The sequence below is a fragment of the Trifolium pratense genome, linkage group LG3 (genome assembly GCF_020283565.1).
Source record: "Trifolium pratense cultivar HEN17-A07 linkage group LG3, ARS_RC_1.1, whole genome shotgun sequence".
Classification (NCBI taxonomy): domain Eukaryota; kingdom Viridiplantae; phylum Streptophyta; class Magnoliopsida; order Fabales; family Fabaceae; genus Trifolium; species Trifolium pratense.
This window is the reverse complement of record NC_060061.1, coordinates 53,877,730-53,980,811: the sequence shown is the minus strand read 5'-3', so window position 1 is coordinate 53,980,811 and position 103,082 is coordinate 53,877,730. Positions and strand designations below refer to the sequence as shown.

General features: G+C 33.3%; 13 protein-coding genes and 1 pseudogene across 15 annotated transcripts; 8 read left to right on the top strand and 6 right to left on the bottom strand.

The window, feature by feature from the left end:
• The first annotated feature begins 5,741 nt into the window (after positions 1–5,741).
• LOC123916226 (F-box/kelch-repeat protein At3g23880-like) lies at positions 5,742–7,304 on the top strand. Its single transcript, XM_045967631.1, has one exon. The coding sequence runs from the start codon at positions 5,881–5,883 to the stop codon at positions 6,958–6,960; it is 1,080 nt and encodes a 359-aa protein (XP_045823587.1). The 5' UTR covers positions 5,742–5,880; the 3' UTR covers positions 6,961–7,304.
• Positions 7,305–9,840: 2,536 nt separating this feature from the next.
• Positions 9,841–14,945, bottom strand: LOC123916224. Its single transcript, XM_045967629.1, has 7 exons — positions 14,784–14,945; positions 13,267–13,507; positions 13,018–13,148; positions 12,181–12,274; positions 11,185–11,691; positions 10,727–11,064; positions 9,841–10,393 (listed from the first exon to the last, which is right to left on the bottom strand). Exons 2-7 carry the CDS (start codon positions 13,436–13,438, stop codon positions 10,232–10,234), a joined length of 1,404 nt encoding a protein of 467 aa, XP_045823585.1. The 5' UTR covers positions 13,439–13,507; positions 14,784–14,945; the 3' UTR covers positions 9,841–10,231.
• Positions 14,946–17,700: 2,755 nt separating this feature from the next.
• Positions 17,701–22,237, bottom strand: LOC123916228 (glycine--tRNA ligase, mitochondrial 1-like). The gene is made up of 8 exons (XM_045967633.1): positions 21,761–22,237; positions 21,291–21,662; positions 20,525–20,642; positions 20,242–20,436; positions 19,584–20,138; positions 19,386–19,466; positions 18,988–19,251; positions 17,701–18,411 (listed from the first exon to the last, which is right to left on the bottom strand). The coding sequence occupies exons 5-8, from the start codon at positions 19,665–19,667 to the stop codon at positions 18,400–18,402; spliced, it is 441 nt and encodes a 146-aa protein (XP_045823589.1). The 5' UTR covers positions 19,668–20,138; positions 20,242–20,436; positions 20,525–20,642; positions 21,291–21,662; positions 21,761–22,237; the 3' UTR covers positions 17,701–18,399.
• Positions 22,238–22,686: 449 nt separating this feature from the next.
• Positions 22,687–31,193, bottom strand: LOC123916223 (serrate RNA effector molecule-like). Its single transcript, XM_045967627.1, has 12 exons — positions 30,659–31,193; positions 29,164–29,288; positions 27,821–27,872; positions 25,888–25,962; positions 25,700–25,774; positions 25,517–25,564; positions 25,298–25,366; positions 24,403–25,200; positions 24,267–24,312; positions 23,697–23,941; positions 23,431–23,607; positions 22,687–23,030 (listed from the first exon to the last, which is right to left on the bottom strand). Exons 1-12 carry the CDS (start codon positions 31,012–31,014, stop codon positions 22,970–22,972), a joined length of 2,127 nt encoding a protein of 708 aa, XP_045823583.1. The 5' UTR covers positions 31,015–31,193; the 3' UTR covers positions 22,687–22,969.
• A 3,521-nt stretch (positions 31,194–34,714) lies between these two features.
• Positions 34,715–37,731, bottom strand: LOC123916227. The gene is made up of 4 exons (XM_045967632.1): positions 37,493–37,731; positions 36,591–36,684; positions 36,375–36,479; positions 34,715–35,207 (listed from the first exon to the last, which is right to left on the bottom strand). Exons 1-4 carry the CDS (start codon positions 37,633–37,635, stop codon positions 34,938–34,940), a joined length of 612 nt encoding a protein of 203 aa, XP_045823588.1. The 5' UTR covers positions 37,636–37,731; the 3' UTR covers positions 34,715–34,937.
• Positions 37,732–41,461: 3,730 nt separating this feature from the next.
• Positions 41,462–43,789, bottom strand: LOC123916225 (pentatricopeptide repeat-containing protein At4g33990-like). Its single transcript, XM_045967630.1, has 2 exons — positions 43,132–43,789; positions 41,462–42,522 (listed from the first exon to the last, which is right to left on the bottom strand). The coding sequence occupies exons 1-2, from the start codon at positions 43,626–43,628 to the stop codon at positions 41,505–41,507; spliced, it is 1,515 nt and encodes a 504-aa protein (XP_045823586.1). The 5' UTR covers positions 43,629–43,789; the 3' UTR covers positions 41,462–41,504.
• Positions 43,790–45,473: 1,684 nt separating this feature from the next.
• Positions 45,474–50,333, bottom strand: LOC123916222 (putative disease resistance RPP13-like protein 1). 2 transcript variants are annotated; one of them, XM_045967626.1, is made up of 3 exons: positions 48,943–50,316; positions 46,430–48,858; positions 45,474–46,349 (listed from the first exon to the last, which is right to left on the bottom strand). In XM_045967626.1, exons 1-2 carry the CDS (start codon positions 50,212–50,214, stop codon positions 46,438–46,440), a joined length of 3,693 nt encoding a protein of 1,230 aa, XP_045823582.1. In that variant the 5' UTR covers positions 50,215–50,316; the 3' UTR covers positions 45,474–46,349; positions 46,430–46,437. The 2 variants fall into 2 exon arrangements, with proteins under 2 accessions (XP_045823582.1, XP_045823581.1); XM_045967625.1 differs by having other exon boundaries at positions 45,476–46,349; positions 46,430–50,333.
• A 3,585-nt stretch (positions 50,334–53,918) lies between these two features.
• On the top strand, positions 53,919–59,935 carry LOC123916846 (phospholipid-transporting ATPase 1-like). Its single transcript, XM_045968410.1, has 7 exons — positions 53,919–56,205; positions 56,541–56,847; positions 57,083–57,779; positions 57,863–57,986; positions 58,117–58,336; positions 58,569–59,027; positions 59,478–59,935. The coding sequence occupies exons 1-7, from the start codon at positions 54,570–54,572 to the stop codon at positions 59,701–59,703; spliced, it is 3,669 nt and encodes a 1,222-aa protein (XP_045824366.1). The 5' UTR covers positions 53,919–54,569; the 3' UTR covers positions 59,704–59,935.
• A 796-nt stretch (positions 59,936–60,731) lies between these two features.
• On the top strand, positions 60,732–64,742 carry LOC123916848 (probable prefoldin subunit 2). Of its 2 annotated transcripts, none has more exons than XM_045968411.1 (2): positions 60,732–60,862; positions 64,119–64,742. In XM_045968411.1, exon 2 carries the CDS (start codon positions 64,123–64,125, stop codon positions 64,564–64,566), a length of 444 nt encoding a protein of 147 aa, XP_045824367.1. In that variant the 5' UTR covers positions 60,732–60,862; positions 64,119–64,122; the 3' UTR covers positions 64,567–64,742. The 2 variants fall into 2 exon arrangements, with proteins under 2 accessions (XP_045824367.1, XP_045824368.1); XM_045968412.1 differs by lacking the exon at positions 60,732–60,862 and adding an exon at positions 60,889–60,909.
• Positions 64,743–66,047: 1,305 nt separating this feature from the next.
• Positions 66,048–67,460, top strand: LOC123915771 (F-box/kelch-repeat protein At3g23880-like). The gene has a single exon (XM_045967008.1). It carries the CDS (start codon positions 66,171–66,173, stop codon positions 67,344–67,346), a length of 1,176 nt encoding a protein of 391 aa, XP_045822964.1. The 5' UTR covers positions 66,048–66,170; the 3' UTR covers positions 67,347–67,460.
• Positions 67,461–69,619: 2,159 nt separating this feature from the next.
• Positions 69,620–71,028, top strand: LOC123916491 (F-box/kelch-repeat protein At3g23880-like). The gene has a single exon (XM_045967961.1). The coding sequence runs from the start codon at positions 69,773–69,775 to the stop codon at positions 70,967–70,969; it is 1,197 nt and encodes a 398-aa protein (XP_045823917.1). The 5' UTR covers positions 69,620–69,772; the 3' UTR covers positions 70,970–71,028.
• Positions 71,029–73,096: 2,068 nt separating this feature from the next.
• LOC123915419 lies at positions 73,097–73,749 on the top strand (annotated as a pseudogene).
• A 2,648-nt stretch (positions 73,750–76,397) lies between these two features.
• On the top strand, positions 76,398–77,791 carry LOC123914452 (F-box/kelch-repeat protein At3g23880-like). Its single transcript, XM_045965612.1, has one exon. It carries the CDS (start codon positions 76,452–76,454, stop codon positions 77,736–77,738), a length of 1,287 nt encoding a protein of 428 aa, XP_045821568.1. The 5' UTR covers positions 76,398–76,451; the 3' UTR covers positions 77,739–77,791.
• A 6,688-nt stretch (positions 77,792–84,479) lies between these two features.
• LOC123915418 (F-box/kelch-repeat protein At3g23880-like) lies at positions 84,480–102,324 on the top strand. Its single transcript, XM_045966532.1, has 3 exons — positions 84,480–84,844; positions 85,040–85,193; positions 101,782–102,324. The coding sequence occupies exons 1-3, from the start codon at positions 84,480–84,482 to the stop codon at positions 102,322–102,324; spliced, it is 1,062 nt and encodes a 353-aa protein (XP_045822488.1).
• The last annotated feature ends 758 nt before the right edge of the window (positions 102,325–103,082 follow it).

Below are 103,082 nucleotides of genomic sequence, written 5' to 3'. Positions count from 1 at the left end.
AGTCTTTGAGGTCTTTGATGGGGAAGACAACAAATGAGCTTACTGTGTTTTTTCGTGACGGCAAAGGGGACCTAGCCAATCTTATATAAGATCACAACCCTAGTACCACCCATCATGGACTCTAGAGTTGGGCCTACACTTTGTTTCTACACAAATCAGAATTAGTGTTCAAGCCCACTATTACTGATCACAATTATCGGGTTTAAGCATCATCAAATGGATCACAACAACATCAACCCGTTTTTATTAAAACCAAAACTTACAATTGATTTGCAGCCCACATAATATTGGAAAATATTCTAACATTCTCCCACTTGGGCAAAATCAATTGTATATTTTTAATTTGAGAAAACATTTTGAAAACGACTCTCGGGTTGATAACATATTTTAATGTGGCCACAATGATCCCAAGATGCAACATCTAATTAAGACTCCATCCAACAAAAGTTAAATGATATCGAATCATGGCGGCAATTATATCGTTATTGATACAATACCTTCCATAGTTACAAATACCACCAAACTTCGTCGACTAGTCATTTGTGTAGAGTGTAGCGAGAAAATGATATGTTTGTGATCTCAACCATACTATCATTTTCTTCGTCAGTCCTCAATTTCTCTCAAATGCCTTAAAGCCAGAGAAATTCTATGGTCCATAAGATACCACAAGTCCAAGCTCCAAAGCAATGTTGACTACCGCGGTATAATGATCTAATCAACATCGAGCTCCAATATTTTAGACATAATTTCTCTCAAATGCCTCAAAGCCAGAGAAATTACATGGTTCTTAAGATACCATAATGCCTCAGCTCCAAAATAGTGTTGATCACCGGCTAAGTGATCCCGACAACACTGAGCTTATTTATTTATGTTTTCAGATAATGCCTCAGCTCCAAAATAGTGTTGATCACCGGCATAGTGATCCCAACAACACTGAGCTATAATATTTATTTATATAATGCCTCAGCTCCAAAATAGTGTTGATCACCGGCATAGTGATCCCAACAACACTGAGCTCAAATATTTTTATATTTCAAATAATTTCAAATTGATAAAAGGAGTTAATATGAAATTCAAACTCCCACTAATCAAGTATATCAAAAGAATATAAGTTATCTCCCACTAATCAAGTGATCTATGATGTTCAACATTTCAATGGAAACATAACTGGAGAAATTCATTTGAATCAAATCAAATTGGATTAGTATTATCAAAAGAGGCCAATATAATAGTACAATCACCTTTGGGCAGAATGCACTCACTAGGGATAAAAACCCTAGTCAAAAACCTCATTCGAGTTAATCAATAAGTATACATTGAACTTTGAAATTTGTCACATTTAGGCAGGCAAATTCCTCCGATCAATACATCCTCCAATAACTTCATCTAAAATTAATTTTTAACTACAACATATAATTATCACCTTTAGGCAGAAAATCACATGTCACAATTAAAAACATTCCTCAAACTACAAAGAAAATCTCATCAATCGATATAAGCGGTCCCACTTTGGTGGTAACAGTTTATACCAACGCACAAAATTCTCTTGCATAGGAATCAATAATTAAAAAACACATTCCTCAAACTACAAAGAAAAGTTTCATCAAATCAATAATATAAGCGGTTCCACTTTGGTGGTAACGGCCTATATTAATGCATGAAATCTCTTGCATAGGAATCATTATCTTTTGTCTCTGGTCAAAATACAACTCAGTAAAAATATGCATCATTTAAATGCATCTAAACTGATCACTCATTATATTTTAATTTGCATTCTCAACATGTCTTGAATTATTCAATGCGGAAAAATAGTATTTGAGGGGAGAGATCATTACTATGAAACAGTCAACTCATAAGAGATCATTACTGTGAAACAGTCAACTCAATATAATAAATAAATAATTTATGCAGCGGAATAATATGAGACTTTATTTGAATATTATTGAGGATATAAATCAAATAGTCCCGAACTTTTATAAATAACATAGGACTCCTCAATATAAGTCTCTATAAACATTTATAAATAGTTGACATGTAAAACTCTCCAACTTGATAGAGAATTATAGTTGAATTTATCAATCCAAAAGCGTTAAAATATTTAAACAAATATTCAACTATTTTCTCTATCACACAATGGACATGTCAAACAATGTCACACTAAATTTATATTTTTCCATAATAGAACTCTCGAAATATTAAACTTGAAATACTCCCACTCAATCGAGTAAAATTTTAAAATTGGAGTATATTGCAAGAAATTAATTGATGATCATATAGAGAGTTTCTAATTTTTAGAATATTATGGAAAATAATAACACTTTTATATATAATTGCACATTTATTATTTCAAAATGAGTCGATAATATCTTAAAAGAATTTCTCCTTATGTGCAATTATATAATAAGTCACAAGAGGATAAACAATTGCACAACTAACCTTCAAAAGTGTGACATCCATCCTTGCAATTAGAGTCAATGAACCTTAATGATTTGAGAGTATAATGAAGTCCTTTACAGCGTCATCTCAAACAGTTCACAAATTAACAACAAACCATTATATCATAATAATAAAATAACTCTAATAATAAATCAATGCAAAGATAATTCAATTTTCAATTGCCTTGCAAAAAAAAAAACTTAATTTCAGTACTAGTTTACGGTTGAGCATGTACACCAAGAACAACAAGGCAAAAGTGTAGTATAAGACTAAACCGGAACCAGCTTGTGTGCACAAATTCAATAACAAGCTTAGAAAACCAATCAAAATAGAACACACGATTTTAATAAATATTCTGCCACTCAAATTTATACATATATAGCTTCTATCAGTTAACTCTTGACAACACATAAGAGACTGATCACATAAGTTATGAATAAGGTCAGAACCGAAATCATATCATTTGATTTTATATTTTTATTCTCATATATATCAACCGGCAAATGTAAGCAGCAAGCATAGAAGATAATCAAATCATAATATTGGACAAATTTACGCTCGGAATGCTCCCGTAATTGAGAAAATTAAATCATATATGGAATTAAACGGAAGCTTCAAACTCTATCATATATAACACGTGAAATTAAGAAAATTAAGTTTCTGAAAAAATAATCTGATCTCTGAGCAAATAAGTGGGAGAAAATATAAATTATAGCAACATCCAAAATTAATAGTCCATAATCTGAATTTGAGCAAAACAGAAGAATTTGAGCACTTATACCATAACACTTTAAATTGAACAACCCGCAATCAGTGGTGGTACCAAAAATAAATAAAAATTTCTCACCAAATTTCTCTTAACATACTTCACAGTTCACATGGTTGCTGCTAAATAGAATTAGTAGCAATCCCACATAGAACAATTTAATTGGTCCCAATATTGAGAAAGAAGACCCACAACATAATTAGAGAGCAAAAGTATTATAGTACTCAACTTAAATCCAATTAAACGGTTGAGAAAAGAAATTATCGAATGAAGCACATGTGTATAAACCAAAAGGCTATTAGCATCACACTATACACATGAAGCTATATATAAACAAAATCTGAACCCCAGAAGCAATTTAAAATAGTAGTATTAATAGTCATTTGGCCAAACGAAAATTTAAGGTATGGGAACACCTTTGTTTGCCACTAACAGGCTCAATCATATTAACAAGCAAAACTACAAGAAATGTTTAAAGCAGATACTTTCCAGTTGAGTCTAAAATATAGATAACATTTGGTGTTACAAACTTACAATCAATAAAATTGAGTCTAAAATAATTTTCCACTTGTAACACCTTAACAAAATATTCAATGTTAGTGTTACAACTTTAAAAAAAATAACAAGGAGTAACAATTTATATAGCTTAAATCCATTAAACATAGATCTCTCACGTATGAGTACAAGGATCGATTTGGAAATCATGATATATAAAGGTATTCATCACACGGAATCAAACAGAAACAACAAACCCTCAAAATAAAATTATTATTTTGACAAAATTTTATTCAAACAAAATATCCGTGTTTTATTTCTATCAATGGCGGCACGACATATAATCAAGAAGGGTTCTGCACCTTTTATTTAAGTATCTGATTTTAACAAAATAATGGAGAAAAAAGGGGGAAGGTAAAGTATCACCCGATCACTATAATTCTCTATCAATTTGCATCGATTTCATGAGGTAGACTGTGGGTTTTGTTTTAAAGATATTTACAAAGAATGAACCCACTAATTTAGTAAAATACTTTTACTGAAATCAAGAAGAACATCATCGAAACATATATATTGTTCATATGAATAATTGTGGACATTAATGAAAAATCCCAAAATTGAAATACGGGTTCTAAATCATATAATAAGGCTCTGATACCACATGTAATAATTAACAATTTAGAGATCGACATATTATATGAAATTAGAACACATTTACTTGATAATCAGAAATCATGTTTACCGGAATAGCTGATATCGGAATCACCGATATATTAGACAAGGTCTTCCTCTGCCTAATCACATGCTCCAGTCTTTGAGGTCTTTGATGGGGAAGACAACAAATGAGCTTACTGTGTTTTTTCGTGACGGCAAAGGGGACCTAGCCAATCTTATATAAGATCACAACCCTAGTACCACCCATCATGGACTCTAGAGTTGGGCCTACACTTTGTTTCTACACAAATCAGAATTAGTGTTCAAGCCCACTATTACTGATCACAATTATCGGGTTTAAGCATCATCAAATGGATCACAACAACATCAACCCGTTTTTATTAAAACCAAAACTTACAATTGATTTGCAGCCCACATAATATTGGAAAATATTCTAACAGTTTTGTCTTAACATGTAGAAATGAGACAAGTTTCTCTATATGCACAAACTTATTTTTTACCATTAAATCACTAAATTTGTTTTAATTGATCGATCAATTAAAACAAATTTTTACATTGTGAAAAGCTTGTCTTACTAATTCACCATAGGTTTGGTCTATATAACAGTGACAGGCAAAGAACTCACACAGTCAAATGGCAACCAATTAACAGTGCCACCCACAAATATTCCCAACCCACACATCAGGCCAGAGTATGGAAAGTCTTGTATCCTTCTCCAAGAATCCATACCTAAAGTAAGAACATTAACTTCACATCTTTCCTTATACAAAGACGTAGCACCAGCTTCACATTTATCCAAAAACAAAGACATAGCACACAACCTTATAATTGTGAATGAATTTATCAAATCCAAAGCTATATGAGGATAGAGGTGATTTATTATCCAAAGGAGGCAATTTCTTGAATGTTCTAGCTCACGGTGTAAAGTTTTTACACTGTCAATCAATATCAACTGTGTATTTCGCTAAATCATCCGGTATACTCCACTATAATTGTATGACATGGAAAAATATTTGATTCTTATTGGATGTCGGTGTAAAATTAATTTGGCATGACATATCCGTTAAACTCAAATTATAATGTACTAGTTTCCCTTTATTTATTTTCATTGGTCTAAATTTCTTTACTTTTTTTATGCTACTTTTTTTTACTCAAAAATAAATAATATTCTGCCTTTATTCTAAAAAGATATTTGATTTTTTTTTATAGAGAAAAATATTATTTGATTTATATACACAAAATACATTATAAATGATCAATAAATTTAAAAAGTATCTTTCTTCAAAAAAAATTAAAAATTAAAAAGTATCTTTACTTATAATTGTAAATTATTTTAGTATATAATTGTAAATTAACGATTCCTAGCGTTCAAAGTACAAATTTTTAAAAGCTGCATTGGAGCTTCATATAGCAACCAAACGCCGCCGCATCTTCTCACTCAACCGCCATCAACAAGCAGCCATTAACAACCACCGTACAAACCCTAACTTCACCATCACTTACCAGCCATGTCCACTCTCTCATTCGATCTCATTGAAGAAATTCTCTGTAGACTTCCAGTCAAATCTCTCATTCAATTTCAATCTGTATGCAAATCCTGGAAATTGCTAATCTCCGATGACCCCAAATTCGTCAAGAAACACCTTCAGATATCACTCTCTTGCCCTGTTCAGAGCCGCCACCACCTCATCGTAAACTCAACTGGTAAAGTTGGCTATTGGAATTCACCAATTTCCTCTATTTTCAACACAATGTCTAATGCTATCATCACTCAAACCAAGCTTAGCTATCCTTTGAGTCTGAACTCGATATCGTTCAAAGTTGTCGGTTCTTGTCACGGCATTGTTTGTGGTTCAATTCCACATTATGTTCTTTTTTGGAACCCTTCTATTCAAAAATTAAAGATATCACCAAATTTATATGCTTATGTTTGTAACACAATGTATGGATTTGGTTATGATCGTTATAACGATAATTATAAGGTGGTTGCTATTTCTTGTTATGATTCTGGGAAAACTAAAGTGAATGTTCATACTACGGGTACAAATTGTTGGAGGAGGATCCAGGAGTTTCCTTCTGGTGTTGTTCCCGTTGGAGAATCGGGGAAATTCGTTGGTGGTACTGTTAATTGGTTGGCATCTGAAAATGGAGTTGAATTGAATTCTTCTTCGTTATGTATTGTTTCTCTTGATTTGGGAAACGAGTCTTATCAGAAGATTTTGCAGCCCGATTACGGAGATGTAAACGTAGTTAGTTTGACATTAGGCGAGTTGAGGGATTGCTTGTGTATCTTTGCTCGTGGTAAGTCGTTTGTTGATGTTTGGCTTATGAAGGAATATGGAAAAAAAGAGTCTTGGAATAAATTATTCACAATTCCTTTTATCGAAGATATTGGTTGTAGCAAAGTTGCATATATTTATGAGGATGAACAAGTTTTGTTGGTGTCTAGAGCTAAAGATATGTTGAAACCTAAGTTGGTTGTTTATGATTCTAAACGTGATACTTTTAAACTTCCCGAGATTGAAAACATCAATAATTGGATGGTTCCAACTGTCTATGTTGAGAGTTTGATAACAACTTGTTCTTGATATTGCCATGTTGGTGTTGATTATGTCACTTGATCATAGGATTTAGCTGCAGCTTATATGTTAAATTTCTATTTATGTTATTTATTTTATGCTAGTTTTCATTGTTAGTGGCTTCATAATTAATTAAGTATTAATGGATTCTACTGATTGAGGGTTAAATTTCCATTTTCTTTCATTTATTTGTTAGTTGGAGTTGTAGGTTCGAAATCACATTACATGGTTTGTGGGTTGATTTTCTAAAATCTTTGTTTATATAGTTCATTAGTATTTGTTAAGATGAATGTTAACTTATGCACAATTTTGTTTGCTACAAAATGCATTATGACCTTAACATGTTATGCCAATTCATTTTTCCTTGTGATGTTGTTTTGAACTTTTGCACATATGTAGCCATTTGCCAAATATAGAGGACCAATGACTATTGATCACTTCAATTGGTTCTCTAAATAAAACATTGTGGAAATACAAAATAAGAAAATGCCTTGTATATCATTATTAATGTTGATAAATTATTGCTGCTACTGCCGCTTAAAAGCATTTATTTCCGATGTATTTGCTTGCACAATCTATTTTTTATTGCCTTGGGTACTTTGCTGGACTGCAATTACAAAAAATTTCATTTGTTGAATCACAAGGAGGTTAATATTGGGTGGATTCTTTGTTTTTAAACCCTAAAATTCCAACTCCATATTTTAGATTGGTATCTTTCTTCATGTTCTCAAATGAGATTTGTCATTATATAAAGTTTAATTGTGCATAGAATGCTTGAATATAGACACCTCAAGTTATCTTTTCATTATTAAAATTTCTTCGGGTGATATGCTTATGACTTGACCTTAAATGCAATTTACATTGTGAGTTGAATCTAAAAGCAATTGACTGGTGTGAATTTCTTTTCTGATGTAAGTATGTAACATTATGCAATTGTGCAATGTGGAATGAAAATCAAGGTACACTGATATTAAATGCTGCTGTAAATGACATGTTTGTCTGTGGATAAAGTTTCAGCATTGGTTGTGGAGGAAAATTACTGGCTTTGAAATTATATCAGTCATTGCAACTCAGATGTGATTGTTGCACGTTCTTGACTACAGTATATTTCTTTCAAATGGTGCTGTTTGCTGTGTATGGAATTTTGCTTCATGTGGGATGGAACAAACTCAACAAAGTGAAAGGCATGGGACAATGGCATTACTACTTACTAGTGGAATGGAGCAAGTACACACTTCTCAAGGCTTTTAGAAGTTAGTTACCACGAAGATGTCATTCAATTTAGAAGTAGCACGAGGTTTTCACGTGTCAGTAAAATATGGATTGGAGTGGAGTTTGGTTTCTAGAGGAGAAATGGTTATGCTGCTGCAATATTTTGGATAGTTACTCAACAGTGTTTTCATTTTTGCTTTGGTGTTTGGTTCTAGAACGGCCTGCAAAATTCTGCAGGTTCAGATTTTGTTACAAGAGAGTAGACTTAGAATTGGTTTTATGTATGTTGGCTCATTGAAGGTGGTTTTTTGGATGTGGTTATTTTAATTTATTAGCTTATTTTGCCTTTGCAATAAAAAAAAGAATCAAATTTATCAAAATAAGCTTGCTTTTCAGTGTTACACATTCATCTATCAGAAATAAGCATAAATATGCGGGTATCATTATGTATAAATTAATCTATTACAAATAAGGCTTATCAAAAAAAAAAAAAAATCTATTACAAATAAGCATACAACATAAAAATAAAAAGAACTTTCACCGGTTACTTATTATGATAATTAAAATTTTATTTATAATGAAAAACATACACATAAATATGCGGGTGGATACTAGAGTACATGTACACACACCTATAGTCCTATACCCACTTAATTTTACATATAATTATTATTATGTAGGTTTTTATCCTACTTATTGTGAAATTGTGTGTAATTTTAAGGATATCTATTGAGGATGAGTCCAATTCTGGATTAGTGATTAGTGATTTCCATGGCTTGCAGACACAATGAAGTTGAAAGAGAACTTTCACCGGTAACTTATAAAGGATTTCAGCAACCACATTCAGCGGAAGTGTGGGTTGTGGTGGCGGAGATGTTAAGGTTCCGGTGGAGATAGTCAATTGCTGCCCCGTAGTGGCGGAAACAGCATCATTTCCGTCCTCGCTTCCTAGTGCCATTCAACCTAAGCTGTACAAAGTACCAAATAGAATGTAACAATTTACAATGTGAAGGTGAGATGGTTCTATCAACTATCTATGTAAGAATTTATAGTGCTAATGTTCTCGTTTTCACGAGTAATTGTGAAGGTGTGAGATAGTTCACTTTTTCTTTTGGTCAAAAGTTCACAATGTTTTTTATTTTGAATATATGTTTTAATCGTTAGCATTTTTTACTTTTTTATAAACACATTAAAAATTATCATATTGAGAACATATTATAATAAAATCGTATATGATTTTATTTAATTTCAGTCAAAAGTTACTTTTATTGATATTATTTTTATTTTATCAAATTAATTTTGTTGACTAGTATTTTTAAAGATGGATTCGAACTCAAACCTTTGATTAAGATGAAAGAGATTTTTTACCATATCTCATTCAAGTTCTCTTGAATATCATTTTTTATACGATTTTTGTTACTTTTGTTTTATAGATTTTGATATTGTCTTTTAACATATTAGTAACAGATACTATATATTTCCGTGAGCATATCTTAATAGTTTAATTTACTTCCAAATTTACCAAAGAATTTTGTTTGGGTGTATGGACTAAACATTGTTTTGATAGCAGAAGTTTGAAGCAATTGAATGACTGTTGGTCATGGTCACTTCCATTAAAATTAAGTGGGAGTGTTTGGTTAGAGGTTGTTTCAGGTAGAATTTCAATGAAACATGTAATGATGATATATATATAGGTATATAGATAAGGTACTTTTAAGCTACATTAAATAAAAAGACAACAACCAACATATATAAACAGTTCCTGAAGTATAAACTTTAACCAATAACACAGCCTCTATAGTACTATAACAAATCAAAATCCAAAACTTGAAACCAAAACATTGTACTTATATATGTACAATTTTTTTAAATACTATAAAACTATAACATGTTCATAGCTAATTTCTGAAAACTCACTGGAGTCAAAACTAGAATGTGCAAGACAACTAGGCAGAGGGTTATTTCTGACTGATGTTGTAGCATCCTAAGATTAGAATAATCTACTGCTGCTTCTGTGAAGGGCAGGCAAGGAGGTCCAGAATATATGCCAATGTGTTGAAATGCAAAACTAATCCTTCTTGTTCCCAAATTTTCCGGCAATAACTGGTCGAACATCATCCACATCAACAAGTTTCTCCAAAAAGGGAAGTAAAGAAATCAATGCAGAATCAGATGGATCATCAAACCAACTCTCGATTGGAATACCGTTGTTAACATGCAACTGGTACACCTGACATGAACAAATGTCTGAAATTTCAGTATCATCATTTACCATAGGCAATAAATCGAGAACCGGACACAATATAAAAAGGACTATTTATGATTACCAATGATACATTATATTATGTGGACTACTTATGATCACTAATGATACATTTATATTCTGCTGAAAAAATAGAGCACAGCTTCATGAATATTGAATATCGGAAAGAAAACTAGTTATCTAAATGAGGCATTTTGGAATAGTTATATTGCAAATTTAGTTATACCAAATATTTTGGATCATGAATGAAATAATTGAAGTAGACAAAAACCTTTTAGAACATGAAGATGAAGGAAATACCTGAGGAGAGTTGTCTACTATAGCTACTTTTGCTAGGTCAATTCCAAGAACTGTCAAATCTTTGGTGTAGGTACCATTTTCATAGATGCATGCATCTCGGTATACTCGTCGAGAAAAAAGTTTTTTATCGGGATCAAGAACATCTAGCAACTTTTCAGCATAAATCTTTTTACTTGCTGTGAAAATGATGATCTTCTCAAACATCTTTGATACTCTCTCCAAAAACTCGTGGAGGAAGGGCCTTTTTCGCACATAGACAGTGTACTCCTTGTCAAGTGTGACTTGAATTGTGAAGTCAGCACTATCAGATTTTGCCATTGTAGAGTGGATCAGTGTTTCTGAAAAGGAGAATCAATCAACAACATTATACATTTTTGGAATAAGAAGGTTCAAGTGAAAACAAAGGCACATATATATGGGTAAAAACACATCAGCAAACAAAGATGAACTATATTTACCATCCAAATCAAGAACAAGGGTGATATCATTCTTTTTACTTGTCTCCTTGCTTACTAGAGCTGGCAACGAGTTAGATTTGTCTGATACCTCCAACAAGTTTTTTATGAATGTCTCTGGATCAATATAATCTACTCTTTCGGAATCAAACAGAAAGGACCTGGCATCAAGTTCTTCAGTAGGTGGCTTGGCCTGATGGCAAATGAGATTGAAACATGAAGAATCGAACATCGGCTCCTGAAACTCCTCACAAGATCCTACATATTGGTAATTAGCTGCTTCTGTGGTGTCCTCAAGGGTGGAAAAATCATATAGCATATTTGTCCCAACAAAATCAAGATCAGGAAGGTTACTATAGCTGAGACTGTCATCAAATGGATTAATCCCGTCACTGGAAAACCCATCGAGACAAGCCTCATTCATATAGTAGTCTAACATATCAGATGTTAGGAAATTGGGAATGTTATTGCCATCCACTTGAGGAGGGGTCGTCATATGCTCCTTATTATCTGCAACGAGACCAAAGTCCACATATCAGATTTTGTTAACCAAGTCATAAGGATGTGTTTCACCTTTGTCAATTAGTACTACCTTCAGTTCTTTTCAAAGCGAAATAAAAGACCAGATCATCAAAACCCAGTTAAGGGTATTTAATTAAAAAAGTTAATGTAATCTTTTCCAAAAATACCAACGGCGGTACTCATTAAATGAGTCCATTGAAATAGTAAATATTTAGAATTCTGGTTACATAAATGATAATAAAGAAACTCAATCAATTGATACTCGGACAATTTGTTTACCTTTCTTATCATAAAGACCAAAGAAATAACCTAATCGTCTCTTATAAAATGACCAGAGGTAGTATCTTAGCTTTTTATTTCACTGAGGAGACACTTTACCCTCAACTTGTATACTTTTAGTTGGTTCTTTAATTATGTTCCTTTATTATCACAAAAAATAAAAACAGCATTTGAACAAGTATCGTTTGAAGTGCATACCTGCTTCAAATAGGTTACAATGGGCACCATCAGGACTATCAAAATAAGAGAACATCGGATCTGAAATTGCGGAAACAGAAACCGGAAAAGAATCCTGCCATAAAAAATCATCATAGTAAGTAATGATAAGCAAAGAGGACGTTGGTACTTAATTATTTTTTAAGAATATACAAACAAATTATACTGCAATGAACTGATTTTTATTGAATGGAAAATTAGATCACAAATCGTAGAAGTTAGAGGATTATAATATAATTGCCAATAAATATTAGATTAGATATCCACAGAAGAAATAAAAGGGTTAATGAAGCAGTTAAATGGAAATAACATCAATACTCCTAAGTCCTAAACTATATTAACAATACAAGGATGCAGGTGCAATAAATTTTTACTGCTTATAAAATAACAGTCCTAAATCACAAACATAATATTTTGAGCAGATGCAGTAATTGATGCCAACACAATAATCATAAGCAGTGCACAGAATCTAAGGTTATTTATTAAGAAAAACACAATCCATAAAAGTATATTAAGTGGACAACATGCAGATCAACTCTTGCATATCAAAACTTGCATCAGACGGCACGGCACACATGAATTCAAGCCAAAATTTCAATTTAGGACCAATAATGTCAACCATTAGCAATATTCTTGTCACCAACTACTACGTAATCTTTTCATACGTCATACTCCTGCCCCACAAATAATGAGGACCGAGTTGTCGTTCATATAAATTGTTATTTGCACTCATGTTGCATGCATGTATAACACATAATAATGTACATATACACAGCCAATTTGTATTAATAAGATCCATGAAATGAAAGCGAGCCTTACCGTTTTTACTATTGAATCTGCACAACCATTGAATAAAAGACCGTTCTGCCTCGCAGTTGTGTCTATATCAGATGACATTTGGTGTTCTTCATTGGCACGCTCCTCTGAAGATTCTTTATTTACAAAAAAACCTACATCCGACATGTGCAAATAATAAGTCCATTGCTTGCACAATATGAACATAAAAGACTTCTTAAAACACAATTATAAGTGACTTTGCATTCAATATGATAAAGTATTAAAGCTTACCACCATTATGAGATATTTGGCTTGATATATCTAAATGTTCCATTTTATCGATAACTCCAACCATAGAACATGATCGTTTAGATATTTTATTCGACTTATGAGATACAAGAGGATACCTCCCACCCTGTCTGCAAGTTGTAGCAGATTTAGCCACCATTTTAACGGGTGGCATCAAAGTTGGGCTTCTGAAGAATAGTCTAAGATCATTTCAACCTACTGCAGTCTGTCCTTTGCATCTAACCTGTAAGAAACAGAAACAAAATTCATGTCATACAAAACACATGTGCATAAAATGAAATGAAAAAGAAAAAAAATGGATCATACACAAATTATGCTAATAATCTACATAATATTTATGCTATCGTCATATCAACAAAAAGTAGTTGGCAGGTAAGTAGATATGAAAATCAAGGTGATTCAAAAATACAGAATAGTTGAATTTGACACAATATCTCTTCATTGAAGAATAATTCAAGCTTGTTCATTTGAAAGTTGTGAAATTCTTCATAATTTTCAAGATTTAACCTTAAAATCAATACAATTAAACACATGAAATCTAAATTATATTATTAATGACAACAAAAAATAAAAAACTAAATCCAATCTATAAAAATCCCTCCAATCATTGAAGTCACAGTTAACAGTCCATATTCCAGCATCCAAAACTCTCAAAAGTCAAAACAAAATCAATGAAACCCTAATAGTCCAACTCAACTCAACTGAACTATGTTAGGGTTTTTTCATCATAACAATAAATTGAATTATTATCCACAAAATTTGTTCACTTACTTGCAATTCTCTAAATCTAACGCACACAGTATAAACATAAAACCACAAAACCTGCCAGAACAAAACAATCCCAAAAAAATTATTAAAAAAAATCACTTTTTTACGTTAAAGATTATCGAATTGGATTCAACTAAGGAAAAAATTTCCAAAATTATACAAACCCTTATCTTCTTTTCAGCTCTCTATCACCAGAAAGATCAAAATGAAAACTTTAAATCACCCAAAAGAAACGAAAACCAAAATTCAGCATAAAAAAAAAACCCAATAAACCAAACCATAATTTACAAAAAAAAAAAAAAAAACCAAGTTCATAAGAAACCACAATTAAGCAAAAAGCCAATTAATCAAACCAAAATTCACAAAGTAAGAAAAAAAAATTAAAAAAAATCAAGTTCATAAGAAACCACAATTAAGCAAAAACCCAATTAACCAAACCAAAATTCACAAAAAAATAAATAAAAAACTAAAAACAAATCAAGTTCATAAGAAACCACAATTAAGCAAAATCCCAATTAACCAAACCAAAATCCACGCAATTTCGAAAGAAAAAAAAATCAAGCTCATAATAAACCACAATTAAGCAAAAACCCAATTAACCGAAACCAAAATTCACACAATTTGACAAAAAAAACAAGAAATTAAAATCAAGAACAACCAATTAATGAAGGGGAAAAAAAAAACAGCATAAGAAAAACCATAATTGAAACAAGAAAGAAAGAAACGAATACCTATGCTATGGTCTCTCTTCTGTTCTGTTCTGTTCACCCTGTCGCTGTCTCTTTCTCTCTCTAAAATGAAGAGTGAGAGAGAGAGATGAGAGTCAGAGAAGCGAAAAGGGGTCAATGGAATGTTGTGTTGTTTTGTGTTAACAAGAAAGAATCTCATTTTATACTTCTTTCTGTGTTCTATACTTTAACATTACTTTCAAACTCAAAGATCAGGATCAGTTTTAACGGTTATGATTTTAATTTGTTTGAAATCATAAATCTAACGGTTGTTGTTGGTAACACGTGTGTTATTGGGATGAACACACTACTGAAAGACATGGAAGCTCAGAATGGCGGCGACAGATGTCGTGTCATGGATATTTTTATCGAGCCTTGAGTTTTTTTTTTTTTTTAATTTATTATTACCACCCTACCTCATTTTTTCTCGTGTGTTCTATAAATTTATCAAAATATTTATGTTCAAATAATGGGTCTGTTTGTTTTAGCTTTAAAATAATTGATTTTTTATTTATATTTTTTAAAATAGATTTTCTAAACCGATTTTCAAAATATTACAATTTTTTTATATTTGTTTTTTCTAAATTAAAACACTAGTTTTGACATCATATAACATAAGCACACATTATTGAAGATCAAAACATAGTCAAAACCAAAAAAATTACAAAAAGTTGTATTTCAAAAATGATTTTTATGAAAATCTATTTGAAATAGCTTCAAAATTAAGTGATTTTTCGGGATTTTGATATCCAAAAAAAAGTTTCAATAAAATGATCAAATACCTAGAATCACATTTTAATAAAAACTATTCAAACGAAATTTTTATTTGAGCTTTTATAAAAAGTTTCTTTGTAAAATTTTTTTACACAAAATTATGTAACACTACAAGAATCTATTTTAAAAAAATCTATAACAAACAGATCCAAGATCTCCTATTTTTTTTTATCAAATACTCCTCTGATCTCATGTTTTATAGTTACGATGTGATTCACCCTTGTTTATCTTTTGTTGGTGTGCTGATTCTAGCTAGTGCTTAGTTTTTTACTTTTGATTGATGTTATTGTTAGTTGTTGTTGTTGTTTGTTCATTCTCAGTTTGTCGAATTAGCCGTGATTTCGTAGATGTTCGAGTCAAGAGTAAATATTGTGCCTAGAATTGTATCTGTTTGATTTTGCATTAATTTTGTAGTTAACCTCATTAGTGAATACCCTATTAATGTGTTGTGATCTATTCATTGAGTAATATTTGACTTTTAAGCTTTTTGAATGAATGAAGTTTTTATGTTGACAAAATAATAAAAAATAAGTAAATCTCATGTATAAACAAAAAAGTAAATCTCATATATAAACAAAAATTCACTTTTTATATCTTTAAATAAGTAAATCTCACGTATAAATAAATACATTTTTAAATAAGTGTTCCAATGTGAAGGTGAGAAAAACATAATGGGAATTGTGTGTTTTTTTTCTAACTTTTTCTAAATGTTTGCTCTTGTCAGATTCTGAACCTTAAGTTTAGAATATGATGAAATATAAAATGTTTGATTCGGATAGAATAAATAAAAATAGATAAGGAAAGAAAGTGAGAGACACAAAGTAATTTATACTGATTTCTCTTATAAATCGGGAGTAGTCCAGTTTTCTTGCACTTCCAAGAAATTTCCACTATAATCACTAAAGATTGCAAATGCTCAAGCACACAAACAAGAGATTTCCGATGCTCAAGCACACAACCAAGAGACTTCTTACAATCTAACTTAATTAAATAAAAGATTGTTTGAGTTTTACTCTTGATATACAATCAGAGTTGTAAGCAATACAAAATAATGCGCGACTCTTGCTTAGGAATTTCTAAGATGTAAAGTTTGTAAGAAATTCTAAGTTACAAGTTGCACTTTGATTTTGACAGAGTAATTATTCTTTTAAAATTTGCCAAGAGTTGTCTACTTTTTTCAAGTCATTAGTTCCTTATATAGAGAATGATAAAAGAGACGTTGAAGAATAGTCATTGCACAAATTTGAGTCTTTGAGAAGGTTGATCATAGGCGTTGGAATGTTTGTTGATATGGTTAATGACGATCAAAAGACGTTTGAATTCCCATTGCTAAAAAAGGAATTAACCGTTTCATTCCTTTGGGAAGATGCCAGTTATTGTGATGTGCTATCTCAATAGCTTTCATGACCCCTGAGAGTTCAGCCACCAGGTAGGAATTGTGGCCTAAATTCTCAGCAAAGCAAGCAACCATGTCTGCATAGTGATACTTTAGAGTCTGACTTTCAAAATCCAGAGTCTGATACTTCAGAGTCTAATCTAAAATTTTAGCTTCACTTCAAAATTTAAATGCTCTTGTATATGCTCAATTTAATAGTACTAACTTTTTAAATCTATACAAAAAATTTATTCTATGGTCCTACACACTTGAACATATATTAGCATATCCAATTTATTCTCTTAATACTTTATTATCATCAAACTTTAGAGGAATTGTACAAAACTCATTTTGTTTCAACAATCTCCCCATTTTTTATGATGATAAACACATTTAAAACAGAGTTCAAAATGTGAAGTTTGTAAGCTCCCCCTAATTCTTATCCAGGTTAATTAAATTCAAAATTCAATTTAAAGTGCATAAATTCAAATTTAAGCCAAAATCAAGCAAAGACTAGTTTTCAGTTCTAAGTCAGAATCAAGCAAAGACTAGTTTTCAGTTATAATACGTAAGACTCACTTAAATACTTATCTATCTTACTTCCCCTTTTGTCATCAACAAAAAATTATGAAATAAAGATCAAGATAAGATACTGATAAAATATTATATAAATGAAAAAAATAAGCAAAGAGTGCAAAAAGATTATCTACAAAAGAAAATCCTAGGGTATATTCTTCAAGACTTCTAGAATGGCCTTGATATCTGATCCCATTTCATCTTTATTTAGCAACAAGACTCTTGAGCTGAACTTCCATAGCCTCTTGCTTTGCAATCACATTAACCGGCTGAGCTTCTATCTCCTCTTGTTTCTGCCTGTGAGCATCTCTGTTTGATTCTATAGCCTCAGAACTCAGTGCTTTAAAATCTGCAGGGCAAGATCCATTTGAGTTATGAGATTGTCCCATTTTGTAGCATCCACCAAAGTATCAGTGGCTGTGAACCACTCAGCAACCAAGTCTTGAACTCTATCACAGATCACAGTACGCAATTCTTCCAATTTGGATTGAATGTGAGGAGGGGGGTTCAAGTTATGTGTTGATTGATGTGGTGGAGGGACATGGTGTGAGGATTCTTCTGAAATGGACAATACTGCCGTGTCAGAACCTGACACAACTTCTTGCTCTCTTGAAGGCGTAGGGTGTGGTTCAGACCAAGAAAGATCAGCCAAGATTGGTGAATTGGTTTTCAATGATTTGTCTGTAGCTGTAGAGGAGTTGTGACGAAAAGTAGACCACACATCTTCCCATGTCCACCGGCCTTCGGTTAACTCCCCAATAACATCGGCAGCTTTTTCGACTTCCACACGCACTTGATCCTTGCTGTCTCTCTCCCGAATTGTCACTGACGTTGTTGAATCAACAGTGACAGCAAAGGGAACACCAAGTTCATCTGTTCTTGCATACCGTTTTCCTATTGCTCTCCCTGTTAATATTTTTACAAAAAAGAAATTTCAAGGTTTTAGTCCTGGTTACAGCAAAACCAGCATAAATTCACTCCTAAAACAAAATTATGTACGCAAGAAATGTTGACAGCATCAAATCAGGTTTAAGCCATTTAATACATATATCATCAAGAAGAAACACTTGAATATGAGGGTTGAATCACTAAAAACAAAACCTACTTCTTAGAAAAATACTCCATGAACGAAGCATCTGCCCATCCAAGAAGTGATCTTACAAGTAAATTATCCTCAGGAGAAGCATTTAGTTTCGAAGAATTACAAGGTGAATATTCTTAAAGAATTTCTTTTAAACATTCATTCATGCAATCATCCAGCCTAAACCTCTAAAGGTTTATTTAATATAATCTACGGGTATATTTACATGTTAATTAGAACTTCAACTTTAACAACATGCCTGTAATGTCAATTATATGCAAAATTCTAGCAGCAGTCAACGACGTGGAAATTAATTAGGCAACCTCTTCAAACTTCTAGTTTTGAACCAGAGGGAAAACTGTGCACTTAATAGGAGCTACAAGTGAAGGAAAGCGAAATACATTTAACTGTTGATCTCCAGCTTTACTCGGCCTGGTGTAGAAAGTATGCTCAAATAAGCAATATATTATCCGTCCAATCCCAAAGGATGGTTCAATCACAGATGGTGTAAAAACTCGCTGATGCTCTTTCTTTTTCTCCGTGTGAATGCTCACCATGCTCTTATTAATAGTTACAGTTTTCCCAAGCGTACACACGTCAAACTCAACCTCGCCTTTTGATTCCAAAGCGGCCTTCATATCCAATGCTTCTTTCTCATGCATTGCCTGCCAGAGAAGATTCAGTCTCTAAAAATTTTGCAAGTAGCTATTTGCAGAGAGTCACGGTACTAAATACCAAAACAGTTCTAATGCAAAAAAAAAAAAAAAGAAACTACCAAAACAGTTACACCACGAATTACCTCAAGTGCTTCAACCACCATCGTCTGACTACCTTTGAATGCCTTGCCCAATTCTTTCTTTATGGGAGTTATAACCAATTTCTGAAATAATAATAATAATAGTAAGTCACATATCAAGTTAATTAATGATGAACAAGGAATTCTTATAGTTGTGTATGAAGTTGCCAATAAATCAATATCATCAGCATTAAACAGTACCTCCACTTCCTTTGGTTCTTCTATTTTTTCACGAGCCACCAGCGGAACACCACTTTTCTCCTGCAGTATTGAATATAAAAGCATTATGAGAATGTAGTATGCCACACATTAAAAGATGACAACTTCCTTAGTTGCTATTATATTGTATGAAATACAGTGTGCCCCCTTTAAGTATTGACATTAAGGTTGATGAATCCAGATGTAATGAAAACAATTTGAATTTATATTATATATCTAAATCTAAAATACAAGTTGTCTTGGTTTTTAAAGTTTATCACAAAGCATCCAACGGCTCCTTTTTCTCCCGATCCCTCCTCAGATCCTGATCCCTTTGCATTCACGCAAATCATATGCAGATCTATCAGCGATGCCAACACACTCAATCCAACCATAGGAACACTCCATCTCAGCATCCCAGCAGTCAGCGGCATAATGGGCCATCTCATTGGTAAGATGCTGCCTAAATCTCAAGCGGCCTTTGTCTATACCGAGACACGTCAAGAAGAGATATACTCTCCCGATGAAATAACCAAGAGTCTCATTATTGACAATACCCTGATCAAAATCATCATAACATGTGGTTAAGACGTTAAGTAAAGAATCGACAAAAATTTTGGGTGAAAAGGGCATTGACTACTACACTATTATTGAAATTGACCTTTGAAACAGCTTCACCTAGACGGATTCTCTTTGCAGACTGACCAGAACGCTGTTCATCCCTCGGGAACATGAAAAACTCCAAGTTGGCAACTTTGGCTCAATTTCTGCCAAAGTTATCTTCGGGGTCAACGAAGTGCTCAATTTCTGCCAAGGTAAATTCGCAGACTCTGAGAAGGCCTTGACGGGGAGATATCTGCAAAAAGATACAGAAACCAGACTAAATCCCAATTCCACAAAAACACCAATACCAAACGCAAGTTCAAACAAAAAACCCAACAAACCTCATATCTAAAAGCCTGACCAATTTGTGCAGCAGCAAAGGGTAGCTTGTTTCCTTTGTAATAGTACAAGTCTTTGAAATTAACAAATATGCTCTGTGCACTTTCGGGACGCATAAACCTGTTTCAGTTGAAAAAGGAGTTAAATGCTTACTTACCACAATAATCAAATTTTTAATGCATCAGGTGAAATAGCCATGGCTAGGGCATTGTAAGTGATTGCACCAGGTATCCCTAGAGGTCCTTACGCATCGCAAAGTGGCAAGGCCAGCCACTTGTCCTGTTTGCAAAGCAAAAATATAAAGCTATCTGGCATACGTGTGGTTTTAGAATTGAGTCCTTCCAGATGATAATATTAATTACTTTCGAATGGCACAATAACTAGAGGACCCAAGAAGGGACAGCCTACGAGAAATCATATCATATATAAAATGAAAAAAGCCTCAAAGGTTCCATCCCTGAAAATGCTAGGGGGTGCTCGGAAATGGTTGAACTAACATAGCGTGTGAGCTAATTTGCTAAGTTGGGATCAGGACAACTAATTAGTGGTCCTTGGGCCGGATACCGAGTTTTCAAACAAAAAAAATGACCCACTGGCATTCCAGCTTCTCTTCTACTATAGGATCGCATGGGGGTTGGTTGTGTTTCAAAGGAATCGTTCTTTTCGTTTTGGGTTTGTAACCAAAATAATAATGATGATAATAATAACAATCATAATCATAATAAACACAAACAACATAGAAGAAAAACAGGGTTTGAAGAGACGAACCCAGTAGCGCGTCAGAGGGACCAATGGAAGTTTTAAACATCAAATTGAAAGGGTAAGGATAAGACAGGGATTCTTGGTTTCCGGAGCAGTGATACCATACTTCTTAATCTTAGCATCAAGTTCTTGATATGAGTATTCATCCAGCACGGCAAGCACGTGTTTGAGCTCTTCAGTTTTTTCTGATGACAATGTGAGATCCTTTTGAAGCTTCTCAATGTTCTCATTGCAATAGTCCTTGAGCAAAGTGATCAGCACGGTAACACGTGCCGGTTTTCTCATCCTTCACTAATTAGCCACCATTGTTAATTTCAAAGAACCCGTTTACAATCTCATCAATTAATTGGAAGCAAATAATCAAACTTTTACCGAAACCTATGCAAACAACAGCACACAGATCAGAAGTTGAATGAAAGATAACCAAACACTTTGATGTATGAATTGAAGCAAAATGCAAAGTAATGAATCCAAACCTGTATGTAGCCAAAGTAGAGGAAGAGAAGACTCATTTCTCAATAAAATGGAATGAAAAATCAGAACTCTCAAGTCTCACCATCTTCATCAAACACAGCACTATGATCATGGTGGTAGGTTGAAGTGCCCGAGGAAGATCAAAACTTTCGTTTAAGGAAGTAATAAAGTATGTTGTTAAGCTCATTCTTTCCATAAGAATCATTTTATGTGCATTTTTTCTTTCTCTCTCATTAGATTAGATTTTTATTTCATTTTTCTCTTGTAATTTCGTCATGTCTTAGTGTGTGGTGATGTTTGGTTTCTTGTTTTGGTGCAATTTTTTTTTTTTTTTAAGAACCTAAATTAGACCCAAATTCGCACCAGAGAGATTCAAATCTAAGGCGGGTGCAATATTCTTTTGAATTTTTGTAAATACAATGTAACAGTGTTTTGTTTATTTCTCTTGTGGTGTTCATTGGACTCCGAGTGACAAATCAATTTTGATCAATTACGAATTCAATTGGACTCCGAGTGACAAATCAATTTTGATCAATTACGAATTCAATTAATGACTAAGTTGTCAACGAAACAAGTTCTTATAATGAGTATTTCGATTTTTTAATTGTCACATATTTATAGGCATTAAGTAAGTTATTTTATATCAAGAAACTCAAAAAACTTTTAAATTTATTGCATTTTAAAAATGGTAATCAAACAGATCATATATCTCAAAATACCATTGGTTCACAAACAATAATAATAAAATACTTTCATTGAAATTTTTATTCATTTTTTGTTTTTAAACAAAAATTCTTAATCAATTTGAAATTTTGAATTGGGTCGTTTGCACAGACAGCTTAAATGGAAGGCAAACAAAACCAAATACCACTGACCGACAGACATCCAAAAAAATCAATAAAACAAACCTGATACGAGCACAAGATAATTTCTTAAACATAGTTTTATTATCCACCAAAATCTTTTTCTGTTGGGGGAGGGAGATAGTTTTTGATTGATATATCTATAAATATCTCAGTTTTAATGGGTCTTATAAAAAAAATAAGATAACCAGCCTGATAGCATTTTGCTCAAGAAATCTATAAATGTTACAACATCTATATGGCACAACAGAAACCAAATCTAACCGCCATTATTTTACAACTAGAGTGCTGTTCTGACTGAGTATCATTGAAGGAAAAACATCACTCAACGCGCCAACCCAGTGAAACTTACAAGCTCCGATAGTCAATGACAGTAACTTCTTCTTCGGGGGCATCCAAATCTTGATAACTGCACCACCATTAGGAAATGAGTTAAACATTACACAAATAGTCGGCAACAGATTACAAACAATTCAATATGTTTGATAATAATGGATTAATAACTTGAGTACTGAAGACAGAATAACATCTCCAATTTGAGTGTAAAAATTATGTATATAAGCAAAAGCAATTCAACTAGAGAACACTCACAATTTGAATTTTACGGATTTGGAAAAAAGGCATCATGCACTAAGAATTCTTAGGCCAGGTAAAAAAAGGCATTAAATACTTGACCAATAAAACAAGGCATTAAATGTTGCAGTGCAGATTAAGGTCCAAAGATCACATATGAGCACGAAAGAAATAGCATGATTTGAAGATACCAAAAGGGAAGATATAAATAAACAAGGGCCCAGCAGAATAATTACCTCCGCATACGTCGAGGATCAGGTCTAAAGGCCGAAGGAACAGCAATCATAGAGGCCTGTCCACCTATGTGAGGACCAGAACGTATTGTCATTCCTGATGGATCAAATGAAGGTCCTTGGTCCCTAAACATCTGCATCGCAACTTCTGGTGGAGCAGGAACAAACGGTCCCAAAGGCCTGAAAAAGTGTAAAGTCATATAAGCACCAACAAATTTCAATAAAAGAATTAATTGGATCGATTCGAGAGAAGTGAAAGAGCAACTAACCCAGCACCAGGTACAGGCATCAAAACTGAAGGAGGAGGGGGCATATCAGAGGTGAATGTTGGTACAGCAGACCCTCCATATGCATCAAACATTGTGTCATCACGGTTTCCCAACTGCCTTTCACGGGATGGAGAACCGTCAGGCCTATCTCCATTTGTCCCGTCGCTCCTATCCTGGTCTCGCCGATTCCCACGATCATCTTTCAATCGGCCATCCAGTAATCTTCGCTTTAAAGGCTTGTCCTTCTATATAGAGGAAGGAAGAAAAGAGACAGTGGGTATTTGAGAATCAAACCATAATGACCTTGTGCAGAAATATATTGCAAAGCTTAAACCATAGAGGGAAATTTTAAATTAAAAAATTGCTACATTTGCAATTTTGCTAAAATGCTATATTATAGTAGACTTTACCAAAAAAAAAAAAAAAAGTATAGTATAGTAGACAAGAGACCAACATGTTTTCAAAACATGCAAGCATAAAGATGGTTTTATTTAAGTCAAGAACCATCCATCATTTTAATATTTTTCTTCAACAGATAAAATTATATGGTAAATATAATTGCCATTCTACCTGAGTTTGCTGCATGACAGGTGTTCCACCAGGAGCATCAGGATCACTACAATGAAGATAAGGTCAATATAAGTGACATTGTCACCACCACTAGCAAGATTAACCACTAACAAAACATAGCTCAGTTAATACTTACTTCATGTAATTTTGAAAATAAAGATCTTCACGCAATTTTGATGTAAGTTCCAACACAAGCTCAGGGTGTTTAAGCTTGAGATGTTTGTAAACAAACTCAACCGCATGAAAAAGCTTTGTGCAACCCTTGGCTCCACAGCCATACTTCCATCCATACTTTTCATCCCTAATTTTTCTAACATATGGATCAAGCATGTCAGCTGCTGCAGCATCTATCTTCTCCTTTGCAGTCCTTACTTCCAAGGGATCCTGGCCGTCCAACCTTCTCTGCCAAAATGAATCAAGTTTCTTCTCCCATTCTGACCCTGATTTACCTGTTTCTTCATGCCTTGAGCCTTCTGGTCTTACATGCCTAAAACCCTTGGCATCGTTAATCTCAAGCATTCCATAATAATCTACACCATGAATCCGCCAAAGATATGTTATAAGTGTGTCTAGTAGCTCAACACCCTCTAAGCCTTTAATAGATGTTAGGCCACGGATTATAATTACTGGCCCCACAGATCCACTGTGAGACTTATCACTATTTTTACTATGATCACTGGTGCTTAAAATATTATCTTCAATCCCTTTTTCCTTGTCAAGCTTACGAACAACAGCCTGAACCTGTTGAACATCTGCCTGTATCCTTCTAGGTTCACAGCTGACAGGGTGAGCCTTTGGAGCAGCAGAGAAGTCGTTATCCTTGTTAGATCCCCTACCATATCTTCTTCGTTTATCACCGACATCTGTTTCCTCCTCTGAATTTGGCTCGCTGGCTTGCTCTGGTCTAGCGGATGCAGAGTTTAAACTCGGATTTCTGCATAAATAGTTTATTTTTCAAGTGCTCTCATCATTAAATGAATTTTACTAAGCATGAGGAGATAAACACACAGTGAGAAAGAACAAAAACATACATGTCTAGTGTTCCGCTTTGCAAATCAAGCAAAAAATCCTTCGCCAGGCGTCGAGCATTTTCATTCCTCCTAAAAGATTATGTGCCAGATAGGATTTAATATAATAAGATATCTTCGATCAAAATTTTAGTCTGCCAGACTATATTGCAACCATCTATCAACATGAAGATGAAACTGTGTTCCGCTCTTCGATAAAGTACGAGTTCTGAATAAGCTCACCTTTCAATTACTGTCAGTAAATTTGTTGGATGATATTTATCTTTCAACCTACAACAAAGATAAAATCAAATAAAGAAATGAACACAAGATTGCTTCAATGTGAAACAAGATGCTAATTTATACTTTAAAAAATCAAAATTTCAAGAGTCAATTAAAATCTCAGCAGTGGGAAAAAGTGCATACCACGCCTCATCTTTGTGAGCATTAAAATAAGCACGCTTTTGGGTAGTAACATACTCTGATTTGTACTCTTGGTATCTAGAAAAAGAAAAAAAAAGAATTACACCATTATGCATCAATAAGCATACCACAAATTCTTTAGTACTAACAGGTTGGGAAAACGCAAAAGAATGTTATTTTTTAAAACTTACCTACGCTCAGCTTCAGATGGCAGTATGTCATCTTCAAGCTCCTGAATGAATTGCTTATAGGACATCAACCCCTCTCTGAAATAATTCACAAGCTCTTCAAGTGAATAGACTTTCCCCAAAAGATTGCATCATCAAGTTCAATAGAGTAAAATAAAATCAACCAACATCCATGAATCAGCAATAACATAACAAAATGAGCATTTAAGAGAAACTTCCATAACTACCCTTCAAATGCAATTTGCTATTTACTAAAATATAAAAGTCAAAAGCTGTAAACACACTGATAACCCATTTTCTTTTAATTCAGCATGTATGACTTCATGACTCACATCACCAGCTTTAGGATCCTCTTTTAAACCTTACATATCTTGGGTCTTTATGGCATTTGGTCAAGGGATTCAAGACTCTAGTCCCTATCACACACTTGAGAAGTTAAACAAAATTTTGAGAATGCAGCAACCAAAAAAGCTGGCAATAAAAGCAGACTAGTAGGCAAAGACAAAAGAACCATAAGCTGGATAATGCTAAAAAAGCTTATACTAATGGTGACAATATTCCTTCAATCAATGTGTATCAAATGTGTGCTAATTTGGAGGTGATAAACAGAACAGACCTTAGATTTTTAACATGGGATTCCTAACAAACAATGAATCGGAGACATCAATAATGATATAAAGAATTTGAGTAAATTTGGCAAGTACTTACTATACAATTTAAGAAAAGTCTGCACAAAGTTTGAACTCAGTTTTATGGAAAAGTAGTTAAAACATAAAATGGATTATAACTGTAAGTGGATATGAAGATTAAGTATTTCACGGGTTAGTAGGAAATGAAGAGATGCATCAGAACTTTGCTCTTGTAGAAATCCTTCCTCAAGGTTCAATTAAAGGACAAAACCAAAGCCTTTCTAACAAATTAATTTCCTCAATGAAGAAATGCAGCAGGATGTTTCTCCAGCAGATATTCTTCAAAGTTCAAGTTAATAATAAAATCCTTGACTTTCAAACATCCTAATCCAGTCATCTTAAAACCTTTCTTATGTACAGAAGATTTGTTCATGAATGCATCATGTTTTCTTATGGCTACTTCATTTGACATTTCAATGTTGACCAACAAGCGCCGTTCACCGGGTAAATCTGGAGAAGGGCTTGCACGCGAACATTGCGAATAACTATTCAAATAGCTATTTCCACTCTTTCATAAGTATTTTCTCTGGCCTGATTTCTTATATCCAAATATGGTTTTGTTTTAAGTTCACAATGAAAAACAAAAGAGCAATCTCCTGTTTGAAGCCTGAAGCCAATCTTCCTCAAAGTACACAGATAATGCTATAAAGCCCCAGCTACCAGTCTACCACCAAAGAAGACTCGGGGACTGTTTGAAAAAAGTGGCAAATTGACAAAATGGGGAGAGTTTTTCCCCTCTTTACCACTTTTCTCAAACAGACCCTTAGTGTTCTTAGACAACAACTGTCATCTGATATTTTCCAGTACTTTGTTCCTCACAGTGCATTTGTTTGGATCTGAATTTCATATGCCCATTTATGGCCGAAGGAGAATTGGGGTGTTGACATCACACACACACGCACGTCGAATTCCTATTAGAACATTCATAATCTCATCTCCAAGTGGCTCAACAAATAGTAGCACTTAACAGACCTTGTATAATCAAATATGACAAGGTGTATTCTCAAATGAACCCATTCAAGATATTGGAACATTTACATCCAAGATTATTTGAGAATTCCTTAACACGGAATAAACCTCTAGATCCCATGTTTTGGATCCTGCACTCTTGGCATATTGACATGTTTTCCATATTTCCTTTGTCAACAACCTTCCCATTGACGAGATTTGTTGTCTGTTCCCCAAGAAATGCATGATACAAGCAGGTAATATAAGTTACACATAGTTTAAATAAGTATACAACTGACCTTCGAGCACCTCCACTTGGCAAATCTGCATAACCGCGATTAGCATCCAGATCTGAAAAAAATTAACCATAGCATAAAAAACACATTAACAATGAGTTCACTTCATTCTGAATGAAAAGTTAGACATGATAGTTCGGAGTAAGCGTTATTTTATAACACACCTTCGAAATTAACTGATAATGAGATTTACAAAGTCAAAGAGATAAACTTGAAATATAAATGCCAAACAGCCAGGGGGACAGCCCCCCCCCCCCCCCACACACACACATCAAGAGGTGGGGAGAGAACTAAAAAAACTCTACTGGTGAAATAAAGAATACCCTCTTAAGACCAGTAAAAAGCAAGTAAGGACAATTTTGAAATCCAATATTTTCTTTTCTTTATTATGACTGCTGAAAAGCAGCGTGCATTTCAGTGCAAAAAATTGATTCCATGCTATGTTTTAAATGACAGGGTTGGAAACCTTTGACTTCCATAAAGAAAATTGGAGAAAAAATATTAAAAGATAGAGTCATTTATAATGATATCATAATGGATTCTAAATATTTCCTATGCAATGTCTGATGAAGTAACCTTTTAATACAGCAGTTTTTTACTAAACATGATGCATACAAAAATTTCAAATCACTTCGGAGCATAGTTATCAAAATCTTAAACTGCAACATCATGCGGCCAGCTCCAAAAACACTTAATAGACTAAAGAGCATCATAAAATACCCTGAATTATATATGGGATTATGATATTCATATCTGTGATAATGAAAAATCTTTTTGACAGTATGTTTAACTTTGACATGTCTGGACTAGTCATGTTAATTTTAATTCATTTACTAATAGTACTGAAAGAAAACTGTACAAAACAACAATCAAATTTATTGTGTTACTAGAGTGTGAAGCAACTCAAATTAGGGTTACTAGAACCCCTTAGATTTGCAGCAATTTTCATTAGGTTTTATGTGTTGTTCAAAGCTGTAGACAAGCATCATATTTAATGTCTATACAATACATAATTAGCCTCCCTAAAATAGAACATACAGCTAACTTAGGGAGCGAGAGCAAATCTTGCCTGTAAATGGAATATTTCCCCCAAACATTTTCTGTTAAGTTTCTAAATATTTGAAAAAAAATAGGAAGAAAATACATATCATTAAAACGAGTATGAAAGTTTAGACTAAGCGATAAAATCATTTTAACACTCATCAGTAAGTAACATATGCAACCCCGAAACTATGACATAAAAAGAGCAAGAAAAGAAACTATGACAGGAATTAAAGCTAAAAATAAATTGCATTTATATGTTTTAAGAAAAGCAATAGTTGAAATTATATTAACTATTAACATACCAGAAATTCCATTTTGATATCCCCCTGCAGATCGATGTGGAAACCTACCACCAGATCTATCATCTGCATAACCACCCCTTCCGCCCACTCCGCGTTCATAGCCACCAAAGTGATCATGGCCAAATCTATTTTGCTCACATAACAAAGCAGTTGGAATATTAGCAGTGTCTGATGTATGGAGTAACATGTGTGTAAAGAAACAAAATTGACTTTGCTACTTCATTAACATGTTTGAAGCATAACAAAAAATACAACTCTAATAAATCCAATATTCTTCAAAGGCTTTATTATTTCTTTGCAAACATAAACGGACGAGCATGGTTTCTCATTGATCTAAGCGGAGTTTATAAATAATCTAAAGAGCAAAATAGATCAAAAATCAGAAAGGGAGGACAAAATATGACAACTGTCAACTCCTATCATCAATGGAAAGAAGAAAACTAAAAAAAACACAAGAAGCAATGCAATGTTCTTCCTCCTGGAACTTAATAAGTAACCAGTACAAATGACAGATTGTCATTCATATAAGCCGTAAACAACAGGAGTTTACTTTTTTCCTCTGGTAATAGTAATTCACAGCCACGATACAAACACATGCTCATTCAAAACACACTCCATGTAGAGTTCTAAACTCTACAAACCACGATGACAAGCCATTTTTAAAATTTTATTTTAATATATAATAAATTCAATGTTCAACAGGAAAAAATTTACAAAAAAAAAAAAACAAACAAGGAGGGCAAGCAGGACAAGGAACCCTCCTAAGCAAAAGAAACGGACAGAAAACAACAAAGAAAAATAAATAATCAATGGAACAAAGATTCTCAATCCTGAAATATGTGTGGCTATTAAAACCCATATGTGCCAAAAGCTCAATCATATCCCACATCAAGTGTTGTGTCAAAGAAATCTCCTTAAAAATTAGAATTCTACTCCAACCAAATTCTACTTACTTAGTAAAGCATATATTATCCAACCAAGAATATTTTAAAAAACATAACTGTAATGACATCAAAATTTTCGGCACTACATACAACAATATGTTCTCTTTTTCATTATACCAATCATATATGGTTATTTTTTCCTACTTCAAAATCAAGTACAGAACCACAAAATGGCATCCAAAAAAATGAAAAACATACAATGAGCTACATTAGATAAACCTCATCATAAACATTTTTACATACAAACAAATACAAAAAATCTTACATAAACCAACGAATAGCTTTTCATATTTAACTCTTGCATCTTCGATTTTTTACTCCATAAATATTTCTAAGCTTATAAGAGTTGTCTTTTAAAATTAAGAACCATAAATTACTAAGCAATCTAAAATTTCTAACCCAAAATTCTAAATTAAATCGAGTTACCCTAATCTGCAGTTCAGACAAATAAAACCTAACCCTAGATTAAATGCTTCCAATTACTCGACAAAAACCGCAATTAATGAACGATTTATGCATTATTAAATACTTCAATTCAATTTTGCAATTACCTGTCATTGGGTCCATGGGGACTACCCCTTCTGGATCTCTTATAAGGCGGAGGTGACCTTCTAGATTGCGGATGAGGAGGAGAATAGCGGCGGTCACGATAATTAGGGCTAGGACTACGACGGCGCTTGAAGTCTCTATCACGGTTGTAGTAACCACCTCGGCCACCTCTGCCACCACGGTGAGGACGGCGGTCGAAATCTCTGTCGTCACGACGGTCGAAATCTCTCCGACGAGGATTAGATGGATTAGGTGGAGGTGGGAGATCGTCGTCGGAGGGAGGAGGAGGAGGATGAGGAGCAGCAGTGGTGGGAGATCGGTCGTGAGATTCAGGAGGTAAGTTAATTACCTCCGCCATTGAAGAGAAGAAGAAAACCCTAGAAACAGAGAGATGAAGAAATGGGTTCGGTTTGGGTTTTATGCGTTTTGTTGATGAGATGAGATGAGATGAGATGAGATATTGAGATGAGAGAATCGTAGCTGCGGGATACTTGACTCAAGTTTTTAGACAATTTTTCCTGTCTTAAAAAAAATCTTAAAGTGACCATAAATTTTTTTAAAATCTTAAAGATTTTTTTTTGTTAAAATAGTTTTTTAAAAGTGACCCTAAAGTTTGGATGTAATTTTTTAGAGATTTTTTTTTCCTTAATAAGAAATACAATTATGACAGTATGTAAATAAAATTTAATTATTTTAATGATGGTATTTCTAAATTCTCTCTTAATTTATTTTTTTTGGTACAAAATTCTCTTTTAATTAATTTACTTTTTTACGTAATTTTAATGATAAATGTATTAGTCAGAGTTAATTTACATGCAACGGATAGACAAAATAGCACTGAACGATGTTAAATTTCATGAATACTCGTGAAGAAGGAGAGTTGATTTTCTTTTGGACATTATTTAGCTCAAATTAATTAAGAGTAACTTTAAAGTTTAGAGAAAATTTGAAAAAGTTATATCATCTTCAATATATAAAAGATGACTCAAACGGATGATGTAGTGCATAAATTATCTCTGACGTCATTATAGAGATAAATACATTTAAAGATAAGAATTTAGGAAGATCAATCTCTACAAATTATGATACTTCTCTCACTCACATAAGTATTTCAACAAGACACGAATTTTGGTTAAGGGATGTGCCAAAATTAATTAATACCCTACACTCATGTTGTTTTGAAGCACCTGATCACAAAATAGGCGGCCCGGCCAATTTCGGGGTGGTCCGGTCGGGCTTCGGATTTCGTCAGGTCAGGCTAAAAGCCCGGATAAAAAATGAGTTATAAAAATTAGTGTCCGAGCCCGGCCCGGTACGGATAGTCGGGCTTTTCAGACCAACCCGTTTATTTTTATTTTTTATTTTTTACTTCTAGTGCTCAAACTCAACCATGTAAATAGCATTAATAATTCTCGCGCGTCCTATTTTTTACTCGTCCGATATATATATATTTACGAACGCCGTATTTTTACTCATCCCTATTTACGAGTTTCTCGCGCGCCCTATTTTTATTCATCCACTACCTACGAGTTTCTCGCGCGTCATATTTTTACTCATCCAATACCTACGAGTTTCTCGCGCCCTATTTTTACGCATCCGCTACTTACGAGTTTCTCGTGCGTCATATTTTTACTCATCTGCTACCTACGACTTTCTCGCGCGCCCTATTTTTACTCATCCGCTACGTACAAGTTTCTCGCGCGCCCTATTTTTATTCATCCACTACGTACGAGTTTCTCGCATGTCCTATTTTTACTCATCCGCTACCTACGAGTTTCTTGGGTGCCCTATTTTTACTCATCTGCTACTGCTACTTAAGTAGCGGACGGTGTTTTATAATTTATATTACAAACTAATTTCGAATCATCCAAAACAAATATTTATATTTTATTTTATTTTTTTAATTTTAATTTTTTCGGGCGGCCCATTCGGGCTAGCCCATATTTTAATCTGGCTTTGTCATGCCGGACTAAAAAGCTCAGAAATAATTCGGACTAGGATTTTCAAAATCCGAACCCAAAAAAAATCGGACTTGGCGGGCCGGCCCATTTGAGATAGCCTATTTTGACAGCTCTACACTCAAGCAACACATTACAATATTTTATCCATTTACCGACCATTATTATCGTTCAGTTCAACTAACCTATCTTCAATCGTATGTCTCATAACAACAATATCATTTACTCTATCACAACAGTCAACAAATAACATTTACGACACATAACCTAATGATTTTACTACATAAACAACCAACTCTGATACATGGATACAAATTGTGAAGATGTCCAATATGACCATTTAAATTAGGGAAGGTGAACATTTTTATTAATTAAAGTTGTATTAATAACCATTTTACCAATGTCTCCGGTGGAATTTAAATTATGTACCTTGTGATTAGAACCGGACCGGTCATCGAACCGGCGAGCTCACCGGTTCAAAGTTCAATTGGTCGGACCGAGTTCAATCGGGGTCGAACCGTTTTTAATTAAATATATATTTTAATTAATATATAAATAAAAATATATGAATAATTGCTCAACATTTCATAATTTCACACATTAAAAAGATAAAATATATCACAAGTCAAAATAAAATAAAATTTATAATTCAAACCAAATGAAAAACAGATGAAAAACAAAAACATTTCATATTCCTACGACGTCGTTGATTTGTTTCAGATTTTTTTTTTTAAAAAAGGTTAAAACGACGTCGTCTTGCTCTATTTTTTTTTTTTTAAAAAAAAAAAACTGCAAAACCGCTTGAACCGCCCGGTCGGTTCGCCGGTTCAACCCGATTCGACCCCGGTTCACGCGTTTTTTTTGCCGGTCGGTTTTCTATTCGTTTTTTTGCTCAAAACCGAATCGTTTGTATGACCGGTTCACGGTCCGACCGATCCGACCGGCCGTCCGGTTTTGATAACCTTGGCGATTACAATCGTAAGCTAGCACGCCAAGTTTTTTTTATCTGACATGACTAACTTTGTGTGTTGATGTAAAATAAATATTAGTTGATGGTGAGTGGTGACATTGATCTATTAAAAGTTGATGACATTTGATGTGTTATTATGTGAGTTATATTTTTGTTTTGTGTTAGTTAATCGATTATCGTAACTAAGTTAATTGATTGTTATCATAAAAGTGGTATATCGATTAGGATAATCAATTACGCTATCTAGTCTTTATTACAGTCTCATAGATTAAATATATTAATCATTATAAAATTAAAAAGAAATTTTTTTTGTTGGTAGACGAAATTGCAAAGTTATTGAAAACTCACACACACAAAGTGAAGTGACCGGGGTTCGAACCCCGGTCCTGACGCTCGACAATAGCAATTTCGATATTTATGTCAGTTGAGCTAAGATTTGTGGAGCAGTCCACAAATTATAACTCAACCGATAAAAATATTAAAATTGTTTTTTTTTTTAAAGAAAAATATTGAAATTGTTAGATCGCACGTTATGACCGGAGCAGTAAATTAGAAATAATAGATTAATAGACCGAAACTCATAATTAGCCTAAGCGTAAGTGTTGATAGGAAAACGTATTAGATTAGACAATTGATTGATTAGGCGCTTATAAAAAAAAAATTGATTGATTAGGCTAATAATCTCTTATCTGATGTAGTTATAATCAAATAATTAAAGTTAGATAATGAATTAGGTGAATACATTTATTTTTTTGCATCCAAATTAATAAATTTGGTAAAAAAAAAATATATATTTCCCCGTTAAGGTAGATAAATCCAGACGGAAAATAAGTTAATATTCCAACAATTAAAGTTGTCCAACTGCTTGGACAGAGAACCTTTGTATCCGAGAGTAGAAATGTCATTCAAGAGCAAATTACTTGACTATCAGAAATAAATGGTGATTGCTCTTCTCGCTCTAAGTTACTCAAAACGGGCAAACTACAATACCAAAAATTATCTTCCGGTAGGTATTGCGAAGGAAATATACCCTACCATGGGTGGGGGAATGGATTTCTTAACCGCAGCAAGTGTTTCCCTTACTGTAGGGAATCTGTGTGTGTGTGGTGGGGGGTAACCAAAAACTTATGAAGTCCAAATCAGAGCACTGATCATCCATTTCCATCAAGTAACAAAGTGTTAAAAACACATTTAAATAAATTTAATCATTTTTTGGCCATTTTAATAAAAGTTGCTTGTAACAAAACAAAATTCATGAACTGCATTTTAGGGTGCCTATATACATTTCACTGGTTATAGAGACATGCCAATATCTGTTAGCACTGAGCATTTCAGTAATGAATCAGCAAAGGCTCACTCTGCTTCAAGTGCTGCAATCTCATATCTGACTTCTTCTAGATGCTCATTGATGGCCATGACTGCATCCTGGACACCTCTAATAGCTTCATTCAGAGCGTTATCAAACTCGGCATCCGCTTCTGCTTCTTCAGTCCCAGAAGCTTCAGTGATCTCCTTAACATGGACACACTCATGCTCTGTTGACTTTGTAAATTTGCAATTCTCATGGCTCACCAATCGTTCAGATGGCCGGCCAGCTTTCTTTAACAGCTGAATGGTAGCTGTCTTTAAAATGAAGTGATTGTCAGCAAAATACAAAACACTTGAATGGAGGTATGTATAGTATAAAAGCATTTAGAGTTCATAATCATTAAGGCAACTAAAAGCAAGCAGCATAACTATTGATATCTATTTATCACGTGATCTGTTCAAATTTCTCAAGGTCAACCAACTACAAGCAACACCACTTGAGGAAGAGCGGCAAAGTAAATATAATTGTTCCGTTCACAAATGATTCAAAAAAAAACCATTATTGTTTTGACCTCTTAGTGTGATGGGATATGTAGCCGTGTAGAAGTAACATGTTAAGTCAAATCATTCCTGCATAGAATGCTTACTAAATGGAACTAGAGTACGAGAAACCCATGAAACATATCAAAACATGTCTAAATATTAACTAGCTCACTTTGAGGATTTTTATTTGGGTAATACTACTAGGGTTTAAACATACATGGCAAGTGGCAACATTAACATAGAATCAAGGAGGTGTTGTCTGATTTTACATCAAGACTGAAGTTTTAGTATTAAAGTAAGAGAAAAACTAACCTAATCCAACCAAGGGTGTTACTGAGTGCATAAAAAATTGTTCTGTATTGAGGTATGTGTGTCCTAAAAAAGGAAGAAAGAAAACAAACCCTTAATTTGGTTATAGACCAGGATGAACTTTCGTAAACACGTGATTTAACCTAAAAAAGAAGGCTACATTTAGCAACGCACAAGAATGAGATAATATTTTAACAAAATGAAGAGAGCTCTAACAGGTTGAACAAGCCTAAGATTTAAGCCATATTTTTGGGGGTATGAAACTTTGATACACTAACTAAGCATTCCAACAAGATCAATTTACTATGTCACTGATACTAAATTCTAAAAGTTTTTTGTGCTTACCACCTTAACAAAACACTTCAATACATTTTAACAATAGAAGAACATCTGAAGATCCTTTCGACCAAAAGTTCCCACTCAATAACCCAATAAGACGTATAAAGGCATCATAAACATACACGGTAGCATGTTAAGTTTGATCATATACATTACCCAGAGAGAATATATAAAAAGAACACAGCACAAGAAAGAAATTTCATACAAAATTATAATGGGTTCAAGGCATAAAAACAAACAGGCAAAGTTTGTTTTTAGTAGAATATATATGTTCTTAAACTTGGGGCATACCAGATGCAGTTTCTGCTTTTCTTGATCTTGAACAGCTCTAAGGATTTGTGCTAGGTCAACGCGGCTATAGTCAGGGCTCTGAAACAGTGACTCCATTTCACGGACCTATGCTAAATCAGAAAAGGAAAAAAAAAATGTTAAAGAAATCCAGTAAAATTGAACAAAAATTTTCTCTATTAAAGGAAAATGATAATGTAAGGATTATGTGTCACAAACTTCTTTTGAGCAATCATTAAACTCTTTTGTGATTCCACTGCAAAGCTGCTGGTAAGCCAATTCTCCTCCAGAAGTCATGTAGTCAGAAAACCCACTGCCAAGTGTCAAATTCCATGTAACATTCACACGTCAGAGATCCAAATCCAATGGCCCTACTACTTACAATATGGTATAAAGTATGAACTACACATTTTTATAGTAGAGAATGTTTACAATAGCATTACTCCCTAAAACTGAAATTAACCTACAAGTGCAAAACATAGTAATAATTTTTTCTTAAAATATGATTAACTAAAATCTAAAATTAAACCAACCCCTTGTACTACTACAGAAAACACCATCCAATTTTAAAGTAGCACGATCTAGTTCAAAAATTTCACCCAATTAAGCACGCTATAGCAGCATAACAGAGTAGAGCTGCTCTTGGCCAATATAGGACACACAATAGCTGCCCTTGGCCAATATAGGACACACAATAGCAGCCGATGTGGCGGTCAAAATAGCAGCTTCCGCAACCGCTATAGCATACCCAAATTTGAACAAATTGTTATTGTTCTGAAATACGCTATAACATTGTAGTGTAGCAAAAATTTAACCAAAAATTTAACAAACCCCTATTTTCCGCAATCGACAGTTGACAACATTGATATAGTATAAATTATGTCAACCCTATATATATCCATAAGTCCTAACTCAACTAACAAATGCCGATATTATTAGGTCGGGCAGTTTCACCAGATTCGAACGCAGAACCTCGCAGTTGTGTGTGAGTTTCACTGATGGAATAATTTCCAATCACAATAAGCAAAAATGAAAACACCAAAAATTTTCATCATAAGAGTTTGATTTTCAAATTTTGGGAAACTAAACAAAACCTAACATCAAAAAACAAACTAACGAACCTTTTGAGTTTGGAATATGCTTGGGCTCGGCGTTGTTGAATTTCGAGAAAAGCGCGAAGCAAAAGAACGATTTTGGTTGGATCAATCACTTCCATTGTGTCGTTTATCGAAACTTTCTTCCCAAAATCTAAATCTTCTTCCATCGTGTTCCAATTTTTCGTGTTTTCTTTTAACTCACTCGCTGTTTTTTCCCCTTTATCGATACGGCACACAACTTGTGTCGTTTTTTTGGTTTAGAACTATTTTTTTTTTATTTTTTTTTACAAGTTTATAACTATTGATCATCTCAACGAATTTAGTTGTTAGACTCATACATTTAAATGTAAAAAAATGTGAAATTAATGATTCCAACTCTGACCACTCCAATAATATTTTTGGTAGCTACCATACATTTATGGGACAAGTTTAGAACTAATCTATCTGCCTATATGGTTATATAGGATATTTTTTTTTTACTATATTTTTGAGTAATTCTAAAAGTAATCCTTAATTTTTTTTAATTATATATTAAGTCCCCATGTTTTTCCCTTTTCCAATATTGGTCTTTACTATGAAATTTTGGTTGATTGAACAGACAAAAAATATTACATAGATGTCACGAAGATTCATTTAATAACATGGACGCACAAAGAGTAAACATTAAATGAGTTTATGTTGCATCTATGGACATTTTTTGTCAACCAAAAGTTTACGGTAGAGATCAATGCTAAAAACGACAAAAATGTGAGTACCAAAAATATAATAAATAAAATGTAGAGACTATTTTTAGAAAAAAGTAAAAATGTAGAAATGAAAACATATTTATCCTTTTTTTTTTTACAAAAGTGTATAGATTTATCTTTAGTTAAATAGAACTTTTATGTAAAAAAAGTTAAATAGAATTTTAAAAAGTGTTGGCATTATTTATTTGAAATTGTAGACTACCCTTATCAATACCAGACTTGTTACAAAAAAAATAAAATAAAATACCAGACTTACTTAATCACAATTACTCACTTATAAAATCTCTCATCTTTTTATTAGAAAATTAAAATGAACGAGTGTTCTGAGAAATGAAAACAAAAAATGCATTCTACCCACTCCACTACAATTAAAGGTAATGATTTCATTGGTTTGAGTAGAAATGCATTATATAATGGTTCTATAAATGCAACTCAGACAATGAAATATTCAAACCCGCAAAAATACACTTCTCTACACTCCCTAAGTTTTGCCGCTAGAATTTTTGAAACAAAAGTGAAAAGAAAATAGAAATGCATTACATTGTAAGAATTGCTAAATGAATTTCATACTTCATTTCAATGTGAATAAGGTAAATATTCAAGGTTCACAGTACAGCTAACGAAGCAAAAGTAAAAAACAGAACTAACTATTTTCTTAATAGAAAAATAACTAACTTTGAGTATTCATCGATCCCCACAAACTGGAGCATAAAAACCTAGCATGCCCAACTCGAATAACAAGCTATGAAAAACAGCAGGAGTAAGTGCTTTAGCATGTAAGTTAGCAAGTTGAGCTAAAGGAGTAATATGCTTAGTGTGCTTATGAAAACTATGATTTTGGAAGATTTAAATTGCAGATTTATTGTTAAAGTAGAGGTCACCGGCTGTGACATAAGATGCTCGAGATCTGCTAACAATTAAAGAAACAACAGTATCTCACATGAAGTCTTAGCAAGGCATGATATTTAGCTTCTGATGACTGATGAAGCTCTGGATACATACTGTAATCTGCTTTTTTGACTTCCAGCTTATGAGGGAATGCCCCAATATGGAGAAAACAGTTACAGGCCTTCTGGATTCGGGGCATGCGGCTTGGTCTGAGTTAGTGACGGGGAAGAGCTCGAGGTCTGAATTAGAAGGAAAAATTAGTCATTTTTCTAGGTAGCCTTTAATGTAATGCAAAATCCGAGTTGCTGCATCATAATCCGCTTGCATCAAATAGGCCATCATTTGAGGAGTTTTAAATTGGGAAGCATTTGATATATTTACTGCATTAAAGCCAAGCAATCCCATACATCAACCAAATAAAAACTCAAAAGCATTTAAGCATATTACCTTTGACAGCAATCTCAAAATCAAAGGTAGAAATTGAGATGGCCCAGATCTTTGATAATGAATTTGGCATGTAAGAATGATTTGACTGCATAGATCTTCTCAATATCATCATCACCTGTGAGGATTATGTCAGCCACATAGATTAAGAATATTGTTAAATGACAATTAGCAGGCATAAAAAAAGAGAATAATCTGAAATGGATTGAGTATAGCCCAAATCAAGTGGGGTAATGATATGAAAGTAGAAGAGACAAGGCAAATCACGATTCAAGAAGCAGCTAGTAGGTAAAAGTCACTGAAGAGAATTGGAAGACATTGATATCAAGTAAAAGAGTTCTAACAATCCCAACAAAAATATCACAATATACATTGGAAGACATTGTTTTACTTGAATGTTTGTCAGTTTTCCATAATTTAGACTAAGTATTATGTTATTTCCTAAGTTATTTATCTTCGAATATAATGTTGTAATGAATTTGATGTTAAGTCTTTATTTTTTAACTATTGTCAAAAATATACATTGTGTCGATTAATTATAAGGCAAACTTTAAAATCAATTGATTATTCTATTTATCATAAAATTTTCTTTCTTTCGCAACGCGCCGAAGGCGCGTGCAACGCGCCGTTGAACCCTTACGACCTAACGTACCGACGAAATATAACGCGCCGAAGGCGCGTCCCGTGCGTATGCACGGGTATGTACCTAGTATCACAATAAAAGTTTAAAAAGTCAAATATTGTATACGGTTTACAAGAACAAAAAACTCATATACAACGAAATAAAGAAGAAAAACAGAGTGGCGGACGACGAGTACCGTATGCGTATCGGTACGTACCCCGCCGTTTTACAAGTAACCTATGCTTCAAATGCGTACGAAATAATGAATAATTTAACCTATCTTACATTTGTTCTACTCTGCTTACTAGGACATACAGGTCTTCTCCACGTATGTCCAATTCGTGGGTTTCTACCATCTCATCAATGATAGGCGATACCCTATTAGAGTAACTACACCTTTTGCTCAAATGCTAATGTTTATTTTTGCTACCATCGGCTACACTTTACTGAATCCTTTCCTTACCACTACGTATTGCCGGGCTGCCAGTTTGTTATGCTGAACTGGCAACATCCCTATAGATAAGAATATTGTTACCAGTTCCATCTTCTTCTCTGTTGGTGTTACCATCTCACCATCTCAACCAAGATTTCTGACACACTTGATAATCGCTTGATTATCTGAACTACCTTATGTGGTTTTAGCAACTTGAGTCAGTGATCAAAGCTCAGTGTCTTCATCGTTTCCTTATCAATCCTTCAATTTGAGCAAAGTTTTACACCAGTGATGACTGTGAGAACAATTGAATCTCAGAAGAATATCTGAAATGGGAGCAGCAAGATCAATTGTTGTTGTTGTGGTTGCAATCCACAATCTCAAGAGAAATATTAACACAAGTCAGTGGTTTTGCAAGTACTCATGGCAACTGGGTGAAAAAATTCATGCGCATTTTCACGCGCACACCAACACGAAGGCTCATCACACACCAGCGTGAAGGCTCGTCAGCTTCACTCTGAATTTGACGCCACTACTGTAGAAAATCGTGCTGTCTCTTAATTTCTACTTCAAATTCAAATATTAATTGATCCACAATCTGGTTTCTCAGTGGAAAATTTGATCTCATTACAAAGGGTGAGGTTGAAACTCTTATTCCAGGTCACAAAGCACGGCCGGAAGAAACGCTTTCGCAAACAGACAACTGCTTAAATTAACCCTATTGTGTTTTCTGCAGCACCCAACTCCAACTCATATTTGGACTCACAAACTTGAGACTTGTATAATATTGGTCGACGTTCATAACTGAAAAGAATCATAACTTAAAACCATAACATTTAGCAGCATTACTTTGATGCTGATCTCTTCCTAAGTCTGCTCAGATGAACTGCCTCTAATGTTCTACTAAGCCATAACAAAGGTATCATCATCGTGTAGCAAATATCCTACTCCCAAATCATTAGTCGATAACTGAGTATTGCTAATTACATATAGTATCTGGAAAATCATATGAGAAAGTGGATGAGAAAGGTCCCCTTGGTAAAATTTATGAGCCCTTCCTGCAATATTTATCCAGCTACAGCCAGGAGTTTTAACCAAACTCAAACCCCTCATCTTTGCTCTAACAGTTGAAACACCACGAGCCATACCAAGAGACCGATAGATTCCACACAAAGCTACATAATTGCTAGTATTGTTGGGCTCTAATTGAAAAAGCTGATGCGCTGCAACTTCTCCAATTTCGACATTCTTGTGCATGACACAACCGGCAAGAAGGGCACCCCACATGCTTCCTGTCACTGATGATGACTTCATTCTTTTCAACAACCGAAGCGCTTCCTCAAGATACCCGCAGCGGCCTAAAAGATCCACCATACAGGCATAATGCTCAGCAGTGGGCTCAAATCCATAATCTGAAATCATTGAGCTGAAAATCTTCTTGCCTTGATCCAATAAACCAGAGTGGCTACAACTAGCTAAAATAGCTGTGAGAGTAACAGCATTTGGTCTAAACCCCTCATCCATCATCTTCTCAAACAGAAAAACTGATTCCTCCCCCTTTCCATGCATCCCATAACAAGATATCATAGTCGTCCATGTTACCAAATTTACACAGCCCACGGTCTTGAAGATATTTTCTGAGTCGTTCAAGCTACCACATTTTCCATAATTATCAATCAATGCATTCCCAATGGGAGCATCAGCATGAAAACCAAAGTTCCTAACAATAAAACCATGCACTTCTTTCAATTTCAACATATCCCCTTCCTTCCCACAAGCACTCAAAATGCTAGGGAGTGTCATGTAATCCAACTTGTATCCACTTTGATGCTTCAACATTTCTCTGAAACAATGGACAGCATCAGAATACAGGCCAGCCTTTCCAAACCCAGAAATCATCAAATTCCATGTCACTGAATCCCTACAAAACATATTGGAAAACATTAAGAATTTTAACCATTGGATTCACTACATTGTATGGAAACATACCATGTATCACTATACGTGGCATATGTGCATCGAAGCACATTAGACACAATGCCACAACAAGAAAATGATGTGCCATCACATTTAAAGTGCTTCCAGCACGTTCAATGCATACACAAATACAACCTATAGCTATTGGCGCATCAATGCACCACTAAGGGAGAGATTGGAAACACAAATTAATTAAACACTTATTTAGTAAGTACTAATGTATAATTTGTTTGAATGTTTCTACAATTGAAGAGCTAATAAGAGCTTACGACAATAAGCTATCTGGAGAAGCTTAACAAAATAAGCTGAAAGCAATTCACAGACATGTATCATAAGCTATTTTCAAAATCTCTTCCACATTTCACCCATGAAAATAAGCTTAAAACAACTAATGCACATATATCATAACTTATTTTAAAAAGCTCTTCCAACCACTTCGAAAATACTTACTATATCATAAGATAAGCTTAAAATAAGACTCCCATTGGGTGTGTCCATATAAGTCTAACGAGGATGCATAATTTATTAAAAAATAATAATAATAATGTTGTACCGATGAGCATTATGATTGGAGAACACAGACAAAGCCTGAGACACGGTCCCACATTTGATATAAAACTCAAGTACAGAGTTAGTTACAACAACAATTTCTTCATACCCAAGCTTTACAACTAAACCATGACACATCCATCCAAAACAAGGTTTGCCTATTCCTATCGAAATTTTAAATAATGGTGGCAAGGTATAATGATCAGGCAATGAGCCGCATTGTTTAAAGGCTTTAAAAACAGTTACAGCATCGAAATACAGTGAACTGTGAGTGTAAGAAGCAATCATGATGTTCCAAGAATGCATATTTCTTTGTGGCATTTTGTCAAACAGTTTACGAGCATGAGCCATTAGGCCTAATTTAGTGTATGCTAGTAAGATGTCGGTTTGAAGAATGACGTTTGGAAGTAGAGATTGGAGGATAGTTTGGGCGTGGCATTGTGAGGTAGTGGAATGTGTTGTGCAACTTCGAAGTAGTGATGATAATAGTTTACGTGACATTGTTATTGTTTGTGTGGTGTAAATGTAATTATTCAACAAAGGTATGCAAAATTTAACTAACAATTGTTCCTATGTTTCTTTCACAAATCAACCTTGTATGTAATCAGCTGCGGAACTTATAGCTTATGATATTTTCTTCCAATTTTATTTCATTTCATGCTAATAAGACAGTTCAACGGCTAATTTTACTAAATATAACTTGTTCAAAAAAAAATTATTAAACCTAATAAATTCAATTGGTTAGCTTATTCGCTATAAGCAAACTCTTAGCTTATAAACTATCCGCTATAGGTCAATCTGCTATAAGCTAACTTATCAGTTATCTGCCGTATAGAATGAACTTAATGTATTCAATTAACATAACCAAGATTTTTTTTCAGGCAACAAAATCTGTTGGTATTCAATTGAGATTTGTTAGTACTTTTAAAATGTCTATTGGTATTCAAAAGTCCACCGATTTTGATGGATTCTTCTTTGGAATTGACTTTGAGAGACTTTTTAGTTGAAAATATACTTGATAGATTTTTTCAACAATCTCACCAAAAGCTTTGAGACATTTTTAAACTCGCCAAGACTTTTTATTTCATCATCACTGTATCAAATTTTTTTTTCTTCTTTATTACTTTCGCAGTTCATCATCAGTGCACCCAATTTTTTTTTTTTCTTTTTCTTTATTCACTTTTTCAACAATCTCACCAAAAGTCTTCAGAATTTTTCAAACTTTCCAAGAATTTTTACTTTCCAAGACTTTTTATCTGGAAAATCGTAAGTGGCACAACTAATTGGTTGGTTAAACATCATGATAGAAAAAATCTATATTTTATTGTTTCTTTTGATTTGGGGAATGAGTCTTATCAAAAGATTTTGCTGCCAGATTATGGAGAGGTTATACATAGCCTATTCGTAAGTGTATTAAGGGATTGCTTGTGCATGATTTTTGAACACGATGTTTGGGTTATGAAGGAATATGGACACACAGAGTCTTGGACTAAACTGTTCACTGTTTCTTACATGCAAGATCCTAATATGTCTTATAACTTGACCAAGGCAATATATATGTTTGAGGATGATCAAGTGTTGCTTGAAGTAATAGTGAAAGGGGATTTGCATAAGAAGTTGGTTGTTTATGATCCAAGGATTAATACTTTTAAGTTTACTAATTATCAAAACAAGAGTTTTTATTATGACTCAGAAGTTTGTGTTGAGAGTTTGATATCACCATGATCTTAATGCTAGGATTTAGATGCAGTGTTATGTCACTTGAGCATGAGATTCCACTGCAGTTTTTATATTATTTTCTGTTTATGTCATTTATTTGTACTTGTTCTGGTTATTGGTTACTTTATGAATCATTGTTACTTAATGATCAATTGAATTTTAAATGAGAAATTGCATTTATTTTCATGTACTTCTTTGTTAGAGGTTTTTGCCCTTTCAATTCTATTTTGTGTCAGATGATTTGTGTTTTTTATTTTCTAAGATAAAATGTTATGCAAAATCATTATTATGTTTGTTGAAATGTCTAAACTGCAGTACTGCACAAATTTCATAATTATGCTTCAAATCTTTCACAATATGGTAGCCACTTTTGAAATCAATTAATATGGTATATAAATTGAATCTAATTTACATCTCATATTTAAAGGGATATTGAACCAAACCAATGGAGAACGAACTGAGTACATGTAATAATGTAACTGTTTTGTTAAAACTAATTTACAATATTTTCAATCATAGGCAAACACTTATTTGAACCAACTTGACCCTTTGCTTAATGTTTCCTCACAGTTTAACCCTTTGCTTTCGCTTCTCCGATGTCTTTTAATTTATATGAAAACAACTCAACGATTTCGCTTCATGTTAATTGTTGCGCATATGACGTGATTCCTCAGCTAACATCGGTTTGTGCTACTAGAACCATGACATAAAATAATTTAGACTAACATAGTCGATGCTTAATTTTTCCAAAACACAAGAAGAGTTTTTTTGAGTTTGGTCAGCTTATTGATCTTAACTTTCTTGATTGATCATTTAACAATATAAACCTCAAATCAACACTCAAACACTTATAAAACTGAACGAACATATACTACTGAAAAACTCGCTATCGGGCCACTCAGGTCACGACCAGATGTCCAGTCCATGGTGTGAGATGTCCAGATACAATTAAAACAAACTGTTAGAGCTGTTACTGTCATAACATACACTAACAGTAATACAAAGTAGTAAATTATACCTATCACAGATATGGATTCATGCTGTCAAGTAACCACACATTCCTACAGTCGGTGAATTAACATCATTGGATCTCACACAAGTCTTTGATTTCAAGAGAAAGGTGAAATTCAAGGACTAATCCGACGGTGTAAATTAATTAACTGTGTGAATGCATGGTTTCTTGACAGCAAGAAACGATAATGCTCAGCTCAACTTTCATAGGTTCCAATGGTTGAAGAATTCATGATTCCTAGCTTTCCACAATTTCTACATAATTATTTATGCAGAATAGTTGAGCTTGCACAATAACTTCAACATGCAAAGGAATAATCTTTCTCGCTTCATTACTTCAACACTCCAGCAATGCAGCGCTGAGAATCTCGGACAACTTCTTGACATGTAGTATTCCAGTGAATTTAGATCATATTTAACTTGAGTAAAAGTCTCTTCATTGGTGAGATTCCACGATTTCGAGGAAATCTCATGAAGCAAGAAAGTTCCTTCCTGTATATGTTGCAGTTTAAATTGACATCGATAGAAAACAAAATCAAACAGAAGATAGCTGTAGTAATTTTAAGACTCACCTAGATACTCATGAGATCATTTTGTAGTTGATAAGTATGCACGGAATGCAAGCTATCTTACGCCACTCTTTTCCTTTCTTCTTCTGCCAAGTTGCTTCTAACAATGGACAGTCAGAAATACTCAGCACAGAAAGAGAGCTAGGCAACCCTTCTTCCGGCAATGACTTGAGCTTTGGAGCATCCGAAATCTCAAGGTTTTGGAGAGAGGTAAGATGGTGGAGCCATTTTCCATCCAAGCATTCGATATCATCAAGTTGATAGATGTGTAATGACATGAGAGAAGAGGGTAGCAATGACACTTTCATTCTCATCAGCTTATTCAGAATTTCACAACCTCCAATTTCCAACACAGAAAGATTAGTGATACATTGTAAACTACACTCCATATTCCACATGATTCCCCCAACAGAAAGTTTTCTTAAATTGATAGGTAAACCTTCTTCGGCAAAATGTTGCAGATTTGGAAGGCTAAAAACTCTTAATTCTTGAAGGCTAACAAGAGTATTCATTGATTCCGGTAATGAATGAAGCTTGTTACATCCGTACACGCGGAAACAAATGAGGTTAGGAGTGGACAATCCACCCGGGGAAAATGAAACCAGTTCATCACAAGACCGTATTTCGATGCTTTGAATAAATGAGAGACTTTGTGATGCATCTCTTGCAATGAAAATTGATTCAAGCTTTTCGCATCCCTTAATATATAGACTTTGGAGCACGGGTAAAGAGCCTAATGTAAAGGATGTCATTGAATTACAACTGTATTCAATTGACAATTTCTCAAGTGATGTATAATTGTGCAAGGATTCATGAGGGAGGAATTCCAGATTCTCACAATAATGGAGAGATAGAGATTGCAAGGTTTTAGGTAGACCGTCACTTGGGAAGGACGTCAGAGAGGGAAGCCGATCTAACGTCAACTTTCGCAGAGAATTGAAAGGAAACATCAATTGGCTGAATACATCTGATGGCCTTAAAATAATGTTGCTATTATCAGCTGATTGCCTTGCCTCCAGTAGTAGATCACATTCCGATAAGTGAAGTTCAGTTAAGGATGGAAGTGTGCTTGGTATGTTTCCTTTGAGTTTTGGACATCTATCCACTAATAGACATTTTAGACGTGGAAATGCTATAGTTGTACCTCCAATCAAATTCCATATCTCCCATTCTGGCATATCCTCAAATTTTAAAGTCTCTAATGAAGGAAATGGTTGAAATGAAGGACAATTACTTCCAAAGAATTCAGCACCAACACTCTTTATAGACGCCATCCAATAAATGCGGAGTTGTTTAAGACACTGTAATTTTCCAAGGGGAGGAAGTAATGAGCAATGATGACAAGCACCAATGCTCATAGACACCATGTTGCCAAAGGAAGAATCACCCAACCATTTTGGAAAGTTGGTTCCACCATAGCCATGAATACCAAGATTCTTCACATTTGGCGAGGGTCGCAACTGTTCAAGAACAAAACTTTGAGTTTTTGATTCCATTGTAGGACTAGTTTGTGGATTCCATTGTAGTACCAACCAATCAATTTGTTTTTTTGTCATCAAATTTGCATAAGAAGCGTCACATGGCTCGGTAACGTTTTGTAGCTTTGAGATGAAAAGATTCCCTTTTAGATGTGGAAATTTTCCCAGCTCTGCAATCTTCAATCCATCGTGTTGTTTACTGACAATAAAGTTAGACAGTGTTTGGAGATTTTGTAATTTGGAAATTTGTACAGGCATCTCTTTCAATGCAGCGCCTCTAATATCAAGGTGGCGTAGATTGACCAATTTTCCCATGTCCTTAGGCAATTCGGTGAGATTCCCACACTTAAACAACAACAAGGTTTGTAGATTGTAAAGCTTGCATATTGTAGAAGGCAACCTTTCAATTCCAGTGTAAGAGAGATTTAAGTATCGTAGATGTATCAAGTTTCCAATTGAGTCGGGCAATTTAGTGATGTGCCTGTATTTTGGCATAGACAAAACACGTAATTGTTTCATTCTTGGCAACAGGTCGTGCACTACCTTGTCTGATAAGGAACAATCTGACTGTGACTGTGACCCCGTCGATAGTTGCAATGGTAAGGCCAAGAAGGTACGCAAACCTTTTAAACCACACAATTTTTCAAATTTATTGTACGAGTCATATTTCCCTCTATTGTATGACAAATGGCGTACCTTTTCATGTAGCTCCTCTTCGTCCAACTTGATACAATACGGAGATGAAACCATTGTAGCTAAATCATTGATGAGGTCGTGCATTTCAAAGCTTTCTTCCTCATCATCAACAAGTTGTCGATGTATTAGTGACCTTGACACCAGTTCATCGAAGTATTCTTCTCCAACCTTTTCCCAACTTTTCTGACTTTTGGACTGATGCACTAAGCCTTCTGCAATCCACAACTCGACCATCGTCTTTTTTCCCAACCTGGAGCTCTTTGGAAAAATCGAACAATAAGCAAAGCATCGTTTTAAAAAAGCTGGAAGATAATGATAGCTTAATAACAGTGCTGGTTGTACCTCAACATTTTCTAAGCTCCAAACATTACTTTTTAGTACATCATTCCAGTCATCCTCTGACGATTTAGTGCGAAGAAGACCCCCAAGTGCTACCGCAGCTAGTGGTAAGCCATCACATTTCTTAGCGATTTCTTTGCCAATCACTTCTAGGTTGGACCGTTGCTGAAAATTACATGCTCCAAATGCATGTTTTGCAAGTAAAGACCAGCACTCGTCACTCCCTAGAGGTGTCAAATAGTGAATCGGAAGAAAGGTTTGCACTGCTAGTGCAACTCTCTCATCTCTTGTTGTGATGATGATCTTACTTCCTATTTTGCCGGCATTAAAGATGTCCTTGAGATTGTTCCAATCAATATAGCGTCGATCCCATATGTCATCCAATACAATCAAAAACTTCTTATGGCTTAAACTTTGCTGCAATTGCACTTGTAGAGTATTCAAATCATTTGTATCGGTATTTTTCGTGGTGACAAATTCAGTATGTGAAGTATTCATGTTATTGGTATCAATTGTTTTTGAAGTAACAGATTCGACAAGCGTTTTAGTGACTTGAACAATATCAAAATCTTTCGATATATATGCCCAACCTTTCAAGTCAAACTTCTCCTTAACTTCTGAATCATTGTAAAGCAGTTTTGCAAGAGTTGTTTTACCAATCCCTCCCATACCAACAATGGAAATTACTCCTATTTCTTTACCACAATCACTAGCATTTTCTGACAGTAAAAAATCTTTAAGCTTTTTTCTATCACAATCTCTTCCATATATAGTACTTTCATCTACAACAGAACTTGTAGGAGTTCTATGCCACACACTGCATGAAACACTTTCTTTCAATCCTAGAACATGTCCCTTTTGTGCAAAGTGTTCCAATCTTTCAAAAAGTGTTTGCATTTCAGAATTTATCACTCCATAAAAACTAGAAGAAAAAATGCTTTTCACCTTATTACATACTGTTTTACCTTGTTGATATTCAGCTTCAACTTTGCATCTTATAGCTTCTGTGTTGATTTTGTCAAACAAATCATCAGCTTCAAAGACAACATCTCTGAGATTTTCTAACCATTGTTTGACAGCATGGTTTGTGATTTGTTTCTCCTCAGCATCATTTAGTATTGATTGAAGACTCAAGAGTGTTGTTTTGAGGTTTTCCAAGAGTGAAACATTAAGCTTTTTGGTTCTAATGAAGTTGATGAATTCATGAGAAATCATCTTTTCTAGCAACACTTCTACAAAAGCTGATAGAACTGCTTCTGCAACAATAGTTGCCATTAAAGTTGCTTGAGATTTGAGAAGAGTAAGAACAGGTTGACAAGAAAAGCAGTATAGAAGAAGTAAACTCTATCTTCTCAGTTTTCTTGTAGCAAATTCAACACAACCATCAATCAATTAATAATAGTTTGTTTGTTTCCTCACCAATGTGTTGCTATATCAATCATACACGTGTCAATAAAATGCACTATGTCCTTATATACAGGAACAGATATTAAATCACATAATTAAAAAAATTGATAGTAGTAATAAATTTATTAAGAATAATTTTATTTTTAAAATTTTATTCTTAAGAAAAAAGAATTTAAGGGTAAGCCTATTTAGTCCTAAATCCTGCAACTTAATTAGTCCTAAATCTTTTGCATGAAGGGAGTAGTACGACAGAAAATTTGATACTTGACTATGTAGAGAGAAAATTTGATTATTGATAGTCACGTATCATTGTATCAACTAATAAATTTGCGCTGAGAGAATAAAAAGCGACAAACAAAAATAAAAATTTTGGTATATTATTTTTGCTGGGCTTAGTGAACCCCTAATAAAAAATGTTTAGGCCCAAATTTTAAACTTTTTTTTTAGGAACTAGGACGATTGTTCTCTTCGCCCTACCTCATATACAACCTTGGTCACAATAGAAAAAAGTGGAGTTTGAATTCAAGTCAATGTATATTTTTTTTAAGGAACAAGTCAATGTATCTAACAACTACTCCCTCCGTTTCAAATTACTTGACGTTTTAGAAAAAAAATAATTTTTGCACCTTATTTTTCTATTATACCCTTATTTTAATTCACCAATATTTTTTTTTTGCATACACTTTCTCTTTCCAATAAATATAATATGTTATGTACCAATTTTTTTAAAAAAAACAAACTTATACGAAGAAGTGTAGTAAAAAAAAAATACAATAAAAAGATTTAAAATAAGAAGAGGGTATAATAGACAAAATATAACCTTAAATTATCAAAACGACAAGTAATTTAAAAAAAAATAAAATTTTCTAAAATGTCAAGTAATTTGAAACGGAGGTAGTATTATATTGTTAATATTTTATTAATCTGTTATACTTTTTTTAGAAACTAGGACGAGGGATGATTGTTCTCTTCGTCCTACATCAGATATAACATTGATCATAATAGAAAAAGTGGGATTTGAACTCAAGTCAATGTATTTTTTTTAAAAGGAAAAAGTCAATGTACCTAACAACTATTATATTGTTAATATTTTATTAATCTATTATATTTTTTATAGTTTGGATCATTTCAATTCAAATATCTCTCGGTCTTTTCTATTTTTCTCTTATTTTTACTTCTCTCTTTATAGTTTATGAAGAAATTTTAAATTTTGTCATGCTTTTCAAATTTGCCTAGTGAGAAAAGTCAAAACCATTTACCAAAAAAGGGCCTAAAAACAAAATTGATCCGTCTCACTGCAATGGGCTCTGCAAGCCCATGAAAGGTATACCCCTACATCAACTTAATCTACACAGAATTTTATAATTAAACTATTGAAATTATCAACTATAGTAGTTTTTTTGTATTCTTTTTTCAAAATTGTATTTTATAATGTCAATTTTGAGTTTCATTTTTAAAAATTATTATCTTGATGATTACTTTTCTAAAGATTCTATCATAAGAACATCTATCCTTTTGATGAAAATATTGTTCACAAGAATGATGGAAGTCTATGTGTGTATTAGCTTTAGGAAAGTAATCATGATAATAACTCAAATGGTTAATAAATTTCACCAATTGACAAATTGTTCGATAGAATTCGAATTCAATTCTTAAGTAAAATAATTTTTCAACCAAATTTCTCCGAATTACTAGAATCTCCATTACTTAAGAACCAAAGTCAAGCGATAATATTCTTTTGTTTGCTAATAAGTGAAGCAATCATTTAGCATAATGGAAAAATTAATTTTAATGTGCAGGTAACACTCACTCCCTCTATATGTCTACTAACTACTTTGGATTTTAGATGTAATCATGATTTGTTGGGAATTTATACTCTATGTCTCATAACAAGGGGAGCGGCGTGTGATTTTTATGAGAGGATTAAATTGTTCATCTTAACCGTTGATTCATTTTTTAATTAGACAATCAGCTTACAACAATAGAAAAACATGCGGTTGAGATTAAATAGGAGGCAATTTACACCGGAGAAACCACACCCCATAATAAGTGTCTCAATAGAGTAGTATTATAAATAAATTTCAAAAGATTGATGTTGTGATTCGGGATTATATTATAATTATAATGGTGATAGTATTATGTAAGTTTGTATTGATGTTTTGTTTTTGTATAGTCTCATTTGGATTTATTTACTATAATAGAAAACAAAATGAAGAAATTAGAAAGAAATTGGCATTAGAAAATAGAAAAAAGAGAGTGCATGCAGCAGCAGGCCACCAGCAGCCCGCTGTTGTCATTTCTCGTGCAATAATTGAAGACAACAAATACAAACCCCATTTTATATAATTAATTAATAATCCATGTTATTATTAAATAATACTAGTACTTTACAGGTGATATAACTAACAATTAAAATATTCTTTTTTAGTTTTTGAAGATAAAAGAAAAAGATATTCACACTTTCTAAAAAAATACTACAATAAATAAATAAATTACAATATCAAAATAGTGCACGTGAAGGCTGCTTTCAATTAAAATAATATAGTTATTATTTATTGACCAAAATAATTAAAAAAGTCATGTAATGAGCACTCATGTGACTTGTTTCAAAGAAAAAAAAATAGTGATATGCCTTATTGAAGGATTAATTTAGTCTAGATAATTTTTTTTTGGTGTACCTAGATAACTTATTGTTAACAGTGGCTCTAACGTTGATAAAATTAATATATTTCCCTTTCCTATTGGTTTTTGAGACAAAAATGTAATGCCACCAATAGAATTAGTGCACCATCGAATAAAATCATAAGTAGACACTCCACGTATGTGACAAAGTCTCAAACCAATTCCACAAAAGATTACCCTTCCCTTTAAAATAATAAGATTTTTTTTAGTAGTCTGGTAACTAAAAATTTCATTCTAATATAGATAGATGAGATGTTTGGTGTTCATATTCCAATCTTACATATAAAATTCAATTTATTTATCAATTGAACTAAATTTACAAAAATAAATAATAACATTATTACAAAAAATAACTTAAAAAATAATCGTTTTCTTTACTCAGAAATTCATCCTTACATGATTTCACATTTGATTTGATGTGATACTCTTAACTAAGATAGTAAGATACTATTAAGTTATTAGTGTTTTTCTGTTGTTGAATATATATATATATATATATATAATTCTCTACTAGTGATAAAAGTTGATTATTTACCGTACATGATTGTAATACCCTACAAGTATATAGTTAAGTCAAAGAATAATTTCATCTGTGTGAAATTATCCCCCCAAGTCAAAATCAGACACCTAAGACTATGAATTAAATAATATGAAAAACTTCCCAGCTAGCAGACTTTCTAGAACAAACAATGGGACAAACTATTATTTGAATAATCAATGGGAAAGACTTTTCCTACCATTCTATTAATATACATAACTAATTGTATTTAATATGATAATGATAATTTTCTAACACATCTCTATCTTCTATTTCATGGACTTGGATGTAGATCAACAAGTCTTTAACAATATTTTAAAATAATATATTAATATTTGTGTAAGGATAATTCAATACATGTAAGAATATATTCACATTTAGATCTTTTGATTCTACAATGAAATAATTTTGTAGCCAATACCTTCATAGAGATTGAACTACCCCTAACTTATCGACAAGTTTATATTTATTTTTTTCCATCAATAAAAGACAAATAATTAAATAAACATAAGGTTGTTAATCAAATTTTTTAATATATGTGAATAGTGTTTCTAGACACACAATTATGACTTGTTCACCATTTCCTTGCATTGCCCGCCATAGACTTACTACCTTTGACCTTCTTAATCTCTCTCTCTTCAACACGTTTTTTCTTCTCCAATATTACTATCAACACCCTTTTTTTTTCTTCTATACTTTATATTCTTTCATTCTCTTAATATTCATTCCAAAAACTGCTGCAAAAACTTCTTTCTTTTCCTCAAAACCAAGTTCCTTTGTCTCACATATCATTCATTTCATTCATTCGTAGCAACTTTCTAGTTCTTGGCTAGTTTTGTTTCTTTCAAATTTCAAGTGTTTCTATAAATATAACATGTTTGAAGAATCTTCGAACCGAGACATCTTTTAACTAAGGACAAAACTCTCAAAGCAGACAATACCTCAGAACGTAGTGCAACAGACTTGAGGTTGGAACCCGGAGCACGAAGCAGATTATAAGTTCATGGATTCTAAGAGACCACTTTTGTTACAATCACCAAGGACAACAAATGATCAAGAGTTTCCAACAATTCCAGTTTTTCCTGAGCTACCAAAATCAAAGTCAAGTTCAAGCAATACAGTAACATTTTCTGGTGTTGAATATGGTCAACAAGTTGATCACAAAACCTCTTCAAACTCATCAACATCATCAAGTAAAAGTGCCATGTCAATTCATTCAATGAGTTCTAGCAAGAGGAACAATAGTTTAAACCATTCAGGATCAAAAAAGCCTGTAACTGTGAGATATGGTTCAAAAGGTGGTGGTGATTCTGATGGATTGACTATGTCACAAAGGGAACTTAGAGATGAAGATGCAAGATTGGTTTATATCAATGATCCTGAGAAAACCAATGAGAGTTTTGAATTTTTCGGAAATTCAATAAGAACTGCTAAATACTCAATCCTTACTTTCATTCCAAGGAATTTGTTTGAACAGTTTCATAGAGTTGCTTATGTATATTTTCTCATCATTGCTATTCTCAATCAGCTTCCTCAACTTGCAGTTTTCGGAAGATATGTTTCGATTCTACCATTAGCTTTCGTTCTGTTTGTTACCGGTGTGAAAGATGCTTTTGAGGATTGGAGGAGACACAATTCAGATAAAGTTGAGAATAACAGGTTAGCATCAGTTTTGATTAATGATGGTAGTTTCGTAGAGAAGAAATGGAAGGATATTAGGGTTGGTGAGATTGTAAAAATCAAAACAAATGAAACAATTCCTTGTGATATTGTTTTGTTGTCAACTAGTGATCCAACTGGTGTTGCATATGTGCAAACTATTAATCTTGATGGTGAGTCTAATTTGAAGACTCGGTACGCGAAACAAGAGACAGGTTCAAAGGTTCAGCCGAGGTATACTGGTTTAATTAAGTGCGAGAAACCGAATAGGAATATCTATGGATTTATGGCGAATATGGAAATTGATGGTAAGAAGTTGTCACTTGGATCAACCAACATTGTGCTTAGAGGATGTGAGCTCAAAAATACTAGTTGGGCGCTTGGTGTCGCGGTTTATTGTGGCCGCGATACCAAAGCTATGCTCAACAGTTCAGGAGCTCCAACAAAGAGAAGTAGGCTTGAGACACGGATGAATTACGAAATCATTATGCTGTCCTCTTTTCTTGTTGCATTGTGTACGATCACATCGGTTTGTGCTGCGGTTTGGTTGAAGCGCCATAAGGACGAGCTGAATTTGTTGCCTTATTATAGGAAACTTGATTTTTCGAAACCGAAAGTTGACGACTATAAGTACTATGGATGGGGATTGGAAATCTTTTTCACATTCCTTATGTCAGTTATAGTTTATCAAGTCATGATTCCTATTGCTTTGTACATTTCTATTGAGCTTGTTCGCGTTGGCCAGGCCTATTTCATGATCGAAGACCATCGGTTGTATGATGAGGCTACTGATTCAAAATTTCAGTGCAGGGCTTTGAATATTAATGAAGATTTGGGGCAAATTAAGTATGTGTTCTCAGATAAAACTGGTACACTTACTGAGAATAAGATGGAGTTTCAATGTGCTAGCATTTGGGGAGTTGATTACAGTTCCACAAAAGCCAACATGGATGGTGAGCAAGGTGAATACTCAGTGCAAGGTAAGATTGATTTCTTTTTGTTTTCTTTTACTAATATATATATATATGTGTTATTATTATGTTATAGTACTTTTTTTCGAACATTGCCTTTAATGCATCTAGTATTGTTTATAATCATGTTCGGTAGATAGTTAATGAATATATCAGGTGTTGAAACATTTTAATACCAATGTAACTTCACCATGGATTTTGACGTGCTTAACCATAATTTTCGTGTGTTCAACTACATGTAGATTTGAACACCTGAAAATTGTGGTTAATCATGTCTGAATTCATGGTTAATGAGTTTTTATAGTTGAAATAACATGTTTATTTTCTGTTATTTATGGTCTCAGTTGATGGAAAAGTGTTGAAGCCAAAGATGAAAGTGAAAGTTAATCCAGAGCTTTTGAAATTGGCAAGAAGTGCAGTTGAAAACGAGGAAGGAAAAAGGATTTATGATTTCTTTCTAGCACTTGCAACCTGCAATACTATTGTGCCTCTTGTTGTTGACACACCTGATTCTGATGTTAAGCTGTTAGATTACCAAGGTGAATCACCGGATGAACAAGCATTGGCGTATGCTGCCGCAGCCTATGGTTTTATGCTTATTGAACGAACCTCCGGCCACATTGTCATCGATATTCATGGAAAAAGACTAAAGTAAGTTGGTTACTAACAAACTTTTTATTCCACATTGAGTCAAATAACTTATTTTTTTAAATAATCGCAAAAAGTTAAAAACCTGAGTTAATTTTTTTACCTTAAAAAAACTACGGATAGTGCCTGTCTGAACGCTAGTCTTGATAATGATTATGAAATCTTCTTTAATTTGGTGTAAACAATGATTAACCTCATTCTAATGAATCTTATCATTATGAATTTATGAACATTGCAGGTTCAATGTCTTGGGTTTACATGAATTTGACAGTGATAGAAAAAGGATGTCGGTTATATTAGGCTACCCCGACAGCTCAGTAAAACTCTTTGTCAAAGGAGCAGACACAACCATGTTTAATGTAATAGACAAATCATACAACATGGACTTAATAAAATCCACAGAAACTCATCTTCACTCATATTCATCCCTTGGTTTAAGAACACTTGTTATCGGAATGAAAGAGCTCAACACTTCAGAGTTTGAGGAATGGCATGCAGCCTATGAAGCAGCAAGCACTGCGGTATTCGGTAGGGCTGCACTGCTCAAAAAGATTTCAAACAATGTTGAAAGCAATGTTTGCATTCTAGGAGCTTCTGCTATTGAAGATAAACTTCAACAAGGTGTGCCGGAAGCTATTGAGTCTCTAAGAGCAGCAGGGATTAAAGTTTGGGTTTTGACTGGTGACAAGCAAGAAACTGCTATATCTATCGGATTCTCGTCAAAACTTTTAACAAGAAACATGACTCAGGTTATTATTAATAGTAATAATAGAGTTTCATGTAGAAAAAATCTCAAAGATGCTCTTGAAAGGTCCAGAAAACTTATGTCTACCTTTGGTGTTGGCAACAATGATGGAGCAGTTGCAAATCAGATAGCTTTGATTATTGATGGTGGAAGCCTTGTACACATTCTTGATAGTGAACATGAAGAAGAGGTTAGTTTCATTATATCTTGGTGAAATTATTTCTTTTATCGAATCTTTCAACTTACTGATTTTGGTTACTTGTGTTGATTCAGCTATTTCAACTTGCAAGTTTGTGTTCTGTTGTTCTTTGTTGTCGAGTTGCTCCATTGCAAAAGGCTGGTATTGTTTCCCTTGTGAAGAATAGGACATCTGACATGACACTAGCCATTGGAGATGGTATGAGTTCTTCACTTGTTTCAGCTTCTGATTCGTCCCTCTAATATATCTACTTTTTTCGTTTTAGTCCATGTAAGTTTATGTTCGTATTTTCGAGGAAAATATACTGATGTATATGCAATTGTTGCAGGTGCTAATGATGTGTCAATGATTCAAATGGCTGATGTTGGAGTTGGTATCAGTGGACAAGAGGGTAGACAAGCTGTAATGTCGTCCGATTTTGCAATGGGACAGTTTAGGTTTTTAGTTCCTCTCTTATTGATACATGGTCACTGGAATTACCAAAGACTTGGTTACATGATACTATACAATTTCTACAGAAATGCTGTCCTTGTTCTTGTCCTATTTTGGTAAGTTACAATCCAACAAATGTTATATCATATGTATATATATTTCTTAACGAAAGTGTGTCTGGTGTCCGACACTAACACATGTCATTACATTTAATCACTTTTATTTTCTTAAATTATTACCAGTTTCTACGTGTGAGTGTCAGTATTGTGTCAGGTGTCTATGACAATACTTTTATCGTACTCCTCTAGATTTTGACATGTTAATAATACGTTTTTGTTTACTTTTTAGGTATGTGCTCTACACCGCCTTCACTTTGACAACTGCTATAAATGAATGGAGTTCGACATTATATTCAATAATCTACAGTGCACTACCAACTATTATTGTTGGAATTCTTGACAAAGATCTTGGTAGAAGCACTCTCCTAAAGTTTCCACAACTTTATAGTGCTGGCCAAAGAGATGAAGCCTACAACAAGAAATTGTTTCTGCTAACAATGGCTGATACTTTGTGGCAAAGTATGGTTATCTTTTGGCCTCCACTCTTTGCATATTGGAAAAGTACTATTGATGTAGCAAGTATAGGAGATCTTTGGACTATTGCGACGGTTATTTTGGTCAATTTACATTTGGCTATGGATGTTGTTAGATGGTATTGGGTTACTCATGCTGTCATTTGGGGATCTATTGTTGCAACTTTCATTTCTGTCATGATCATTGATGCTATACCTCAACTTCCTGGTTACTGGTATGTTTGCACTATCTTTTATCTCTTACTTTGTTAGAATAGCAAATCCTATTTTAAAGTAAACCGATAAATAAATGCATGAGAACACATTGATTGATTACAAAGTTCGGCCAATTGTGCCTACGTCTCATATAGTAGAGTGGCAGTTGTAGTTTCTATTATGCAATTGTTAATTACTTTGTTACTATTACATAATACAAGCTTAGTATAAATACTACGATCCAGATTATTAAACCCTACTAAGGACGGCTTTGTCTCCCGAACTTCCAACCCTCCAAGTCGAAACCTTTACAAAATTGACCGAACTTTGTTACCAAATACCGTGCTATCATTATTTGTATTTTTCACATCTTTTGAACTGGCATTGCTATTCGAACAAAACCTTTACGATTGTACATTGCTTGTTCATATGGAGACTAATATTTGCATCTCGACAACTTTGATATGCAGGGCTTTCTTTCATGTTTCAAGCAGTGGATTGTTTTGGGCATTGTTGCTAGGAATTGTGATAGCAGCATTACTTCCACGTTTGGTTGTAAAATTTATTTATGAATATTATTTTCCTAGTGATATTCAAATTTCAAGAGAAGCTGAAAAGATTAAACAATATCAAAGAGTTGCTGAAAATGGACAAATAGAAATGCTTCCTATCTCAGATCAGCAACAACATAGATAAGAGCAGTGATTTTTCTTTTTTATTTTGTAAAGTTGCATATTCTTTAGGCTAGCTAGTTCATACAATCATAGTATTTCTCTTTGCTGCGGATTTCATAGGTAGCTATCCAAAGGATAGAGTTTTTTTGTTACACTTTATAGGTTTGTTATTATATTTTCATTCTTTGTGTCTATAGTTTGTTCTGTTGTAAATTACCATTGAATATTACAAAAGAAAAGGTTGATTTCATTGATATTAAAAACTGTGTTTTCTTTAGATATGTAAATCCAAAGTTATGGGTGGAGAAAATTACTTCCAATTACAAGACATGCTAGCTAGGTTATGTATGGCGGAAGAAACAATGTCCAAAATTTAAGAACATACTATCAAACTATAAGGCAAGATTTAATTACCGACAATGAATTGTTTTAAAGGTCCTGAATCAGTTCAATTTCTCACAAGTATTCTGACTGTGAATAGTCATCGCTAAAACTTTGGTTAACAAAAAAGTCTCATACTTCGATCAAATTAGACAAATCTATCCAATTTTCTACGGAAAGTAAAGACTAGATGCATATTGAACACCTAGAATAGTTTAAAAGATGAGAGTGCTCAATCAAATTTTTAAATTCAACAATTTAAGAATATGAGAAATGTGAGACTACAATATGAATGACTTCAATGATAAAGTATATTTGTGAAGTTTTTTTTTTCTTATTAATTCAAGTAGAACTACTAACAAATTTACAATTGTTCATGACAAAATTCGAACTCAATACCTTAAAATTATAAGGTTAAACTCTTACCACTGGGCTAACCTAAAATAACCCTTACAAATATATTTACATTTACTTTCTCCAATTTCCAAGTCAAATACCTATATTTTTTTTACATCTAGTCGCATATTCCTAGCGAAAAATAAAATCTAGTTTTCATATATGGCATGTTATATATTTTATTTTATTTTAAAATTATATGAGTGTGGATAGTAAGTTGTACGGGTGCATATAGTAACAATCTTGTATTCACTTGAAAAAGCCCAATTATTTTATTATTATCGCATAAAATTAAGGTATAATGGGTACGGTGCACCCTCACAAAATCATTCCGAAACAAAACGACGAACGCTTCTTCGGTTTGTCCTTCTACTCTTAACATCTTCTTTCTTCAAATCAGACGTGTAAGTTTTCTATAACATTGATTTTAGCAATGAAGCTTCACTTTAATGTTAAGTTCTTTGCTGTTGTTGAAATTATAATCTTAGGTTTAAGCTATTTCTGCTGAATATGATTTTGAGTTTATTGAACTAGTTAGGTTATTAATTTTTTGTTTGGGGTTTATTGATTTGTGTGTTTTCTTTAGCTCAGTTTAAGATTAAACTATACTATAGAAGTTGTTGTTTAGTTGAATTGGTGTGCTTGTGTGTGCGTTTCAGCTAATTTAGGAAAATTAATCATTTAATAAGAAATGCTAGCTGGAAACCCTATTTTTGTTTGTTATTCGATCAAATTCATAGGGTGGGGCTCGGATGATTTGGTTGATCTAAGGTGAATTTCATTCGATAAGAATGAGAAGTCGAGTTCTATAGTATTGAAATCTTAGGGTTAAGCTCTTTGTGTTGGATATGGTTTTGAGTTTGAGTTTATTGACTTTTGTGTTTTTTTAGCTTAGTTTAAGATTGAACTATACTATAGAAGTTGTTGTATAGTTGAATTTGAATTGGCGTGCTTGTGTGTTTCAGCTAATTTAGGAAAATTAATCATTTAATGAGAAATGCTAGCTGGAAACCCTATTTCTGTTTGTTATTAGATCAAATTTATAGGATCGCGCCAAAATAGAGTGGGGCTCGGATGATTTGGTTGATTTAAGGTGAATTTCATTCAATAAGAATGAGTAATCGAAAATGTGTTAGTACCATTCTCTTTGTTTATTTTTAGGAGCTTCCCTAGAGAGGTTTTTGAAAGAATAGAATTTAGGAAAGTTATTACTATCTGGTTGCTGTCATATATTAGTAATTGTTGACAGATTCTTGGTGAAAAGTTGTGGCTGCTTTATGTGATTGTGTTTGGTTATACGGTGGCAAAAATTGATTTTAGTTAAAGTTACTTTAAGATCAAAATGATTTAAGTTTGGATATGTTCATGTGAAAGTGAATTAATTTGAATGGAGAAATCACATTTTGAGGCAAAAACTGCAAAACTTAGATTCAAGTTAGAATCAATAATAGATGCAAAATATATTCTAAACCCTAAAAATACCAAAATATTAAGTTCTAAGAGATTCTAAATATGTACTAAGTAGTTATAGGCTTGACTTGTGGAATCAGCCTCTTGTAAATGCAAGATAAGGCTGCTTTCGTTAAACCCACAACAGGTCCCAATTCTTCCGTAGCTCCTAGCTGGAAAATTTAATGACACTAAAATGTTAACATAATTAGGTTACTATTTTATTGAACTATCAACAATGATCAAGAGGGAGAGGGGAGAAGTTTTATTTCTCACACATTCCACACACTTTTTTCTTACACACAATTCAGTTATATATTCTTAAACTCGTTCGTTGATGTGCACCTCTCCTCATTGCCCTTATGTCCACTTGTAACATAGTTATAACAAACTTGCTGACTATGATGTTAATAGCGGCATATCTTGGCGTCAAGACCCTCCACTGCTAAGCCATAGGGCTACGAAGCGCCAGTGAAAGTAGCGGTCATAGGAGCCACGAAAAACAGTGTTGTGGATGGAAGTCTCATAGCGGTTAGAGGGCCGCTATTGTTTTTTGGGAGGAAAATTTACAGAAAACTATAATTTTGGAAATTGTTTCAATAAGTTGAGGGTATATTTCGCACCCCTTTGGTGCCCTAATATCTTTATATCTCGTGATTAAGAGTGAATTGTGCTGCTTTCTGTTTTCTTCCTTCTCCTTCATCGCTCTGTTCCTTCTTCGAGTTCCTTCATCCCAGCTCTGTTCCTTCGTCGCTGCTCATCTCTGTTTCTGTTTCAAGGTTTTTGTCCGTCCTCTCAGTCTCTGTTCCTTCATCACTGCTCATCACAATCAATGTTTCAAAATGGGCAAGTAACTCTATGTGGCCTCTTATCTATAGCGGTAACAAACTCCTAATAGAATTGTAACTACTAACTTCTTCACTCAAACTTTCTATTGATATTTGAAACAGTGGCTGCATCGTGCTGTACCCATGTGGCGTTTGAAAGTTCACAGACATTAGTCGTATTTCATGATTTTTTCATCAATTTATTTTGAATCTTTATTCTAATACAGATGGGAATACCGCAATATTAGATAAACAATGACATTTTATTGTCTCTAAAATGGCTGATGCTAACTTTTTAAATACTGGTCTCCGTATTTAAATTGTATTGTTTCCTAATTTAATGTGTTGTATTATAGCTGTGTCATGTCTTATAATTTTTCCAATTCATTTTATCCATGTGTCTATGTCATATTACATCCATGCCCCATGTTGTATACATGCTTTCTAGGTGGCTGGCCACCTGCACTACATTCCTCTATTTACTATTATGTTTTATATAAATCGTTGTGTTTGATCCCTCTATTTGAAGTAACGAGTACCATTTTGACTTTGTAAAATCTAATTTTAAAGCTATTATAATTATGATGTTAGTGTCTGTGCTTCAAAACTATGATAACAGTTCTTGAGATTTCCAAATTCATGTGTTGTCAAATAGCGGCCATAGTTCTCTATAGTGCTATAGTGTAGTGGAATTTGAACAAATTACTATTGTTCCGCAATGCGCTATGGTACAAAGTGTTGTCAAATAGCAGCCATAACACTGTAGCGTAGCAGAATTTGAACAAACTATAAATTGATAATGATGATATTGAGGTGAAAGTTTTAAATTTCATAATTTATTTGTCTGTGTGTGCTAGTTATTAAAATTGTGTTCCCTTCCTGCCATCATTTGTTTGTGTTGGTTAATGATGCATTTACCTCTCGAAGTTCTGTCCTTAGTTGGATTGAATTTCACTAAGCCTTAGTGGTATTCAATCTATAAACAATAGGCAATTTTCATTCTAATGTATAGTTGTAGACTTTGATTTAATATTGAGAAATTAAAGAGCTCTTTCTGACTGAGATTCTTATATCGAATTTTATAAGAAGGTATGTATAAAGTGTGAAGTTTTACCATCTTTTTGGACTTGCTTTCATGTTATTTGTCCAGTTATGGATGTAGATGTTATTGCATCTTACTCTGTTTCGTAGTATGGACGGTACTGTAAGGAATAGTTTATCTTGAATTAAATGAAAGAAAACACTGAAGATCCTTTAACAAATATCCTAGCATAGCTGTGTGTTTTATTTTATTATTATTATTTTTTGGTTGAACTGTGTGTATTATTGTTAGTACTCTCTTTTCTTTCTTTACCTTGAGAGGAGTTTATTTTCATTTGTGTAGAATCATGGCTAGTAAAGCCGAAGATCGCAAGGAGCCAGTAAATGAACAGGCAGTTGCAAATATGTATGCAGCTATGAGGTCAGACCTCAACCAAATTTACACCAAAATAACTGAACTGGAAATGGAAGTTAGTGAGCACTCGTTGGTTCTTAATGCCATTCAGCCCCTTGACCAATCTAGACGATGCTATCGAATGATCGGAGGGGTGCTCGTGGAGAGAACCATCAAAGAAGTATTGCCTGCTGTGCAGCGAAATAAAGAAGGACTTGAAGAGGTTGTTGCAAGACTTAACGAGACATTGGAAAAGAAGAAAAAGGAAATTACTGAGTTTGAGACTAAATATAAAATCCGAATGAGGAAGGCTGATGCTGAGGTGAACGATGAATCTGGTAAGAAGGAAGGTTCTGCTCAAGGAGTACTCGTGGGCCCTGCAGGTGGTAGTGAATGATATTTCTAGTCTTGTTTTCTTTTCTCAAACCCTCTTACAGTTATTGGTTGTCATTGTATCTTAATTTTAAACGTTTTCTGCTCGGAAGTAAACTTAATGGTTCCGGATGCAAATGCTCACGTAGATTTTTGTATGCACTTGAGCATATTATCAAGAGTAAATTGGTTTTAGAAGTATATTTTGTTTAACATGTTTGTTGAAACAAAATGTTGAACATGGAAGAAGATTATGACATATTAAATAGTTTCATGTTAAAATGGTTGAAAAAATTCAGTATGTTCTACACTCATGCCTACTAGCATACATTGGTCTATATCAATAAGTTGCAATGCTTATAGATATTTGCTTAAACAGTGGGATATTTACTTGAAAATGTATGCAACCCTATTATACAAGGATAAGATATAAGAACAAACTGAATTTAATCCTAGATTTTGGATTAGTCATTCATATCTGCGGAATGTTCGCATTGAGAATTGGTTGGTGTTTCTTGTCATTCCAAACCATTGAGTTTTGTTGTTCTCAATGTAAAAAAACCCACAAAATTTTTAAGAATACTTCATTTGTTTACATTCTTTTTATTTTACAAGTAGTATTTGAGATTTTGTCAACTAAAAATCGGAGTCTTTGAGATTAAAAAATTTGTTACAAGGGACGCCGTTAGGCCGAATTACAAATGAAATATACTATTAAAGCGAAATCCAACACAATCTTGACATAAGAGGTTGAAACAACCAGGCGGTGGATTATTAAAAACATGAATACCTGTAGGTAAATGTCGAGCATAACCTTACCCATAACCCATAAAATACTATAATTAATTGAATGAATTTACACGTTCATGACTTAATTCTATGTCAAAAATTATTTTTTTAAGAGACCTAATTCTATGTCAAAAATTATTTTTCAAGTGAGAGATTGAAATTGAGACGAAAGATATAGAGGAAGCAGAGATAAGTAGAGAAATTGGGAAGGAGAGATACACAAAATGATAAATTATCCTTTATCTATTATAACTAAATTTTCTGTATAAGAGTAAAATTTCAAACTTATCTTTCTCTATGAACTTAGTTCGGGTAAGAGACCTCACATTTTATAAGTTGTATCCGAAACTCGAACTCCGAACACCCTATTTATCAATCTTAAAGCTGAAATTTCTATCCACCAAGCTATCTGATAAAAAAAAATCTCAGAAACAGAATTTATACTTTTAGAAAGCCGCTAAATTTGGTGTAATGGTAAAAAAAATCCCAGAAACAAAATTTATACTTTTAGAAAGTCACTAGATTTGGTGTAATGGTAAGGAGTTTAGGTAGTATGTTATATGTCCTGTGTTCGATCCCCAACTCATTGTAAAAAAAATTTATACTTTTAGAATGACCCCCTTCACAAAAAAAAATTAAATTAAATTAGAACGACCAAAACAAAATTTTATTTTTGTCTCATTATGTTTTCTTGTTTGTATGTGGCGGCTGAGATTTCAATAGTACAAAAGTGATCATCATGCAAAGAAAGTTATAAAGGACTGGTTTTTATGAAAAGAGAGTTTTAGGTTTACACGCCAAACTCTTTTTTCTTACTTTCCCAATCGATGCTATGCTAACATGGGCGACAAAGTAAACGACGTCGTTTCTTCTCCATTATTACTGACAGAAGAAACCATCGCCGGAAACCTAACATCACCACCGTCACTCTCCCCCACTCTACCTTTCGATCTCATTCCAGAAATCCTCTGCAAACTCCCAGTGAAGCTCCTCCTTCAACTCCGATGTATCTGTAAGTCATGGAATTTTCTTATCTCAGATCCTAATTTTATCAAAAAGCATTTTCGCCAGTCAACCACACACCTCGTTCACATCCTAACCTACTCCGAGAACTTTCTCAATTCTTACACAATCGACTCTGTTTTGACCGATCAAACCGCTATAACCTCGAAACTCGAGTTTCGTAACCACCGTGGAGTTTCCTTTGTTGGCTCTTGTAATGGCATCCTCTGTTTTCTTGTTAAGAAGGATTATGAAAATTTGATTACTATTCAATTGTGGAACCCTTCCATTAGAAAATTGAAGGTATTGCCCCCTTTTGAAAAGCCAGCTTTTAAGATGTATGGCTTTGGCCATGATCCTGTTAGTGATAGTTACAAAGTTGTGGTTGTATTAGATGTACTTGATGATCGTCGTAATTTAGTAGAAAAACAAATAAATGATGTCAAAGTTCATACTTTAGGTACAAATTTATGGAGAAACATTCAGAAGTTGAAGTTCCCTTTTGTTATTAAGCCTCTTCGGCGGTCGGGGATATATGTGAGTGGCACAATTAATTGGTTGGTTAAAGATCATTTGTTGCTTAGAGATTGTCCTAGGAAAAATCATTATTTTGTTGTTTCTCTTGATTTGAGAAACGAGTCTTATAAAAAGATTTTGCTGCCCTATTATGGAAAGGTGGGTGTGGGTGGATATAGTACTTTGCACTTGAGTGTTTTCAGAGATTGCTTGTGCATGATTTCTAGGCAAGATGTTTGGATAAGGAAGGAATATGGAAATCCAAACTCTTGGATCAAATTGTTAACAATTTCTTACATGCAAGATCCTAGTACTTCTTGGGTTTTTACCAACGCAATGCATATTTTTGAAGATGGCCAAGTGTTCGTGAGGTCTGCAGGGGGTGGGATAGGGAAGTTGGTTGTTTACAATTCTAAAAACGAAAGTTTTGAGTTACCGTTTCCGTCTGAAAACACCTTAGAAATCTGCGTTGAAAGTTTAATATCACCTTGTTCTTAATGCTAGAATGTAGATGTGGCGTTATGCTAGTATGTTCTTATCTGTTTATGTAAGACAGACCCTACAGACTTTTGTTTTCTTATCATGCATTTCATTTTATATATTTCACCATCATACATTGCTTTAAATGGTTTGAGAATTTTATAAGATCAGAAGTATGACTTAAGATGTTTTGTCAAGTCATTAGTATGTTTGTTGAAAAGTTTGCTTTGAGCCGCACGACTTTCATAAATGTTTGCTTCAAATCTTTCACAATATATATTATGAAATAAACAAATGAAATGTTACCTTGCCCCCGGTTCTTTGTGAAGGTTAGGAGAGCAAAAGAATCACTCATAGTTAATGTAAGACAGCTACCTTTGTGCATGTTATAGTTTTCAGACTATTTATGTATAAATTTTACTATCCTAACTGATATGAATATGTTTTAAACCTTAAACTTGTATGTTTGAGTGTTAATGTTGGTTTCCGGATTTCGATGTCATTGTTAAATAGTGATTGACCCATGTATTTAAGATATTTCCCATATATAGCACTTTTGTTATTTAAGATTATTGTTAATATGTGAGTGTGATTCAAAACTCGTTACTTTGCTGCACATTAGGGTTAGGAACCAAGTGTTAAGAACCATGTATAGAAGTCATTGTTGGGTTTTAAGTGTGAGTGTTTAAGCACCACATCGACTATGTGTGAGAAGAATGTTGGATTTATAAGAGAGGTGACCATTAACCTAACACCTTAAGGTTTTGGGTTGGGATGTGACATCTCCCTCTCTTGTGGTCCTGGAGCATTGACCCATTGTTTATCCCCGAGCTCCCCCGGACTCCCATTGATGTTAATCTTGTGAAGTTGAACCCAATTAGTCATAACCAACCTTGTGTTGCTTGATAGTGATGAAGTCATAAAGTTGAAATTTGACATGATATTGTTGAACACATTTCTCACCAATTCCAACAAATTTTGCTTGTCTGTCTGAGTGTGTCTAACACCTTTTTATGTTGCTTTCAAATACTCCAAAAATTGATGCGAATTGTGCAGATTTTACACTGGGCAACTGCTGTATAATTAAGAAAACCACATTTGCTATATCACTCTGACTCTGTTATAGACAACACCATAATGAATTACTTGAGAAAAGGATCTTCTTTGCCAAATGCTTCGGTTCTTTGGAGAGTTAAAAAACACATGTAAGCTTCATCCGTTGCATCATTGCATAAAACACAATAATCATGACAATTTTTGTTAGACTAGAGTTATCGAATGCAGTTATCATTTACTAGAGTAGAGACCATAATATAGCATTTTTAAAGCATTTTACTCTAGATTTCATTTCGGTCACTACTAAATGTTCCGTCAACGCCAGTTATACACATTTTACTCGACTAATAAAAGAAAGGGTTCCGCTAACATGTGCCCCAAGGGCACATTTTAAGATGTAATTAATGAACTAGTATCCCACTCAATGTGTTTCAAAATTAGTAATAATCAAGTTTATTAATTAAAAGATATCGTCCACAATATTTATTAATTATTTAAATCAATTAATATAGAAAAATTAGGAATAACTCTATAAGAATGTTGTGTGGTATTTCTTTACTAACTCAATATCCAAGACATTATCACATACCTTGTTGTTTTGTTGCTTCCAAATACTCCAAACAATTGATGCGAATTTTTTGACGCAAATTACCTACATGATTTGTTACGAGGTTATTGTACATTTTATATATTTTAGACTAAATATAGACTAAATATTCAAATTAGTATAGATGATAATATAATTAAAAACAAAGTAAGGTTAATAACACAGGGATACTAACCCACTTGGGTTGGTCCGGTGCTTGGTGGTATTGGTCTCAAGTTCGATTTTCTCCAGTGCTAATTTAAGTGGACTAATTTAGTTTCTTCAAACAAAAACAAATAACATAGGTTTGAAATCATAATTGAATACATTACCCTTAATAAACTTGATAGTAATCAATTTTATTTCCCTGGAACCATTAGAAGTAGATAATAGAAATACGTTGATATCCCACACGTCCTAGCTGAATCGATAAAAAATATCGAAATTGTTAGGCCGGACGACGACGTCGTGACCCGGATTCGAATTCGGGATCTCACAATTATGTGAGTTTAATTTCAGTAGATAACCCTTTCATCTAAAACAAAACAAAAAAATAAAATACTGTGATTATTTCAAAAAAAAAAAAAAATACTACGTTGATATATTTTTGTTGTTAATTTCCGAATTCCGATTATACCATAAAGGGCAAATTTTCAATAAAAAAAATGGAAAACCAAATTATCAAATAAAATCTAAAGTGATATGCTTAACCTATGTATATTTTAATCAGTTCTCAGTTCTCACAAATTGGCCGCCGACGGTAGTTAAACTTTACAGAGTTAAAAAATTGAGAAAATTTCCAATGAAATTTATTCAAATTCGTATTTTTTCCGTCGTCTGTTCTCCATCACTCTCAACTAATAGAAGGAATTTAATCGGAACCCTAACATCACTTCCCACTCTTCCTTTGGATCTCATTATTGAAATACTAAGTAGGTTACCCGTGAAGCAACTCCTTCAACTACGATGCGTCTGCAAATTATGGAAATCTCTAATTTCCGATTCCAAATTCGCCAAAAAGCATCTTCATCTTTCAACCACATACACCCTACACGGCATAGACAACCAAAACTATTATTCAAAACACGTCCTCAAGTCTTACTCACTCAACTCTTCCGTCTCGATCGCTCAGATACATCTTCCTTCCAATGGTTATGTTCGCTTCCTTGGTTCTTGCAATGGCGTCCTTTGTCTCGGAGAAGAAGATGATGGTGGTGACTTATTTCTGGTTCGATTGTGGAACCCTTCCATTAGAAAATTTAAAGAATTGCCACCTGTTAGAAAACCACATAGTTACCATTTGGGGATGAGTGGATTCGGATATAATCCAATTAGTGATAATTACAAGGTTGTGGTAGTTTTACTTCCATCCGATAATGTTGAAGATAATGGTAATTATTTTAGCGACCATGAAGTGAAGGTTCATACTTTGGGTACCGATTCATGGAAAAGTGTTTCCGTGTTTCCTTTTGCTGGTGTCTTTGTTCAGCAATTGGGGCAATATGTCAGTGGCACAATTAATTGGTTGGTTTGTACGGATATCATGCAAGGTCAATATTTTATTGCTTCTGTTGATTTGGGGAAAGAGTCTTATCAAAAGGTTTTGCTACCAGATGATTCTGGTGAGGTAGATAATTATACATTACGATTGAGTGTTTTCAGGGATTGCTTGTGCTTGATTTTCGGTGAAGATGTTTGGGTTATGAAGGAATATGGAAATAAAGAGTCTTGGATTAAATTGTTCACCATTTCTTACGTGCGAGATCATCATTGTACATCATCTTGTTACATTATTCACCCAACATATATTTTTGAGGATGACAGAGTGTTGCTGAGTTGTCGGAGTTATCAAGAGTGTATTGACGGCACATGGAAGCATATTTCTTACCATTGTAATTGTAAAAATGGCACTTCAAAGTTTATTGAGTTTGAACACATGCTAGAAGTTTGCATTGAGAGTTTGATATCACCTTGTCACCTTTCTAATGCTAGGATGTAAATGTGGTGCTATGTCACTTTAGCATGAGATTTAATGAAAAGTAAAAAGATATATGGTCATTTCTGTTTATGATATTTATTTTGCTGCTATTTTGATTATTTTTTACTTCATGAATCATTGTTTATTAATGATCATTGGAATCTACAGCTTGAGAAATTAATTATTTTCATTTATTTATTTGTTTGAGGTTTTTATACTCTTTTCATTTTATATATAGTTCACAATCATGCATTGGTTTAGATGGTTTGAGGTTAGAATTTCTAAAATCACAAATAGGGACTTAGATGTTATGCCAAAGACATTACTATGTTTGTTGAAATGCATGCTTTGAATTGCACATACTGACTTCATAATGTGTACTTCAAATCTTTAACAATAAATTATGAAGTTAAGAAATCAAATGTTATCATGCCCCTGCGGCCTGCTTCTTTGAGAAGGTTAGGAAAGCAAAATATGTTCTTTGTGCAAATTATAGTCGAGACCATAGATGATATGTAATGTTTTAAACCTTAGAATGGTTGTGCTATTGTATCAGATTTTATTGTTGAAGCTAAACTCCAAATAGGCAAGAAAATTCAAATAACCAAGCCATGTTTTAATGTCAAAGTGTGATTCAAAATTCGTTACGTTGCTGCCCATGAGGATGTTAGGAATAAGCAAGTGATAAGAACTAAGTATATAGAAGTCACTCATGTTAACCTTGTGAAGTTGAACCCAGTAAGTCATAACCAACCCTGAGTTGCTGCTATATAGTGATTAAAATAGTGATATACAATCAGAAAGGGAACAATGTTTTTTGGGGGATATTCTCATGGTGAAATTTGACAACTAATAAGACATTTCACTGATGCACTACTTTAACAATACTTGATGGATCTCTGCCATATAAATATAATATATTGATTCTCTCCTTGATCTTGTTCAAAATAAAAAAGTTTCCTGCTGCAGGCTCTTCATAACTTGTCGGTGAAGTTAATGCCAAACTTTCACCCATTTTCATGCTTGTAAGAAATGTATATGTGGCATTTATTACTTAAAATAAGTTTCACTGTCCTATCATGTCGGTGCTTCATAGTTGTTACTTGTTAGCAACCCAAACAACTTTTTTTTGAAGTCAAATTGTAGTAACATATTTTAACATATCCACTCACTGCCACTACATGCGCTTCAATCAGGAGGGAAAAATCCATGTTCAAAACTTTCTCCTGCTGAAATGAGAGTATTCTTTCCCCCTTCTCTTAGGTGCAAACCACTCTATTTTTTGCAAGTTAAAAATCGTCATTCGTCATCTCTAATACTCATTCAAATTTCTGTTCTATTGTTATGAGGCGAAAAAGAGGTGTCAAATGTCAATGTTACATTTAAAATTAAGTACCCGACTTAGATTTTTTCCACCTCAACTTTGTATCGTCAACGACTCAACGTGAGGCACTGCTGTATGTTTTTTGACAGTGTGAACAACAGCCCAACCACTTAATACTTCTTTTGCTTGAGCAAAAACCTTCCATATGCATATCACTACCACATACACACTACACCATTTTTGACCTTTGGCAACGATATTTTAGACAATGGCTGAAAAACAGTTGCCTAAAACAGTAGAGGCAACGGTTTTAAATTGTTGCCGATATTTTACATTTTGTGTGTATGAACATAAAAAAGCGTTGCCTATGATAACAGCATGCTTCGGTTATTTGGAGCTGTCATCTGTTGCATCATTTCACAAAACACAATTATCATGATATTTTTTTTAGAGGAAATGTTGAAATACTCAGTAGGCTACCGGTGAAGCTTCTAATCACCGATCCCAAATTCGCCAAGAAACATCTCAGTCTTTCAGCAACCACATACAGCCTCCACTGCCTAAGCTACTTTCACATATACATCACCATCACATCTTACTCACGCGATGACTCTGTCCTCACCAACGTCACCACTACCAACATTTCCCAGCTCGGACTTCCTTTGAATCGTAATGTTTACTTCGTTGGATCATGCAATGGCATTCTCTGTCTTGCCAATGAATGTGCAGACTCGATTAGGATTCAATCTTGGAATCCTTCCATTAGAAAATTTAAGGAATTGCCCCCTCTTGTAGAGCCACAAAATTTTAGTCACTATGAAAGGATGTATGGATTCGGATATGATCCGGTAAATGATAATTACAAGGTTGTGCTTGTTTCAAGAATAAAGTGAAGATTCATACTTTAGGTACTGATTCCTGGAAAAATATTTCAGTGTTTCCTTTTGCTGGTGTCCCTATTCAGCTATCAGGGCAATTTGTGAGAGGCACGATTAATTGGTTGGCTCGGAGGAACGGTCGATGTTTTATTGCTTCTCTTGATTTGGGAGAAGAGTCTTATCAAGAGGTTTTGCTACCTGATTTTAGTAAGATAGATGCATTGAGTGTTTATAGGGATCGTTTGTGCATGATTTCCGGTGAAGATATTTGGGCTATGAAGGAATATGAAAATAAAGAGTCTTGGATTAAATTGTTTACTATTTCTAACACGCTAGATTCTTTCACATCATCTTATCCTTATATTAAGGGGAAATATATTAAGGTCAAATATGTTTTTGAGGATGACTAAGTGCTGATTAAGTGTATAGGGGGTTGGCCGCATAAGTATATTGTTTACAATTTTAGAAATGGCACTTCAAATTTGATATTGTTTGAAAATATCCCAGAAGTCTGTGTTAAGAGTTTGATTATTGGTTACTTCATGAATCATTGTTATTTATTTAATGGTCATTTGAATTTACAGTTTGAGAAATTATAGTTATTTTCATTTATTTATTTGTTTGAGGTTTTTATCATGCATTTCATTTTATATAATTTACAATCCTGCATTACTAGCTTTGAACTGCACAAATTTCATAATGTTTACTTCAAATCTTTACAAATACATTATGAAGTTGTTTTGAGATTACTAAGTTGATCATGCCATAATAATGTGTTGGTGTTGGACATTCTTTTTCTGAATAAATTTTGCTACCATAGATATGCAATGTTTTAAATCTTCAAATAGTTTCACTGTCGTATCGTATGTTGTGAAGACGATCTTTCAAGATTTGTACCGGAAATAGGATTTTTACTACTGTCCAAAACTTTCAATGGCTCGTCTCTTTTAGCATATCGTCGTCACTACTAGAACTTGCATTAGGAATGAAAAATCTAAGTTCAAAAGTTTTAGTAGCTTTCCTAGAACAAGATTTACAATCTCAGAGTTGCTACCATTGCATATCACATTCCCTGTCATAACATCTTTCCTTCACCCATTGCTCTGCCTCTGTACAACTTTCGACTTTTTATATTCAATATATGAAAGTTTGGTCTGATTGTCTTAATATTTCTTTGAATTATCCAATATATGAAATTAATAAAGTTATGAAGATTTTCATTACATTTGCTTTTTGTGCTTGGTTTTTCCTAGTGACTTCATTCTATAACAAAAGATGTTTAATTTAGTTTCCTCTCTTTTTAGAGAGTGAGTGAAGGCTTTGTTAATCACTTAAAGCATCTTGACTTAAATGTTAGGGTCATTGTTCAGTGAAATCAAAATTTAAGGTACATGTTCTTTAGAGTACGAATTAATTCCCTATGACACTTTCATTAGAGATGCTTCAAGTATCATATGAATCTAAAAAGTTTAATGTAAAATATTTTATTTATTAAACACGTTTGTTATGATACAAGTAAATTTCGTGGGTACGTTTATGACGGCGGCTAGTTTTTGAAGTAATTTTCATAGATTTGAGATAATTCTTTTTGTATTGAACTTGAAGTAGTAGCCATATTAATTTTAGATTTTAATTTTTTAAATGAGGTATCGTATTATCATTGGATCTATCTATGGTTATTGTATTAGGTTCGACTTCATCTAAGATTTTCTCAATAATTAACTTATATAAACCATAAAAAATAATACTAGTACATAATAACTATTGTTATTATTATTACTAGCGGCTAACACCTGTCTGTGTGGTCCATATTTTCTATTATTTAAACTTATCTCAAATAAAAAAACATGTCTTATGTTATGATGAGTACTTTATTTTTTTATATCCTCTTTATATATAGGATATGAAGCATGAACTCTGACACGGACACCGCGACACGATACTGACACAGACACGGCGACACCACAAATGTAAAAAATATAGGACATCGACACCGTTATATATTTGTAAAAAATATAAATTGAGAATCAAAATATATAAATATAAATATAAGTTAAGAAAGTTATTTCTTAAAAAATGTTTTAAAACAAGATATGATGATATTTTACCTTTATCTATCTACTATCCAAAAAACTAAATATTGTAATCAAAATGTAATGTCTTCAATCCCTCATTGAACAATATTGTTGTTTCGATACGTCTTTAACTCTTTTAGATATGTCTGATATGTGCCTAATGAGAGTATAAACAAATAATTTGTTGGACAAATGTCATATGAGTATTTTACAGGTGTCAGACACCGATCAAAGGAGTGTCAAAGTAAAGAAAAAATTGAGTTTTTTGGACATCGATCTGAGCTATCCGACACGTGTCATAGAAGTGTCATATGAGTGTCGGACACCGCGACACGCCTAATCATAGAGGTGTGCGTGCTTCCTAGTATATATATATATATAGGTATAGAAGAATACTTGGTCGATAGGGTGAAACTTCTCTCTTGAAGGTGGTATATGACAAAAAATCCTGGTAACCCTTGCTCTTTCTATGACTGGGAGGTGCAACATTCTTGGTACTGGAGCCGTTAGAGTTTGTGTTGTGGTGAACCTCAGTCTTCACGGTATTCATGGAGTTGAGGTCTGTTTCTTGCCTTCTTTTATTGGTGTTATTCTCTTTCTCTCCTTTTTGGCGGTGCTTATTTTCTTAGGAGTGTTTTTTATGTCGGAGCTTTTTATACCCTTGCATATATTTTGTCTGGGGTTTTTAGTACTTCTTGTACCTTCCACTCCTCTTTGTGGACTTGTTTGTATCTCGTTTATGTTCTTTATTTCTATATATTATATATATTTTGCCATTAAAAAAAAAAAGTATAGAAGAATAGATCAGTAGTTGGTTCCGACTAAATGTTCTATAATCTTTTTATTATTTTTGTTTTTTTCCTCTAGTTTTATGCATAAATTCATATATAAATTTTTATTGTTTCTATTTTTAGTAAACTTTTTTTTTTTTGTAATTTTTCCGTATTTTTAGGCTTAGATTCATATATCTATTTTTTTTTTCTATTTTTATGCATATATAATTTTTTTTTTGTTCTTTTCCTAAATTTATGCATATATTTGTTGTTAATTTCCAATTCTTACCATAAAGGGCAATTTCTATAAAAAAAAAAAATCGTAAATCAAATTATAAAATAAAATCCAAAGTGATATGCTTACCTTATGCATGTGTTTTAATCCATTCTCACAAATTGCCGTCGGCACTAGCTACTACACTTTACAGAGTTGAAATTTTTAGAAAATTTCCAATGAAAAGGATTCAAATTCAGTTTTTTGACGACTTCGAAGAAACAATCTCAACTAATAGTCAAGCCAGTAGGTTTAGTTTAACGGTGACGGGTTTGATTAATATGTTAAAGATCTTATGTTCGATCCTCTTCTCTGTTATAAACAAAAAAAATATCTCAACTAATAGACGGAATTTAACCGGAACCCTAACATCACTGCCGTCACTTCCCACTCTTCCTTTCGATCTCATTCCAGAAATACTAAGTAGGTTACCGGTGAAACAACTCCTTCAACTGCGATGCGTCTGCAAATTGTGGAAATCTCTAATCTCCGATCCCAAATTCGCCAAAAAGCATCTTGCTCTTTCAACCACATTCAACCTGCATGGCTTAGACAACCACTGCTTTCCAAAACGCGTCCTCAAGTCTTACTCACTCAACTCCTCTGTCTCGATCGCACAGATAGATCTTCCTTCGAAAGGTTATGTTCTCTTCCTTGGTTCTTGCAATGGCATCCTTTGTCTCGCAGAAGAAGGTGGTGGTGACTTATTTCTGGTTCGATTGTGGAACCCTTCCATTAGAAAATTTAAAGAATTGCCACCTGTTAGAAAACCGATTGTGGAACGCTACCATTTGGGGATGTCTGGGTTCGGACATGATCCAATTAGTGATATTTACAAGGTTGTGGTTGTGTTACTTGCATTTGATAATATTCATAACACTGGTAATTATTTTAGCGAGAATGAAGTGAAGGTTCATACTTTGGGTACCGATTCATGGAAAAGTGTTTCCATGTTTCCTTTTGCTGGTGTCTTTGTTCAGAAATTGGGGCAATATGCGAGTGGCAAAATTAATTGGTTGGTTTATACAAATATCATGCAAGGTCAATGTTTTATTGCTTCTCTTGATTTGGGGAATGAGTCTTATCAAAAGGTTTTGCTACCTGATGATTCTGGTGAGGTAGATCAATATGCATTACAATTGAGTGTTTTCAGGGACTGCTTGTGTTTGATTTCTCGTGAAGATGTTTGGGTTATGAAGGAATATGGAAATAAAGAGTCTTGGACTAAATTGTTCACTATTTCTTACAATCATTGTACATCATCTTATTACAATATTCACCCAAAGTATATTTTTGAGGATGACAGAGTGTTGCTTAGGTGTCGGAGGTGGCAAGAGAATAATATTGATGTCAGATGGAATTATATTTCTTACAATTGTAATTATAAAAATGACACTTCAAAGTTTATCGAGTTTGAATACATCCTAGAAGTTTGCATTGAGAGTTTGATATCACCTTGTTTCTAATGCTAGGATGTAAATGTGGTGCTATGTCACTTTAGCATGAGATTTAATGAAAAGTTAAAACATATATGGTCATTTCTATTTATGATATTTATTTTGCTGCTATTTTGATTATTTTTGACTTCATGAATCATTGTTGATTAATGATCATTTGATTCTACAGCTTGAGAAATTAGTTATTTTCATTTATTTATTTATTTCGTTTGTGGTTTTTATAATCTTTTCATTTTATATATAGTTCACCATCATGCATTACTTTAGATGTTATGCCTAGACATTACTATGTTTTTTGAAATACATGCTTTGAATTGCACACACTGATTTCATAATGTTTACTTCAAATTTTTAACAATACATTATGAAGTTGACAAATCAAATGTACTCCAGGTATGTTTTTAAGCCTTAGAATGGTTGTGCTATTGTATTAAATTTGATTGTGGAAGCTACTATTGTATAAGATCATACGATCATGAGGCATCATTTTGTATATTGACAAAAAGATATGATATATTATATACATCAATGATCAAGGCTAAGTAGTTCTAAGTTCTTGGTAAATACAATTATTCAAAAAGCTTACTCTCTCCAATCTTAAATATAAGCAAAAGTCAAAACGTATTTAGTCTAAATTTGAGTCAAATACATTTTAACTTTTACTTATATTTAAGACAAAAGGGTACTTAGTAATCATTTGAATGCAGAGGCAACAACTTATATAAATATGTATAAGTCGTATTCTATTTCATGATTATATAGATATTGCTAACAAGTGTCTAAATGACACATGTTAACATTTTCTTTATGATATTTAGCGACACATTTATGCGCGCATCCTTCTTTTTCTCAACATCAATCTCATTGTCTCCGTAAAGGATAACGTTAGGTTTTGGTTCAAACTCTTTAACGGTTCCTTTGTTTTTCTTTGCATCAATCTGGCTGTCTCCATAAAGGAAAAAATTAAGTCTTGGTTCAAAATATTCGAGGTTTCTTTGTTTTCTTTTGCATCAATCTGATTGTCTCCAAAAAGGAAAAAATTAGGTCTTTGTTCAAAATCTTTAATGTTTTTCTTTGCATCAATCCCATTGTCTCCGCAAAGAAAAAAGTTATGTCTTGGTTCAAAATCTTTAATAGTTCCTTTCATTTTCTCCATAAAGAAAAAAGTTTGGCCGTGATTCAAAATCTTTAATGGCTCCATTTGTCTTGACATTCTCTTTAGTGTTGAAGCTATGGAGTTCTTGAATATCTTCTTTCGTGTCTTGTTCTTTTATGACAAGTTTCAAATGTTCTCCGGGATCCTTTCTTGATTCTACATGTATAGTATACTGCTTGTTAGAAGTTGAGGTAGTAGTGATAGTTAGGAAAATAGTTTGCTAGTGTAGATGACTATAGTTGATAGTTGAATGATAGTAGTGTGTAGTGTGATAGCTAGTATTGAAGTATTAGTAACATGGGACAAGAGGTATAGTAATCATCTTATTGTAGGAGGAGAGTAGTAGTAGTAGCATGGTGAAGCTTCAATGTTATTATTATTGTCATTGCATCTCAAAGGCTTAAATTACATTGTGCATAAGGTTACATATTTATAGGTGTGGATGACATATTCTACATCCTTCATGATATGTCCTAATAGAAGTCTACTAATTATTTTTACTACCAACTACTCAAGTATTCTAGAAAGTTCAATACAAGTGTACATAATCACTTGATTACTATTAATTATTTTACAACTTACTAATGAATTATAGTAAATTCTAAAAATGTGCATCATATTCTAACACTGCTATTTCTGTTAGGTTCAGTTATGACATGTAGTGAATCTTAATTTACAAGGTTTAAAACCCCCGCTACATTGGTAAAAACCTCCTGAAAATTAGCGCTTTTTTTTTTGGTAGTGAATCTTTAAAACAACATAAAGTATTTTAATAACTAGAACATCGACCCGTGCGGTGCACGGGTCTGATTAGCTATAAGATATATATATATATATATATATATATATATATATATATATATATATATATATATATATATATATATATATATAATGATTAAATAAGATATGATAATTCCAATAATGTAAGGTATATGAAAAAAGTTGAGTAACATTAAACGATAGTTTAAAAATAATTTTGGATAAATATTCATACAAAGAAAATTATGTTATATTACGGAAGACTTCCTTATAGATCACATTCGAAGTCTTAGTCGTATCTTCACTGTCGTCATCGATGATCAATATTTTTAATCCTTTTCTAAAAGTAACTCTTGAAATTGCAACATACAACTGACAATGTGAAAACACTGGCGACGAAAGATATATCCCAACATGCTTTAAAAATTGTCCATGACTCTTATTAATAGTCATCGCAAAATAAATCATTATAGAAAATTGTCTCCGTTGAAATTTAAAAGGAATTCTCACATCAGATGGTGTCAGAGAAAATCTAGGTATGAAAACCTGATCACCAATATTACTTCCTGAAATAATTTTTCCTTCAAGAGCACGTTTTCCCAATCTCGTAATAATAAGTCTTGTTCCTTTGCATAATCCTAATTTTTGATTCAAATTCCTTAATAGCATAACTGGAACTCCAACTTTAAGTCTCAACTTGTGATTTGGAAGTCCCGATGTAGAAATCGTGTTCAAAAATTCGGGAGTATGAACATCATCCACTGTTTGATCGTCTACATTTTGTGTGAGTGGAGTATCATAACTCAAATATGTTTTTTCTTCACCAGGAATTAAATCCAACATATAATAATTTATTTTGTCGACTATTAAATTTTTAGGAGCTAGTATAACTCTATTTTGGAAATACATTATATCGTTCATGTTTTGTAAAAGTTGGGGATATGTGCTTTCAACGATAAAAGCAAGAGGATCACCTGAATTTGGAATCAATAAATCTGATGGAATGTCAAGTTTTAAATCATCGTCGTTGTCATCTCCAATTTCTCCATCGCCAACACCCAAAACCCATTCAGAAAACAATCGTCTTTGTTCAACGTCTGCACTCGAAGCACCACCGAGAAGCCTCATGTTTTTACTCAATGTTAAAACTTCACAAAAATTCCAAAGAACCGAAGAATTAATAGTAGCATGAACAACTTCTGGCCCTGTACCTTTTGGTATTATTGGTAGAATTTGTCTAAAATCTTCGCCAAAAACAACAACTTTTCCACCGAAGGAAATGTGTTTATTTTTTTCATCAACAGACTTAAGAATATATTTTAAAGTTCGACCAACAGCTTCGAAATAGTGTTTGTGCATCATTGGTGCTTCATCCCATATAATGAGCTTTGCTTTTTGTATTAATAGCGCCAAAGGGCTTTTAGGAACTATGGTACATGTTGAAAACTCATCAACATTTAGAGGAATACAAAACCTTGAATGTGTTGTTCTACCGCCAGGTATAAGCAATGCAGCGATCCCACTTGAGGCAACTGTTAAAACTATCTCACCTTTTGAGCGTAATGCTTAGAAGAATACAAAACCTTGAATGTGCTGTTCTACCGCCAGGTATAAGCAATGCAGCGATCCCACTTGAGGCAACTGTTAAAACTATCTCACCTTTTGAGCGTTATGCGGCTGACATGACCCTCCAGATAAATGTCTTCCATGTACCGCCATAACCATAAAGAAAAAACACATCAGGTTTGTTTTCGTTAACTCTTGTCATGATTGTGTCATATACTTACGTTGCTCTGAAGTCATAGTTGACATCAATCTAACATGTTCCTCGACTAATGATTGTCTGTTATAATTCAATTCGTCGTGTATTAAACTATTTTGTATATCAGGAACTAATGATGTGTCTGCTCTAAGCATTGGGGGATAATCTTTTAAACTCTTCACACAACTACGTAACATCATCTCAATATCTGCTAGTGCATATTGTATCAATTGATCATCGGTTAATATTAAATTTGCATTGTTAAAATCAAAATAATGAATGTGATTTGACATGACTATGGTTGTGTTTGATTGTATTGGAAAAAAAATTGATTTAGCAGAATTGAGTTTGATAATAACTTTCCAAAACACACATGATAATAACTTTCCAAATCTCACATGATAATTATTCTCTAAATTTATGATCCGGTAGAAAAAAAATCATTGATCAGGAAAGACATAAAAATATTTCGTGATGAATAATATAGTCAACAATAATTTTGACATGATTTGCGTCAAAAAATAATTTTGATATGATATACTTTTAAAATTGATGATGTTTATCAATTATTGCACATAATTTTAATCACAATTGGTATACTTGCCATAGTGGTTGGAAATATTGCCTTGCATTAAAAGGTTGCGGGTTCGAATCTTAGTCAAGACAAAATTGTATTATTTTTTAATAAAAATTGCAAGATAAAATGGAGGGAAAACTGGGAAAACAAATTAGGGTTTAGAATTTGCTTGTGTATACAAGCTTATAATACTAGAACTTTGACCCATGCGGTGCATGAGTCTAATTAGGTGTAATATGTAACAATAAAAAAATAAAATAAAAAAATTCTAAGAGCATTTTCAATAAGAGTAGTATAGGGAATTTCATGGACTAATTATTCTATATTTGTTTATGTGCTTATTTTATATTTTATATATTTTTTAAATAATTTTGGAACTCCATCGTTTTGTTTACTTATTAAAAAAAATTGCTGATAACTAAAGGTTAAAAAATTGATGATAATTAAAGGTTAAAAAAAAAATTAAAGACATAATCAAGAACATAAACTTAAGTAGACATCCATAAATAAAAAAAATTGCGATTAATTCCGCCGTTCAAATTTATTGAAAACGGGGTTAACATATTAGGATTCCTAAATTCTTTCATAATTGAAGCACATGTTTTAGCGGTTGAAAGATTTTATTGTAAGTAAGGGATGTAGGTTCGATGACAAATCTGTATTTTTTTAATATAAAGCTGCAATAAAAAGAAAGAGAAAATGAGAGGGGAAAAAATTTGGTTTAGGGTTAACTTATGTTAGCAAGCTTATAATATAAGAGATTATTGGTTTTTAATTGTTTAAATTGTGCAATGAAAATTGATGGTGCTTAATTGTCGTATAAAATCTTTCCTATGAAAGTTGATGGAGCTTAACACTTTGTGGACATAATTTAAATCACAATTGGTCTGGTAGTGCATATTGTACATCAATTGATCATCGGTTAATATTAAATCTGCAATGTTAAAATCAAAATAATGAATGTGATTAGTGACATGACTATGGTTATGTTTGGTTGTATTACAAAAAAAATTGATTTAGCAGAATTGAGTTTGATAATAACTTTTCAAATTACACGTGATAATAACTTTCCAAATCTCACATGATAATTATTCTCTAAATTTATGATCCGGTAGAAAAAAATCATTGATCAGGAAAGACATAAAAATATTTCGTGATGAATAATATAGTCAACAATAATTTTGATATGATATACTTTTAAAATTGATGGTGCTTATCAATTATTGCACATAATTTTAATCACAATTGGTATACTTGCCATAGTGGTTGGAAATATTGCCTTGCATTGAAGGTTTGTGGGTTCGAATCCCAGTTAAGACAAAATTGTATTATTTTTTAATAAAAATTGTAAGATAAAATGGAGGGAAAACAGGAAAACAAATTAGGGTTTAGAGTTTACTTGTGTATACAAGCTTATAATATAAAAGATAAAAGATGAAAAACAATTACTCTAAGTCCAGAAACTGCACAAAGGAAACAACAACATAGGTATGAAGAAATTGCAATAACCAAAGCCAAAGTAGAGTTGTCCTTTGTAATTTAGCTTATGTCCAGTGATGTTCAAGTAAGGTCAAGTTCATTCCAAGCTTCAAATATAAGTGTCGTTGCATCCTTCAAATATAAGTGATTTCCGGTAATCTTTTTATTGTATTTTTTTTCCTATTTTTAGGCTTAGATTCATATTTCTACTCTTTTTTTCTTCCTATTTTATGCATATATATTATTTTTTTTATTGTTCTTTTCCTATATTTATGCATATATTTATTAATAGACTAAACTTACAATGAAAGATACAAATTTAAAATATTATTAAATCTGGTAAGGAAAAATTAGTAAACTTGATAATAATCACTTTTCCTATATTTATGCATATATTTATTAATAGACTAAACTTACAATGAAAGATACAAATTTAAAATATTATTAAATCTGATAAGGACAAATTAGTAAATTTAATAATAATCAATTTTATTGATACTAAAATAATCAATTTACTGACCCCCCCAAGCGTCAACCATTAGAATTTAGAAGTAGATAATAAAAATAGTTTATTATTTCCGAAAAAAAATACAATGATTTTTTTTTTGGTTGTTGTTAATTTCGGATTGTTGAAATACTTGTATGGTCTTGGTCTCATTTGGTCACACACACATAACAAAACATACATATTATTTAATTTTTTTTTTGTACCTTTTTCTCAATTTTGTGAGTGTGACCAAATTGTGACCAAATATTAATGGTCCATGCAAGTATTTCTCTTCGGATTGTTACCACTTACCATGAAGGGCAATTTCAATTCTTGTATTTTTTTTTTTTTGGGTAAGGTTTCTATTCTTGTATGTTTATTTAACCAAATCTTCTATTAAAAAAAAAAATATCGAAAACCAAATTATCAAATAAAATCCAAAGTGATATGCTTACCCCATGCATGCATAAAATTGCCGTCGGCGCTAGTTACACTTTACAGAGTTAAAAATTTTAGAAAATTTTCCAATGAAAAGGATTCAAATTCAGCTTTTTGACGACTTCGACGTTTGTTCTCCATCACTGACCGAAGAAACAAACTCAGCTAAAAGACAAGCTACTAAGTTTAGTTTAATGGTGAGGGGTTTGATTAATATGTTAAAGATTCTATGTTCCATCGGCATCTCCATTATAAACAAAAAAAACATCTCAACCAATAGACGGAATTTAATCGGAACCCTAACATCACCGTCGTCACTTCCCACTCTTCCTTTCGATCTCATTATTGAAATACTAAGTAGGTTACCGGTGAAGCAACTCCTTCAACTAAGATGTGTCTGCAAATCGTGGAAATCTCTAATCTCCGATCCTAAATTCGCCAAAAAGCATCTTGCTCTTTCAACCACATACAGCCTGCATGGCATAGGCCGCAATTACTACTGTCCAAAACTCGTCCTCAAGTCTTACTCACTCAACTCCTCCGTCTCGATCGCACAGATACATCTTCCTTTGAAAGGTTATGTTCGCTTCCTTGGTTCTTGCAATGGCGTCCTTTGTCTCGGAGAAGAAGAAGATGGTGGTGACTTATTTCTGGTTCGATTGTGGAACCCTTCCATTAGAAAATTTAAAGAATTGCCACGTGTTAGAAAACCACAAAGTTACCAGTTGGGGATGCGTGGATTTGGATATGATCCAATTAGTGATAATTACAAGGTTGTGGTGGTTTTACTTCCATCCGATAATGTTGAAGATAATGCTGAATATACTGATAATTATTTTAGCCACCATGAAGTGAAGGTTCATACTTTGGGTACCGATTCATGGAAAAGTTTTTCAGTGTTTCCTTTTGCTGGTTTATATGTTCAGGAATATTGGTTTTAATTCAAAACTATTTCAACTGTTGGCGCAGCAAGAAGCAATTGGCTTGGTTCACAAGCACAGCTGCAGGCTTGGCAGGCTCAGCAGCTGGTAAGCAGACAGGCGCGCGCGCAGGATTGCAGGCAAGGCACGCACACTGCAGGCAAGCTGGCTCAGCCAACTGTCACTACACCAGCTCTTTTGAATTTCTGTTATGGCAGTTATTTTTCTGTTTTCATAGTTAGTTGTAGTTTGTTACACTTTTCTGTTTTGGTTGTTAGATTAGTTATGATAAGAGGGAGGTTGAATAACTTGGAGTCCAAGTAACAACTAGCCCACCACTTGTTGTATATAAACCCCTTTTGTGATTAATAAAATTGACTCCTTTTCTTTTAATCATTCTTCTCATAAAAAGTTTGTTATTCAATTCTCCAAATCTTCTTCTTAGTTGTTTCTCTTTGTTTGGAATATCTCCAACAAAGTGGTATCTAGAGCATTGTACGATTCAAGGGACCTTGATCAAGATTGATCAAGACTTGATCTTTTCTTTACAATCTTTCTGGTGTTGAAAGATTCATAGGTTGAAGGTGTATTCAACCATGGCTGGAAACAATAATTTCCATGCAAACTTACCAGTTTTTGATGGAAAGAATTGGGATTTGTGGGTTAAGCAAATGAAGGTGATTTTCACTTTTCAAGAGGTATTTGAACAAGTGAATGCAGAGATTGCTCCACTCCCAGCCAATGCAACTGAAGAACAAAGAACAACTTTCAGAGAAGCAACGAAGAAAGACAACAAAGCTCTATTTCTCATTCATCAATGTGTAGATTCGAAGGTGTTTGAGAAAATTGCAGATGCTGAAACTTCCAAAGGTGCTTGGGATATTCTGCAAAAAAGCTATGGTGGTGATGCTAAGGTAAAGAAGGTAAAATTACAAGCATTAAAGAGGCAATATGAACTGTTACAGATGAAGAACGATGAAAAGGTTGCAGATTACTTCACAAGATTAGTGACTCTCACTAATCAGATGAAGAATTGTGGTAATACTCTTGAAGAACAAGAAAAGGTTGAAAAGGTACTTAGGACTTTAACTTCAAAATTTGATCACATTGTGGTGACAATTGAAGAGACAAAAGACCTAAGTGAAGTAAAGATTGAAGATCTGCAGAGTACTCTTGAAGCTCATGAGATGAAGCATGGTGAGAGAGACCATGGCAAAGATGATGAGCAAGTTCTTTTAGCCAAATTCAAGAAATTTCAGAATAACAAAAAGAATTGGCAAAAGAAAAAGAAAGAGTTCAAGAAAGACAAGGACAATGATGAAGATAAGCCTGAATCCTCTAATGGAGGAGGAGGGAAACAAAAGAAACAATTCAAGAAGAAAACTACAGACAAGAGCCACATACAATGTTACAATTGCTCAAAGTTTGGTCACTATGCAAATCAGTGTATGGAATCAAAGAAGAACAAAACTCAGCAAGGTGATGAAGAGGCAAATGTTGCAGAGAACACAGACTCAGATGATGATGATGTAAGCTTCATGGTGACAATCACTGATGAAATTGCAGGATCAATGGAGTGGTATTTTGATACAGGGTGTTCAAATCATATGACAGGCAACAGAAACATCTTGACTGATTTTGATAAATGTGTCAATACAAAGATCAAACTGGCAGATAGCAATTCCATTGATGCAAAGGGAATTGGCAATGTGGTTATTCAAAGGAAGAATGGCAAGAAGTGTGTCATTGAAAATGTTCTATATGTGCCCAGCATGAAGTGTAATTTGATGAGTGTTGGTCAATTACTTGACAAAGGATTCAAAGTTTATTTGGAAGATGGAGCATTGCAGCTGCTTGATTCAAAGAGAAATCTGATCCTAAAGTCAGCACAGAGCAAGAATAGAACATTCAAGACACAATTGAGAGCCATTGAGTATGAATGTTTGACTGCAACTACTAAGAGCAATGACAGTGAACTATGGCACAAGAGGTATGGACATTTGAATTTCAAAAGTTTGTCAAAATTGAATTCAAAGAATATGGTGTTAGGTCTACCTAGTGTTATAGCTCCTGTAGAAACTTGTACTACTTGCTTATTGGGAAAACAACCAAGAGATTCATTCAAAAATTATCTACCAATGAGATCCAGTGATGTGTTGAATATTGTACATTCAGATATTTGTGGACCTATAGATGTGTTATCTACTGGTGGAAACAAATACTTTATTACATTTGTAGATGAATTCTCTAGAATGACTTGGTTGTATCACATTAAGGCTAAGAGTGATGCCTTTGATGTGTTCAAGAAGTTCAAAGCACTGGTTGAGAAGCAAAGTGGCAAGTCAATTAAAGTGTTGAGAACTGATGGTGGAGGTGAGTATACATCCACAGAATTTGAGAATTTCTGTACAGAGCAGGGTATAATTCATGAAGTTACAGCACCATACACTCCTCAACACAATGGTCTTGCAGAGAGGAGAAATAGAAGTATACTCAATATGGCAAGGAGCATGGTCAAGCAGAAGCAATTACCCAAGAGATTCTGGGCTGAAGCAGTGTCTACTGCAGTGTATCTACTCAATAGATGTCCAACTAAGAGATTAAATGAGAAGGTTCCAGAAGAGGTATGGTCAAAGAGTAAACCAAGTGTGGCACATTTGAAAGTATTTGGCTCCCTATGTTACAAGCATGTGCCTGATGCAAGAAGAAAGAAACTCGATGACAAAAGTGAAGCTATGATATTTGTAGGATATCACAGAACTGGTGCTTATAGGCTATACAATCCTATCACTAACAAAGTTGAAATCAGCAGAGATGTGAAAGTCTTAGAAGATGAAAATTGGGATTGGAAGCAGAAATCTTCATCTAAGAAAACTTATGCAGTGGACTTAGATGATGGATTAAATGTCAACAATGAACCTGTCACATTTGTCAATCAAAACCAAGGAGCTATCAGTGATGAGGAGATGCACACATCAAGTGATGATGAGGATGCAAATTTGCCACCAAGACCTCAGAGACAAACTCAATTACCTAGAAGATTGGCTGATTGTGAGATGCTGCAAGACAATGCAGTCAACAGTGAAGGTGATATTGTTCATTATGCAATGCTTGCAAATACTGAACCTATTAATGTGAGTGATGCATTAAAGAGTAAGGTTTGGTTAGAAGCAATGAATGAAGAGTTGAAGTCTATTGAGAAGAACAAGACATGGGAATTGTGCATGCTACCAGCAGACAAGAAAGCAATTGATGTCAAATGGGTGTACAAAGCCAAGCAAAATCCTGAGGGTAAAGTAATAAAGCACAAAGCAAGGCTTGTGGCCAAAGGATTTCTGCAGAAGCAAGGTCTAGACTATGATGAAGTATTCTCACCAGTTGCAAGACATGAAACTATCAGGTTAGTGATTGCCTTAGCATGTAGTAGAAGATGGCCCTTATTCCATTTAGATGTGAAATCAGCATTTTTAAATGGACCCTTAGAGGAAGATGTTTATGTGAAGCAACCTCCAGGATTTGAATTAAAGGGTAAAGGAGATAAAGTACTTAAACTACATAAAGCACTGTATGGTTTAAAACAGGCCCCTAGAGCATGGAACAAGAGAATTGACAGCTTTCTTGCTATGCAAGGTTTCAAAAAATGCAGTGTTGAGTATGGAGTTTATATGAAATGCAGTAATGACAATCATATGGTGATCATATGTTTGTATGTTGATGATCTGTTAGTGACAGGTAGCTCACCAATAGATATTGAAAATTTCAAATCTCAAATGAAGAATGAATTTGAAATGACAGATTTGGGAAAACTAACATACTTCTTAGGAATGGAACTGTTAGATACTCCTAAAGGAATGGTGTTGCATCAAGCAAAATATGCTAGTGAAATCTTAAAGAAATTTGAGATGCTTGAGTGCAATTCATCTATTACACCTGCAGACACAAAACTGAAGAATGAAGAAGATGGAATTGGTGATACAGTGGATCCAACCATGTTCAGACAATTGATAGGTTCATTAAGATATTTGTGTCAAACAAGACCAGATATTAACTATGCAGTTGGTTATGTAAGCAGGTTTATGAGCAAGCCTTTGAAATCTCACTTCTTAGCTGCAAAAAGAATTCTGAGATACATCAATGGCACAGTCCACTATGGTGTTCTATTTCCATATTCTAATGACAGCACAAAATTGGAATTGGTTGGTTTCTCTGATGCAGATTGGTGTGGAGATAAAGTTGAGAGAAAGAGCACAAGTGGATACATATTCAAATTTCAAAATGCACCAGTATCATGGTGTTCTAAGAAGCAGTCAGTCATAGCTCTCTCAAGCTGTGAGGCTGAATATGTAGCAGGATCTATGGCTGCTTGTCAAGCAAATTGGCTGCAATCACTACTCAGTGAGATGAACATAATTGACAACATTACTGTTGTGTTAAAGCTTGACAACAAATCAGCAATTAACCTTGCCAAGAATCCAGTCAGTCATGGCAAGAGCAAACATATTGAAACTAGGTTTCATTATCTTAGAGACCAAGTGAATAAAGGAAAATTGAAACTGGAGTATTGTTCTACCAACAATCAACAAGCTGATATTTTGACTAAGGCAGTGAAGAGGGATCAATTTCTCAAGCTCAGAAGAGAAATGGGAGTTGTTAGCTTTGACAGTTTGAATTAAGGAGGAGTATTGGTTTTAATTCAAAACTATTTCAACTGTTGGCGCAGCAAGAAGCAATTGGCTTGGTTCACAAGCACAGCTGCAGGCTTGGCAGGCTCAGCAGCTGGTAAGCAGACAGGCGCGCGCGCAGGATTGCAGGCAAGGCACGCACACTGCAGGCAAGCTGGCTCAGCCAACTGTCACTACACCAGCTCTTTTGAATTTCTGTTATGGCAGTTATTTTTCTGTTTTCATAGTTAGTTGTAGTTTGTTACACTTTTCTGTTTTGGTTGTTAGATTAGTTATGATAAAAGGGAGGTTGAATAACTTGGAGTCCAAGTAACAACTAGCCCACCACTTGTTGTATATAAACCCCTTTTGTGATTAATAAAATTGACTCCTTTTCTTTTAATCATTCTTCTCATAAAAAGTTTGTTATTCAATTCTCCAAATCTTCTTCTTAGTTGTTTCTCTTTGTTTCTCTTTGTTATTCAATATACAATCAGTTTGTGTTCTGGCATTGTGTGCATTTTTCGTTGATGGAGTTGAATGAGTATGATGAGTTGAATTAGGCAGTTATAATTATTGTGACAGATTAGTTTGCATAGATATTGTCTAGTGAGTTTCATTGTAATAATGCTGCCTATGTCCTTCTGCATAATTGAACTGGTGTAGTCAGTAGTGTACTTAGCTATTGTCTTGTGAGCTGCATAATTGAAAATTAGTGCTTAATTCTGGTATTGTTCGCTGTCCTTCAGTAACAGATTAGTTTGCAACTTTGCATAGATATTGTCTAGTGAGTTTCATTGTAATAATGCTGCTTAAGTCCTTCTGCATAATTGAACTGGTGTAGTCAGTAGTGTACTTAGCTATTGTCTTGTGAGCTTCATGGTATTGGTGTTTTGCTGTGAAGCTATTTGTTTTGGAATTAGTGTTTAATTAGATGATGCAAATGCTGTGAAGCTATTGTCTTGTGAGCTTCATGGTAATTAGATGTACAATAGTGATTTGTATAAAATTAGTGCTTAATTATATTGTGACTTGACTGCCATCAGGTGCTTGGGTTGGAAGTATGAAAGAGCCTATGAAGAAACTGAGAAATGCAAAGAAGTATAAACTTTTTTCTTAAAAAAATCAGTTTTAAAATTAATTTGAGTAAAAAAAAAAGTTTTAAAATTGGTTTGAGTAAAAAAAACGGTTTAAAATTGGTTTGAGTAAAAAAAACCGGTTTAAAATTGGTTCAAGTGAATAATCCGATTTTTATTACAAACCGGTTATGAATTGGTTTCAAACTGGTTATGAACCATATCCAAATTGGTTTTATAAAATAACCGGTTTGTCATGAAATGGTTTTGGATCTAAACCAAAACCAAAAATTAGGTGTGGTGTGGTGTGGTTTTCAAACCATGCACACCCCTACTCATATGTGTAATACCCAGCAAGGGATGATGAGTAATAAGAATAAAACAGCAACTGCTGCCGGGGATTCATTGTTTTTAATAGGCGGCACATATAATGTATCAACTATAGCAGACATGGATATGTATTGTACTTCTCAGAATGTGATAAAATCTCTCAAGCCTATGAACTGTCCCCGATCATATGCTTCAGTTGCAGAGTTGAATGGTCGAATTTATGTTTTCGGTGGTGAAAATGGTTATAGTTTGCTTGACTCAGTCGAATCTTACGACCCAATCTATGACAACTGGACCTTGTGTCCTTCTATGACACAAAAGAAACATCGCTTGTCTGTCGCTGCTTGGCGCGATAAAATATTTTCTGTTGGAGGTGGCCAATATGTTGAGTCCTTCTCAGAAGTTGAGCTGCTCCATATTTACATTGGGGAGTGGATCCCCTCAAATCCAATGCACGAAAAGAGATCTTCTCTTGCGGCAGTGGAACTCAAAGGTGCAACTTTTTGCTACGGGTGGACATGATGGAAATTACACTTTAAAATCTGTGGAAAGATTTGATCCTAGGATACATGGTTGGACCAAAATAAAAAATATGAAAATAAATCGGGCCTGTCATTCAATGGTTGTTCTAAATGAAAAATTGTATGTGTTAGGCGGCTTTGATGGAAGCAAATGGCTTTCAAGTGTTGAAGTCTTTGATCCTCGTCTTGAAAAATGGACGGTGGAGGAAAAAAACAATGCATCATGGTAGGGGGAATTTTGGTGCTGCAGTTGTCAAAGATTCCATCTGTGTGATTGGGGGTAACTCTAATGATGATTATCCTGCTATGTCAGATGCTGTTGAGAATTATAAGGAAGGTAAAGAATGGAAGGAAGTTTATACATCACCATATTTGAGGAGGGTTCAAATGGCAGCTATTGCCTGCAGTCATCAATATTGACAGAATGTTCTTCACCGTGCGTGCTTATTTTTTTATATTATGAATCATTGTTAATTAATGATCATTTGAATGTGCAGCTTGAGAAATTAGTTATTTTCATTTATTTATTTGAGGTTTTTATACTCTTTTAATTTTATATAGTTCACAATCATGCATTACTTTAGATGGTTTAAGTTTAGATAGAATTTCTAAGATCACAAATTTAGGAGCTTCCCTAGCTTAGCTAGAAGAAGAGTTACTATCTCAGAGTTGCTACTATTGTACAATATATCACATTCCCTGTCATAACATCTTTACAGCCATTGCTCTGCCTCTGCTACAAATTTGGACTTTTAATATTCAATATATCAAGTTATATACATAAATTCTGTAACAAATTGGTTTGTATGCCACTTTTATTTAAGTCTATGATTTGCTTTTTGTGCTTGGTTTTTCCTAGTGACTTCATTCTATAACCAAAGAGGTTTAATTTAGTTTCCTCTTTTTTTAGAGAGTGAGTGAAGGCGGCTTAATTTGTTAATCACTGAAAGCAACTTGACTTAAATGTTAGGGCCGGGCATTATTGTTCAATGAAATCAAAATTTAAGGTACATGTTCTTTAGAGTATGAATTAATTCCATATGAAACTTTCATTAGTACGAATTAAATGTTAGGGGTATTGTAACACTAGGTGTTGTAGTTATCTGTGATTTTTCTTCGCAGAGTTGGATTTTAAGTAATCCACATTGAGTTGGTTAGAAATGGTTTAAAGATGAAGATGATTAGTTTCCATCTCTAATATGAAATTAGTTTCAACTGATATATATATGATATCAATTCTGCACCTCCAGATCCAAACCTTTGTCGTTCTTAGTGTGAACTTTCCTTTTGAAATTATCAAGACAAGATGATTGAGAGTTAAGTCTATACACTTGATAATATCAACGAATAATTCCAGAGGGATAAAAATTAGGTTAGAAGGAGTTCACTAGGAAAAATGGCACATAGGTTGTATCGTAACTAATCGACTAGTTTGTAGATAATAAAAATATGTTTTTTTATCCTACTTGTGGTTGATATTTGTGCCTTTCTTCATGAGGGGTATTCTTTGTTCTCGTCGTGGTATTCTTTGTTCTCTTCATGAGGAGCTTCCCTAGAAGAGTTACTATCTGATTGCTACCAGCCACAATTGTGCTTTCATGGTGGAAAGGAAGTACAATTGTTAGTAGTCAAAGGATGTGAGGGATAAAGTCATTGGATTAGGAGAATTAGAGATCATACTCATGACTGATCATGAGGCAACATTTTGTATATTGATTATTCAAGGTCATTGTATCTTGGTAAATAAGTAGAAGTTTCCCTAGCAATCTCTTCTCTGGACAGGAATACAATTATTCAAAAAGCTTAATACATCATACATATTTAGTAATCATTGAAATGCAGAGGCAACAACTTATTTAAATATCTTACATATAAAAGTTGCATTCAATTTCATGATTGGAAGATTCGTCGGCTAATGGAGCTAGATTGGGAGGTGGTTATGCATCATATGCTTATCGTGAATCAAATAAGCTAGATTGGGTGTGATATGGAATCAACAAGCGTTGTTAGTGAGAATTGTCCGTCGTACTTGAGTGAGTTGTTTTTAGGTGATTTAGTGGGGATCAATACCCCTCGTGTAATTGTTTCTTAGTTTCTTTTTCTCGGGTTCAGACCCTCATTGTAACAAAAAAAAATGACAGATGTTTAGCGACTAATTCTACTGCTCCCACGCCTCCGTATACCTCAAAAATCTTGAGAAAATTTGACTAACTCGCATTCAATTGTATTGGTTAAGGGAAGTTCACCTACCTCTAAATTATCTGTCTTGCCAATTTCAATTAACAAGTAATTTATTTTTGTAAACAGTTGGTAGATTAAAAAATTTTCTACACTATCTTTTGATAATTTTGGGCATTAATTCAAACAAGTCATATGCATGAACGTTCAAAAAAAAAAAAGTCATATGCATGAGAAGTTAAAGTTGGTCAAAAGTTAGTTGTGGATACCACATGCAAATTTACATGTAGTTATTCTTATTGGTTGTTGAATAAATAGCCGAAATTATCAAGGGTACCGCAGGCCTTACACTTATTGTAAATAAATATAAATATAAGTAGTGGATTCTGTACTAATTGGATCTATTTCTACTCATTTGTGACAATTTAACCATTTAAAGTAGAAATATGGGAGTAAATTCTATATCTTGGATCCTCCTTCATCTACTAGTAATCCTACTGGTATGTTAAACTTTTAAGTTAATTACTTCTCTTAAAACTCTGTTTCTCTGTTTATTCTAACTATGTTACTGCACTTTTGCAGTGTTCTCATGGAGACCAAGCTAGGGAATTGGCTGAAACACAAAACAAATCATTGGAAATTCAACACAACCATCATCATCATAATCATATGACTCATAACATTGATACTTCATAAATGGTTTTCTTCACTTTGAAAGATTTGAAAGTAGGGAAAAGAATGCAAATATATTTTCCTAAGAGAGATGATTAGAATCTATGTTTGAATTTATTACAAAAAACATTTTTGGTTCAAAATCTGAAATCCAAGGTTATGCAACTTTGCACAAAACCAAGTCAAGTGTTACTTTCCAAAATTCCACTATAGTAGAAATTCTAATTGAAATGAAATTCTAGCTCCCAAAATGGTTGCTTGACACACTTTACCTTACCCTTATGCTGTTTTTTATTGTCATACTCATAGCCAAGAAAGTGAGAATAGGGTGTATAGAGTTTCATTAGTTGGTGAAAATAGAGATAAAGTGGAAGCTATGGCGGTTTGTCACATGGATACATCACAATGTGCACCTAGTCATGTTTCATTTCAACTTCCTGGGCACCTAAATTGTACCATCCATGACTCTGCTTTCATACTTCATGAAAGCCTTGAGCTTCTCCAACATCTAAAAGAAATATTCACACAAAAATATAAATTTTCATTTTTTTTTCTTCAAATTATCAAAATCTAATATAAATAAATTTTGAAGTATATACCTGAAAATAAGAAGAGAGGATTACATACAACTCAATAATGTCAACATCTAATCGCTCCAAACTCCATTTTAAACTGTAAAATTGAATATTTAATCAATATTTATATTTAATATTTAATATATATATATATATATACACACACACACAATTTAGATGGTCAGTTATAATAAAAATTTACCCTTCCATATCATCATTCGTCAATGCATTGAGCAAATCGGGAAGCTTCTTCAAAATAGTTGCATCCACAACACTACAAAGATCGCATTGACATCAATATTTGTATGATCTAATTAAAGTAAACTATGAAAAATATCAAAATAAACCATAGTAATAAAAAAGAGTATATACTTGTTATCAGAAAGTCTCCTCTCAAAAGCAGTCACAGAAGCAGTCAGGGCTAACCTGTCCCTGCTGATTGGTGGTTTGGACCTTTGCAAATAATATTTTAATTAATGATCTTTAATTAAAATGTAAAAAATTGAAAACATTAAACGATACACACAAAAAAGAAGATAATTAGATGAATAGACAATCAATTAACTTACAAGACAACTACTACAACAAAACCCAAAAAAAAAAAAAAAATCAATTAAATTAATATATAGACTCTAAGACTAACTCTAAGAAACATCTTCAATAAGTGTATCAAATAGAGTCAATGATCCGTACCACATAGGTTAATGATTCATAAACTTAACCACTAGGTCATTTTAATCTTTGTATCAAACTTAAAGGGGAGATAAATCATTGAAAAGAAATAAAATTACTTGTGCTTACCCTAAAAGCAAATAGGTCTGACATGTCTAACTATATATTGACCATACAATAATTATTCCTCTCTAATTAGCTAACTAAGTTAAATTGGGTGCAACCATAAAGAGATATATGATCACTTACAGATTGTTCATGATTTCATCCGATAATTTCTTCAAACCTTCAAAATAAACCACATAGTAGCCTTTAAAACAATCAGGCTCATTGGATCTGTAGACATCTATAGACTCAGTCATAATAACTTTGACCATGGTCTCTAGACACTTGTTGGTATGTTGAGATATACCCTAAAAAAATGAATTAACAGTAACTCAAAATAATAATCATCAATTCAAAAAAAAAAAAATCATTAAAGACTAAATAATATTTAGAAAAAACCTTCAGAATCAGAGATTTCCTGATCTCGGCTAGATTTTGCAGGGTATCATCAACAGGAGGTAAGACGGCTGTATGATATTTATACAAAGTGACTTATGGTAATCTCTCACTCTCACGATAACTAAACAACAACAAAAAAAATCAAGAGTAAGTGTAAATTTTTACTGTCCACAGCATCCAGCTCAGAAAAGACAGCTCTCTCATATTCTCTTAACCTTTCCCTAAGCTCTTGATCTGCAGACAAGAATATCAAAATGGTAAAACAACATATAGCATTGAATAATTTGCACAAAGCCAGAATCTGAACTGTTCTCGGTTCTCACCATCATCTGGAGCATCATTCACAATTTGATCCATTATGGTCTGACTCAGCAACATCACACCATCATCACTCAATGCCTCAACAACATTCTCACCATCCACATTTTGTGCTTCAACATCATTCTCACCATCATTTACAGCATCATCCTTTCCTTCACCTGATAAGTCTTAGTCAACCACAAATAAATCACAATCCATGATTTATTTGAACACAAAAAATGAGATATGCAATTTCAGAAAATAATAACCGTACATAAACACCTGTATAAATTTAATAATCACTAAATTGAGGTAGAGAGATCAATAAGATGATTCAAAGTTCTATAAGACTGATTATTAAACTGTACATAAACACATGTAAATTTAACATTGTGCAGAATTACAATTCATCTAATCAAAATGAGATATGCAAGTTCAGAAAATAATAACCAAAATAAAACTGTACATAAACACATGTAGATTTAACATTGTGCAGAATTACAATTCATCTAATCAAAATTAAAAGAAAATATAAAAATCATATGAAAATGAACAAAATAGACAGATCAATACTATGATTCAAAGTTCAATATACCAGTAAGATGATTTAAGTAATCAAAATTCAAAACAAAACAAAAATTATATGAAAATGAACAAAATAGAAAGATCAATACTATGATTCAAAGTTCAATATACCAGTAAGAAGATGATTCAAGTAATCAAAATTCAAAACAAAACAAAAATCATATGAAAATCTACAAAATAGACAGATCAATACTATGATTCAAAGTTCAATATACCAGTAAGAAGATGATTCAAGTAATCAAAATTCAAAATAAAACAAAAATCATATGAAAATATTCAACGAAAAGCGTAACAAACAGATACGAAGATGATTTAAAGTCAAATATAGAAGTTAAAAAGTACTCGGTGGATTAATGTCAGAGCCTGAGCCTGAGCCAGTATTCGCCATGTTTGAGATTTGATTCTTGAAGCTTCTTCTCAGTTCTTCTCTCCGTTTCCTTGTGAGTGATATTTGTTGCAAAATTAGATGGCGCCAAAAACAAAAACGGTTAGGGAATTATATATGAGCTGGCGCAAAACTTAAAAAATTAAAAAAATAAAAATAAAAATAAAAAAGGGAACAAGTGAATTCGGTTTGTGGTGACACGAGACCGGGTGGTGAAAAGATAAATAAATATTTATCATTCATAAAAATATAGTGAAGACTCATTTTGAATTTTTTTATCCTACAAATTTTTTATGGTAACAATTTACTCCTTAATTAACAAAAATAAAACTTAAATTAGTTCTTAACATTTTCATATGAGGACAAATTAGTCATTCTTTGACAACAATGTAAGGAATAATGTGCGTTTTATTTTTGTCAGGAAGTGAAAAACAAAATATTTATTACTTATGCTTAAAAAATAATAAATATTTGTCTCTAATAAATATAAATATGTCACATGAAATTAGTTCAGTTGGTATGTACATAACACTTTATATGCAGAGCCAAGATTTGAATCTTGAACACTCCACTATACATTAGGAATGTGATTTTCGGTGTCTATGTATAAATGAACCAAGAAATTTGACTCATGTAGTTAATGAGTTTCCTCTAAGACAAATATTCGAAAGAACTCGAGTTTAATTTATGATAAGAATAATTCTTGATCAGACTTTATTTACTTTAAGACCGAGCTTTAAATTATCGGGTCTCCTTTTTTAGAACCAGAAAGTTAAAAACAAAAACAAAATATTGTGTAAATAAAAATTATGTTTTAGAAGTTTGTACAAAAAAAATCACAACTTTTTCCCCCAATAAATAATTTTTTTATTACTTTTACTTCTATTGATAAAAAAAAAAACCTCAAAACAAGCCAACAAGCACAAATATTATCAACAAAGGACTAGGTCGTGAAGTTTTTATGAGTTGCCATGCCAGTCGTACCATGTAGCATTGTTCTAAACATATTTCATGAAAAATATAAGTCATTAAAAATACATAGTCTCTATTTGACAATATTAAGCTACCGTTTGAAATAATAGTTTTTAAATTAAAATTAAAGTTGTTTGATAAATCTTAACTTGATATTAAAGTTGTTTGGTAAAATCTTAACTTGGTAAATCATGAAAAAAAGATATGTAAAGAAAAAAGCTAGACTTGTAACAGTTAGTCACTTGCCACCCCATTTTTTATTTTTGATTTTATTAAAAAAAAGGTCATCTCTCTGACTGATACCGTACGGTTCCACACCAAAAATCCGTCATCGTTGTTGCTTCTCTTTGTAACAGTTAGTCACTTCTCTGTTTTCCTCTTCCTCTGTCTCCTTCTCAATTCTCACAAACGACATCCACAGACTTAATTAATTAGCACCACCGAAACAAACTTGATCTGAACAGTATCTATGCTATTGCATCTAAGTTTTCTCCAATAAAATAAATAAAGACTTTCTCAAAACAAAATAAAATAAAGAATTTCTCGAAAAAAAAATATATATAGAAGAATAAAGAAGATATTTTAGTCATTAGGCTACTTGACAAAAAAATAAAATAAAAAACTCCGGTCGGACCCCGATCATCCACTTATCTATCTAAAGAGTATGTTTGGTTCCAAGCAGTGGCGACTCCAGGATTGTTAGAGAGCCTGACCAAATTTTTGGATGGAATTTTATCAACCCAAATTTTGAATATAGAAATATTTAAACCATGTTTTTCAATATTTAGTTTTGGAATGATTTTTTAAACAAGAAACAACAAGCAATAATATAGCCATGTTTCCAATATAATTAAGGCTCAACTAAATAAGAGGCTACAATCAAAATTGAATCCACATCGACGTATATAATTATATTAAACTACTTATTTATACAATCAAAACAACTTATTTATATAATCACTTAACAATCAAAACAGCTTAACAAATTTTAAAATTCAAAACAACATCAAGTCATCAAACAAAGATTCTAGATTGAGAAGGTTTTAGGTTGTTAAAAATTAGAATTAATTGCATATTTGGTCTCTTATGTTTATTTTAGGTTTCAATTTGGTCTCTTATCTTTTAAAAGTTTCAAGTTGGTCATTTTCCTCAAATTTTAGTTTAAATCGTCGACTTTTCTAATGAATTTGCGTAGGGGTGATCGTATCCGAACCAATTCAAAAGTAAAACCGCAAATCGAACCAATCCAAACCGAAACCGCAAAAAACCGCATTTAGTTTAAACCAGTTTGGTTTGGTTTGTTATTTTCATTTTATAAAATCGAACCAAACCGCAATATTTAACTTATCTCTATCAACTAGTAGCAATCAACCTATTACCTAGTCCAACTTAGCAAGCTCAACCCAAATTGAATCCATAAAACAATAAGCTATCAAAACATATCATTTAACGCGATCCAGGACTATACTGTTGATATTAAAAATAAGTTCTTTGTATATGCAATTTCTGTATATGCATATTATATCATATAAAAATTAAAATAAATTAAAATTTCCTAATATTATTTTGTAACAATTTGATAATATCGTCATATTTTTTATATCGCGATAAACCCCACAAACCGAACCAAACCTAACCGCATTGGTTTGGTTTTGTTTGGTTTGGATGACTTTTTAAAAACCAACCGAACCAAACCGCATCGCGAACACCCCTAAATTTGCGTACATAGACCACTTAGGAGAGTACTATGTGAAGGTTTTAGAAAAATTAACTCAAAATTTAACGAAAACGACCAACTTATGTTGAGATCAATAACATAAGGGTCAAACTTGAAACTTTTAAAATATAAGGGACCAAATTGAAACCTAAAATAAACATAAGAGACTAAATATGCCTCGTACGGTACCTTTACGAGATGCGTTTCTTTCTTTTACTTTTTTTTCTTCTGTTTCTTATTATTACAAAAAAAAAATTAAGATGGGCAGCCCAAGCATTCCCGGCGGCATAATCGCCCATGGTTCCAAGTAGATGTACGGAGGGATAAAAAATAATTTTGGTAGAAACTTTCAAATATCTCAATTTTTTTTTTTTGTAGAAACTCTCGAATATTATATTTTTTTTTAAAAAAACTCTCAAATATAATTATTTTTTTTAGAAACTCTCAAATATCTTAAATATTTTTTTTTAGACTTTTAGAGTTTGAGAGAGTTTCTAAAAAATAAATAAATATAATATTTGAAAATTTCTACCGAAATTATCTTTTTTAAAAATATTTATTAGCCACTAACTATATTTGACCAAAAATAATAAAAAATCAAAGATATATAGAAAGTGTAGGATTTGTTTAAAAAAAAAAAAGGTATAAATAGTTAAATACACTACCGTCTGGTCTAACTAATCCCACTTACTAAAACCTAACCTCCCTTGCCTCGCTAACATGGTTTGTGAGGACAACAAAGGCAATAACGCCGTGTTTTGTCCATTATTAACAGATGAAACTATTGCCGGAACCCTAGCATCATCACGGTCACTGCCCACTCTTCCTTTCGATCTCATCGTAGAAATTTTGTGTAGGCTAACCGTGAAATTTCTCCTTCAATTTCGATGTGTTTGCAAGTCGTGGAAATCTCTAATTTCCAGTCCCAAATTTGTCAAAAAGCATCTTCGCCTTTCAACCACGCGCCTGGTCCACACCTTAACCTCCTCCACCAATCAATCACACAACTACATTCTCAACTCTATTTTCAATGACGTATCCACTAATGTTGCACTGCTCGAGTATCATTCCAAACATCTTGATCACTTCATTGGCTCTTGCAATGGCATTCTCTGTCTTGCTGACATTTATGATGGCTTATTCCGATTGTGGAACCCTTCCATTAGAAAATTCAAGGAATTACCCCATCTTAAAAAGCATGATTATAAAAATGACAATATGATGATGTATGGCTTCGGCAACGATCCTGTCCTTGATAATTACAAGGTAGTGGTTGTTTTACGTAGTCATGGTCATTTGGTTACCAAAAAAACTTATGGGAAGGTTTATACTTTGGGCACAAATTTTTGGAAAAACATTGAGGAGTTCCCTTTTGGTTGTGTTGCCGTGCAACAACGGTCAGGAACATTTGTGAGTGGCACAATTAACTGGTTAGTTTCTAGAATGTATCCTACTAGAAGGCAACATTTTATTGCTTCTTTTGATTTGAGGAACGAGTCTTATCAAGAAGTTTTTTTGCCTGATTGTCGAGTGGTAGACGTATATAATTTGCGCTTGGGTGCCTTGGGTGTATTGCGGGATTGTTTGTGTTTGGTTTTTCGCAATGATGTTTGGGTTATGAAGGAATATGGAAACCACGAATCGTGGACTAAATTGTTTGCTATTACTTACATGCAAGATCTTCCTATATCTTACGACAATATCAAAGTACTAAATATTTTTGGGGATAATCAAGTGTTGTTGAAGTCTACAGAGTGGACAGATAAATTGATTGTTTACAATTTTAAAAATGGTACTTACAAGTATACGAAGTTTGGAAACTCCGCAGAAGTTTGTGGTGAGAGTTTGATATCATCTTGTTTTTAATTCTATGATATGTAGATGTGGTGCTATGTCACGGGAGCAAGAGAATCAACTCCAATCTATCTATATGCTAATTAATTTATGCTCATGACTTTTGTTTTGCACTTGTTATATGATTATTGTTTAATTACATGTAAATTAGCGGTTGTTTGAATATGAGCTTGAGAAATTATTGTTACTTTCATTTATTTATTGTTTTGAGGTTTTTGTTCTCTCATCATTCATTTGATTTTATATATTGTTTTAGGTTAGTATGTCTAATATCAACTTAGATTTTGTTAAATGACTTCTTTGAGCTTCACAAATTTCATAAATGTTTGTTTCATATATTTCACAATTAATACACTATGAATTTTACAAATCAAAGTTTATCATGCCGCTGATAATATTATTATGAAGATTGGGGTAACAAAAAGAATCACTCATAGTTAATGTAAGCTTCTCATATAATGCTTCAGTTCAATCAAGCTTCAAATTTGTATTATTGTTGTATTAGCACTTTATAATTTCTTTATAACTTGATATGAATTTTATATTCATAGTTTTATTTATATGATGTTTCACACCATTTAATTTTGTTTGTGAATAATTTTTTTTTTTTTGACTAAGTAAACCTTAGTTTTTTGACTAAAGTGAACCTTAGTTATATACTCGATCCCTCTGTCCCATATTATAAGCAAAAAAATTAATTTCACATTTATTAAAAAAATTAAAATATAATAATTTGAAATATGACTTTAAGAAAAATTCTATCCTCTGAA

Coding starts and splice junctions, on each gene's coding strand:
- LOC123916226 (XM_045967631.1), top strand. CDS start 5,881: ATGTCCACTCTCTCATTCGATCTCATTGAAGAAATTCTCTGTAGACTT.
- LOC123916224 (XM_045967629.1), bottom strand. CDS start 13,438: ATGCCACCCGTTAAAATGGTGGCTAAATCTGCTACAACTTGCAGACAG. Junction 13,149..13,266: donor CCAAATATCTCATAATGGTG/GTAAGCTTTAAT, acceptor TGTCGGATGTAG/GTTTTTTTGTAAATAAAGAA. Junction 11,065..11,184: donor CCTTGTTCTTGATTTGGATG/GTAAATATAGTT, acceptor TCTCCTTTTCAG/AAACACTGATCCACTCTACA.
- LOC123916228 (XM_045967633.1), bottom strand. CDS start 19,667: ATGCTTTTATATTCAATACTGCAGGAGAAAAGTGGTGTTCCGCTGGTG. Junction 19,467..19,583: donor AAGAACCAAAGGAAGTGGAG/GTACTGTTTAAT, acceptor TTATTATTTCAG/AAATTGGTTATAACTCCCAT. Junction 19,252..19,385: donor TGGTGGTTGAAGCACTTGAG/GTAATTCGTGGT, acceptor CTTCTCTGGCAG/GCAATGCATGAGAAAGAAGC.
- LOC123916223 (XM_045967627.1), bottom strand. CDS start 31,014: ATGGCGGAGGTAATTAACTTACCTCCTGAATCTCACGACCGATCTCCC. Junction 25,367..25,516: donor TTACTGACAGTAATTGAAAG/GTGAGCTTATTC, acceptor ATAATCTTTTAG/GAGGAATGAAAATGCTCGAC. Junction 24,313..24,402: donor TATTTTCAAAATTACATGAA/GTAAGTATTAAC, acceptor TCTTCATTGTAG/TGATCCTGATGCTCCTGGTG.
- LOC123916227 (XM_045967632.1), bottom strand. CDS start 37,635: ATGGAAGAAGATTTAGATTTTGGGAAGAAAGTTTCGATAAACGACACA. Junction 36,685..37,492: donor GCATATTCCAAACTCAAAAG/GTTCGTTAGTTT, acceptor GACACTTGGCAG/TGGGTTTTCTGACTACATGA. Junction 35,208..36,374: donor AAAAGCAGAAACTGCATCTG/GTATGCCCCAAG, acceptor TTCATTTTAAAG/ACAGCTACCATTCAGCTGTT.
- LOC123916225 (XM_045967630.1), bottom strand. CDS start 43,628: ATGTCACGTAAACTATTATCATCACTACTTCGAAGTTGCACAACACAT. Junction 42,523..43,131: donor TCCAATCATAATGCTCATCG/GTACAACATTAT, acceptor TATGTTTTGTAG/GGATTCAGTGACATGGAATT.
- LOC123916222 (XM_045967625.1), bottom strand. CDS start 50,214: ATGGCAACTATTGTTGCAGAAGCAGTTCTATCAGCTTTTGTAGAAGTG.
- LOC123916846 (XM_045968410.1), top strand. CDS start 54,570: ATGGATTCTAAGAGACCACTTTTGTTACAATCACCAAGGACAACAAAT. Junction 57,987..58,116: donor GACACTAGCCATTGGAGATG/GTATGAGTTCTT, acceptor CAATTGTTGCAG/GTGCTAATGATGTGTCAATG. Junction 59,028..59,477: donor CCTCAACTTCCTGGTTACTG/GTATGTTTGCAC, acceptor TTTGATATGCAG/GGCTTTCTTTCATGTTTCAA.
- LOC123916848 (XM_045968411.1), top strand. CDS start 64,123: ATGGCTAGTAAAGCCGAAGATCGCAAGGAGCCAGTAAATGAACAGGCA.
- LOC123915771 (XM_045967008.1), top strand. CDS start 66,171: ATGGGCGACAAAGTAAACGACGTCGTTTCTTCTCCATTATTACTGACA.
- LOC123916491 (XM_045967961.1), top strand. CDS start 69,773: ATGAAATTTATTCAAATTCGTATTTTTTCCGTCGTCTGTTCTCCATCA.
- LOC123914452 (XM_045965612.1), top strand. CDS start 76,452: ATGAAAAGGATTCAAATTCAGTTTTTTGACGACTTCGAAGAAACAATC.
- LOC123915418 (XM_045966532.1), top strand. CDS start 84,480: ATGAAAAGGATTCAAATTCAGCTTTTTGACGACTTCGACGTTTGTTCT. Junction 84,845..85,039: donor TTCGCCAAAAAGCATCTTGC/TCTTTCAACCAC, acceptor TGGTGACTTATT/TCTGGTTCGATTGTGGAACC. Junction 85,194..101,781: donor TTTTACTTCCATCCGATAAT/GTTGAAGATAAT, acceptor ACTTATGGGAAG/GTTTATACTTTGGGCACAAA.